The sequence below is a fragment of the Poeciliopsis prolifica genome, unplaced genomic scaffold (genome assembly GCF_027474105.1).
Source record: "Poeciliopsis prolifica strain line A6 unplaced genomic scaffold, Auburn_PproV2 SCAFFOLD004, whole genome shotgun sequence".
Lineage (NCBI taxonomy): Eukaryota > Metazoa > Chordata > Actinopteri > Cyprinodontiformes > Poeciliidae > Poeciliopsis > Poeciliopsis prolifica.
The window spans coordinates 2128343-2260408 of record NW_026562379.1 but is presented as its reverse complement, the minus strand read 5'-3'; the positions used below and the strand labels follow the sequence as shown (position 1 = coordinate 2260408).

Below are 132066 nucleotides of genomic sequence, written 5' to 3'. Positions count from 1 at the left end.
CATAAATATCCTTTTCTGTGTGGCCTTTCTTAAAGCTTGGCTCAGCATAAAGATAAATATACAATAAATTACAATTTCATCTCCAAACCAGAAAAAAAAAAACATTTCCTGTTTCATATGGACCCAATATTTTGCTCAGATTGTTCTGATATCTCAGGCTCTCATTCTGGTCTAGTTGAGATTTCTGTGTCCGATTTGTTTGTCTTCTGCTCCAAAACGGTTATCATGTTATGACTGACTGACATGACATAACAATGGTTTAATCCTACATGTAACTGAGAATCTGTGAAAAGAACGGAAAATTGTCATTCATAAATGTTAATCAATCCAATTTGACAAAAGCTGACATGGCTTGCCACAATTTTCAGATGTTCTTGTGTAAATCATCCATCCATCCAGTCTCAGTTTGCTTATAAAGGATTGATTCACAACAAAATGTTTTCTTTTAGAGTTCAAGGGCTATGAATACTTCTACAAGGCACTTAACTTACTCAGACTCCACCTAATGTTACACATAATTGTCCCCTTCCTCCTGTTTTCATCTGGTATTCTTCTCCCTTATGATAGCTGCTTCTCTAATGTTGATACTCAAACATAAACACATGTAAAGTCTCGAGTGCACAACACAAGTACAAACAAGATGCCATATGACGCAGTGACAGTAGCACATACACCAACCATATGTCCTCACTCACACCAGATTCTGTTTGACTAATCTCTCATTAGGCTACTGCATATCTGTCTTCCAGGAGGTGAAAAAAGCCCCTGCACTTTCAACTCTAAAACGAAAATGTGAACTGTAGGTAGAGCAGATTCCATGCAAAGTCATCAGCGTTGGTTCAGAGGACACAGCCGACGCAAATAATAAGAAAAAGGTGCAACTCGGGAGAGGTTACCAGATGCAGAGGGCATGAGTTGTGCTGCTGAATCTACAGTATTTCACTTCTCATCACAACGCAGATTACATGCTTCACTCACCATACTGCAGATGGCCAAGCCACACACGCATTCACGCGCCAGCAGAGGATGCCAACCAGCCGTGAGCTGGGTCCCGATAGGACGCTTTTGCTTTTAGCTCCTGCGTACTAATGCAGTCATCTTAGCGGTGACACAGCTAAACGGCAGAGATAACAGGAGGAGGAAGGGCAGAGGCTGGCTACCGTCTAATGGGAATGAAATAAAAAAGGGCAGGAGAAACTTTCAGTTTTTAGGACTTCCTTTCACAATAACAACAAAAACCTAAACTAGAAAATAGTAATTAGCTGGCAATAAAATAATACACTGATCATTTACAAATGCCTTGATCGAGATTCTGGACAGTGAGTCGATAATTTGTATCATGTCAGGATAGTCTTTAGAAATGCACCGACTTCCCTTTTTCTTTGAGGTCTCACCTGCTGATTCAGATTTAGTTTGATTATGATTACTTTTTCCAAGGATTATGACAGACAAAAGAAAAAAAATGTGTTCCAGTTCTTTGATGGAGGTAATGGCACCCCATGTGAAAGAGAAGGAATACGTTTATTTACTACTCCTTTTGTGGTTTTTCCCTTCAGGAGTCGCCACAGCAAGTCATTCGTCTCCATTTAGTCCTGTCGTTTGCATCTTCTACCCATGCACTTCATATTCTCTTCATCCAAAAATCTTCATTTTGTTCTTGCTCCATCTCCACAGAATATAACACGACCTGTTCCATTACCTTAATAGCTTGAGCTCTGTAGCTGCCAGTTTTCTTTACGCTTTGGGGAAATTAGTTTCTGCTTCCCATGATTTTACTTGATAAATTACAATTTTAGCATTTAATCTAACAAGAAGAATTTAGCCCATCCCGATATCTAACCGAATGATTGGCGTATTGGTCAAATTCTTACATGAAGGCCAATGACTTCCTGTGTTGATTATACTAGACGTCCAGAGTGTATAAATAAAATGCAAATTCTCTTAAACTGGGCAACATCTAACATCAAATATTAGTTTGATACGAGTAATAAACATAAAGGGAGCCAGATTGTATTCATTTATCTTGGTACAATTTGCACAATCTGTTAGCAGTAAATCTCTAACCAATGTTTCTGTTCATCAGGAAATATTTACAGTGAAAGCAACATCAAAGTTTCCAAGTACTGCACAAGGTAAGATGAGTTTTTGCACCATGACAGGTTTTTAATAGCTTAGCGGTATAAATAATGAAGAGTACAGCACACTGCCAGCACAGGGTTTGGCACTCACTCTGACACTTTGAACACCCAGAGCCAATATTGTTTGGGTATGGGTGTTTTTCTTGCCAATTTTCTAAGAGGTAAACCTTGAATTTTAATCACTAAATGCTTGTCATGTGTTAGAAAACTGGGCATGGGTCCGGAGTTTCAAGAAAAAACAAACTTCAATTTTGATAGAATAGGTTTATAAAACATGTTTATGTTCCCTCTAAGAGAGCTGAGGAGGGATGAACTTGAGTGTGATTGTCTTTGGTGGTGGTGGCTGCAGGGACCAGAAGGGTCTGGGGGCATCATGGCACAGAGTGACAGTGATGTGGAGAAAAGGACGTGGGTGAGGGGCACATTGGCAAGAATTATAACACACTGACAACAACGGGAAGGACAGGGTGAAGACATTTTAAGCATCAAACTATTGCTAAAACGTAGAAATTACAGTTGCAAAATAAAAACATCTTACAACCATCAGAGAGGATTGTAGTTTGCTTTAATCCACTCCTACCAAGACTTTCCCCAAGGGCAAAATTTGTCATTTTTCAGAAGACAAGTTACCAGCTCATTTACAAGGTATATAAAGCATAGAGCTGGAAAATATGGCTGAAAAACGTATCATGATATAAACATTTCACATCAGTCAATATCTGCGCAAGTTACTAAATAGGTCATTGAGAGGTAACCAAAGAGTGAGTGAGTTAATTGATGGCATTCACCTTGTTTAACTGACCACGAGTGGCTAACGTCTTTCTTCTGCCTACATCCCCCAGAATGCCGTGCAGTTCTGGATCTGACTTCAGTGACATTTTTGAAAATCGTATTGGATGTATTTTCGACTGATATTGAACGCGTCTTTCGCAAAAAAAAAAAATATATATATATATATATATATATATATATATATATATATATATATATATATATAAATTATATATTTAAGAGGTAAATATAGAATTATCAATATATCGTTATTAATACAATAACGATATATATATATATATATATATATATATATATATATATATATATATATATATATATATATATATATAAATATAAAATACAATAATATATACAATAACGATATATTGTATATTGTTATATACAATATAACAATATATATTGTTATATATATATATATATATATATATATATATATATATATATATATATATATATATATATATATATATATATATATATATATATATAACGGGTATTAAGATGAAATTCTTGCTAAAATATGTTTTGTAATTACCATGTGATGAATGATTTTTGGCGCCCCCTACTGGTTGCCTATAAATAGAAAGCTAAACCGTAAATTCCACGCAGTCTGTTGAGCGCTCCACTGTGGTAAGTCACCAAATCCAGTTCTTTCTGAATAGTCATAGTAGGTGTGCTCAAAGACTGACGTGGAGTTTTATTGCAGTATGCGGAGAGCTGATGGACCAGTAGTGGAGCTCACTGTACTAATTTGTGTTGACCATTTATTACAGGTAATTATATTATATTATTTATTAGTAAATTATTTTGTCAGTTATGTTTGTCAGTTTTTCTTCAGTTGAGTTGTCGGTTTGTCTGTATTGTCGGTTTGCTGTATTTACCAGCTTGTCAGTTTGTTTGTTCCCTGTTTCAGTTAGAAGTTACTGTTAATTAGTTTATTAGTTAAATTTGATTGTTGTCTGTCTATTTTTTTTCTTTATTTATAGGAAATAGACCAGATTGTGTTAAATTAATTTTAAAGAAGTATTAATAATCAAATATCACTATACGACCATTTGTTAGAAAAATATGTTGTTAAGCCAGATTGTAATGATTGTTTGTGACGCAGTCTGTTGAGCGCTCTACTGTGTATGCGGAGAGCTGATGGACCAGTAGTGGAGCTCACTGTACTAATTTGTGTTGACCATTTATTACAGTTATTACAGAAAATTCAACCAACTGGCCTCCTCTGTGTGTATGACGGGACGGGCATAAAGGGAAGCTGTTACATATATATATATATAATATATATATATATATATATATATATATATATATATATATATATATATCGTTATTGTATATATTGTTATTGTATTTTATATATATATATATATATATATATATATATATATATAAAGAGAAGGAATATATATATATATATATATATATATATATATATATATATATATATATATATATAAAATACAATAACAATATATACAATAACGATATATATATATATATATATATATATATATATATATATATATATATATATAAAATACAATAACGATATATATATATATATATATATATATATATATATTATATATATATATATATATATATATATATCGTTATTGTATATATTGTTATTGTATTTTATATATATATATATATATATATATATATATATATATATATATATATATATATAAAGAGAAGGAATATATATATATATATATATATATATATATATATATATATAAAATACAATAACAATATATACAATAACGATATAGATATATATATAGATATCTATCTATAGATATATATATAATATATATATATATATATTCTATATATATATATATATATATATATATCGTTATTGTATTAATGTTCAACCCTAAAAACGAACGTATTATTTTTGCAATACAATGTGGTCAAACAAGAGAAGTTTAATCTCTAGTTAAAGTTCAATAAGATAAAGATGTGGATGTAAATTAAAGACATCCAATCTGCTTCAGCACAGAATATTTAAGCACTGGTTGTAATCTCTGTGGATCCTAATAAGATCCTGACTGGATGTCGTCTGTGTTTCAGTGACTTTAGCAACATTATTTTTACTTTCTGCCAGCCATCTGTGACTGAGGAATAAGAACTCCTGTATTTGTCTTTGAGTGAAGCTGAAAACTCGAGTTGTGTTTTCACTGACGCTCCTGTGTCTATTGACTCTGAGTGAGTGAACACTGAGAAACTGCAGCCGTCCAGCCAGCAGCTGCACTGGGTCGGTAACAACAAGCCAGTGAGCCACATGTGTAATGTACAGAAAACCAAAACTATTATACAGGGGAAAAACAATGAACCTGCCAGTGGAAATCTTTACACGGAAGCAACGTCTGAAGGTCTGGTGGGAAGACAGGAATAAGCAGTGTATTTTTAGCAATAATAATAATTTAGGTAAAAAATAAATTGAATTTTAGAAAGAAGGTCATTTATCCATGGCAAGAAAATGGACATCAGATGTCCACATCATCATCGCTTAACATAGACTTTAACAAACTTACTAAAGTGCCAAATAATCTATTTCTACCTCCATCTTCTGATTTTCTTCACAATAAACTGTTTTTCTCACTTACAAGCTTTTTATTTACCAATGGTCACTCTGCCAACAATGCTGGTGGAGCATCTGCTGTCACTTACCTTCAACATTTTACATGTTCCTGCTAATCACTAAACCTGAACCTATTCCAGCATGAATAGTTTAAGAGATATAACCTTGAAAATCAGGTAAAAAACAGGAGGACCATTTTTAGCGTTTGCTGTACGGAAATGTAAAGTAGTGAATAATCTCACCAGGCACACAGAGAGAGTGAAGGTTTACAGAAATGTGAGAAATGTGCATTTTTTTTCCTTCTCCATCAGTTGGGAACAGAAGTCTGACCTTAAACCAAATTCTCAGGCTAACTCTATTAATAGCCCAGACACCAGTGAGCACAAAACGCAGCAGCCTGAGATTGTGTGCTGGGCCGTGATTTAGTCTAGCTGTAGATGGACTGAATTATTATTATTCTTACTTGGACTGAACTATTAAATCAAGCCTTCCACTCTGTGCTCCAAAGACACTTATGATAGTAACCCTTTAGAGAAAGGATGAAACACAGCTCTAATGCACAAAAACAGAAAACTAAAACAAGCTTCGCCATTTCTGGTGGGGTGACCAAATGTAAGAAACTACAACAAAACTGAGTCTTGAATCCAAGGCCTTTTCACTTTGAATCAGTTGATAAGCTAGAGTTCATTTAATCAGACTGAACAACTCTATACTATTTTTTTTGTGTCTAAAACCAAATTCATTGATGGTTTTATGTTTGGGGTTGTTGCACTGATGGAAGGTAAAACTCACTCTAAAGCTTTCTGACTGCAAAACAGCTTTCCTCTTTCTGCTGAGGAAAAGCATTCCCACAGCATGATTTTACCACTGTTGTGTTTAATGGGGTGAAAATGTGAAAAGGTCTGAGGGTCTCGTACACAAGACAGTGCATCAATCAGATGGACCGTCTTGTGCATTGTATTGCAACTTCTGTCAGGTTTTGGAAACGTATTGACTGCACTACCACTCAACCACCTAGCAAGTTTTCTGGGGGAAACCTTGGTGTTTATTCAAAGGATCTGCTCACTGATCGCAGTCAGGAGAAAGAGCCTTGACCAGAACACAGCTTACAGTTTCATAGGGAGGGTTTAATTCCATTCACACAGTTTCACAATCTACTTTGTTTCAGAGCAGATAGCAGGCACACATATGAGGCGCATGAAAGAAACAATAACTTAGCAGTCATGAGAATAAAAGTAACAATCCAACAACTGTACACATCATGAGACTGCAAGCAAAGAAACAACTGAATAACTTCACTGTAACACCAAAGCCAGAGAAACTGCTTCAGAAGACGTTTTCATGAGTTCATGCATCACACAAGGATCATAACGCTGCTATGCATTGATTCAGTTAATAACCTTAATATTTTCCACCACGGTTGCAAACTTCTATTTTATTGTGAGGAGTGTTTTATGAAGACAGATAGTTACTGTGCTTCATTAAGTTTGCTTTCTTTAAACCACCAGGGATCGGTCTGTTCTGTCTTGGGATGCTGGCAAAGCCAAGATATCATTTCCAGAGCTACTCATGTGGTAGCTTTCCCAGTGAAAACAATGTCACAAGCAAAGCCACAGAGTGGAAGAGACCACAAGAGTAATTTTAGATAAACATGGTGTCACAGCTACGTTTCACTGTCCGCCTACAAAGTTCCTTCTTATAGTTTTACAGGCAAGGAAGAAACAGCACTACACTAACTGCTTATAAGGAGCACCAATTTTAGCACTCTGAATGTCCATTTGCAATCATTTTAAAGCTTTATATAATTGATGTAGTCCACGTGTGTCAAAACTCGAGGCCTGTGGACCAAATCCGGCTCGCCATAGTTTTTTATGTGGCCCGCTAGACTTTAGATGGACGCATAAATAGAAATGTCAAGATAACGGTGTGGTTAAATATTATTTTACTAATCAAATCAAAATAGTTTTCATCTACTTACGGCCAGATTATATCATTTAGTACCTCCAGTTTCTTGAAAATGTTAGAAGTTCACGCTAAATCAACAAACTAATGCTAATTATTGCACAGTTTGGCCAAATTATGAGAAATGTTGGGCTTAAGTTGTGCTAACTTTCTTATTTATAGTAAGCAGTTGCCTCAATATAGTAAAAATCTATGCGGTAAGGAATAAAACATTGCATTTACAGTCATACATACGTGAAATTATCAAAAATGTTTATAAATTAGTACCACAAACAATTTACTTTTATTGTAAATAATTACAAAACCAAAACTCTGGAGGATCAGATCAGTGTGAAAAGATGGTCAATGTAATTTTAAGAATTTATTAATATTCTTTAAGTTTGTTCATGAGTTTTATCAATACATTCGGCACAACTCTCCTTTTAAGAGCATCCAGGATCTTGATTTGGCCCAAAATGAAAATTAGCTCAGCATCCTGATGTCTTCAGATCGCATGCTTAGTTCTATGAATCACGTTACTACTACTCTCTCAAACTGAATGTGTTAAACATCAGTTTCTAAATGTGCAGGGTATTTTGAATCATGTAAATCAAAGGTTAAATGCATTCCAGCTTCTTGAGCATTCCTAAAGTTTTTTGCATTCTTCACAAACATAAATACCACAGATGAGCGACACAAGAGGGTGGCAGGCTGCAGTCAACAGGTGTAGCAGAAGGACACAGGGTGTTACTGCATGAAGACGTTTTGAGACTAAAGGCTATAAAACGGGCTAAATCCAGAACCTTTTTTGTTCAATCAGAAGCAAACAGAGTTGGCTCAGACTTGACAGGAGTAGAAAGAAAGTGGTTTTTAATCCCAGTCAAGTGTTCTATAAAATACAAAAATACAATGTTTTCGCAATCAAATTTCCACCCAGTAACAAGTTGACAACTTGCAAAGGTGCTAAAAATACCAGATGTTTTTCTTGTGTTTATGTAGAGCATGAGATGCTATAAAAGAGACTCCTGCTGCAGCTTTTGTCTTTCAGAGAAGACTTTTCTTTACAAACAGTGAAAATAAGGAAGTCATTAGCTGCTCATAAGGTCAGCTCCATAAACCAAACTGTAAGGGCCGTCTTTAGGTTGTCTTAACTTTTCAAGATTATAGGTATACTCTCACAAAGAGTGAGAGACACCTGTAATTAAGGTAACCTCACACAGAGCAACAGTAAATGAATGCATGGTTTCCACCACAAAGCACACCCTACTTTAGCAAGTCTGGTTAAATCTAAAGCAATATTTGGACATTTATTGTGCAAGCCTTCAAATTACAATATGTCATTTCCATGGTACCTGTCTTTAATATAGCCCTAACCCACAGGAACCTATCTGTTCTAATTTAGGTCTACCAACACAGATTTGATTTGAGGTTCCTCAATAAATACAAGACCGTAGGGGTTAATTTTAGAGTCAGAAACCTCCTTGGCACGGAGGATGCAGACATATGGAGAGATGGGAATAAAAAGGGATCTCAGTATGGCTGGTTGGTCATGGAATGCGAATATGATGGTTAGAAAAAAAGACAGTCTGAAGGTGCAAACAGTGATTTCTTTAATTTAGGCATTTTGGATATAAAAGAGGGAGTAGAAAAGAAGCTGAAAAATTGAGGAGCTTTTAAGAAAAAAAAAACACTCCAAGGAGTCTGAGTGATGCAGGAGCAACACGTTTCCTCTTTGATCCTTCAATAAAACCCATATGCCACATTCACAAGGTTTCAATGCTTCTCAAAGAAGCAGACTTCACACACTTTCAGACCCACACCCAGCCTCTACGCCAACGCTGTTTTCATCTCCTGGTTCTCCAGACGTTTCATTTTTCAAAGCCTTCACCGCAGCAGCCACCTCACAGTCCCAACTCTAAACAGATCTGATGAGCAAGGGAAAATATAGAAAACAAAACAAGCAAAATGTTACGCAGAACAAAAAGAAACGTTGCTGGAAAACCAACATCTCCTGACCCGATCCGAGTCCACAGCAGCTCTCTCGTTACTTACTGGCTGTTACAATGTATGTCCAAAAACGGCAGCTCACCAGGAAAACTAACTTTATTCTCAAGTTTTAAGGCTTTTACTCGCAAAGGCTTTCAAATCAGATAAGGAGTATGGAAGATAGTTAGTGGCTTTTTATGAGCGAGAATGTGAACGGCCAAATGCCGAGGAGGCAAATTACAGCACTAGTTAATCACAAGCAACATATCCACAAGTGTGTGTTTGTTTCTGATCAACTCCATAGCAATGACTCTGACTCCAACTGGACGAACTAGCTGAGTGGCAGCTGACATCCTGCTGTCCAGGTGATGAAATGACAGTAAACCTGTTGTGTGGCATCAATAGCACCCCATCTACCTTACTGTCTGCCACTGTAAGGGACAGAACGGAGAGAAGAGCAGCCAGAGCGACAGCACAAAGGTGTTTCTGGCACAAAATCAAGTTTCTGTGCTTCAGTAAACTGTGGAAATCACAGCTTTTACAGCAGACAGAAATGGAAAGAGGAAACATAGCTCCCATCTTTCCCTTTAAATTGTTACAAGAGATGATTATGTCTAGAAATTTCTGTTTTATTTTCATCAGACTGCAGGGAATTTTTCCAAAACGTAACGTTTACTGGAACAACTAATCAGTCTCTTATGTTTCATTTTGAGAAATGGCTTCTTCCTCACTGAGTGACCTTTCAGGACTCATTTCACTGTAGATGAGGACACATTAGGGGCTAATTCAGACATTCTGGACCTAAACACATTCACCTCTGGGATACAGAAACCATCTCCATGCCTTCATATCATTATCGTATATCACATACATCCATACAAATGATAGCTGAACAATCCCGGGTGTAAATACCGAATGTGGCACCTAGAAATTGTAGACTTGTGACGGTTGTCATATTTATATTTCTTCATTATGCTGCTCCAGAAGGCAGTCTGAGGTGTTATCTTAGAAGAAATACACAAGGTGTGCCACCATTGACTCAAATGTTGAGTTCACCATGAGAATATCCTCTGGGCTTCCTGCAGCTTTTTAATGGCTAGGTAATACGAGCACGCAGACCTCTGACTTCAAAGAAGGTCATAAAAAGAAAACCCCTAAAAACGCCGAAAAGACCTGCTTCCACTCTGTCTTTTTCCAATATTGTATGTGAATGTCGAGCCGCACAGTTCTGCTCCATTCCCATCTCCCTTCAGTGCTCCGTCTGGGATTAGTCCCACTGACTGTGATTTCTCAGGAAGCATTTAATCCTGGTCAATAAGCAAACAGAGGAAGCAGTTGTAGACAACATAGATTTTCTGTGCCATTTTTGAAATGTATTCTGCCTGTATAGGTTTGGCAATCCCAGTGGAGAAAGTGAACAAAGTCACGTGTTGGCAACTCTTCCGAAGAAAGAGCAATTAAATTCGGAGCAAGAGGTCCATATACAGGACATTTTACTGCTGGCTAAGATGTTGTTCGGCTCCGCACTTCTGTCTTTGCAGTGGGGGAAGACAGAACGCACACAATTTCTGGTGAGCTTTATACCAGCTGGGAATGCGGCTTCACTGACGATAAAGCTGCCATATTACAAACCTCACAACCAAATATTAGCAATTAGGTAAACATTACATCCAGTTATTTAAAATTTCAAAGGAGCCAACACCTCCGACAAGCAACTGTTTATCAATAGCCAAGAGTCCAAGAAAAACATAGAACCAAGACTGATTTTTAAATAAACATATTTGTTTTTTAACTGAAAAAGGTTGTTGGATTGACGGAAAGTGACTGAAACTTATTATAATTTTTGCGTTCCCGACACTATTTGACATCGAGTTCATTTAAATCTGGACTAAAAACCATGATTTAGAGTTAAACCAAAATAAATGAAATGTTGAGCAACACTTTCATGTGCTATGATGGCACTGGTCAAAACGTAATGTTTACTGGCTTACTGTGTGGTGTCTTTTGTGTTTTCATGTTGTAAATGCAGTGATGATGAAATGTGCTATATAAATTAACTTGATTGATTCATTTTCTGCACCAATGTGGCCAAATTTAAAGCTAATGCAATCACCGACAACAAAAACTACAGAGTAAAACTGCTCTGCTGAAACTGCTCAGGGTTAATATTTATTGAATAGCGGCCAAACCTGTGGTTACGGCTTTAGTTTCTGGTTTCAAAACCAGGGATCTGGACGACGTACTCTCTCTCTTTCCATCTCTTTAGTGCACACACAATCAGTCTGATGTAATATGGAGAAAAGGACACATCCCACTAAAAAGCAACTAGTCTCATCCTGCTCTGATTACATTTGAGTTTATTTTTCACATTTCTCACACCTTCTGAGAAGCTACTTTATTGCACAAAGTCACTGAATAACTGTCTGTGAAACTAAGAAAATCAGATTAAAGCAAGTGATGTAAAACCATGATCAAATAGCTACCTGACATCTCATCCTGAAGATATTTCCCACTTGTTTAGGTTACATCCATCATCGTGTGTCAGCATGTTAACACATTCCACATCACTCAGACACACAAGTACATAAATCTGATACCATCACCTGCACAAAAAGCTGCTATGTCTGTATGTGTGTGTCTGCTGCTTTGATGGAGAGGAGGAGGACAAGCATAAAGGCAAAACTGATTTTTTCATAAAAGTGTTTGGCAAAACACTATGAAGTCACAACTGATAACATATTGAAATCACAACAAAAGAAGCACGTTTCATTTAGCTATGTACATTTCTCTACATGTTAAATATTGTTTGTTTCCTCCCTACAACATAATTTTTCCACTGAATGTGTTGAATTCAAGAGTTTTGTTTGATCAGCCATCCTGCTCTGCATCTCCTCCATGATCTCTCCTGCTCTTCCTTTCGATTTGCCTGGAATTTCCTCTCACTGTCCTGCAGCTTCGGAGCATCTGGAAATGTTTTCTTAAGGGAAGATAGGCTGCTGCAGCTGAGGACCAGGCAGGTCTCTTCTCTGTGCAAAAACTATTATAATAATGTAACAATTAGAATGTTAAAAAAATAAAAAATAACCGGAGAGAGTGATCCAGGATTAGGGTTATGCTTAATCCCACTGCTTTAATCTTCAGCAAAGAATTATGTGCAACTTGTAGATAGTGCATCACAAAATACATTTCAACTTGGAAAAATGTTGTTTACTGCTTTCTGATGCTAACAGTCAAATATTGTTCAAGTTGTTTCCCTGCCTAGTTCTGTCCTCAAAGTGAAGTACACTCTGAACTTGTCCCCAAAAGCAGAAAGATTAAATCAAGACATCCGGGATTGAGGGCCAGGCTGCTGACCACCACAACGAACCAAAAATGTTGTTTACAGCTGGAGTCAAACATATTTATAAAATACTACATGAGCAGATGTTCTGATAATAACCACTTCAAGCTACCTGGGAAAAAATTAGAAAAATGTAAGATTTGATATAAGTGTACTAAAACTTAAAGCTATGGAGATTGTAGGAGTTAAGCTTGTGCTGAAACAGCATGTTGATGCTGACCTGCAGAGAATTCACTTAAGACAAAATATGTCACTGTCAAGAGAAACTGATAAAAAAACAAACTCCTATCTGATTAGAACTCTGCTTTAGCAAATAATCCTATTAATCATAAATAATTGACTTGTATCAGAAACAGATTTTGTTCGAGATGTCCTGCTAGAAATGTAAAAGAATTTATCATGAAAATCTCTCGAACCAGTAACAACTTCAACATTTAACAGCTTATTTTGTTCTTCCAAGGCGTTATGAAATCTGATCAGCTCTCACCCACTAAAGAAAAAATCCTTTTAATTCATGTCCGTCATGGAGGGTTCATCACTTTGACAACACCTGGCCTAACTTCAACCAACTTCAGCTCAGGCAGCTGAGAGACGTGCCCATCTCTCAGCCAGCAGTGTTTCAGGTATCCCACATTGCTCTGAGTGACGGGACGGCTGTGGGGGCCATGGGAACTGGGCTGACATTATTTATAGCAATGGGGGACATTGGCAGGGGCCACTTCTGTGAGGCTAGAAGAAAAATGCTTAAGGTCGCCCTCTTACCAAAGAATGCTTAAGGTCACCCTCTGACTAAAACCTCTGCAGAGTGCTGAGGCTAAAAGGCGAGCTGATGTAGGACATCTGCAGAACTGAAGATTTGGGCCACTTAGCTTTAGGCTCTGTTGAGCAATCGGAGCGCAGTCGGGACAGGCGCAGTGAGAATAGAAGGTCAGGATGTCAGGGCAATTCATCAAGACACGGCTGTTTTAAGGATGATTGTAAAATCCTGCAGCAGATATATTAACATGATTTGTATATAAGACCATATTAAAAATCAAAACCTTTCTGTTTACAATAGCAACTTATGCTGTTTGCATTAAAAGATAACGCATGTTTCTTCTGGTCTGTCAGCATTTCTCACCAGATGGGGAAACTCTTCTAAACAAAACAAGCATCTAATACAAAAGTAATGCTGCTAATGCACCATATTGCAAAGGAAATTAGAGATATTTTAAATATTACAAATATTAAAATATCTCTTACACATATTACAAACGCATCACTGAACTGTAGGGACTGTTTGTAAAAAAAAAAAATGTTTTTTTTTTACAGCTTTTATTCCTGAAGGAAAAAAAGAGAAAGAAATCAACCAACAAAGAATATTGAATACATTATGGAATTTGATGTTGACAGTAAATCCCTCTTTAAGCACTCATCTTTCACCGTCCTTTTATTACAGTGGCCTTGTATTCAGTCAAGTGTTGCGTGCCTGCTCCCTAACCCGATTGTTTGCCCTCACATCAAGCTGCAAAAGCCCAGAGGGCTGAACGACAGTCCGATCCACAGGCTGAAACCAGGCCTGCATCACTAAACTATAACACAGCTTTTATTGATGGGAAATGTTCCATTTATTTACGTCTTAAACCAATATTTTCTAGATTGAACCTACTTACACTAAACACTTGAGATGCAGAGACTTTTATTGTGGATAAAATAATATTAAGTCTACAGAAATATCACTAAATAAATAACATCAACACACAACAACAGATTCCCTTCTGAACATATTATATGCCTAGTCAGCCGATGATTGCAAAATCTCTGCAGGACTTGAATGATAAAATCTTAACTCCTGTCACACAGCATGACCCCGTCACAAGATTGTCTAAAGAGTATTAAATGAAGAAAGATTATTCAAAGATTATTCAAAGATGGTTGATAATGCATAGTGTGACTTTGTTTTATACAGAGTGAATCCTGTCAGGGGGATAAATCAGACCTGGCAATACTTGAAAGGTTTACTATGTAAAAATTGAGGTATATCTGCTCAGTGGCCTTTATCTCACCAGATTCTGATCAACACATCTTTGGTTTATTAATTCAGCAGCAGTTCAAAACTAATGTCTTCTCAAGTCAAATTAAATTAAATTAATCCAAGTTGGTCCAAAATTTATTCAAATCACGTACACTTAATTCAAACACAATCCAGTTACAAAAAGGGAATAGGTAGAGAGAAATAGCACGGTGCTGGTATGAAGACATTTAGAGTGAAGGATCATAGCTTGTTTGAGTTTTTATTATTCTTTCTCTTCAACTTATTACAAGTAAATCAGGATCCCACACCCATCATTTGCCAGTCAGACGTCATAATTACTTGTTATCTTTTTCCTGAAACAATAAGTTCTGGAGGTGTTGCTCTAAAAAAAGAAATGTCAGTCAGTAGATTGATGGGTGTGGTGCTGCATATCTGCACGTTCTGCCGATCCAGTCTGTTCATGAAGAAATAAGCGATTGCACACTTGAGGCAACAGCAAAAAGGGTGGGGGCAGGAGGGGGGGGGGGGGGCAAAATGGAAACAAGCTTCAGCCACTGGCAAGCTAATGGGCTAATAAAGTCCAAGTATAGAACGTATTCACTTTGCAGAGGCAAGCAGCAATTGAGGGCACAAGAAGCTAATGGCTAGTTGAGTAAAAGCCACAGAGGAATGCAACACAGTGGATTGTGGCCATGTGTGCATTTGCAGAGAAGTTCCCTCAAGAGACAAAACCGTCCTGTTCTGGCACTGCCCTTGCAGAGTGACATCGGTTTGTCTGTGTGAGTACACATTTGTGATGGCTTTAGGCGTACAGAAGGAAGTCAACACCACAACCCAGAGTCCCTTGTGGTTTACAGGCATGGGTGTGGGTGTGGCGGAGGAAGGGCATTTAGTTATGTCAGTCTGGACTTTTAGGAGGGATTTTTACAGGGTCTTGAAGTCTTTGGCATGTGTGAGGCAGCTGCCACTGAGCTGTTGGGCAGATGCTGACACGTCACCTACAACGTGTTCCCTTTGTCAAAATGATCTGGAATGTTGAACCAGAAAGTTGTCACACCCGATCCACACCTCAACACCAGGCTGAGCTGCTTTTCACTTTTAATCCCCCCTCAGCGGGGTCAAATCCAGTCAACTGTAAGGTCTTGGGGTTGAGATGGAGTCATAGAGAAGAGGAGAAAGGTGAAGCAAGGTGAATGACTTCTAGTGACCGAGCAAGGACAAGATCCTCATTGTTAAACTGATAAACTGACAGAGCAAGTCAAGCAACAGTCGCCACGCAAATGAAACTTCACACATAACAATCGCAGAAAAAAATAAACAAAACCAACCTCGCATTCTCAGCTGACAAGAGGAACTAGAAAACTTGAAAATCGGGGCACCACACCTTTCTTTTTTCATACAAATATTTCCAATCCTTGCAGCACATACAAGTGCTTACAGCTGAAATCACAGCCTTTGAGCTGTCGCAACCGTTCTTATGATTTAAGAGAGATGCAGTAACCGCACAAACCCAGCGGAGCAGCAATGGCCATCAGGGATAAAATGCCCTGACACAAACAAACCGCACAATGTCCTCATTTTACTGAGATAATGGAGGCCAACACTCCAACAACAAGTAGCCCATTTTATCCTCAGCGGTGGAACTGAATAAAACTCTGGTTTCTTACCTCATCATCTGGTCAGGGGAGGGTGATTGACCAGCACAAGAAATTATCCAAATCCAGCAGCAGTCAGGCACATGCAAGGGGAACAGAAGCACATAGTTAATATTTTGATGAAGGAATCTTCAAATGAAGAATAAATATAGGTAAAATGGATTATGATGCCTCTGTAGACAGAATTACCCTTTAACAAATATTAATAATCAGAATGAAAATAATCAGGCTAATTGTAATTTATTCTGTGATTAACTGATTAATTGCAAAAGGCATAGTCTTGACTGGAAACCATCAACAGCAGCTTGAACAGTCCTGATTGGTTACTTAATGTGGAAACTCAAAAATCTCATCCATCTCTGATCACTGAATGCATCATTTACCAATCCCTACCAAATCAACTCTTCAGTGAAGATGTTGTTACTGAGGCTACAAATAACTGAAGGCTGCTCTTTAGTTGTTAAGTACATTCTGATCAAATATCTCATTTGTTGATCAACATACCATTACCAATTGACCCAAATGTTAAAGCCAGTGCAGCTACAGAGCAACCAGCCTGGCATGTCAGATGAAAACAGGTAAATGCACTAATCATTCATGACGTTTGTTGCCATTTAGTGATTCCATTTCCTCTGAAGAGACCTACTGGCAGAATGACAAATATCGATTCACTGATTTAAACATCGCTGCATGTAAGCTCTAAGGACAAACTGCTGAGACGCAGAACAGAGAACGATTATATCGCCACCATCTACAACTGCTTCGGGAACAACAGAGGTGTTTATTTAGCAGGTCCTGCCATATGGACAGATTATTGTCACTAAATTGCACATTAGTATTTTAAGTACAGCCTGAGTTCATGTTGGAGAACAAACATGATGATTTAAAAAAAAGAAAGCAGTGGACAGACACATGAAATCTGATAAGTGTTAAAGCACTGAGGTATCCTGTAATGGGCACTCTCCTGAGCTACTCATTTTTCCCTTGTGTTTTCTCTCCTGACCTACATGCTTAGATACCCACCAGTGATGGAGTCAGCATGGTCACAGACAGCAAAACCGAGCCAGAATCTCTCCACACAGCTCTCTGAGAAATGTTACCCACTGTGGACTCTGTCACCATCCCCAACACTCGATACCCGACTGTTTTCCCATTGAGTTTTCCTTCTGTGCACTGATGTCTGTCTATGCCGTGCTGAAGTATCCACACCCCTTTGCATTTTTCATATTTTGTTTCAGCCTATCATGCATTTCACTGGTAATGTGTGCAATAGAGCAAAACAAAAGTAGAACAGACTTGTGAAGTAAAGGGAAAAAAGATTCATGTTTTTCAACATTTTTCATCAAAAAATTTAAAAAGTATGTTGTGTAAATATGCGTAGCCACCCGGAGTCAAGAGTTTTCAGTACATGTTGTTCCACGTCTTTTTAGGCACATCTCTCACACATGCATGAATTATTTGTGCTGTCTTGAGTTTGAGTTTAAAGGCGTAGTACATCACTGACATCTGCACAAAAACACCCAAACAGAACCGACTGGGACGCAACCCGTCAGATTGGACGGAGAATAATGTTGAACCGTTCAAGTCTCAACACAGATGCCGAGTAAGATTTAGGGACTGAACTTTGACTGGGCCATTCCAACATTTTAAAATACTTTGAAATGAATCATAACACTGTCTGGCCGTGAGTTTGTACCAGAAAGAACATCTTAGTCTCCTGTCTAGTCTTATGGGGCCTAACTGGTTTACTAACAGGATCTTCCTGTAATTAGCTCAATTCGTCATCAACTAATGACTCTTACCCTGTCACTCCTGGACAAAAAAAAAAAAAAGCACTCCCACAGTCTGATGCTACCAACGCCATATTTTGCAATGGAGACAGTGCATCACGTTTTCTTCCATCAAACATTTTCCACTTGGTGCAAAAAGGCTTTTTATTGCCCCTGCTGACCAGAGTGCTTTCTCCATGCATCTTTTTGGAAAACAAATGGATTTTCTTCAACAACGATTTTCTTCTTTCCTCTCCTCCATAAACTTCACACTTGGAGAGGAAACGACTGACAGATTTGCCGCCATGTTTAAATTTTTTGGACGCGAGGTAGAAACCTCAGGATGTCGTTTCATAACCTAACCTTGCATCTCCCCAATTTCCTCCGTGACCCTGTATAATATTAATAATACTGGGTAAGGTTCTCTAACAAACCACTAAACCCATCACAGAAGAGCTGGAGTTATACTGGGATTGAATTACACAGTTTCACTGGTTTTTATTTGGCATTATCAGAGTAAAAGGGGTTGAAACATATGCACACCACATTTTTCAGTTCAAAGAAGACAAAACTCTTCTATGTTTGGAGAAAATGAACAACATTTTATGTTTACCACATCACCAAGTGGTAAACTCACCGACTAATGAGGGAACAACTCAAGTATCACAAACAACATCTAAACCTCCCAGTAACATGAACAGGTGAAGTACAACAACCAGACATGGAAAAACTAACATTTTCTCCGGAAAAGCTGACGTAATTGAGAAGAGTTAAAGGTGAACAGCGGGGCATGTTAACACAACTTCTGTGGGAAGGACTCTAAAAGAAAGCTTTCACGTTTGTTTTAAAGCCAATTAATGTTCAACAAATCCAGCCAAAACAATTTTAAAGTTATGAGGAAATAAAGAAAGATGCATTTGTTGGAATGATTAAAGGGATGAATGAAAAGTTTTCCCATCGGAGACCATCAACAGTCTTAACAATGTCTTTCTGCAAAAGCCTGGATGATTTTTTGTAGAAACAAACCAGCATCCACTTAATGCAGACATAAGTGTGGAAAAAGAGGGGAGCAGTTCATTATGGCGTGTACAATGATTTTTCTCAACCTCTTAAACACATTTCAAATGTAAACAGTAAAACTACCATTTTCATTTTAAAGCCAAACACTTATGTTTCTGCTACCACTTTTTAAAGCTATTTACTCTTTTACTGCTATTAATGACACATTCCCGCAGTTTTTCCAATGAAAAACGAAACATAATCATCATAAGCCTTTGAAAGCCACAAAATACAATTTGGTCTAAAATCCTGGTCTGTCATCTTCACCTCCATGACACCACCCGTCTCCCACAAGACATCCATAAAAATAATTTATGCATCCAAGGTGGTTTGGCCCCGTAAACGGTGAAACTCGGCAGGCCATAAAAAATAATTCGTCTTGAGTTTGGTGCGTCTGACGCCTTCAGACTGGCACGAACTCAAGTCACCACAAATAGTTTTAACAGGGAGCGTCACAATCATAAAGTTTAACCAACCATTGCAATTAATTACTTAAATTTTACAGTAAAATTTTTTTGCCAGTAGTTGTTGGTGGCTAATAGGTGTCATCTATAAGAAAACAAAACTACATGTGAAGTAATGTATATTCATAAAATAAGGTAAATATTTAGAAATGTGTCATATTTATTGTTTATTCCAAAAATCAGGGATATACGAGTTGAGTAATATTTTCTAAACTTTTTATTATGCAGTGGGAAATAATATTAAAATGACTAATTAAGTGTTAAGGATAGACAAACTTCTGACTAAAACTACATCATATTTCCCCAAATATCTCAAGGATATTCTGGGCAGCGACGATATAAAGCCTGAACTTATTTTTTTAGATTATATCTTCTATCAGTTGCCCAAAAAAGAATGTCTGGCCATGAGTTCGTAACCTTAACCTCAAGTTCACGTGGGTTAAGGCAACAATGTTTCGCACATCTGCAAGTTCGCCTGTGAATTGCTCAAAAAAACAAAAACAAAAAAAAGACAAAAAATGATAAAAATGCTGTGGAAACAAATCTTAAACAGGTCGTTAACTAATATTCAAAAATCCTCCAAAGTGACTGAAACAAGAGCAACCAAAGTCCAAAGTGATGTAAAACACCCAGCCATCACAAATGCCACACACACACACACACATACACACACACACACACACACACACACACACACACACATACACACACACACACACACACACACACACACACACACACACACACACACACACAAATATATCTATCAGATTCAGGGAACATTTGAGTTTTCACATAAATCCAAGATGTTTTATTTTTCTTCCTCCTCGAGAAATTAAATAATTTGAAAACTTTTACATTGAACATTTCTGGTTTGATAATCTCCAAATGTGACAAAAAGAGTAGAAAACAGGAAGGACGTGTTGCAGGCTGGTTCCCATAAAATGCATTTCAGGAGGTAAAATACGTGGTGATGTTGCTCATTGGGGTTGAATTGTGTTAAAAACAGACAAGAAGGATTTTTAAAACGGGCGCATGGAAACCAGACCACAGGAAACTAAATGTACTGTAATTCAGAGGTGGTTCGGTTGGGCTGGCTCTTTGGTACCGCTCATGCAGCGCTGCAGAACCGCAGTGTGCTGCTGCAGCTCCAGCTGCCGGGCTGTCTTCTTTTTTTTCTAAGGATTTCCACTTAACGGGCTGTCAGTACAAAATAAATAAATAAGTGTGCGTCTAATCTGGGGCTTTAAACCCGGATAAAAACGGTGACATGCGGGGATAGGACCCGCAGCAGGACGCGGTTTCCTGCGCGGATCCACGGTATCCACGGATACAGTCGCACTAGTTGTCCCGCGTCGTAGTGGGTCACATTTCCACAACACGGTAACCTGCACCGGTCGCTCAGTGGTGAACACACTCACCGTGGTTGTTGAACATTCCGGACCGGAACCGGTTGTTACCGCACAGACTGTCCATCTGAAAGTTTCCAGCAGCCCCCGCGGCTCTGACCGTCGACTGAGGTGGGGAGGCGGCGGCCGGCCGGTGTGTCGTCGTGGGCAGAGCGGCTCTCCGGGGCGGTGTGTCGGTGCTCGCGTGGGAGCAGCTGCGGGAGGACTAACTGCTTTCTCACGCGCTCCCCGACGCCGAGGTTCGAACTGACTCTCTGCCTGCCTGCACGCTGCCCGCTGGCTCCGTGACGTCATGACGCAGCAGCCTCTGCAGCTGCAGCGTCGGAATGAAAACAAATCGCACGTGGACGAGATGGGAGCAGGATCACGTGTGTGTGTGTGTGTGTGTGTGTGTGTGTGTGTGTGTGTGTGTGTGTGTGTGTGTGTGTGTGTGTGTGTGTGTGTGTGTGTGTGTGTGTGTGTGTCCTGAAAGAAACTGGACCACCAGAACCCAGATATGAACGCTGTGATCGTGTATGGCAGTCCGTCATGCCGTTTAAAAGAACAACACCGCTCTGTTCTCATGGGATGTTGCTGAAGTCACAGAACTACATTCTCACATCTTCAAAATGCAAATGGAAAATTGAACAATGTCAACATTTATTGGCTGATTGTTAAATCCACCCAGAACTCTGTGTGTCTAAGTCGTGGATTAAATGTTTATGTATGCGATCATTTAGATAATTCCCCCCCTCCAAAATGTTTATTTCAAAGTATTGTGTTGTGCCGCATTTAGACTTTATGTTATTTGAGAGCTGACATTTCATAGATTGGTTGTTTCTGTGGTTAAACTGTGGTCCCTCTGAGTCACAGTCTCTGTTCAATACACTGCATGATGGACTGTTGCACAAGAAGTGTAAATTAATTCAATAAACAATTAGATGTCTTTCATCAATTATAGTTTGTTTAAACTACCACATGTCTAAATATGTGCACGTTATGTTTAAACATGTCAATTTGCAGATATCTGCAAATCATTTCTGTCTAGTGATCTGTCCAGGTGTCAATCAGACATTAAAAAAATGAACAAAAGGAACATTTCAGATATCCTGAAGACTTTTTCTGACACATTAAGGACACTGGCTCTTGAGAAGACGTCAAAGGTAATGTTTCCTTTGAAATGTAACAGTAGAGACTGACATCTGCTGGTCAGTCTCATCACACGTCCACCTGTTAATTTAGAGCAGGAATAGCAATCACTGCTCTAAAAAACAGTGAATAATTTATCCAGAGTGATACATCACTCTGGATGGATTATTCACTGCCTGGTTTTCTACCCAGCAGCTGTTTGATTGAGGGTTCCTTCAAATATTCCATCTGTTCCTACGATTCCCTTTTCTGGACAGAGGTGGTTCCCTGGAATCTGCTGCAGCCACTGACTGCTCCAGTTTGGGAGTTCCAGCTCCATGTGCACCACGGCCACTGGAACCACCGAGGTCTCACCGAGGATTCGCCACAGCGTCTCCATTTCCTCTTTTAGCCCCTGGTGTTTCTCAGACTTCCTGTGTTGTTGACGTTGCCATCACGAGGGACTGCTACATCCCTGCAGCACTCTTTTCTGCTCTGTCCACCACCACAATGCCCTGTCTGGTTAACGGTCACCTTTTTTATTGGACTGGATCTGGAAATCCCACAGGATCCCAGCTGTGTTGTTCTGTCTGGCTTCTTTTGCTGCCAGGATTTTTATTCTTTTAAGTAGTTTGGATCTGAAAGGAAATTCAAACGAATGTAAAAGAACCATCTATATAAATATGAAAAAATGATCTGCTTTAATTTGTGTTTGATAAAAACTGACTGAATGACATTGGCATCATTATTATTATTATTCCATCTTGGCCACTTCAAGATTTCAACAGCAGGAAGAAACATGCTGCTAACATTTTAAAAAATTACTTTAAACACAAAACTGCCAGGTGTATAGATATTTTTCTGCACATTTTGTAAATAGATACAACTTTTACATAATGTTTTTTTGTTTTTAAGCACAAGAAAGACATGAAACATCTGAATTTGTTTAAGAAGCATCATTTTATTTTCAGCTGTGACAGAAAATAAAGAAAACCCCCCCCCAAAAAACACAGTAACCTTCTCAGAGTCCAAATGTTCAGGATTAAAGTGCAGAATCGTTTTTCACAGCTTGTGTAAAAAAAAAAAAAAAGAATAAAATATAATATTAAAGTATCAAAAGTGACAATAAAGATCCTGAAAATATAAATATGGTTCAGAAGAAGATGAAATCTTACAGGTCATGCTGTCAACTCTGACGTTCAGCTCGCTTGAATCAGGCTTGCACGTTAAAATAAAAACTCAACGGGAAATCAGTTCATGTTTTCGAGTCGTTGGCAAGGCTAGCTTACAACAAAGGCACAGCATTGTTCAGAGGTAACGATCCTTTGCAAAGAAGTGCTGTGGCGACATTCTCAGCGATCAACACGTCCTCACAGACATCCAACATGCTCGACATGGCTCAGACAGGAGCGGTGAAGGGAAACACAGCGCCACTTGTGCGTGCATGCATGTGAGAAACGGGGGAGGGCTTTATTTAAAAATAATTTTCCCCCTACAGAGTGACAGGTGTTTACGTGCTCCTCCAATCTCACTGTTTGGAGGAGGTCCTCAGATCTTCCTTATTGAGATCGGAGGAAAAAAGCTCCAGAAAAACTGACGGCCCTGAGCCAAAAAGATGTAAGGTGAGGAAGAGGTGAGGTTTTACGCGCTCAGCTATCAGAAAGAGTGATTGCAGCCTCCGTGGGCATCACAAGCAGTCAGAAACGGCACAGAACACCACTCACAAAGAACCAGTCTGTAGGCAGCAGGCAGAACTGGGTCAATCTCACAGTAGCAAAAACACCAGCACTTCATCTCTAAAATGCAAGCTTTTTTTCTGCATCTAGGACTATATTGCATGGCATTCATGATTTTAATTCAATTTGAGCTGCATCTAAATAATTAAATAAGTCCAATTTGCTACTGAGAGGCTGAACTTACCAGATCCCCCCCCTTTTTTTTTTTAAGTTGAAAGGCTCCATCAGTGGCTTGCATTCAAATATCAACCTGAACTCACTCACATTGATCATTTCCTTATCACAAGTAGCCCAAGAGAAAAAGAAATAAGAAGACACGGCCCAGACCGGCCAGTTAGTGCAAACAAAAGTACTCAAGTGTGTACAAAAGAGTTTCAGAGGGTAGATGTAGAAAAACAGATTTTTTTTTAAAATTTTTCTACTCAGCCCTGCTGTTCTTGCTTGACTTTTTTTGTTGTTTTTTTTCTAAATCTTTTACTCCAAATTTGTATTGTAGTTATTGAAAAAAAAAAAAACCCACAATGTTTGTAGACTAAAGTAGCTTGGAGTAAAAGCAAAAGACCCGGCCACTACATCATGCAGCGAATTCAAAATAAACTCAAAGATTCGCAGAATAAAGACAGAGAGACGGCTTGTTAGAAGGTGCGCAGAAATCGACAGTGCTGGAGATTATTTCTGAGGAGACAGAGGCGTATATACACCGAGATATTTACAGTACATCTAGCTCTTGTATGTAAACAGGCAGTGGGGTGGATCCTCAGGAGGACAGACAGGAACATGGACAGACGGCTGACGTGATGAGGCAGTACCTGGTGATGTAACACCATACAGTACATCAGAAATGAGAGCGTGAATTATTAGTTATTCTTCCAGTAGGGGGAGGAGAGATGATCAAAATATGTACAGTGCCTTCCAAACATATTTACACATATTTACGTTTTTTCATACTTTCTCCGAATACAAACAGAAACTTGCATGTTTTAAATCGAGTCTTTCTTGTGAGAGGTTCATAAAAAGCTACAGCTTTATCATGTGTTACAAGTCAAAGTCCAGACCCAAATCCAATTGAGAAAATTGATGATAGCAATAAAATTTATATCTTATTTAATCATTTTTTTTCTCTGGGATTCACAAGAAATTTGGAGATTAATTGAATACCACGTACTTGGTCTATAATCTGTCTGATTTTGAGCTATTTATGCAAAGAAAAATGGGTAAAGATCTCAGTCGGTAAAGGTGCAAAGTTGGCAGAGACAAGTCCAATTAGTTCATCAACTTGAAGTCCCAATAAAATGCATGAAAGTTTATGGTTCTGAAGCCTTTCCACTGGAAAGCAGTAAATCCTTAAAAACTAAACCGACAAATTGTGAAAAGGTTTATGGAATAAATACTCATCGAGGCACTGTAGCTGCACAGTTGCAGTAACATTTGACTTAATTGCAGAAGGGTTGAAAAATGAATGCGTACATTTATCAGAACTGGTTCTCAGTTTTCTTGTTTGTTTCAAAATAATTTTCAGCAGAGGATTTTAGGTGTTTGAAGATGGTCTCAAAGTATTTACCCTGACACAGTGACAACACGTAAATTAAAAAATAATGTTTTTGTCGTCCATTTTTAACTGCAGTGACACCTCCAGTCTCCTTTTAGCCGGCCGGCCAATACAAATATGGCGATGTAACGTAAGTATATAAAATATTTCTGTACATTTACAATATTTGAAACATTTATAAAACTGCCGCTTATGTGCACATAATGTATTTGAGTGTTAATGTCAATGGGACACAGTAAGAACTCTCGAAATGGAGAGAAAACGTACCAAATGTAGGACATGTACCTTACCAGAAATTCAGCGCTACAGTATAAACAGGAGAGACGGGGAACTCCAAGTGGTTCGTGACTGAATGGGGTCAGAGGGGCACACTGAAGCGGGAACTGGCCTGGCAGCATTATTTACAGCCATGCATTTGTGAACTGTTTACTTAAAGCTTGAAAAGTTTCACTTCACTTGCACAAGAAGGTCTACAAACTGTCCCTCAGATCTTGGAAGTCTGTTGCATTTTGCTTGCATTTCTAATAAATTCTGTTCTGAGATCCAAAAGAAAACCAAACACAGAAAACCAAAAACTGCACCATGCATTCTGGAGACGTGACGTGACGCGGCTGAAGGCTTGCTGCTATGTTTTGCATGTTAAGTTACACACTACAGTAAAAAGCACAGTAAGTATTCTCTAGTGGGACCACTTCTGCTCAATCTATGTGATTAAAGCGTTACGTGAAATTTGTTTCTGATTGCATACAATATATTTTACTTTAGCTTCAGGAGCAGCTGCAGTGAGAATGTGTGCGTCTGTGTGTGTGTGTGCGTGCATGTGTGTGTGTGTGTGCATGTGCAAGCATCACACACTGGTGGCTTTTCAAATTCATATTTTCCCCCTGAGTCTATTCATCCGGCCTGTGCCAGCTAAAACCAGTGTCATCTGCGTCAGTCGTGACGAGTCATTACAAAGTCTCCTCTAGCAGCGTTCTGCCACCCGAGGCGGGTGGGTCGCTGTCTCCTGAGGGGTCAACTCCAACGTTGTCACACCTCTCGCGGCGCTTCACTCGGGTTGCTCCGGATGAGTGTGCAGGCCGTTCTCAGGGCGTGGCATGCTGTGGTGCTCCCAGAAAGCCTTGTTCAACTGGTCCAGTTCAGACATCTGCGGCAGACCAATGTCCAAGTGCATCTTGAGGTTCTCCAACCACTCCTCCAGTTTAGAGAATGCAGGTCTGTAAAGTTCAAAGGGCACAAGAAAAAGTTACCTTTGGATTCATCATCAAAAGTCTTTGTCACCCAAATTTTTTTTAACAATCTATATTCCTCCATCTAAGTAGTTTTAGAAGTCAGAGTTCTGTGCTGCTGTAGATGTTGTCACTTAAAAGCAAAAATTATATATAACAGATACATAACTTAAAAAAAAAAAATCAAGAGAGCAGATTTTGCGAGCAGAAATGAACATTTAGACCAAGAAGGTGAGATTGCCTTCTGCTTCCATTCACTTTGTTTTGAATAATCTTTCACCATTTTAGTCAGATAGTCACTGTTGCCGGTGTGCATCAGAGTACCAATGGTGGTCAAAAATGAAAAGTGAAAATATGCTGGATAGTCAGTTACTTTCATTTCATCTTCATATTCTCATTTGTGGCAAAATGCAGGTATAGATGGGTCTTAAACTTACTGCGTTCAGCTACATTTCTTTTAACTTTCTCCTCTCTGTTCCACAAATCACCATACAAATCTTCAATTTATGAATTGAAGCCGAGTTCATAAAGCTATAACCTATTTTGATTTTGAACATCCAATTAGTAATTTCTGCTTTTGGACAATGGAATCAATTTAACCTCTAGAGACAAATTTGAAAAAGTTGCAAAAACAGGTCAAAAACTTTCCAGATAAAACAAAAACTCAGGTAATGACATATTTTAATGTCTGATTTCAGTGCACATTTTTTGGGAGATTTCTGACCTTTTGTCTGCGTCGAGGTCACAGCACAAAGCAGCAATAGGAAAGAAGGCAGGGGGACAATTGGGAGGATAGTAGTTCTCCAGGAAGCCAGAAATGTTCAGTCCAAAGTCCATCGCTCTGGGGAGGTAATCTGGATCTGCGTTGACTCGACCAATGATCTGCAGAGGGCAAAACAGGGAAAAGGTTAAAAACACCAGTGAGGAGATTTGAAGGTGGAGGCGTCTGAAGAGTTTCTAATGGAAACCAATAAATCCTTCCCAACTAAAACAGATTGCTCCCGCCAGACCACAACAATCTGTCTGTCAGACGTCGCATAAGGACGATTTTGCTCTACTGCTCACTAATCCCTCACACAGTCGCTGAAAAATCCTGTCCATCTGGAGAAGTCGTAGTCTGGGGCCTCTGACTGACTTAACTAAACCCATGAGCCCAAATCATAGGAGTAGGAGGATGATGTGTGTCCAGGCTCCCATCCAACAACTCAGCAGGGCTGCTGGAAAAAATGTATTCCACTTTTAGAGACGTTGAAATTTGGCAGAGTGAAACTATTTCCTCATAAAAATGAAATGGAAATTGCATTTAATGAGTTTGAAATGTCGACAAAATCCATCAAAAGTCACCAAAATGGCAGATTTTTCAAGCGCCACAAAAAGGGAAAAAATGATGAGTCTAACTTTCTGCTTTGCAAACTCTACTGCCGGACACCGACTAAAATGAGGCGCTTTACCGAGGCAGCATGGTTTCCCTCAGTGCACTTGGTACCGCCTCTAATTACTGCGTCCACAGACAGCCGCTCCTTCCTGTGCAGAAGGACGGAGCGGTTTGCAGTTGTCCTACGGCAGTGGCGGACCACAGAAACTGGTAGGTACATGTTCTGGGGAAAATAACTTTTTATTTTCAAAGGGTCTGAAAAAGTCAGCCAAACACAGCAGTACTCAGTCGGAGCTGCCAGCCACTGGACAGACTATTAAAATCACATCTCTTTTTATCAGCAGGGTGGTTCCCCTGTGTGCTTTAAAGCCTCAATTTGAGACATTTTAGTAAATCTGCCCAAAAAGTCGGGTTCATTGCAAAGATGTCGCATTGTGATCCTAAATATTGGATGCATCTTTTGGTTGGCAGGGAAAGGTTACTTATCCCAAACAAGCAGCTAATTATCTGCTTGTTTCAGGTTTATTGCACATTAGTTCTCAACTTTATACAAGATAAACTGTTACTTACCTCACATAGCATAATACCAAAGGAAAAGATGTCCACTCTCTCATCGTAGCTTTTGCCTAAACAGGACATAAAATAATGTCAGTATATAAATTACTAGCATAGATCAGCAGAGAAAGTCAGGATTATTTGGATTCCCACATGTTCTGCTGTGTATCGTACCATGAATCATCTCCGGAGCCATCCAGTAGGGGTTTCCCACCACCGTGTACCTCTTCCTGCGGTCGGGCTTCTTCAGGCCCGACAGTTTTCCCTGCGACAGCTTATTTTCACATTTCTCATCCACCATGAGCCGAGCCAGGCCAAAGTCTGCCACCACCACAGTGTGGTCCTAAATGAGCAGATATTCCAACAAGTGCTGTTAGTAAGTGTGATACTCAAGATATGAGCTTGAAAATATTGTGCTCTAACAAAGTGGCTAAGATTTTTTAACTCAAGGTTTGCAGAGATGCCTTTTTTTATGTATGTTTTCTTCTGTTAATCAAGCAAAATTAATCTACAATTTAAATGGTTTCTCAACATGGAGAAAGGTCAGTGCACAAAATATTAACAAACTTAAACAATAAAGGTTTGTAAGACACAGACATGTTTGAGTGGAGGAAACGTTCCTTACCTCTCGTACAAGACAGTTGTGTGAGTTCAGGTCCCGGTGGATTATGTTCATTGAATGCAAATATGTCTAAGAGACAGATAAAACAGGGGAGAGGGAAAATAAAATTGATTAATTAAACGGGGTAATCAAAAGTTGCCTCAAAGCAGAAAAGTAATATTAAGCTGCATTCATTCTGAGAAAAACAAAACAAAAAAAAGCTGACGTTTGCACGCTTCTGAACACTTTTTGCCAGAGCTACAGGAACGATTTACACAAGGCTTGTGTTGCTCTAAGTTGACCACTAGAGGGAGGCAGCGGTGGTAATTGCACCTTGTGCTGCTGCTGCTGTTGAAATCAAATTGACCTCTCAGTTTCTGAACTCACCATTCCAGCAGCAATGTCCTTTGCAAAACTGACCCTCTGGTTCCAGGGAAAGTTACTGTCCTGCAAATAGAAATTGCATTTAAATTTTAGGATTCAGCAGACAAACCTGTTTAGGGTGAGAAAACCAGATAATTTCATTATAACTCAGACATCATCCCATGTCATTCTTACCATCTTCTTGATTATTTCCCTCAGGGTTCCTCCCTTTATGTACTCTGCAATGAAGTTGAGTCTCTTGTCTTTGTACAGGACTCCGATGAACTTGAGCACGTTGGGGTGTTCCAGGCAGCGCATCACCTTCACCTGAGGACGGATTAACACTCAGTCAATTCACTATGGAGCAAAACAAAAACCCCAAGGTCAACAGTATTGTCAGCCTGAATCATTTTATATAATGTTGCATGGGATGATAAACATCCAAAGCAAAAGGCAAGCTAATACTTGAGTACAGGAAACACTTTTGTTCATTTAATCACATTTAATGTAGCTTTTAACTGATTAGGATGCTACATGAGGCTTCAAAACTGAGGATGAAACAGTTTTGGCAGAAGGTCAAATTCAGACTGCATCCTGCGTTCTTGGATGTCTGCCTGCTATTTAAATAAACATAATGGACACAGACTCAAGGAAGTGTCTCTACTGTTTAAACTTTTTCTATTATGCCATGTTAAAACCAGAAACTCACAATTTATGAAGAGAAATGAGACGGGGTTTTCCAAAGGAAAAAAAATCTGTTGCGAATTAAATTTGAAACATTGTGGGGTAGACGTTTAATTTCCAATCAGACGACAACTTGCATCATACAACCAGAACCACGATGGGTCGGTGTGGTTTGAAGCAAATTCATCTTATTTAGTCCCATTAACTTAATGGGACTAAGTAAGTCCACACCCACCTCTTTAGATAAGTATTTTTACTTTAACTTTACAACAATGCAGTACTTCACGCTGTTTTACCAGATTAATCCCAACAAAATATGCTTAAGGTGAAAATCTTCAAGAGGAATAACATTCTTTTCGTTGCCTCTGGCCATACTAAAGGGCGTTTAATTGTAATTTTAGTACAGACACAGTACATCAGTTTTATGAAAAGGATAAAATAGTGCAACAGAAGTCCAAATGTTTGTTTTCTGTTATAATTAAACTTGAATTAAGAGTCTAGGGAGGCTTTAAGGTTTTGTGTGGGAGAGAGAAATTTGTCATTTGTGGGAGAAGAGAATGCCAGCACTCCCCCTCTTAAACGTCACCAGAGGTTATGCAAGGCAACGCTCATTACCTGAAATTGCTCCTTGTTGCTGTGAACATACCAAAACTTCTACATTACACCGCTGAACTACTTGTAAGGTCTGCGCTCACCTCTTTCAGAAAAGTTCTCTGTGTTTCGTCGTCAAAGCGAATCAACTCCTTCATCACCATCACCTCCCCCGTTTCCTTGTGCGTCACCTGCAACAGGAAGGGAGAGCATTAACCGTAAAGAGTTTATTCATCCGTATGACGACATGAAAAAATGTCCACATTTGGCAGAAATGTGCCATACATTAACAGGGTTACCTTTATGGCTTGTCCGAAGCATCCCTTCCCGAGGACTTCTCCGTGGATGAGGTCAGACGGGCGGAAGATGCGGTGAGTCCGATTGGAGACGACCCGGAGCGACTCTGACCGATTGATGTCCTTCCTGTGTGAGACGGGCGACGCTGCATTGCTGGAGCCCGGTGACTTATCAATGCTGCAGCTCCGCCTGAGAGAGACGAGAGAGGAAGACAATCTGACTACAGTCCACACTGCATATGCATAATTTACATTAGTTTTTTTTTTTTTTTTTAAACTGCTATTCTTACGTGATTATGCGTGATTTCAGGTTGCTGATGTCAGGGTTGGGGGCCTGGGTGATCGGCAGGGTTGGGCTGGGGCCGTCCGACACCGGGGTGGACAGGCAGCCGTCCACCTGATCCTCGGCCTCCGAGGAACCTGCCTCCTGAGTGTGAGGGTCATGTTCGATGGTGAGCTGCAGCAGCTGGCTGGTCTCCTGGATGAGCAGGTCGATCTGGAGGAAAAGAGACCAAACTTCAGAGTGGACTGGGCGAACACTAGAACCCGGCTCTCTTTTCACTGAAACAGATGCAACATGTTAGAGGGACGATCCTGAAGGCAGTTTCTACCTCATCCAGGGGAACGTTGTGAATGGGCGTCCCATTTATTTCCAGGATCTTGTCCCCAACATGGATGGAGTTTTTTACGTCTGGGCTGATGCAGTCAGGATCCACTCTGCAGTTCATACAAGAAAACAGAACAATGAGCTGCACATTTAAACAACAGGATGGAACCAACACAGAGCAAAGAGAGAAGTAGAAGGAAAATGTTCTTCTGTAGTTAAGAGATGCAGAACTCTTTTTCTTTTTTTTTTGCTCTGTCCTGGTTTTTTTCATTCTTCCTGCACAGAATAAAGTAAAATAAATGAAATATAAAACCCTTTGACACTCACTGGGACACCCTGACAGTGCGTCCATGCTCCGGGCTGAAGCCGTTGGTGGGGCTGAGCGGCTGGTCAATCGCCACAGAAAAGCCCCGCCCTCTGCATCCGTTGTTCCCCTCGCCCGAGGCGGGGATGGACACGAGCGTGACGGTGTGCGGGATCCGGGAGTGCGGCGAGTCCGGCAGCGACACGGGAGTCACGATGGTCTGGTAGTAACAGTGACCGCTGCAGTCAGAAGGGAGACGGGGAATACGATCGAAGGTCTGAGTTAAGCGAGAAACCGTGTGAAAGAAAGCCGAGCTCTCATTGCAGCCGTGTTTTAAGCGTCACATGTTGTTGATGAGATCCGGCTCCAGCACATGGCGCTCACTGTGCAGCCATTGTCTGGAGGCTGAGCTTCAACGTGAGCAACTTGGTTTCGAAGGCCAACAAACGAAACGTTTTGTGTATAAGAAATTTGCTGGGAATTCACCTACAAGGGATTTAGTTCTGTGCCTTAATCTACATTATGATTACAGAGTAATTTATGATCTACATTTATTGCTCTGTATGTAAATTCATTTTCCACTTAAATTGTAGAAAACCTATTAAACAAGCTGACTGTCGAAACTCAATGTCGGTAGAAACTATTGGCCTCGTTTGATCTCAGGATGACTCAGCAATGGTGACATCACAGCTGTTGCATTACTTGCTGAATGACCTTTATTTTTGGGTCATGACTCAAGGTAAAAGTGTCTCCCTGCGAGGCGAGATGCCGCCGCGATGGAAGAGACTGGAGAGCGCCTGAAGCGTTTGGGAGCTTCATTTTCAATCATCTGCTTGAAAGAGCGCGTCTTGTGACAGTCACACTCAAACATTCCTGCTGGAAACGCAGCTTTGAGCAAATACACAAAACGTAGACGGGATTACGAAACTCGCACCGTCTCGTCTCTTATCCATCATGAATGATTCAAAAGCATTGTTTTAACCATTTTGACGCTTGAGGGTTAAGGTTTGAAATACAGCAAGACGTGGCGGATGCTCACCAGTACAGTTTGGATCTCTCCACCAGCGCGTATGTGTCTCCATCACCGATGAATGCCCTGCAGTTCAGACAGCTGAAGCATTCTGGGTGATACTTCTGTTCTCCTGCAACCTTCAGGGGGAAGAAAAAAAAAAACATACAAAATTAATTATTTCTTCAAACTAATCAAGGTGTTTGGTTGTTTCACTGCTCAAATAAAAAGCAACTTGCTGACAAGAAGAGCTTCTAAGAGCAGGGAGGGTTACAAGCCACGTGAGGTTTTTACGGCCGATCTGGGAAGCAGGGTGAGGTTCGGTCACCGGGGTTAAAGCAGAGCTGCAAGATCCGAGATCGAGTTTGCAGCAGCCAGATGTCTGCGGCAGCTGGGGGCCGTTTTGTAAACAAGAAGTGAAATTGAATTACTGCTATAAAAACAGAGCAGGGCATGAGGAAATAATTCACGCTGACAGAGGTGTGGATGCTGCTCTGCTGGGGGTTCACGTCTCTGATTGCTCTCCACAAAGGAAACAGCTAAAACCATCAAACAAGTCTTTAACTGCAGTGCTGGGGAGAAAACAAGCACTTAAAGTGCATGTCTGCAGTACAATAACTGTTTGTGGCACTTATTTATTTAAAACATTCTTTAAAAAAAAACAACAACTTACTAAGCACCTTTTAAAATAAACTTGCACCTTCTTGCTGACTGATTAACGGCTCTTTCCTCCACACAATGTTAACGACCTCCTTCAACTCTCAGGTAAATTGGTGGCCAGTCAATGCAAATAACACACCCACTCAAACACTTAATGAGGACCCATGGTTAAACATGAGCAACAGTGGTCTGTGTCAAAGGTTGAGCCCAGCAGAGCCCTTTCCTCCCCTGAGGCGGCACTCAATTTTAGCCTTCAGAGGCAAATTTGTTTTGTTTTTTTTCCCCAACCCTTCAACAGATCTAATCAACTGCGATGATCTGCATTGCTAATGATGTAAAGAACTAACAAGGGAGTTCTGCATACAAGACAATGAGGTTAAATCCATCTGATTACCCTACATGTGGTGAATTTAGATTTTCTGCAGAATAAAAAACACAAAGGCCACAACAGCCAGTTTGAATTGTCCTCAACTGTGCCCTGAAGCAAAAAAAAAAAAGCCTTAAATTAAAGCATTTAAATCACGCAAATATAAATAGAGATACTCCGAGAAACTGACTGGTGACCGTAATTGGCCAATTTCTTGCTTGCCCTTCCTCACAAAAATACAGAAACAATATTAATAATAACGCTAGCTCTGTTGCTAATGTTAGTCATTTAAGTTGTTTTCAAATGTTGTGGTTTTGTCTTTGTTATGACATAAAGTGACATCCCATGTAACTACAAAACTGTGCTATACTGACTCCTTTCTGTAGCGCACACTGTGGCTTTTACAAAAAGACACTTTGACTTGATTAGGACAAAACCAGGGAAGAAACAATTAACAGTATAAATCAATTATTGAAATAATCATCAACTAATTTAATCAGTAACTGGAGTTTACATAACAATGTCTTTTTTATTCTATGTTGCATGACTTTGTGTTTTTGTGTTCATGATGTAAAGCACTTTGAAATGCCTTGATGCTGAAATGTGCTATACAAATAAAATTTGATTTCATAAAAAAAAAACAAAAATTCCAAGAAAAACATCTGCTCCTCTAAAGCAGAAATGATACCAAAAGTGGACAGAAAAGGGTCAACACAAGCTGATAACTCACAGGCTTCACAAAAACAAAGTGTTTTTTAATAAATACTCCCTGTAAAAAATCGCAGTGACAATGAAGCACCATGTGACCTTAATACAACAACAACCTGACGCGGTGCATTTCTTTTCTATCTACCTCAAAGAACAGAGAATAACCAACTTGTATGATCAGAGCATAAAACTAAAATAAATTCATAAAACAGAGCCTGGGTCTGACCTGGACAGACCCATGTGTGATAGCTGAGATCTGAACGCGATGGAGGAAGAAGGAAAACAACTTTCCATTCATTATTTTGGGCATCACATTTGTTTATGGATATATGTGGATTTCCTCTCCGCGTCTGCGTCACGTTAGGCGCAAAGAAGGAGCGGACAGGAAGAGAGGACAGCTGGACAGAGACGTCGAGGGTGTCGGCTCGACTCAGCCTGTCACTAAGGCTGCCATTTGTCTGCCATGTGGGCACACACACCCATTTAGAGACAGACAGCTGCTCCCTTCCCATAAAACACATCCTTCCTTCCCAAAGCAGGGAGATAAAGAGAACTCGCGAATTTTAGTTCAAATAAAACTAATTTCATCCACGCCATCAGAATCTTTCATAAAACAGAGTCACATGTCTGGTTCCTCTGGATGTTACCGTCTTTCTCATCGTTGTGTCTGTGGGTGAAATGAATGTGCATGAGCTCATCATCACGCTTCTGACTGTGGTTCTTCATTTTATCTCCATCTCTGACCAAAATCAGCCTCCAACAACAAACACAGACTGTTCTGGTTTCCCCCCCGGGTCCAGTGAGTCCACACGGCGCAAACATTTCACACTGTTGCACAACAACAAGGCGATCTTTATACATTTCTACCACAAATTAATAAACTTGAGGATGAAATGAAAAGCTAATTTATAAAATCAGTGGGGGGTTTTGCATTCAAAATAACTTTATTACTGTGAACCAAACACTTTTTCCACAACCTTTGCATCAACTAACAGTCAGAAATGTTTTTCAGGATATTTAATTAAACAGTTTCTTTTTTTTTTAACTTTATTGTCCGTAGAGATTCAACTGGTCAGACCTTTGCTAGCCAAAACAGATTTTTATATTTTTTTATAAGGCCTTGACTTGCTGGTTACTTTCCATGATGCACATAAAACACAAATTAATTTTCCGTTGCTTGTTTTAATACAACAATTTTAATGCTGTCTGTTGATGGGCTTTTTCATTTTGATAAGTTTTTGGTTTCCAAAGACACTTTTTGGCATGGAAGTTTTCATTTGTAAGAACTAATAAAATTTGCTGATTATTTTGAGGAATTTATGATATTAACCATCTAAAGCGAAACTGTTTAAAAAGTTCAGGTTGTCAATCAGTTTCATAGCTTTACAGAATTGTCTTCTGGTAAACTGGGAAAAATGGAAAACGCAAAAGTCAAAAACAGCTCAAAGGAAAACTGAAAGGCCTTTAAACATTGCTGTTTGACATTTTAACTTTTTACTTTTGTCCTGTTTTTGTTTTCTGATCAAACGTTTCCTGTGGACTCGTGTTGAAAATCAGCAAAACACTAAAACAATGCAATCGGAGTTGCAGTGTATTTGTAATTGTCCATAACTAAATGAATAATAGATAAATAAATAAACTACCTTAAACAATATCCAAACCTGCAACCACTTTTGAGGTTTGTGATTGATTTTGTCTTTTACTTTGACCTCCATCTTGTTCTCCTTTGTTGCTTGTGTTGTTGAAGTCAAACTGTCTGTTTATAAGCTGCATCTTTAATTTAATTTTTATTTAAATATTATGCCATCAACCTTCCTGTGGTTTCCAATCCTGGCTCATCTACTGGGCTGTACCATCGTCAATTTTTTAAAAATTGAATAACATGCAATGCTTATTAATAATTTGGTGATGAAGTTAATGTATTGATTTTTTTCCTCTTGTTATAAATAAATGCATTATTTTTATTTCTCAGTTGCTGTTTGCATTAGTCATGTCTCTAAGCGAGTCATTCAGTTCCTGTTTTAGTGAAGTTTTATTTCACACTGTGACATTCTTCAAATTCCCCACATAATTTCACAATTTCCTTGCCGATTAAATGTTGTAATTGGAAAACAGACTGAAGCAAAGCATATATGAGAAACCTTAAAACGATGAAGTCATGGGTCATTTATATAAAAATAGATAGGCTGCAACAAAAAGGGGAACCAAGGGTGAAAATAAACCAGTAGGTTTCGAGGTATTTTTCATTGGAGTTACCCCGACTCCAGAGAAGAGCACAAATAACAGCACCAAATGTTAACACTGAATTCAGAGAGCAAACTCAATCGTTGGTGCTTTTAATCTGCTTCACCTCTCTTTTGGTCCCATAAACTTTACGTTCATTAATTCCAAAAATAAATAAGAACAGAGCTGTATGGGACAAAACACTGAGAGAGCAAAACCTGACAAATGCTAACAAAAAAAAAAAAAAAAAAAAAAAAAAAACATGTCAAAGGGACTCCATCGAGCTCACATTCACATAAAGATGATTAAAGCTGTGATCAAGCAGAGAGAGGGTCGAAACAAAGTTTACCAAGAGCGCTGAAGCTACTGTGGGAACTACTGAGGGAACCAGTGAAGACAGTGAGCCACAGTGATGCTCTCTGAATGGAAATCCCCCTCCCACCACAAACAGTACAGTGACACAGGGAACACACACACAGTGGACACACACAGGCCTCTGACTTCCCACATCCACATGGATCCCCATAGAAACACCCTTAAACCTGGACTCTTCAGAAACTGGACTGGTCTCCTCAGTTGTTCTAGTGTTGCTTTCAAACGACCCACGAAATGCAGCATCACGGACTGAATTCAGCGTTTAATTTTAAAAGGCGTGCAGGAAGCGACCCGGCGGCCTAACACCGGCGGTCAGCCGGGTCGCTTCCTGCCGCCTTACGGATCCCGCACCGCACGCGACCCAAAAGGCACCCAGGAAGTGAGCGCGGCGGCTCCTCACCTTCTTGTCCCGCCTCCACAGCCTGAGACAGCAGAAGCTCCAGAAAAACAAGTCTCCCACCATGTCAGCGAGAGCCGGCGTCTCCTCCTCGCTCCTCTAGTTCATCCTCCCGAGGCGAAGCGTTTCCCCCGGCTGTCAACAAAACACTGGCAGCAGCCAAAGCCGAGCGGAGCCACGGAGCTGCAGACGGAGGGAGGAGAGAGGGGAGCAGCACACGCCTCTGCAGCTTAGCTCAGCTCTGAATCAACGTCCCTCCTCCAGGCTCTTCCACCCATCATCCCTCTCCTCTCAGCCTTCCTCTCCCCTCCTACTTTTTGCAATGACCTCATCGTTTCCTGTGTGGCCCCGCCCACTCCTGGTGCACGCGCCAGCCAGATGCTCCCAACACACACACACCCACACACACCTCCACCTCCACACACCCCCCGATGTTGTCTTTAGAAACGTCCTCTCATGCTTTCAAAAAGACCTGCTTTCTGTTTGGGATGTTGAGACTTATGTGGAATTTTTTTAAATGGTTTTCTTGTAAGTTTTTTTTTTATTAACTTTTTTCTTAATCTTTCAAAAGAACGTTTCTTTGTTTGTTAAGCCTCTCGACCCTATGAATAGTTCAGACAAAACCAAATGACAACGGATCAGGTTTGAGTCAACTGAGACCTGACAAGATCTGAAAACTGTTAAACGCATAAATAGAGACACAAATTGCTCTGATTTTTTTTTAACAAAAGATGGAAGAAACGCAATCTAACTCTGAAAGTGTTTTTATAATTTTCAGGGGTTTTTTTAGTGATAGTTTCAAGAGCTGGCACGTCCTCCACTTGCCTACTTTTGTCATTTTCAAAGCCTTGCTAAATACATAAAACCACTAAACTTTAAAGAAAAACCAGAGGATAAAGCCTTGCAAAACTCTGAACTCACACTCTGTCCCACTGCCTCAGGGCAGCTGTGGCTACAACCCAGCAGTGACGTCAGTAACGAGGGCCATAATAAAGCTCCATACAAGTCTGCATTCTATGTTGCGAACAGAGTTTTATGTTTTAATAAATTTTTATTAGCAAAACTTATAAAAACCATGTATGCTTCTCACAACTATGCACCACTTTGAATCGAATAAAACACACTGAAGGTTGAAAATAATTTTAAAAAAACAGCAAGTTTTCTGATCATCAGCAAAATGTTTAGCTCTCTCTCGCTCTCTTGCAGCCCGAATGACATAAAGACATGTCTCAATATGTCATAGAAAATACAACTTTCTTAGCGTATTATGGTGAAAAAAGTGAACTTTGGCTCATGTTCACTAAGGCGAAGCGTCTTCAGTGAAGGTTGTGGAGGTCAGTGCTGAGTGTAGTGCTTTTAAGGATTAATAAAATAACCGATTGCCAGGTTTCCATTTGGAACGCTGGTCAGGGTTGATCGAGATGAAAATTGATTCTAATCACTAGCCAATTCTATTTTGGTCTCCTCTTTTCTCTTTTCTAATTCTTAAGGCACACTTATCACCAAAGTAAGTAAAAAAAAAACCCTAGATTTTGAGAAGGCTTAGAAAACCATCAATCAACCTGAAGACTCACAAAATCTCTGAAAGCAAAATCTAAGTGTGGCTGGAAAAGTTGGCACTTTTATTTTGCTAAATCAAATTAAATCTAAAAAAGCAAATATTGCAAGCTACAGTTTTAGCTTTGTTAAATTTAAGCACAAAAGCGCTAATATTTTGGTTACAAAAATAAAATAAAATGAAAGATTACAAATAGTACTGTAATATAAGTGGCCTCTTTATCTCACATGTTTAGGTTTTCAGCAGGGTTAAATACTTTGAAAGTGAAGCAAACATTCAGTTACTAGTGCTGCAAAGTACATGTAATTAATTATGGTTTTCTCTTCCTGTACTTGTACAGTACAGGTCACAGAAATGAAACATGTCCTGCGTGCCGGTAGGTTCTGACCCGTCCTCGGTGACGGAGCGTGCGGTTATTAATAGAAAGACCAATGAACTCTGCGTGCTTCCTGCTGGCTGTCATGATAAAGTGGTGGAGACAGAGTCCAGGTAATGGTCCAGGCTGCAGGGCTGGACCATTATTAAGTTACTGTGGGAGTTCTGGACGCTGCATCAGACATCCAGACACCAACAGGGGGAAGGCTGGTCAGCCAAGGAAGTTAACCTGACTGCAAAGTTGACCAGGTTGAACATTTATATGTGGAAACATTTAGGATAAAGGATAAACACGGAGTCTCAGTGCTCTTCACACCGAGACTCAACCGCTGCTGCTTTGACTAATCGATCTTATCTAAAACAAACATGAGCCATAAAACAACTGAGATGCTAAACGCATTTTTGATTTCTTTCTGTTTTACTTTGTGCGCCGGTATCAGGAGGACTCGACAAGTTACGCAATACCAGCAAAACAAACCTGTTTGCTCTGTTTTCACTCATTAATGTTGAGTTTTATGCTACACATCAAAATGCCATGATTAACTTTTCTCTTTTTCAATGGTTTTCTATTGACTACAACGGTAATTAGGTTGGAAAGCTTTAATTAGATTTGATTTAAGTACTGCTCAGTGAGTAATAGATAAAATAGACTTTAAGGTCTCTTTTCTTAGCTCAAAGCTGGTAATCTCCATACTTTGTACTCTGTTAATAACAGTCTATTGTGTAGGATTTAAAGGATTTAAAGGCTTTTCTTCTCCTTACTTTAAGTGCTGATAAGTTAAAGGTGTTCCAAGATTTACTCAAAGTGATTAACTTAGAGTAATCACTTAACTTAGCCACTTAAGTGATTAACTCAATCCCCCCACCTCAGTGTTATGACTTAATCAGTGTTATGAAGAGTCACAACATTTCTGGAAAAGAAAATCAAAACAGAAAAAGCTTCTTTAAAAGAAAAAACAAAAAACAAACAAAAGTGTCCAACATGTCCGTTGATAACAATCAATAGTCACCAAATTTCACAGTGATGCGACACACCCTTAAGATGACAACATACACACTGCGAGCGTGACGAGAAACGTGTGTACTATACATTTACATGACAACCACACAGCTAAAAGAGGCGACAGCATTAATAATTCACCCAAATGATCCACTTATTGGCTTCCTTTCATCGCACAGGCATAAATGTCTTTGCTATTTAAATCCGATGCAGACTCGGGTCTCATGAATCACTTATTTTGTAGAGTTGGACTTCAGACAAAGGGAAGCATTGTTGTTCGTTTTTCCTTTATTTCGTTCCGATAAAGCCTCATTATGCTTGTTTTGCTGCTCCATCTCCTGTTTGTCTGGTCTGACACAATGACGTGAGACTTAAGAACTGCTGCAAAACAGGTATCACTTAGTGCAGCCACTTGTTTGTTTGTTCCACTTCTCTTTTAAATCTACTGAATTTTCCTTATCAAGAAGAAAACCCCCCAAAAAACCTAATTAATCTAATCCATGACTTCAAATTCAATTACTTGCATGGTGAAAGCAAAAGTGAGAGTTTAGTCAGGTTTGTTGTTTCTGAGGTCAGAAGTGAAACCAGACCAGCCCACAGCTCCACCACAGGGGGGATTTCAGCCTGCAGAGGCTGCCACTTTCGTCACAGTTTCCACGCCAATGGGAGGAAATGACAAGTCAATGTGGGTCTCTGACTGAAGCACCGAATGGAAAAGCTGATCAAATTATGCCGTCCGATCCATCAGTTGACGTGGGATTGACTGAAAAGGTCCAGCAGGTCGAACCCTCCGACTGTACGTGATGAGGACCGAGTCACGTTCATCCCTCACGTTGAAAAAGTTCCTACAATCTCACAAAAAGATGAAAAATTATTTCCCAACAACACTTGGATCTATGATGAGCTGGAGGCAAAACCAAGCAGGAGGTATTCACAGAAACAGTAGGAAGATTTCTAGTCACACACAGCGTCGTAACGCTGGTGGGAGATGAAAAGCTGCAGATGTAGATCTGGGACTTTCCATTTAATGTTGACTCAGCAAAACATCTGGCTATTATTCCTGAACCAACAAAGACAAACAATGGTTTGGGGTCAACCCAAAACTGCTGCAAACATTTTCACCCCTCTCATTAATATATCGACCCTTTTTACTTCACTGTAAAATGTTCAGAAAATGACTCTGTGTGTAAAAGAGGTGCATTCCCTGATGTTGGCGCTCTCCATGTTTTGGGGAGTTTCATAATGAAACACAAAGTATCCTCACGGGATTTTCAACTACTTCACAGAAAGGTCTTCATTTCCTCCTCCTCTTGTTTCAGAACATGCCGTTGCACCAGAAAAAAAAAATAATAAAAGTGAAACAAAAAAACAAAAACTGGCATAACTCCAGAGATTGATAGTAACTGACAGTGAAGCATCACAATGGAAAGTACAGAAAACTGCTACAAGCTTTGAGTCACATAGAAACACCTGATTAAGGTCATATTAGCTGCTCATATCTAAACAATAATAGTGATAATAATAAATATAGCCAAGGCAGTAAAAAAAAAATTTCTTTTTTGTTATTTTGACCGATTCTCATTTTCTGCAAATAAAAACAAAATTTTAACTTTTGCTTGGAATTTCAGCGACACGTAGTCAGTAGTTCATAGAATAAAAGAACAATGTTCATTTTAATCAAACATATATTTATAAAAAGTAAAATCAGAGACAAGATGTCAGAGATAAAAAGTTACTCGCTTGGAGGATAACACTGCATAGACATGATTATTTAAAACAATAGAAATGCTTCTTCCGAAATACATTGATACATGATTAAAATAGTTGAATTAATAGTGGCCTGGCTCTAAACTAAACGTTTAGATATCTTGGATTATTGCAGATTGATCATTTCTGAGTGACTGATTAGACACAGACAGCAGGAAAGATGGAAAAGGAGAAAAACCTGAATTACATCAGCTAACTCTGAGCTCAGCACATCAATCAGTCGAAGGTTGTAAATAACTGAAAGCCTCTTCTCTGCCTGAGTTACTCCCAATTTACCCAGTGCTGACACTGCAGAGAACAAGAGGCTCATTCAGTCGGTCCACACAATGCAATGTGGTTGTCCAACACAAAAATATTCAAAACAACCACCCTAAGCAAGTAGTTGATTCATAGAAATAATTGGAGAGAAACTCATCCAATAATTGCAAGTAGTAGAACAAAAAATGTTTAAAATGGTTCATTTATTTTCTATAGGCTTTTAACAAATTGGGGTTTTCTTTCACCAATGACAAAAACCTTCACTGGAACGGAAAAGATTCTTAAATCTTGTGGCATTGTTGTTATGTTGCCTATTTTAAACAGTTTATTTGACCAGTGTGTTGCATGACTTTCCCCTCCTCTCTGCTTCTGCACAGATTTTCTCTTCGGCTGAGGCAACAATCAGATGTCGAATCACAAATAAGGCATTCATTTATTTCTTTAGTTGCAGTTCTGTTGGAAAAATTGGTCCTGGTGGTTTTGACCTCATCTTCCTCTTTTTCTTTTCTTCCGCAGACTGTTGTTAGTTCTTGGAAATCAAAAGTTTTCCTTAAACTCCTGAGACACCAAAATCCTCTTGGTAAACTTAAAAGTCAACGAGTTTAATTGATATTTGGTACGTCAAGTTTCCTCAGCTCTGACATCTCGTTTTTGGTGGTAATGTGTAATTATTGCAATATTGTTTACCATTAGACTTGTTTGTTTGCTTGTTTCTGCTCCATTAAATCATTAGTAAGTCAATCTCAGAGAGAATAAAAATGTTAATTCCTGAAGGCGCTGATTACCAATTGAGCGACTGATTAGGAAAGATTCACAGTTAACATAGTTAGTAGTAGTAGACAAAACAGCTTAAAATGTGTGTTTACAGTGAGGTCAGTGCATGCAACGAGACGAGCATTTCAGTGGAAACACAGATGCATGACGGATACGCTGTATGATTTCTGCTGCTCAAAATATGACAAGCAGTTTTCTGGAGCTGTGCTAATCCTCCAGAAACCCCACTGCCACAAGCAAACAACTCTGACATAGCAGGTCAAATTAATGCAAATCCTCACTGAGCTTCGGTGACAGACATAGCAAAAAATAGCTTCGGTGAAATCACGTGAAATGAGAACGACGCTCCTTGTCGTCCATTTCTAACAAACTGACCCTGGTGTGTAGATTTTGCCTCTGCAGTCTCTGACTCATCACTGCCTCATGAACTTGTTTTGACTCACTGTGACAACTGTGTTTCATCAGCGAATATTTAAAATAGGACTGTTTCTCTCCTGAGCCCAACGAGTTCAGCCGTGCGGCTCTGACCTTGGCGAAAGCGTCAGCAAGGTAACACGACTGACACGGCCGCCTCAGCAGTGCAGATCGAGTGGCTGATGTCAAATCTGTTAAAGTGCAGCGGTGGTCAATCAGTGACTCTGCAGAGTGAAAGGGCCAATAAACTGGAGAAGAGGGAAGAAGCAATCTCTCTATCTAATTCATTCACTTCACAGAGACTCTCACTGAGATTGCATTGCAGAGGGTAATCTGTCTGAAGGTAATCCAAATGCTAATCCACACAGTACACTAAGATTTAGAGAAAAGCAGAGATCATAACTCATTTCAAATGATCACCAGATGGTGAACAAATTATTAAATCTCGCTTTTGCAGATCAATCCATCACCTCAGTTGGTTATTAAACGTTTTGTAGAACAAAAGCTCAGACATCATTTTTCAGCAACGAGTCCATAAAATGTGAAATGAGCTGCTGTGATTCGGCACAGCCACAAATGTTAACTGTGATTAAGATGAGCTACGTTTTACTGCCCCTGATCAGCTGGTGGCCAAACTGCTCATCATTTACGGTTCATACTAAATAGATTGGGTCATGCCACATTTCCATAACACAGCCTCTGCATATTATTTCCTCAATCAGCTGACATTATTTTCCACACTGCCTTCTTCGTCCTCATAACTACATATGCACTAGTATCTCAGTTCCTGAAGCCAAAACTACTGCAGCTGTGGGATTTAAAGTATGTCAGAGTACATGCAGCTGGGCAAATATATTAGTGATAAGCAGAGTGTAAATGCATGACACTGGAAATGTTATGTTTTACCACAGTTACATCCTCTGCAATCTTGACATCACACACACTGACATTACGATTTGATAGCATCTCTGTATTTGGTGTTAGGATCACATGGAAAAAAGACACATTGCTAAACTTTTGCTGCTTTAAAGAAGAGTAATGACAATAAGGAAAGCTACAAACTACAACAAAAAAAGTCTAATGATTAACTTCTAATGTTTTCATGTGGACAGGAAAATCGTCTTAAGCAATGAGAACACAGAAAACAAACAACAGATTTTTCAATTAAGTTTCCAATTAAAAAAGCTAAAAATACCCCAATGAAAAATCAGTTGTTTTTTAGTTTGCTTTGTGTTGTAAAACAGTCTTTGCTGTAAAAGAAGTAAGAAGCTTCTTCTCAAGCACACAAACACCTACATTTTATCTGCATTTCTGCTGCTTGCAATCAAAATCTACACCAGGCTCTTTAAACACTTCATTAAATAAATATATTAGTTCTCTCAAGCTTTAAAAATGTGTCATTTTTACGAGTCTCGTCTGATGTTGGCATCTTGTCTTCTGAATAATGCAGCATCACTTCTCTACAGAAGGAGGCGATTGTTTATCTGTGACCACATGTGTCGTCCACCTGATCTGCTTTTCCTGCCCCGACAACAGCTGCTTCTGTCAGCGGTGCTTTGAAAAAACAATCTCACAGAGCAGCTGACACCATCAGGGTCAGTTACAGATCTGGCGTGCGTCCACCTATGTTGGCACACAATAACCCGGCCGACAAAAATGCGTGTACTCAGGTGTAACTCGAGTTTCATCGGCAAACGAAGAGCCAGCAGGGGGCCGGGGGGCCGCTGAGCGACGAGGCTGCTCTTACCATGATGAGGCCGGTGGTGATCGGGTCGTTGCAGCCGTGGCACAGCTCCCCGAACTTGGCCCAGTAGTCCTTCTTGCAGTACAGCCGTCCATCTTTCTCGTAATACCAGTGGGAGAGCGAGGCGCTGCACTCGCAACACCTGAGAGATGGAAACAGACACGTTTAGCAAAATTATTTAGTAGAGATGCACCAGTTGGGCTTTTACTGGCCAGTAATGACTTCATGTTTTGTTTGAGATCTGATTAAAAGGAAGAATTGCAGGCTTATCCTTATCTACTGAACAAAGCGTGTGCCCTTAACTTTTGCCTGATTTTTCTTAAACTGAAAATATGTGTGTTTAGAAACAGTTATGAGCTTTTTTAAATAAGGTAATCAGTTTTGAACTATCTCTGTTTCAACACCCCCCAAAAAACGTGGAATGTAAACAAACCACAGGAATATTGCACATTGTAATTTAATCCATATCTCATTCACAATATTTAATAAATAACAGTCTTCCTAATCTTTTTCAGCAATGTCAGATTGAAAGTTAGCTTTTAATTTGATCAACATGTTCTTTGTGAGAGGAAGGAAGAATAATGAATAATAATTTAGAGACCCGAGCAAACTCTTGTCTTGAATCTGCTAAACAATTTGTGGAGGAAGCTATAAATCAGGGTGATGGCGAGGAGGCCTTCCGCTCTTGAGACTTTGAGCTCATTGCAAAAGATGAATTGTTAGAATCACGGTGGAAATATACAGAAAACTCGTCATGAACGCTATGAAAAATTGTCTAATTGTTTCCGGATAAATATTCAGAAAGAGTGGACAAAGGAGAACATGATATTTTTAATGAAATTTGAAGAAGAAAATACATCCTGTGGACATTATTTTAATCTCCTTTGGCAGATAATCGTCTCCTTTCTGATTGGAAGACTTCAAAATTGCTTTTGTCTAAATCTGGCAGAGGTATGAATAATTTTGAGATCAACTGTGTGATATCGGAAACCCGGTGTCTCTGACACACCCCGAAAGCCGTGGGGCCAAAATGAACTGAATTGTACATCTTTCAAAGCAAAGCACAAGGCTTTTGTAACATGAAAACAACTTTTGCAGCAACTTTTGATTTAATTCGACTAATTCATACAGCAAACCCTGTGACAAGTCATTATTGTGTTGACTGAACATAATGTGGTGCTGAACTCAGCAGGCTGCACTTTCACCCTCCTAATGATCTCCCCCAGAGCCACAAATTACAGTTTTCATGGCGACTGCGAGTTCCTCGGCGGACCCAGCAGTTACATGTGATCACACACCACAACACACCGCAGCACCTGCTCATCTGGGAAAACAGAGTGACGTCAAACGGCAAAATAAACCTGCAGCCGAGCACGCCGCTTCGATCCACCGGTCGCTTGATGCTACTGGCCACCGTTTATGTGCAGACGGCGAGAAGGAGAGATCGCTTCAGAAAGAAACAGCAACCTGTTGACGGCTCCAGGGAAAATCAATACGCTTCGAGGAAACACCTGACAAACATCTACGAATGATTCTCCTGGAGTATGTCAATGCTGCCAAAAATAAAAATGTGCCATGTGAACCAAAATCAGGCCAAATAATTTACAAGGACTGAATCTGAACCTACGACACCTGTGTAGATCCATGTCTGTGATCCAAACAGAAACTGGTCGGGAAGCCTGATAGATATCAGACTTAGCATGGCTGCTTACACTCAGAGAGGGGCTGATGAACACACAGCTGGAGGAAAAAAAACACCCTCATGCTGCAGATACCATGACCCAGTTTGACGGAGGCTTGAGAATCTAAATAAATACAGAAAGTTCACCTTTCCTGATTATCTCATATGATGCAGGAGCTTCTGGTAAACCACAATTTGAAGTAAAATGGGTCTAACTAGAAAAAAATGTGTATATGCACATATGTCTAAACAAATATGATTTATAATGTGTGCTAATCCCCTTGACGTACACAGTTTTGAGCACAGGAGAGGCTGATGTGTCTGAAAGCTTGTTTGGTAATCTGACTAAATCTCTGCGTCTAACGTCCATGACTGAGTGAGTGTCTCCACCCCCGCTCCAGAGGAGTTTCCCTCCCGTCAGTCTGGACTCGTCTTCACTCAGCGCTGCTTCCCTCCCTAAACTGGAGGGAACATGGCTTCAATCGCTGCATAAAGCGCTTTGTCCAGACTGAGGTTTCCCACATCGGTTGGGTGTTAGGGCAGTCATTCATCCAGCAGCTCGATGTGCTTTTGAGTTAAAAAATGTTTAAAGCTGACAGGAAATTTGAAAATATCACTTGATAATGACGTTACTGAAAGATTGGAAGATTAACACCTGAACACCAACTATGAAGTCTTAAAAGATGCAAACATTGCTTATTTTTCTTTTTTTTAAAAAAAGCAATGCTTAGCCTGGTAGTAAAGCATTGCGCAATGCATGCTAACATGCATTGCGTTAGCGTATGTTTTCAAGATGACACCACATTGTCTTACAGATGTGTCTATCAAACAATCAGAAGGTTCATGGAAAGCATTTCTTTTCTTTCTCTTTTTAGCTGCAGCGTTTTCAGGCTTTACATTTGACCTTTCCAGGAAACCAGTTTCATGCAGCCATCCTCTGCCACTGTGCATATAAATAATGCAGACCAGCCAGGATCCCTGTGAACAAAGCACAGATCCTGAGAAGCTTTCTGGAAAATACCAAGAGTCACATTTAATCATCAGAGTCAGAAACAAATAAAAACAAACATCGGCTATGCATTTCAATTGTTAAACTTTGCTGCAGTAGCAGTTAAATCATGGCCATGCACTGGAGAAAAAGGTTGAGTCCATTTGTAAACGTTTTATTGGATTATTTATGAGTCCAATTGACTGATCAATATCAAAATTAGTTGTGCAAACCTCTGTAGTACAATCTTCCTCCTGTAACTTAAATTTAATACAGCTGTCTGCGGTTGTGTAGTATGTTGCAAAAGTACTTAAATTCCTCCTGTTTTTGCCATTTTGAAGTTTTATTGGGATTTTAATGCTAAATTGTGAAGCGTAAGGTAAATAAAGCATCATTTTAGAGACTTTTTCTTTCATAAAACGTGAAACGGGCTTCAAGTCCAACTCAAGTCTCAAGTCAGTAACCAGTGATGTAAACTTCAAATCATCTGGTTCACATAAGGGCACAGCTAAAATAAACAGATTTATTTTAACGGCTCATAAACCATGAATAAAACATAAAGTCTGTAGCTCTACTGGCTTCTTTTCACACTTCATTATATGAGACAAAAAACCAGCAATAAAACTTGAGTCTCAGACCAGAAGTCCCAGTTAAAACTAAGTTTCCAGACCACAAGACTCATTTGAATATCAAGTTTTTAATTTTGCAGCATCATCTGCATGGAATCGTCTTCAGAACGAACTCCAGGTGAAGGACTTGGTTTGGTTTTATTTGTTTAAGGTCATTGCTGTTAAATTGATTTAAGGCTGAGGTCAAACTCAAGACCCTGAGGCCAAATCCGGCCCACCGTGGCTATTTATGTGGCCCTCTAGACTCCAAAAAGCCACATAAACCAAACCTTCAAGCTTAAATATTTTACTGCTTAGTTTTTGTCTGTATGAAACTAAGCAACTAGTTTGAGAAGATGCTCAATATTATTTCATTTTAATGGGTTTTCATCGAGTGCAGAGACAACTACTTATTAGTATTTAAAGTTTGCTAATTGTGTTTTTCAAAACATTCATGATCTTGATTAGGTCCAAAATGAAAATGAGTTACATATGCACACCACACTTTTCAGATATTAATTCATGACAAAAATGTGAGAATCAGAAAACCTTTTAAAATTTGCTTCACAAATATAAAGCACTTTGTGTTGACCAAAAAAGCAGCAATAGCACTCATTGACATCTTTTGTAACGTTAAAAATCAGAAAAAGGTATAAGAGTAATTTGTGAGGCTACTGCAGCTGCTTTTGATCATTTATTTAGCCATTCTTGTGTTTTTTTTCCTTGCTGACATAAAGCTCTGCTTTGGTGTATTAACCTAAAACCAGCAGCTCAAAATGACTCCACTCAAGGTCTTGGGTACTCTAAGCTGCACAGAGGCACACAGTGACCTTGAATCACTTGCTCGCACACACACCCACCCACCCACACACCCACCCACACACACGCACGCTATTTATTTATTAAACAGATCCAGACAGCATCTCCCCAGTGTGGATGCAGAGCTGTGCTGCAGCTCAGCAGATTGTTGCAGAGCTGCTTCAGTATGCAGCGTGTCGGAGCAACCCGGGGGGCGGGGGAGTCTGGAAGTGGGTCAAACCCACCAGAAGACGTCTGCAGCTACTCAGCTGTCTTTACCCTCCGCCGCTCGATAACTGCAAAGTGCTGCGGAGGCAGAAGTCATACCTGGGTGTGAAGCTGGCACTCGCGAAGCCCGGGGGGGATTTCAACGCTGTAAGGTTGAGGTGCCTCATGGAGATTTCTCTCAGATCAAAGCTAACCAGCAGCAGAGTTTCAAAAACATGACTGGATACAGAGAGGCTGGATTCTTGCCTTCAGGATAACAATCTTCTCTAAAAGGAGAAGCAGAAAACCTGCAAAGCAGAGTTACAACTTAAAGCTTTAATGCCTTTTTAAAAACAGAGTGTTAATCGTGCATTTTTGGCCGCTTGAATACGGTCGCTTGAGTGCTGGGACTGACACGTGATAAGAGGATTAGCAGAGTGAAAAAGCTTCTTCATACTCCGATATGCTGAAATAAATTTGAACAGCGACAGCTCGGTGGGGTTTTTACATTTTGCTAAGCTGCAACACCTTCCTGCAGCAAAAAACATAAAGAAAAAGTAGAGATTTTGTAAAATGGAGCCCAAGTAAAGTTTTAAAAAAATATATGGATAATGATATGAAAACCTCAAAGACAAAGAAATAAAACACACAGCCTGCTCAGACATAAAAGCAAACTCAACAAGCTTTTCTGGATCCCAGAGGAGACGAAGCAGCCAATGGCAGAAGGAGCTGAGATTAGGGTGGGAGAGTCAGTAAATCTGAAACCGTCCCCCCTCCATTTAAAATCCCTGATGGAATTAGCTCAACGTGTCGAAGGAGGTAATAAATTCCTCTTCCAGGCTGAGAGGGGGCGTCCTTGTTGACAGAAGGCCCCTCACCGACCTCCAACTGGACCCACAACAATCTGGTTGATGTCCGGCACTGTCACGTTTATTTACTGGTTTCCAGACTCGAGATAACGCTGAGTGGGTGACGAGAGGAACAACATGGTGGGGAAGAAAAGACGGGGAAGACGGAGCGTTTTAGAGAGGTGTGTGTGAACCAAAAGCCCTGTTAGTCTGTCCACAATTCACTGCATCCATTTAATCTGTGCTGGAAATTACACATCAAGTATCCACAGTTTTCTTTTGCCGTTAAACAGTAAAGGGGCATATGTCAATACTAAGAACTAAAATATTAAAAATAATGACAGTATTGCATTTTCTACCATATTTGAAAATGGCATAAAAAGCATTGTTGACGTTTTGTGAAGTTTGAACTGAAGGATGTATATGCCTTCTTTGCAGCAGCAGATTCAGGCTTAAACCTGACTAATACATAATCTACAAAACATAATCTTAAGTTTTGTCAAAGCGTTAGTTGTTTTCCAGCTCGATTGGAAACTCAAGAATCTTTAATTCTTCTCATTATTAAATCCACCTCGCTGCGCGTTTCCAGGCTTTAGCGTGAATTTTGTTAAAACTCAATGTTAGCCATTTGTTTGGAACGGTGGGGAAGCGTCGCGTTTTATTTCAAACAAAACTCAGAGTTTGTTTAAACTGCAAGACAACGAGAGAGCGCTTTCAGCAGATAACAGGAAGGCACAAGGCAATACAGCAAAGTAGCTCGATTTTACTCTCATAAGCTTTTCATTCCTGTCTTTCATAGAAGTCATCGGATTTGTAAATGCTGGAAAACTTTTTTTTTTTTTACCATCTTTCCTGGAGAAGAAGGTAAGGAACCATGAAGTTGAATGTCAACCAAACTGCAGCTCCCAAAATACAAACTAATAATTTTTAATGATGCTCTCTGACACTACATCTGACATAAATCATGTTATGAAGGTTAGAAAATATTTTATTGTTCTTTTTGATTTATTTTATAGTTCTTAACGAGAAATGAAACTTGGCTAAACATAGCAATACGACTGCATTTCAAAGTGAAAACCTTTATGGATCAGAAATGGATCCCACCCGGTTATAACTGGAGCAGATACTGGTTCCAGTATAAAATGAATCCTGTTTTAACTGTGTAATCTCCAATCAAAACAATATTTATAGAAAAAACTGTCATCTGTGCATTCAAATATATATTTAACAAGGTTTTGCCAATCAACTTTCATATTCAGCTCATGAAAAGTTTTATTTAAGAGTTAAAATGATCTGGATGCATGAAAAGCAACGACTCTGCCTGATGTTCTGCTTTATGCAATTACATAAAATGTTCAGTGTGTTAATTAAACACAGTCAGACTGTAGCGTTTCTATTTGCGTCTCTTTTAACAAGGACGTTTTATCGATTTATCCTGTGAAAGGGTCAATACCAGACATGATTACTCTGTTCCAGCCGATATCAATAAACTGTGTGAGCAACTGAGCCGAGGTAAATCATTTGTCACACAGAAAAGCAACCCGGCACACAGCTTTCAAACTTGTGAATTTTTTCCTTCAGATTAGTTTGAGGATCCTCTGAGACGACTACTACTGCCTGCAATTCATAAGTCATGATTTCAGGGTTTGTATTTGAGGCTTATGGAAAACAAATCACACTACTGGAAAAGTTAGTTTGCGTAAAGCCTCTGTTTCTGTTTTCACAGCCATTTCTACCCGATTTCTTTCTTTAACAACAGATGTGAAAGAAATTCACCGTTGTTACTGCAACAAAATAACAAAATTCAAAGTCAGCCATGGTTCTAGCATTTAACATTGAGGTAAAAATGCATCCAATAAAACTCCCCTTGTCTTTTCTTTTATAGCACATTGTATCTGTTCGGAAGATGCCAGGAAACGCTGGTATTTTTAGCATGAGGGTCATCAGGTCCAATTTCAGTACCGATGCAAAGATTCAAACTTTGACTGATTTGAATCTGGATGTTTGAGCTAAAAGATTCAACCCTAACAAAGAGTGAATACGGCTGTTTTACAAAATTGATATTTTATTAAAAGGTGTAATAAAATGTAAATACAGCTGAGGCCAAAGCCATTCACATCGTTGACAGATTCAGACTGAAAATGTCCTGACTGAACTGGGGCGTTTTCATTGGATAGGAAATGAGAGGCATGTCTCAAAAAATAAAATAATTTCAGAAAAATTTTAAAACAAACACTTTTATTTACATTTTGTAAAAAATAAAGATATTCAAATTTGGAAGACCTTCATGTTTTCACCCAATTCTTTAGCTCTCTCCACATGTTCTGAATCAGTCAAAATTACAATTTTGGTGAAATAAAGATTATTTGAAACATAAGAAATGAATAAAACTGTTCAGGTGCTTTTATAATCTGCTCACTACAAATGCACCTGAACATGTGGACGATACTTGAAGCAGTAAAGTTGTCATATTGCTGACGGCGTACCCGTCCTCTCATGGTTAATCCAGAAAAAAAAAAAAACACCGAGTCAAAGCTCAAGTCATCCCAGACTGGTTTGATCTCACCATATAACAGAGAACAGAAGTGGATTGTGAATTTTCTACCTAAAACTCCTTGATGGACCAAAAGTCGCCTCTGAAGGGGAAACCTGAAATGGTCCAAAGTGTACGTCATAAAGATATGGGTGTTTTGGTGTTTTATCTGGATCTGATTGGTCGAGATCAGAACATTTCAGTCAAAGGCTTAAAGCGTGAAGATATCCAACTGCGAAGCTAAACGCCTCGCAACAAGAAAAACAGTTTGATCCGACTCCCACACACACCAACCACACTCATCATCTTCTGGTCAGCAGTTTTAATGTGTGACTGTGTGTGTAGATTTAAAGCCACAGGCCACTGAATGGCGCAGAAGGTGAGGCGGCAACAGGAAGCAGAAGGGCTCAAAGGGAAACGGCGCAAAAGGCAGAGCTGTAAGATTTACGAGGAGCCAAAACCGTCCGCCTAAGACACACACCCACAGACGTGCACACACGCTGCTCTTCATGAAATATTAAATGTGCCTTCGTCTCCTTCGTGCTCAGGAGGACATCCATCTTCCATATCTCTGCCACGGCTGCAGAAATGCTCTGAGTAGATACGATCAATAAGCCGATACTCCGATCTGCTCCATTAAAACAGGAAAGATCACACACACACACACACACACACACACACACACGCACACACACACACACACACACACAGGGGGTGAAAGTCAACCACAGGAAATGTCAGCCTGCCTGGGGGGCGATCCCAGTCAGATGAGACTTGAACAGACGGGGATTTCTGGTCCAGAGCCAAACTCTGTCCACTGATGAAATGAAGGAAAAAGCTCCAAACTGTCTCAGGTAAACCGTTTCACCTGTGATCCAGGTGCTTAATCATCATCATCATCATCTTCAGCCACACTGATTGGCCTCTGATGACAGCTTTACCAGAGTTTAACTGGTTTGATTTAGTCAGCTAATTACTAATTTCCATTCCCTGCAGACACATTCAATTCCCACACTCCCCCCTACTTTATCAACCCCTCACCTCCGCCTCCTTCGCCATGGTAACCCTGGATGCCACGGCGATGAGGTCAGCCGCAAGCACATCAAAACACTCGACATTACCTCATCTCCTTCTGATAAGCCTCACTCTCTGTCTAATGGGCGGCTTCGGTCTCATTCAGGAAGTGCGACAGCCAATCGGACTTCATTCTGATGCCCTCGCCTTAAACTCAGCAGCATTTACTCTGACGTGTGTCTGACATCCTTCAGCCTTGAACGCAGCGCGACGGGCCGCGCATTTAAAAACAGCCCGCCTCATTCGGCCGGCTGAACAGACCGTCTCTTTATCCGAGTGCCTGATCTTTATACAGGCAGCAAAGAGGAGGCCCAGCAGCCGGCGAGTGAGTGAGGAGCACTTTTCTTTGTGTCGGCTAAGCTTCCCCGACCGTCAGCACGGTCAGTCTGGGACTCGCGCTCTCCTTCCAGAGCAGATGCATAACAAAAGGCCTGTGGGAGCCACAGTGAGTGTTGTTCCAGCTGCAGGCGGGGATTCAGGCAGAAAGACGACAAAACAAATCTGTTTACCGACTCATATTGTTTTTTGGTTTTTAATGCAAGTTTCATTTTACTTTTACATCTGAGCAGGTGGGAGACTCTCAGCATGTTGTCCTTTTAGTTGCTGCATAAAAACTGAATTTTAAGGCCATCATGTCTCAGATGTAACTCTTAGTTATTGCAAGATGTTCAGATAGATTTGACCAGATTTAACCTGACAGCAACACCTTGGTGGTGCAGCCAAACGTAGCCGACCAATCAGACACTAGAGATAACGCCTCATGTCTTTAAACCATTCATGAAGTGAAACTCAGCCTGAATGATTAAGGTCAAAAGTGACAAAGGTACAAAAAAAATAAAAAAAGAAATTGGCTCTTTAATCTTTTATTTTGAAGTCACATTGAGGATTTAGGAGTCTAGACTCTATCAGGTCACAGTGCAGCAAAAATTTAATTTTCAGAGCGTGATTAAAGTGCAGAGCTGACAGCCGAAGGTTAGAGCTTACTGAGAGGCGATTAATCAAGATATTACACAGAAGAGGAAGGATGTCTCCTCCTCTCAGAGAACGGCATCGACTTGAATGAACTCGAGGTGATGGAGGAGGATCAGAGAGTTTAATCCACCAGGAAAAAACTGACAAACGTCTGAAATCGGGAAACAAAAGTGACAAAATGTACAGAAACAGGAAAAGTGGTACCCCAACAAAATACAGCATTCAATTACTTCAGAACATCCCAAATTTAAATTAGTTTTGTTCTGAAGTATTGTAATCTCACTCTGGACTTATTACTGGATTCCTGTCCAGATGGAGCTCAGAGGTCTCTGTGTCACATCCTATTTACTCCCCATAATAAAGAAAACCCGAAGTTTCAAATGAAAAGTTCCTGGAGATTAAAGTAAAGCTTCCAGATCATGTTAGAAGAATGATTACCACGAGTGACAATAATTTTTCTCTACTGATTGAAGCAGAAAATGAGAACGGAAATAAATGAAAATGAAGCAGTACTATAAAGCTTCTTTTACTGAGATCATTTCAAACATCGATGTTTGTATTTCACAGCCGGTTCTGCAGCTGAGTTTGTATTTTTGTGTTTAGTTTTGATTCTCATTTCCAGGTTCTCTTCTCCCAAACTTTCAGAAAATAAAATGTCACACAAAAGTTGTTTCCTCTTATTTTTTGGCAAACATTTCATGTATTGGACAGGATAAAAAAAAAAAAACAACAAAAAAAAAACAAGTTTCCTTTGTGACAATCTGAGTTGTCACGATGACACAAGCAGATCCGAAACCGTCTGGTAAAAGCGACTCGGCTCGCTCACAGTGACAGAGATGAAACGACCAGACCGCACATGAGATGTGAGTCACATGTTTCAGCGTCGGGTTTTTATTCAATGTTGCACCGAATAAAAATACAAAAATAGGGAAGCCAAAACTAATTTGGGGTTTTTTGCATCCCGAGTTACAGAAGTGTGACGGAGGCGAGGGATCGATGTGGGTTCTGGGTTTTGGGGAAGTAAGACGAAGCTCAGAGAGAAATGAGCAAATCTCAGCCACTAAACGCTTCTGGAAAAGTCTAAAATAAAGACGAAAAACAAAAAAAACAATTCTGTTCAATTAAATTTTGTCAGTTTCAAATTATAACAGAAAGTGAAAAGCAGGTATTTTCTCCTGTCCTATTAAAGTTAATCAAATTTCTTCAGGCTCAAACTCTTAGTTAGGGAGAGAAATATAGAACTTTTCCATGTTTAGTTTGGTTAATATGAAATATCAATGTTAAATTTAAGGAAAAGCCAGAAACTCTGACAATGTAATGATAGTCAACGCTCGTCTTAACTCAATCTGGCATTCTGACACCTTTAAGGCTAAAATAAGAGTGAAATTTCAACCACACAGAAAGTTTAAGTTTGTGAGTTGCTGTTCTGACTAAACAAGACACTTTAGCAGCATCTCCAAGCATCTGCTGGATCCAAGTAACAACTACATTCAAACAGGATATTTTACGGCACAACTTTAGCTGTTTATTTAAAGTTAAAGTCTCAAAGTTTGATAGAAACTTTGAGACTGAAAACATGAACCAGAAGTCAACAATTAGAGACTCGGTGCTTACAGGATCAGCTGCTTCCCTCTGCGCCGGCTCTCTGCTGACGCGCCGCTCCGGGGAGCGAAGCTCTTGTTTTGACAGTTCGAAGACAAACTCATGTCAGCGGCTCTGATGTTCAGCTATTGCAGCCTGGCTGTCAGAAGCATCAGTGTCTCTCTCCTTATGCCCAGTCCCTCCCTTCCTCTACTTCCTCTCTCAGTGCAGCTAAATCGAAAGAGAATCAGGGGGGGTTGGGAAGGTCACGGGGTTTTTTTTGGTTGTTTTTTTTTAAATCTGGCATTTCCCATCTTCTGACGGTTCAGGATTCACCCGCCGAAGTTTCACTTCGTCTCCTTCCTGATGGCGTTGAGGGCTCGGTCCATTTCCTGGACGTGTCAATTTGTTCTGGCAGCACAAATCAAATTTCCCAGCTCTCCATCATCTGTTACAGCCTCCCACCTCTCCCTGGATAATCAGACATGGCAGCCTCCTTGCAGGCTATCTGAAAGATGAGGGGAAGTGAGGCAGCAGATTTCCTTTCTCACACATGGTGAATGAAGTGTCACCTTGATGAAACAAATAGTAACCTGACTCTAGGTTGAGCTGCGACGCAGAAGCGTTGATAGTGCTTTTGTTTCTTTATGATTTTTTTTATCTCTTTTTTTTTTTTGAGGACCAAACTCCAAATTCAGTGTACTTTACTGTGTGTAGTGCATCATTGTGGCATATCGTGTTAAAATTTCCGATCTATGCATTATTTTATTTTTATCACCTGCATCTCACGTCTCTATGTGCCACTATATTCTTCTAAACAGATCCTTAAACAAAAACTCCTGCTAGCAATTAAAACCAAGAATTTTGGTTTTGTGTAGAGGTTCGACTGAAAGCTGGAATAAAAAAAAAGAGGGAAAAAAGGTTGTTGTGTAATATTTACCTAGTTCCATTTTTGTAGATGGAACTCCTTCAATTGTAAGCAATTGAAGGAGTCTGATCCATTTGTCTTTGTACAATGGCTCAAGCTCAGTCACACTGGAATCTGTGAACAGATCCCAAATTGGTTTCCGGTCTAGACTTTAACTAGTCCAATCTAAGAGAAGAATAAGCTTTGATCGAAGCCATTCCTCTAGTTCTGAAAGAACAGCCGGTTAATTTCACACAGATGAACTTCGTTTCCTAAACACGTGATTCTGAAAGCAATTAGCAAATTTTTAAGACCTCAAAAATCAAATGTAAGATTTGAGACGTGTGCTTTGTTTTGTCTTCTATTGGATTCAAAACTTAAAACTTGCATTAAAAACTTGCAGAAATGTTTTTTTCTTTTATATTATATTATAGTCTTTTTAAGAAAATAGTAAATTGCTATCAGCCCGTAAAGCCCTAATTGGTGCATCTCTACTTGAAGACGTTTGAGGTTTTTAAGTAAGACATGTGAACAGCAGCTTCCCTGTCCAGCATCAGACAGGATCTGAGATTTTAAAATATGAAGCAATTAAATGCAAGCAAAGATATTAAATATCTGTATCAGCACATATTCATTTATATTTCAGTTTAATATTACAGGTTTTGTAATATGCTAAATATTATAAAAGGCAGCATCAAGACGAATCTGTTAACTCGACAAATCATTCATCACATGATTCGTCTCCTTCAGACTCTGTTGCCAGGCAGAGTTTTCCTGCAGATGCTGAGTCACTGCAGCTCTTTATGTCGCCTCTCAGAAGTGATGCTCTTGTTTGAGAGCATCACTGAGACTCATTTCTCCCGAGCAGCGAACACATCTGCACGCTTTTCACCTGCAAGGCAAACATGCTGCACAGCACAGGACAGCAGATCTGGCGTCAGTCTGTCCTTGAGGACAAACCAGGCTTGTCCAAACATTTAGTAGAAGAGCTCAAAGTGGGTATTTACAATGAATGTGGGGGAAAACAGACCGTTATCTAAAGTGCAAAGTAAGCAGTGGACGGTGGAGCGATGAACAGGGCAGCAACTGCAGCAGGTGTAGTTTTATAGTTGGAGAAGATGGAGGGTTGCAGAGCGCTGCAGGGGGACTGCAGCACTCTGCTTCTGCTTTTACAAACAGGCATAATAAAAACTTCATTTACAAAAAAAAGCCTTATTTACTGATGCACATTTCTGATGCTTTCTACAAGAAAAAAAGCATAGGTTTTAATATTGTTTTAGTTAATGATTTATGTTTCAATATTCATCAGAAAAACTTAAAAAAAAACCATAATGAATAAATTGAAATAGAGGTTTTTCATCTCTGATAGTCAGTGGGATAAAATATGAACATGTTTTACAGTAATGTGAACATCTTAAAGGTAAAGAAAAGATGCCACATCCTAAATTCCCTCAACTGTAAAAATGATAGTTTTTTAATGGCAAACCTCTTCAGAATGGATTTGTGTTGATGTTGGTTTAAGCTCTTTATGCAGCAGGACAAACAATACATAATCATACTGGCTCTCAGGAGACGGTAAACACGAGGAGATGACATACCCACGGGATGCTGCTGTGATGGAAGCAGAGAGGTTTTTTATGACAAAACCAGGTTAGTTTGTCGTTGTCTGACTCGACAGGAGAGGCCAGAAAATGTTCTTCTAATTCTCCAAATTGTTCTTCTCGGTTTTGGGACGGTTCTGAACTGCGTGGTTATCATGAAGGAATCGAGTGAAAACGTGTGATGGGAAGAAAAAACAACTTTACTGCCTCAAACAATGACATCATGTAGTAAAATAGCAGTTCATCTAGAGATTCACTTATTGTCAGGATTTCTAACGACTCAAAAATCCAAAACCTAGAACCTCTATTTTTGTGACCTTTGACATAACTTGGATTCCGGATCATTTTGCATTCAGACCGAATCTTTCTTCTGCTCATCTCTCATTAAAACGGCGCTGCAGTTTCTGACCCGGCGGCCGGCTTCACTGTCGACGAGCGTCTGAGACGGAACCACAACAAAGCAGAAACGCGTCACAACCAACAGCTTTCACTTACTGATGCGAGAAGACTTTCTTCAGGCCGGTCACAAGGAGATGCATCTCACCCACAACAACAGTTTGTTTTGGTGGCTTGGGGAAAAAAAACTTTGAAATATGCAACAGAAAGCAGAAAAAAGAGAAAATATTTAGCAGCGGGAGCTCGGCTCCATTTTCCCACGAAGCCTGACCAACACTGAGGCTATTTTAAGAGCAACGTTTTCTGTTTTTCCACCCAGAGGGACGGTCCTCTCCACAGCCTCCGGGTACTTACAACCACCCCCATCTCTAATCTCGCTTTCTTTTCCTCTTAACTCAAATATTCTATAATCTGAAGAGCATATCTGCCAATAAATGTACCTGAACCTGCCCTCTTTCCAGCATCCAGTCATGCGATGCATACAGTGATATCTTTAGTTTTTCCAGAGAAGGGAACTTTCCTCTCTGTTCTGTCACAGCATGTCACACAAAGAGGCCGAAGCTTCAGTCTGATATCTGACACCTCGAAAGAGGGATGCAGTATGGAGCTGGAAAAAGCTTCTCGCTGACGCTACAATTACAAAAAAATGCAAAGAAGTGCGTTTACTGTCCAACTTAAATATTCAAATGAAAGCTTGTGGAAATGTTTTGCACGAATGCATAGAGACGAGCACCGAGCCATCGTCCACATGGGTCTGGATGCGCCACACACACACACACACACACACACACGGAGCACAAAGCCTTTAAAGACTCTGACCTCTGCACAGATGTCCTCCTCAAGTTTCTCATTCAGACTTCCGCTGGGAGGAAATCATTAATGACACATCGAGCTGCCAGTTTTCCACCCGGCGGCGGCAGCAGCCACCACGGCGTTGATCAAACCGCCACAGACGTGGCATTAAGGCATTAAGCAAATCAATGAAAAGCAGCATGGGAGACAGGAAGCGCGGCGAGGAGTCAGGAAGCTGCTGCAGCTCGACTGGAACATCTAGTGGTAGGTGACAATAACATCGAAAACAGGAAAAGGTTAAAGTTAAACTCCGGGCTCCTACGATTACAACACTGACAAACAAGGTTTCTGTGCCGATGTGAGTTTTCAGCTGGTCTTGTTAAGGTTTCGCTGCTGTTTAAACACTTCTACAAGTTTTAGACAACATTTCCGAATGCGACATGCAAATGCATAAAAAACTGGATATTCAATCTAGAAGCTGCAGGCGGCATTATTTCCAATTATCACAAAGATTTCAAAGCCGTCAGCAGATTATAATCTCTGAATCTGATCCAACCTTCATGCTGATCAATGACCAAAAGACTCCTGTGGCTAAAAATAAAGACTGAATAGAAATTTATGAGAAAATTACCAGTTTTCCTACAAGATATTTTACCTTAGATTTATCTGAGAAATGCATGATCACATCACTGGTTTCAAAACTTACAGAATAACTTAAAGGTAAATAAAACTTTGCACGTTGAAATCTCATCTTGTTGTGCAAAAACTTTTTAGCACGTCTGAACATTTGGCAACTACAAAATTGTCCACTTAAACGAGATCATGCAAGCGTAAGACTTCCAGACAGATGGCGGCGCCAAAAAACAAAGATGGATTAAAAAAAAAAAAACTGAGGAGAAATCAGTTGTCTTCTCAGCAACAAAAATTATTTATCTCCCAGGAAGAACAAACGTACAAAAGCTGCATTGATATTCTGGCCAGAAACTCTTTCACTCATCCTTTTTGGTTGTTTTCTTCTTCTCTTCGTCTTCTGTGCAGACAGAAAAATCAGTGCATTATATCAACTCTGAAAATAGTTTTACTAAGAAATGCTAATTCCTGCAATGACCCAACAGCTTCTAGAAGTAGCTGCTTTAGTGTTTTTTAAGATGCAGACGCGTACTTTGCTACCAACAAGAATTCAGGGATGCCGTCGTTGCACTGTGCTTAGTAAAATATGTATTTATTTCCTTATTTAAAAAAGGAATACATTTTCTCCCCTCTTTTAATGTATTTCTATTGTATGAAAAAGGCTTATATGGTTAAATGAAAAAGAATGTGCCAATGGTTTTAGCTGATTAATTGATTAACCATCAGAAGAGTTGATTGCTAAAATAATTTCAGCCCCAAAATGAACACTGAAAACTAATTTTACCCCAGAGGTTTGCGTTTGTTTTGTTTTGCTGCATGGCGGTGCGACTTCTGAACGAATTCAGAAAACACAGAGGCAAGTGAAAAATGGCACACATAAACAAAAAGGTGTGCAGATTTCACAAACACATGGACATGTTTACAAAGGAAACATGGTGATTGTGTGGAAAGTGAAACTACAATCCGTGGGATAAAGTATTAGATTTACTCTCCTGCAGGCCAGTAGTGACAACATGACCAAGAGACAAACTCCACCTCAGCATCATCTTGATGATGGTAAAATTACGTGTATAAAAGGAATGCACAAATATTGTTCGCATTAAGTCCAGGGTTTCAAGGTTCCAGCACTTGAGCTTCATCAACTAAAATCCAACTTCCATCCTTGTTATGACGGTTTGGGGAATTTTTATTAAAACTGAGCTTGCAGACAGTTTAAATCACGTGTGTCAAAGTCAAGACCAAATCCAGACAAAACACCAAGTGAGCTTAAATATTATGTGATCAAATAAAATAATGCGTTTTTTGTTTGGTTTTTTTGCCCTGGGAGTTTATTGCAGATTTTTCCTCAAAAATTGTCTAAAACTTTCTTACTTGTATTGAACAGCTGCCTCAGCATTAATTGATGTCAATAATAACGATCTACACAGCTAGTGATGAAAAGTTGCATCTAATAAGCGCAAATACCACAAATATTTATAAATTAGTACCACAAACACTTTGATTTTTATTGAAAAAGATAATTTATAAAATCACAAAAAGTATCAAAGTCCTGGAGGGACTGAAAAAAATGTTCATTAATATTATTTAATTTCCAAAATTAATTGATATTTTAACAGTTTAACAGGTTTTTCATGATCTTGATTTGGCCCAAAACAGAAATGAGTTTGACGCCCCCGGTTTGGGCCGGAGGGAACTCTGCTCTAATGTAGTCAGGACTTGTTCACCAATCCCGGCAGCTTCCTGTGCGAACATGAAGGCCCGCTGCAGCTGATGTGACGGCGGATCGTTAGTGTGACTGACAGGAGCCGAGGCGTAACATTCCTACGAGCTGCTCCGAGGCGTTCTCCGAAACTGGTAAATTGTTTTTTTTCCTTTTTTAGATGATAATATAAAGAATTATTAAGTTTGATTCGACAATTTAAAAAAAAACTTTCATATTCCCTTAGATTAGGGGCAATAATTCATTAAATAAAGTTACTAAAACATCAGAAGTTCAACATGGAAAGCTGATGTTCAGTCTCTGAAGAAGCGCACATGCCATCCGTCAGAACCTTTTAAGTAATTTTACCTAAAATAAAGAAGAACAGGAACACAAATAAAAACAATCTGTCATTGCAGGAGTCAGTAGGTTGTTGCTGGCGTGTCACCAGAACAACAGGAGGAGTTTGAACCAGGCAGAAGCTGCTGATATCGCCTCAGACATCCAAGCTAGACCTGTTCTCGGTGCAGCATGCAAGTCAAAACATGTCCAACATTCGTCAGGAAGATGAGGCTGGGACAGCTTTACGCAGTCAACGAGACAGTTGCAGGTATTTCTGCAAACCAACTAGAAAACAAGCAGTCAAGCTCATTCTGTAGTTTCAGCTGCAGTAAACCCTACAGAATGTTATGTTTACCTAAACATTGAGAAATTGAAGAGACATGGCTAAGTGAGATGAAAAGCTATTACTAGGTTGGAAACATTTGCATATTTATCATTTATAAATAATGAAGAAAAAATGCTAAGTTGAAGCGAAAGGCTTAAAGGCATGAAGGGATTACAGTCTGGGGAAAAAAAATGAATTTATAGCTTTGCGGTATGACGAGATATTAGTTGAGCTGCGCGTTTTATTTTTGATCTTTATTTGACAATCTTTTTGGTGGGGGAGCAAATAAATGGACACAGCTCAGATGTAACCTTTGACCTACGTAGCTGCAGGTCACCAATAGACGGCCTCATGACGAAGCAAAGTCAAGAACAAAGAAGTTGAAATCTCATTAAGTTATTCTGGTCAAATGTTCGTTCAAAGGCAGGATGCTGTAAATCACAATCATTGCATTTTGTTTCACAAATTTAAATACAAGTATTGATTAGTATTTCAAAATTTGAACGTGAACCCAGAGTTTTACTCACCAACGTCATTAAATGTTTGAGATTTAAGGATGGAAAATACAAGGTCAGTCTTCATTTGAGCACAAAGCTTCCCGTCGGATCCAAGGAGAGGAATTCACCTCCGAGTTCTTCTTTTTATTTATTCATTTCCTTTCTTTTTCAAATTGCAAAGTTCATCTTTGGATTGATTAAAATAAATACAGATCTCCTAAAGAATAAAGGAGATCTTCTTCTTCTGCTATTAAGGTGTAATAACTCTGTGGACAGGACGCTGACACTTTCACTGTTCGGTTTTGAGCTGCTGTTAAACTGAACTATGAACATTAACACAGGCTTCAGGACAAAAGTTCTGATTTTATGGTCCTAAAATCAGAACCCCAAGCTTAGAAATATTTGGCATTTCTACTGAATTACATAAAATCCATGGGCAGCAAACAAATGGATGGAGGAGCAAACAATCACAAAGCCTCTGATTAATTAGCTGCCAGACTTTTATAATAAATATGTTGTAACTTCAGGCTCTCAGGCTTATTCAGCAAGGAGAATTTGTCCTTTGCTTCAGGATAGAAATAAGTGAAAACTGGGATTCATTCACTGGTTAGCTTTTAGTGCTAAACAGTGAGTAAAAATAGTTAATAATAAGTCATTATTAGGCTGGATGCGTAAATAAATACCCAGGGATATTTGATCCGTTAATCCGAAACATGATTTATGTGTTGTTGTTTTATTTCCAAAGGGTTGCATGCGACCACAACACTTTGGTCGACATTTGTGTGTGGGCAACGAAGTGGGGTCAGTTTTCTACCTGAAGCAGACAGTGTGCCAGTCGGCGTTGAGGGCCTGGAGGTACTGCTCATCGTAGATCCTCTCTTTGCATCCCGCGCACTCCGGCAAACTTCCTCCAGCTGCAAAGACACGTGGGAGAACAGGATGAAACCCACACGGATGCGAGGCTTTTGTTTGGGCCTCGGCAGATCCAACAACGCTCCGATTGTGTCCATGTTTGCACGAGACTCTTTATCTGGCTCTCCATGCAAACTGACCCGGCTGGTTTATGGTTCACCAGAGGAAGAAACTGAGCACACAACAAGCATCACCGCTCTGACATGGCTTCTGGATCAGCTGTTCGAACGCAGCAGCCAGGCTTCTGGTGCCAGTCTGGCTTCTAGGTAAACTGGTCATGAAATATTTATATTTAGCGTTAGAACCCGGAATAATGTGGTGACGTTTCAGTTTCTTTAACATTTAAGCTTGTGATTCCAACAAAAATATGCAAGATAAATAATTAAAGTTGCTGTGGACCTTCAGCCAAGCTTTAGGAAAAATTCCCTGCACTTTTTCTTTCTAAAGGTTGCTTCAGAAATGTCGTCGAAACCAATCAAGAGCTTCTCAGGAGGTTAGAGTTTGAAAACTGGACCTTTAGAGAAGGAAACCCTGTAATTCTGCAAACTTACTTTCAGGGGAACCTCGAAAGTTTTCTGAAGTTTCTCTCCAGGAAAGTTTCCCTGAACCTCGACGCAACACATTTTAAAGGTGTTGTAAACATAACATCTGGAAAATAACAGCAAACTTTTCTAAGTTGACTGCACTGTCAGCTTTGCGTTCATCCTTCAGGGATCCCGTTGGGAATGGTCCAAAAAGGTTCTTTAAAAGATTAGATTTTGACAGTTATGGTTTAACATTTGGGGAACATTTAGAGAAGATTTACTCACAGCTCCACAAAGATCACATAATGTTTCAGTGAACCTGCAGGACCCTCCGAAGGTTACATTCTGAAACTTGTGGAAAACCTTGACTAAACATAAAACCCTCTATAAGGTTGCATGTTGAGAATTGTAGGAAACCACTAGTTAGTATTTGCTTTGCATTCTTGAAACTAACCTCTAGAGAACCGGCAGGGAAGATTTCATAAGATTTTCATAAAGCTGGTTGTCTCTATGCTCCATTGAAGATTTCAGAAATTATCCAGAAAACCTCTCTGAATATTACATCATGAATCAAGCTATCTTTTAGTGAACGTCCCTCAACATGCGCCATTGGTTACATTGTGAAAAATTTAGTTTCCCTTCAGTGACTAATTGGACTTTAGATCACATCTTGTAAATCAGAGGGAAGTTAACCTGTAAGGAACATTATAAAAGCAACTTTCAGGAAAGATTTAGGGAGTGGTTCTTGAATGTTACATTCAGAAACATCTGGAAAACCTCCACAGAGCATCATCTGCTGGTTCTCATAAAGTTTTATGTTCAACGTTGAGGCTACCTTTTAGAAAACCTTTAGTGAACGAGATTCCCTGAAGATTCCAGTAAAAAAAAAAAAAGTAGCATTTTCAACAGAGAAAGATTTAACAAGTTACTCAACATCAGACAAGGTAAGATACCATTCTGACTAAAATGTTTCCGACCAAAAGTTTCTTTATCAGTCGTCACCCGTCCAGCGAACCACTTTGCATCCAGGATAAAGCAACATTAATGCGGGGGCTCGTGTATTATTAAAGACCTGAGATCTTAAGGTTGCACAACAGTTTTCCTCAGAGTTGGCCGTCTGCACAACACAAAGCAACACGTCCAAACATTAACCTGACCTCAGTGTTAAGAGCGGCCTGCTGTTCACTACTCCCATTCCTCCTCACTGATGAGAAAAATGTTTGGTCTCAGGAAGAAAAAAACCCATTTGGTTTAAAGGTGTTGATATGTGCATTCGCTGCTGAGGAGACGGGAGACTTAGGAAGACGTCCATTTCTTTGACACGTGAAGGAAAGAGGAGCTTTGTGGCAAAGTATCAACTATTATCAATAATGGAGCCTCAAGTTTGCTACACTCACTGGTTTCTGACGTTGAACATCTAGGAGTCATTCTTTCTTTCCTGGATTTCTCAAGACCAGATGGTAAAAGCAAACAGACACACCCTCATCTTCCCACTCACAGCATGAGCTGCAGAGGTGAAGCTCTGGTAACTCGTGTCTTAATGGGAATGCAAACAGCATGCAAAGTCTGATGCTGTTCTATTCATAGAACATGAGAGGACAGGACTAACACACTGATGCAAGAGGGACCGATGGGAAATCTACCATACAACCAAAATAAGAAGCTCATATTAAGCCCTACATTTCTTTCTTTTTCTTTTTAACCCACCCCAATGGAAATACGTACTTAGAAAAGCAGTTGTTAGTTTCATTTAGACCCAGGAGACTCGTCTTTTCACCGGGATCACAAGCAGTCATGTTTTTTTTTTTTTTTACTGGTTGCACATGCAGAGTGAGCTTGGTGTCTCTGCTGCACACAAACATGACGGAAGCATCGACTCACGGAGGAAAACATGGCTGCAGAATCAGCCTCCCTCTGGATGAGACGCTGACACGTCCATATCTGACCAGCGGATGTCAAACGCGGCAGCAGAGCTGCGCCTTCATCGCTCCTCACCTTCCTCCTCTCCCATGCGTTCGTCCTTCCAGGTGCAGCAAAGCAGCATCAACCTCATTCACTCCCCTCTGGTCTCCTCCGGAGAACCTCTGGTCGACAGAGAACCGGTAACAGACAGCGGCTCCACCGCAGCGCGCTCTCTCCCCCTCCCCCCGGGGCCCCGATGCTGGTGTCGGCTGTGCCTCGGTCGGTCGATCCCCGCAGCGGCTCACGCTGCTTCCTCCTGCCCGCTGCTGCTCGCTCTGTGCTCCGGCGGTTCATTCAACACATCCGCCGACCAATGGAGAGGCAGGAGCCGGGGAGAGGAAAAGACAGAGGCTGGCCAACCGGGAACACGCCCCAGTTAATGAATTCAGGATTTGTTGAGAAGAAGAAGAAGAGAGGCATCTATATATGGCAAGCCGTTGTAACATATAATCTAACCACCGTTCAGGATACAAAAACAGAACTAAAACTGTAATCAGCCTGCAGTGTCTCACCCGAGTTAGTCTTAAGATAAAAGTAGTGCTTTATTATCTGTTTGCAAAAAAAAAAAAAGACTGCCATAGAAAGACACATATCAGAGATTAAAGTATCCATATTATACATATTCTGACAAGAAGAAAAAAAGCAAACACTTTTTGACTGGAAAGTTTTGACTCGGATTTGAAAAGTCTACTTGTTAAAGATTTTTTTTTTTTAAATTGGCTTAACACAAGTCACCACCCAAGACCACTGCAGTTATAGTAAATGACTTAAAATCATCCAGAATGTAATCCAATGGGAAGAAAACATGGAGGACAAGAGTGTTTCTCCTCAAAATATTTCTATGCAACATTTCGCCATAATCTCCAGTTCTTGTAGCAGTTTTTAAAATGAAGATTTCTGTGCTTTTCTGACATTTGTGACATTCTGTGCTTTTCTGACATTTGTGACATAACATTTTAACAGTTATGTCACCACAAATTGCCAGTCGTACAACTACAGTGTGAACATTGTGCAGTTTCACAGGAACTCTGCTGCAGATATAAACAGAGCCAGCTTCTTCTGCAGGATGTGACTCCTGGGTCAGTGGCTGTCCCTGGAGAGCCTCAGGAAACAGCAGCATGGCTTTATCATCTCCATCTAGGACACCAAATACAGGATCTACATAGTGCCGTCCAAAACTATTCATATCCTTTAACTTTTTTGACATAATTAGATGGTTTCTGGAGTTGAGGTTTGATTTGGGGTATTAGAATGAAAGGAGATGAATATAAACATTATTTTCCATTCATGCAGTACTTGAAAGTCCCAAAAATTCAGTTGAAGTTTGTGGGCCTGGAGTGATAAAATGTGAAAAAGTTCACATGCCATGATGATGATGTCTTGACTTTGTAAACCTCTGATATGTTAGCTGACACATTTGGCATTAATATAAGACATGTAAGACAAAAATAAATGAATCTGTGGCACATTCTCTCATTATTGTGCATTTACAAAGAAAAATAATTTTGCTAATCCTAGTTGACCTAAAATAAACTTCAGACATTGAAATAAGAAGGTGAATGTGTTTTTTATTCAACGTATGTAAACTCTTGGTTTCAACTAAATACTGCTGCAAAACAATTTTATTAGAAAAAGCTAAGGCGGATCAACCGAGTTGATCTGACGTTTGATGAGCGAAGCAAGCAAACAAAAAGGAAACAACTTCTTTAAACACATTTATTTTGTTATCTGTTAAAGCAAAGACATTGCCAGGATGTCTTGGATCGAGTCGCATGTGTCGTGGAGATCATAACAAAAAAAAAAAAAAAGTGCAAAACCACACAGATCCTCCCTCTGAAAACAGTTTTAAATAAAGATGAAGAGCATCCCACGTCACATCTGACATGGTCCAACCTGGCGAGGCTCAAAGTCAGTTCTCACGCAGCCCCGGGTGAGAGACACTGAAGCCAGCTAACATCAAAATTAGTCAAAAATACAGTACATAGTTACACATGGAGAGATGCGGTCACATTGGCAACAGCACTCAGAAACCTTTGGTCAGTAAAGCCTGATAAAAGCAGCTCAAGTAAATAATCAAGAGGATTTTTATGCCCCACATAAACACACATCCTCCCCCATTAAACAAAGCCTGTAATAATAATTAGTAACAGAGGATAAATGCAAAGATTGTTCTTGTTTTATGCTTTCCTGATAACAATAAAGCTATGAGTCCAAACAGGTAAAAAAAATAAAAAAATAAAAATAAGTGAGACTACACACTCAACATTCAACCACACATAAAGTCCATGTCAGCCTGACATCTACGTCCACTTTTCTCTCCGGTGAAGCATTAAAGGGCATTTCGATTGCGTTCAGCTTTCTGTTCTTCAAAGACCAGAAAGTGCTGAGAAGATTTCACTGCACAGCGACAAGAATCAGCAAAATCTCAGAGAGCAGATGGGTTGGCCCGAGCAGGCTCCTGCCGCTTTACACTCAGCACGGCTAAAAATAGCAGCGGAGGAAGAGCGGGGAGCAGATTGGGCAGATCTGATCCGTGTTTGGGCGAGCTTTGACCAAACCAACGCTCCCCGAGAGGCGACGCGTCCTGCTCAGACGGCCGAGACACGTCCACTCGTTTGAGGGGTCAAAACACAAAGGTCATCGCAATAAAAACACACACTCACTGAAGACACGAAGCATTTCTAACTCCTGTGACGGAGTACAAAGAGTTTAGGTTGATTAACTGGAGCACATACATAATTATCTAAAGGCACTATTTTTTAACATATGTTCACAATAGAACGTGTACAAAATTCTGGGTCGGTGGGTTTGTAGAAAAACAGACATTGAAGTCAAGTAAGCAACAACAAACATCTATACAGGTTGCCTAATCGGACTTTGTTTGCATATAAAATGTACATTCTAGATCATGCAGTAGCACCATGGTTTCTTGAGGTCACTGGATCTGGAGACCCTCTACTTCCTCCTCCCACAGTATTTACCCTGGCATCCTGCAGCGCCACCTACAGAGAACACCGCATCAAGCTGCGTTATTAAACCATTAACCAGGAGTGGCTTCGACAATAATCAATCAGTTTTTATGTGTGTTTTTATTGCCTTGAAATAATCACATTTGCAAAATGGAAAAAAGCAGAAAAATCCAACCTTTAATGTGAAAATAAATACAGCATTAAGAAATCATGAGGATCAAAATGATCAGTTTTTTTATATAGCTCACTGCCATGCTCTCTTGTTTTTCCCATTTGTAGGAGGAACAAAGAAAAAGTCTTCGATTACTAATTAAAACCTGGTAGACGCTCCAATCAACTTACAAAGTCTAAGTACAGACCCCCCAAAAATGCTTTGGTTACAATTGTTTATAGTAATTTTCATTACGCACTCAGATGAAAAGTCGGATTTTTCTTCATTTCTATGTGAGACTTAGCTGTGGCAACAACAAACCTTTCTACTTTCAAGGCTTTTAAAACATTTTACAAGAGGTTTTAATAACTGTGGAGGTTTAAAGACTGTAACTCACCTCTGTAGAAGCCTCCGCCTCCTCCGCCTCCTCCTCCGCCAAGGAAGCCCTGCAGCGCACCGTACTTTGCTGCCTTGGCTGCAACATGACAAAAGAAACAAATAACAATGCTTTATTATAGATACGCTACTTTTTGATGTGTTAGTATTATATTATATACCAGATGTTTGCTCCATGCTGTTTTCTCTCCTTGAGTTTTATAAAGTTCTGCATTTGTCATGTAAGAAATCTTTGCAACAAATTTATTGACACATACATTGGTACATTGGATGAATGTCATCATCTCTAAGCTCTTTATCTGAATTAGGATTTGAGCTGAGAAAAATAAAGAAGATCATGCGTCCACCATGCAAACCCCCTTTCAAATGGAAGTGTAATTAAGTGTGCAGCAAGGTGATGATGTTGGTCTGTGGTACCTTGTTGTGGGGTCAGTGCGGCTGGCGCATATTGACCTAAACAACATCAAAAACACAGAAAATATGAGTATCATAGCCTTAACCTATCTGGTCTATGAGGATTCCCAGTTAGTCAAATGATAAACTTGACTAAGTCATTATTTGTCAGAATCGGCAGGCTGATGTGAGTCGTCCCAGACAGAGGGTTCACAAAGTGTAACGTGACATAATTACTGCTTTTATTGTCTTATTGTTGCAACATCAGAGTAGCACTTATATAAATTTAAAATCAGTAGGTTATATTTGTCATGAGTTGCAAGATTCACGACACCAAATTTTGCAAAGTGTCCAAACTGTTTGTGGTTCCCTGGCTTAAATTATATTTAGAAATATGTGCTCACATCTGTGAACATTAACCTCGATCAATATTTACTTAAACTAGGACAGCGAGAGAGAACTTGCTCCATAAAACATAACTATGCAAATATCTTGCAGTTAAGAGTGTCATTTAATTTTGTTTCTAAAGTAATTTGGTTCTTTATGAACATAAAACACAAATAAACCATCCAGTGGGTTTTGAATAGGATAACCTTTATGAATCCAAAACAGCTCAAATTTAAGTTAAAATTGAGGCACGAAAAACAAATAATCTCATTAACTGTCACAAGATTAAATATCTTTTTATTTGACATTATATTACAGAGCTGAACTACATAATACAGCAGACTTCATCAATGTGTCTCACATGGACAGGTCAAACTATAAACCTGGTAAATCTGGAATAGAAATTAGTAAAAATTAAAAAAAACATAACGGGAGAGAAATAAATGGAATTTTATTAATATATGAACCCTAGTAAATATTTTAAACTTGTGGTTTCTTCTTCCTGTGTTAAATGAGAGAAATATTAATATACGTCTGCCTGAATGCAGCTTCAGACTGCAATAGTGAACACAAGCCCTTGTTTTCATGCGTTGTCTCTCTCAATATTCAGCTAATTACGATATTATCTCTACTTATTTATGGCGCAGGTCATTTCTATCAAAAATACAAATATTCAGCATGTTACATAACGTTCATCACTGACTTATAAGCATAAAGAAAATGTAACAAGAAGGCAGATAAGTACCTGGGGAGAACTGCTGAGGGTATCCTCCACCATAACCAGGAACCACACCTGTAATTTAAAAAGCAGTTACTGGTGGCATTATGTTCAACCAGATAACATAAATAAATAAATACAAACAGCAACTATCAGCAGAATACAACACAGCTTGACCTCATTTTCTTTATTTTCTGAATTTGAAAAATGTCTCTCCTGCTTAAATTGGGCAGCTTCCTAATTTTTTATTAGATTTTTTTTTCTCACCATCTGCAGCACAGCCAAACATGCCTCTGACCTCTGGGAGAGAGATTAGACACGTATCTATTTGTGATGAGCCTGTACAGAGTCTGTGCTGCCGGCTGCAGCTGTGTGATTACACTCATTCATCACCGGTGGAGAAAACCACACCGCCTTTCAGAAGAATGTATCGCATTCATGTTTTGTCACATTAAACTCACAAACTGGAATGTACTTCACTAGGTCTTTATGTGATAAAGTAATGACTGATTGTGACGTGGAAGGAGGAAGAATACATTGGTTCCCAAATTTCTTTTACAAGCTAAACTTTACGTTTATGGCAGTCATTGGTTTTCATCCCATTTTACTCTGACACAGCAAAATAAAGCCAAGCACAACCAATTAGGAGTGAGTGAAACAGTTTACCAAAACTGCCAACGTGTCAAATTAAGGCCTTCCTCCTAAACTGGCAGACCAAGCAAGCGGGGAAACCAGTCAGAGACGACTATTAGTCACGTTTGCCACAAAAGCTGTGATGGCAGAGTGGCGAGAAGAGAGTAATTGTTAAAAGAAACCAAAAAGATATTCTGGTTGTAGTTTTCATCAAAGCATACAGGAGACATAGCAAATGGGAAATAGGTGCTCAGGCCAGATCAGTTTCTGCTCTTGGCATGTTTTTCTGACGTGGAGATAAGGGAAGCTGATCACACAGAGTTAAACAAAAACCTGCTGGATGCAGTGAAAAAACATTCACCTTCCAGTCTGACAAACCCCTGAACATACAGTCTGAATTACAACGGCATGGATTAGATTTAGACCAAAGTCATTTCAAAGACTTGCAGCTGCAGTGGGATTAACATGTGGTTTGATAAAGTATTTAATCAAGTACAGAATATTTTGAAAACCACGCATATTGTTTCCACCTGTTGGTCTGCCACATTATTCCAAAAAACATTTAAGGAAAATAAATATTTTTCAGGTCTCTGGAAAGCATCTCCAGCATGTAAGAGCAAGTTAGGGAAGCTGCTTCACATAACAGAGTGAACATTGTGTACCTGTTTGAACTCCTCCTGGTCCAACTCCTGATTGAACACCTAATGAACACAAAGGACACTGAAAAACTGTACATGACTTTACAGCTCTCCCCACATTTAAAAACCAACCTCAACATACTTTAATGACATAAAAATGACATTTCAACACGTGCCCTATAAAAAAAGTCTTGCATTTCTTTCTTCTTTAACCATGCACCTGTGTGTTTTTTATTTTTTACCGTATTTAGCAGCTTTTGCAGCAGCAGAGTATTGTCCACCTCCTTGTGCGACTGCTGCTCCTCCAGGTCCCAGTCCTGTCCCAGCACCACCTGCAACTCCAGGTTCAGGCAGATTTAGAGGCTTGGACTCTTTAATTTGACATGTGCAACTGGATAAAATGAAAACATTTGTTTGCCTGTTTCTGTATTTAGAGTTTTAAAGTAAGATAGAGAAACATAATGTGACTCTCACCTGGCTGATATAATCCTCCTCCTCCTCCAAGGTTACCATAACCTGATCAAAAATAGCACAAAAGAGCAAATGCTAGGCTGTTTTTGTTGCCAAAGCGTTTTATTTTAATAGATATTATTTTGTCTCTTCTTTCTGGCAAGACAACAGTTCATTTCAGGTCATATAAGAATTTCTCAAAACAGATTTGAGCTTTTTTTCTGGGAAGGGCTCCACCACAGCGCCTAACTGCGATGTTATCTTCAGGATTACCAACAATCACCAGTCTGCTCCATTTGCAAACTCCTAGTGGTGCAGGAACAGGAACTCTCCTGGGATTCCTGTTTTTGGCGGAGCTGGATTCTCCAGACTTTTCAAGGTAAATAACTGTTGTTTCTTCTTGTGTTGGGATTATACGAGCAAGAATATTCCACTGTAGTTTAGAGGGGAGCCAGGATAAATTAGGGTTTGCTGCAACAGAGTGAGAGCTGGTATTTTACCATGTTTGGGTGGTTTGACTCCACCACCGGCTCCACCCTGTCCAACTGCAGAGGGGCGAAGAAAGACAGGGGTCAGCAGAGACGAGAAATGACTGCTTTACAGGCTATCAAAGAAACAAACAATGCAGAAACAAATGCAGAAGGAAAAGAAAAAGCTGTAAATACTTTCTGCTCTGAAACACCATCAAAGCAGTTTCTTATTCGTCACTTATCAGGGTTTTGGCCGATTTCCTGCACAGGAAATGTGATGTGATGGCACGTCCTGACCAACTGTCACTTTGAGCGCTGGGCCGGACGATTGTGTTGTCAGGGGAAAACTGTGTGTTACTTTGCTCTTCATGCTCCTTTCCTTATATATCAACACTGTTTTTAATCTTGACCGTATGACGCTAACCCGTCCAAATATTGAAGAAGCGCAAACTCTTTGTTCAGTTGAAAACAGATATTGACATAGTCTGCATAAAAATACATTTACCTAGTTTCTCCTGCTACAAAACATACAGGATGCCTGTAACAACAGTCATTATAACCAAAAACTTTAATTTTAGCTTCATCAGACGACAGAAAATCTCTCCACAAACTAAGGTATTTCTTCCTCAGTTTATTTCCAGATTATTTTCTGACTTTAATATTGCTTTTAGAGTAATTTGTGCATTTCCTTTTAGTCAGATGCTCAGTTTGCACCAAAAACTGGTGCAACTGGCGTATCTGGTGAACACAGAACCTGTCTCCTCCCTGAATAGTATGATGACTGGATATTACTTTGCTGTTCATAATTTCAAATAATAAACAGACAAATATGGCACCTTCAGGCATCTGAAGAGACTTGCAAATGGCCACAATCATCTCTGACTTCTTGACAGATTCCTTTTCATTTTTCAATGATGTCACACCAGGAATGAGTGTGTTTGAGGTTTTACACTTGAAATACATCCACATTTAACTCAAATGAAAAAATGATCAGAAACATGAAAATCCATGACCCATCATTTGACCTTTTCCTAAATGTGCACGCTTTTGAATTCACATGACTCTGGCATCCTAAAACAAGTTTGGTCACATAGGGAAACAAACTAACAGAAAACATTGAAGGCTTTTTTTTTTTACAAAGCATTTGTGACCTCCTGGTTTCCCCCGTATCCATTTATGTCATGTGGGTATGCTAAACAAAAATGTTTCTAATAAATTCTTGTTTTTCATAAATCATAAGAGTTTATAGAAATGCAAAAAGACAGGTCGACGAGCACTGACTTTGGTAGCCTCCTGCAGCCAGAGGGATTCCTACTCTTCCTCCTGCAACTGCAAAACACACCACAGAGATCCATGAGGCCACAGGACAGCAAGGCAAATGTGCTTTATGAATTATCATGAGGTGGTTATTGCATGAGAAATGTGAAAACCTTTTACACCACTTTGGGAATCAGTTTGATGAATTGTCTGAAGAGAAAAAAAAATATCTTTACCTGGATATTTCACTCCCGTTCCTGCTCCTTGCCCAGGGACGGCGCCGATACCCGTACCGGTACCAGTACTGTAAGGAACTAACACAAAGATTACAGAAATAATGTTGTAGCTTCCATCACATCAATGAATGTCTAACAAGCAGCATTAAGAAACTTACCTCCATACGGATACCCATATCCACCGGCACCTGGAACTGCAGAGAACAACAGTGAAGACGTCACCGTAGGTCTCAGACTGTATGTGTTCATTATTGGCTTAATTTATGTAAAAACCATTGCACTCTTCATTCAGTTCATTATGTTCATATGAAAAACAATATAAACAACACACTATTAAAATAGTATCAGTTTAATGTTTTCTTTCCAAGCTTAAAAAGTGAAAACAAATATTGAACACATGTGGAATTTAGTATCAATTTTGTCATCATTATTTGTAAAGTTGTATTTAAATGATGTCTCTTTTGTTGTTGTTGTTGTTTATTTTACACACTTTACTATTTTGCTTCATTCTATTTATTCACTTCAGTTTACAATATGATGGGTTTTTTTGTTTTGTTTTTCTGAGGATTGGAGGATTTACTGACAGTAATAGAAAACAGGAGACGGTGCTCCTAATGAAGATCAAGCTTGATTACAAAATGTTGCTCAGCAAAGAACTGTATGAATTGTCCTGTTAGATAAATAATAGAATATATACATTTAAGCCATATCCTCTGACTTATTAAGTCGAACATTGGGACTTTTCTATTGCTGAAGCCTTAAAACTGATCTTAAAAAGCTTGGCTGCCATAACAAAGGCGCATGACAGGTTAGGACTTCTTATCTTAATGTGGCATGAAGTTCTTTTAATTGGGGGCTTCCAGAGCATTGAAATGCATGCAAGGCACCTATTACTCTACACATCAAAATAACTGCCACTTCCTTTCACTCGTACCGCGCCGTCTACGCCCAACAATTTATATATCAAAACATGCGGCTGGATCTCGGCATACGGGCTATTACTTCTGTTGGCATTTCAATGAAACAATTAGCAAAAAAAAAACAACGAGACAAATTCAAATCAAAACAAATTCTGACACTGTTTTGTGTCAGTTAGGCTCAAATCAGAGACAGAGTTTTGTCTGCCTCTTTTCTAAAAAAATCCACCAACTGCTCAATTCTTGTTAATTATTAAGTACTGTAAGTTAAGCAGTATTCAAGAGAGCAGGGGAAATCTTATGTTTTTGAACAATAACCATGTTTGTTGTTAATCTATTGCTAAGAGACATTTATCTTTTGTATAGGCAGATAAGCAGTATTTCAAAAGAGCTTATGTTTTATACACAATATTATTGCTCCTTATTAATTTGGAGTTAAGCATTTTATTCTAGTAACGAATTGCCACGAAGAATAAATCAGAATTTTACGTTGATTGTTTGTTTTATAATATATTGATCAACAATGACAGGAAAAAAATTTACATTTTCACTTTTCTGAAAAATTCACAGACTGCACAATTCTTCTTCAGTACAAGTAATATTTCAAAAGAGCAGAAGAAATCCGATGTTTTTGAACAATAACAATATCTATTGGTAATTTGTTGCTAAGAGACCAACGTTTTTTCTGGTAACCAAGTGCCACGAAGTAAACGTCTGATTTTTACTTATGGAAAATTTACCACCTGTGAATTTCTTGTGTCTAAGCAGATAAGCAGTATTTCAGAAGATATTATATTTTGTAAAAAAAATAAAAAATTAATTTGGTTTTAAGAGATGAACATTTTTTCTGGTAAGGAACTGCAACAAAGTATAAATCGGATTTTTTACATTTGCGTTGAATGTCTGTTTCATAATATATTCACCACCAATGACAGTAAGTCCGTGTTGCTCAACATGCTTGTGACTCTTCACATGCTACTGAGTACATTGCAGCTTACTTTAGCATTGATGCTAATTTTTAGCCTCAGAAACGCTGCGTTCCAACCGACGAGCGCACTTTGGCAAGCCCCGGTTAAATTTCTTCAGACATTTTCTAGTTTAATACTGTTCTTTTTTATTACACTAGCATTTAAACTAGACAACACAGCAAAAAAAAAAAAAAAAAAAAGCAACAACCTTTCCAAAACTGTAAAGCTGCACGTGCAATTAAAATCTAACGAGTGTTGAGTCCGGTGGAGGTCTGATTGGACTGAAAAAGACCTGATGCAGCTTTTCCTCTTACACAAACTGCTTTTATTGATTCAGTTTGGGTCATTTGTTGTCTAGACAGGACCTGCTTGCTCAGAGTAATGCACCCTGCATGTGAAAGAGGAATAGCTAAAAGTGTGTATTGATCACCTGATAAGAATGTTTTGTTACTGAAATGATATCAAGCTAAAGTTTTAACACGAACACTGCAACAGATAGTGTATATTTCTGCTGGCTCATTATCAATGAATAAAAGACTAGTGGACATTGTTTGGTTCTACATAACATGAATTAACACACCTGCAGGGAAATTATGCTGCTTCTACTTTATAATCATAATCCAGTAAAACTGCTGAGCTCGTCTTTACCTGGTGCATATGGCTTTGGTGGTTTGACTCCAGCACCTGAAAAACAACAGAGTTACAACGCTGTCTCTGTCTCCCCCTGGTGGTCATAGATTTAATGTCACCTCTCAACTTACCGGGTTGAACTTGTCCACCAGTTGTGCCAACTAAAAGGAAAAGCGAGGTTGAAATAAATTAATACGAAGCACGCAACTAATGTCAGGTTAAAATAATGCCTTTATCTTAAAAATAAATATGCGGTGAATTAGAAACACACACACACACACACACACCACACACCACACACACACACACACACACACACACACACACACACACAACACACACACACACACACACACACACACACACACACACAACATGTAACAGAAATACACAAGCAGCAGACAGTTTGTAAAGTAAAATGTTTGCCTAGAAGTAAAGTCATTCAAAATCTCTTTAAATAGCACTTACCGCTAAGCTGTATGATTCCACCTGCGACTGTCAAAGTTGAAATTTTTACTTTTAAAGGTGGAGTCATATGATAAAGTAAAAAGGCAAATTAACTCAAATAAATATGTTGAACCTACCGCCTGTTTTCATGAAGCCACCACAAGATGGAGCAAAAAGAAAGAACAAAGTTTATCAAAACACACTTTTTAAAATTATAGGAGGATTTACAGTGCATAAACAGTGTCTCATTTAAAACCTAATGATAAACATTAGGTTTAAATTCATCTGAATTTGAACACTGAGGCGAAATAATCACAGAGTCAAGAGCGCATTGACACAACTATAGACAAACAAATGAAATTAAGGGGACATAACCCTCTCTGTGACTCTGAGTTTAAAAAACATGTAGACAGTTTGAACTTTGAAAGCTAACCAGTGAAGCAAAGTGAAATGTCAGTGAGAAAGAGCAAAGAGAAGTTATCAAAAGGAAAAGTGCAGACACAAATAGACCATACTGTTCAGAAGTAACAGAAAAAACTCCCTCTTCCTTATGTACACATTACTGCATTAAGTACCCTGATAATTCAATATATACAATTAAAAAAGTTTCTCTTTTTACCAACGTTTCACTGACAAATAGCTGCTATAATAAGCTCAGCTGCAGTGTAACTCCGTCAGGTGTTTGCTAATTGCTATTGGCTAGTTTGAAGGAACTGAGTGGGGGAGTTGAAAGGGAGCTTAAAATTTGGCTTCTTTATTTTTAATAAAGTGAACTTTCCTCTTATTCTGGCATAATTCTTAAAATAATTTTTGTGACCTATAACAGAAAAGATTTGTTCTGATTTTATGTCAAACACTAAATAAATGAATAAAAACTATAAATATCTGGCTTAAATTGTAAACCATTAACAACATTCCCATACATGCTGTCAGTGCAGGAAGAGAAGTGGTGCTCATCTGTGAAACATTTACATTCACATATACTGACAAGGATGAAACATTCAACATCTGCTGAAAAAATAAATAAGCCACATTGCACAGTTTAGTGAGAGGCTTAAGGCAAGCAGCAGGTCTTACTGGGCTGTGGGACCTCTGGGGCCTTATTAAGTGCAGCGATAGGAGTGGGCCCTGCCAAAAAGACAACAGGTTCCAGATTCATCCAGTGCATGAGAAAGGCCAGAAAAGGTAGAAGCTGTGAAGTGGATCCTAACACTGCCACAGCTGGTGCCTGTGAGCTGGAGGAGGTCATTAGCTGCCAGCGTTAGCAGTATCAACAATGTATGAGTTTTATGTGCAGGGGTGGTGGGATACAGCAGTTACTGAAGCTTACGTGTGCGAGTTTGTGCAGCTAATGCTCATGGAAGAGTTTAATACTTGATCTACCTGGCTGAGGAGTTCCACCAACACCTACTTCCTTCCCTGTAAAAAACCACGAAAGCATCATCTCCAGTTCCATGATGTTTGAACCGTGTCTTTCAGTGATGACAGAAACTGGATTTAAAGTATCACCTGGTTTCACGGCTGACACGGAGCCATTTGCAATGCCGCTGCCGGACGTGTCGGGAGTCACACCAGGTCCGACACCTGATGCACGAAGCACAAAGGTTACCAAAAACGACACTTTCTTAATTCTGTGTATGTGAGATTCTGTGCTGTTTTATTGGCTCTGAATTTCAACTGGTCTCCCTTATCCACCTTATTCCTGGGAGACTCACTGTGGAAACAATTACAGGTCTTACTTCCGGCACCCACCGGAAGTAGTAGTATTTCATTGTAATTTGTAGGATTTTTTGTTCATCTACATTCATGATAGAAGTTACATCTCTCTTTTCAGTTATTGTACAATATTTAGTAAAACTTGTTTACGGACAGGCCACATGCTGTCAGAGAGCCGTTCAGTACAGAGGATCGTGATTGTAAGTTTAATCACGGGTAGCGACGATCGGTACATTTTGTAACAGAATGACCATGAACTAGCATCGCTGCTAGCAGCTTGTTTCTCTGAACTAGTAAATATGTAACTGGATAAAATGAAAACAAATGTGTACTGATTATTGCAGTCAATCAGATTTGCCTTACTCATACAGAAATATCCCAAACGTTTCAGTATTTGCAGTTTTGTGCATAGTAGTTGTACAACAATTGAGCAGTTTTTGCAGCTGAGGACATTGCTCACCTCCTTGTGCTCCTCCTACTCCTCCTGGTACCAGTCCTGTCCCTCCTCCTGGTACCAGTCCTGTTCCAGCACCACCTGGAACAAGTCCAGATTCAAAATACAAATAGGTAGTCAGCAAATTTTACAGAAATTTAATGCATAAGTCTGTAATTGGAAAAACTTAAAACAGATGTATGATAACTGCATTCAGTTAGAGTTGCTTTACTTATTAAAGAAACATCCCAGACTTTTCTGTTTGCATTTTTGTGCATACTAGTCGCACCATATTTAGCAGCTTTTGCAGCAGCAGAGTATTGTCCACCTCCTGGCACTCCTCCTACTCCTGGTACCAGTCCTGCTCCTCCTCCTACTCCTGGTACCAGTCCAGTCCCAGCACCACCTGTAACATAAGCAAGTTTTCACTTTATTTTCTCTACATTTAATGAACAAATGAGTAAGTGAACATAGGACTGCCCGATACATCGATAACAACATGTGATCAATATCAACTCTGATCCAGAACCACAAAGCATTCTGGGGGATGTAGGCAGAAGAAAGGCTTTAAGCTTACTCAACTTCTCGCCGTCAGCTAAGCTAGGTTCACTCACTCACTCCTTGGTTACTTAGAAACAACCTGCACAGCAGCAGTTCATAACTGCTTAAAAATTGTAAAAAACAATGGCGTGGAGTGAAGAGAGAAAATGATTACAACAGCTTGAGAAGAAATAGGGGATAAAGGAGGAAAGGTAAGTTCACCAGATCGACAGAATTTAAGATATTTAAAACAAAAAGCGGATCAATAATTATTGATATCAATTGATATGAAATGCTTATGTCGTGATACGTTTTCAGCCTTATTGTCAGACTGGATAACCACATAAAAACTGTCGTTTGAATCTCAGGGTGCATCCACACCAGTCCTGTTTTGTCTGTTTTAATCCAACTCTAGTTCGGTTGCCCAGAGAATGCAGTTTGTTTGGGGAGGTGTTAATGTGAAATCAAACTCTGAACTCTTTGGTCTCTGAAATAGGAGATGTCATGTTTTCTAAAAATAGAGCCCAAAGGGAGCAGGTATATCAAAGAAAAATTAGAAAGACAAGAGGAGGACCAGTAGTTGTGCCTTGTAGAAGTCTACAGGAAAGAAGGGGCCAAGGTGGAGAGTAAGGAGCCAACAAATTGTTCTGTCCCTCAAAGAGGAACAAAGTCTATCCAGTGCTTCTACTGAGGGATAGAAATACAATGGCCCACTGCATCAAATACTGCAGTGAGATCTCAAAGTACAAAAATCACAGATCTTTGAGTTATTTGCTAAACAAATATCATTATAAACTCTTAGCAGTATTGTTTTATTGCAACCAGACTGGAAAACCTCCACAATGCCATATGTGCCCCAAGAAACATTCAATTTGTTAACAACTCTATTCTTGAGATTGATCATGCGTGTTCATTATTTATACCGTATTTAGCAGCTTTTGCAGCAGCAGAGTACTGTCCACCTCCTTGTACTCCTCCCAGGCCTCCTGTTCCCAGGCCTCCTGTCCCCAGGCCTCCTGTTCCCAGTCCTCCTGTTCCCAGTCCTGTCCCAGCACCACCTGTAACTCCTGATTTAAAGTCACAATTAGAATTAATTATGAGCAGGTACTATCAGTGACCTAAAACCTCCCTTAAATGACAAAATCTGTAAAGTCTAACAAGTATAACTACTACAAAGTACTATAATGATTATTGCAGTTAAACTCAGACGTTATCTAGAGGAGCCTTTTACAGTTTCATGCAAATACAAATATTAAAACACAATCTTTGGTGAAAAACTACACATACCTCATAACCAGTGATATGTACCAAAAAACTATACTTTTAGGAGGTAGTACTTAATATGTGTTTACCGTATTTAGCTGCTTTGGCTGCTGCAGAATATTGTCCGGCTGTTTGGGCTCCTAATGCTCCCACTCCTGTTCCAGCACCTCCTGTTGCAACTCCTAGATCATGGAAACAAGCCGTACGGCATCATAAGGCTACAGTCATGAGCGTAAAATATAAGCATTTAGGGTTCGGTGAAAATCAGTTTTATTTCATTTAAAATTTCCATGTATGCTCATTATTTCTACCGTATTTGGCAGCTTTGGCTGCTGCAGAGTATTGTCCCCCTGCTGGGACAAAAGGCCCTCCTCCTGCTCCTCCCAGTCCTCCCAGTCCTCCATATCCTGTTCCAACTCCTCCTGGAACTCCTGTTTAAGGTGAACAGAGACTGAGGTTTGAAGATTTCATTAACAAAACAAAACAACAAGCTGTATTAATGCCTGACAACTATATTTTAATCTTTTTTTTTTTGACACGAGAATAAACTATTCTGCTTCTTTTTCCTGCAACTTTTCCAGCAGTTCCAGCTAATCTTTTTTCTTACTGATTGTCTCGCTATGTTTTAAACTTTTTCACTGCTTTTGGTTCTAACCCTAACCCTAACAGCTCCAAATTATGGAAAAATATGAATCACTAGCATCATTTTTTAAAATAGTCATCTAAACCAATAAAAAAAAATTATAACGTCTTACCATACTTTGGAGGTTTGACCCCTGCACCGCCTCCATAACCTGCAGAGGTATTTGAGTTTATTAGGATAGACCTTATAACATGAAGAGTCACATTATATTTTTATTTATTTGATCTCTAACGTACCACCATAGCCACCGCTGGGCAGCACCTGTCCTCCTCCGCCAGGGACTCCTACTCCTCCAAGGCCTGTTTGAGGAGCTGTTAATTGGAACAAATGCAAGATTCAGTTTTATATTTATTACCCAAATAACGTTTCTAAATGCATTTAACGTGAGATTTGATGAAACTCTGATCTCACCGTATTTTGGAGGTTTGGCACCGGCTGACAAAGCTGCACCAGAAACAGAACAAACGTGGTGGAATTAAAAGATGAGCCGAGTTTCTCTAACTTCTAACAAATTAAAGAGTTGCTTTACAGCTAAGGGAAATCACAAATCTGTTAGTTTACATCCATATCCAGGTAGAAACTGTGTTCCAGGAATGCCTGCACCACCAACTCCTCCGCCAACTCTTGGGACAACACCTAAAAAACCCACACACAAAAGAAGCAATTTAAAAACAGACTTTTTACAGTCATAATTTATATTTATTTTATTTCACTTACCATACTTAGCAGCCTTGGAAGCAGGAGAGTATCCTCCACCTCCCACTCCTCCTATTCCTGCTACTCCTGTTCCTCCGACTCCACCTAGTCCTGCAGACAAATTTATTCATTAACACAACTGATCCCCATCATTAAAAAAGCGCCAACAAAGTGAAATATAAATTATCTGCATATGTGTGGCTTTTAACAGGAATCTGTTTCTCATCCACCCCTTCACACACACATATGTTCTCATTGATGCAGTTCACCATAGAGCAGGATAAGGGAGTCATGACATGAGTTTAGACAACCACTCTGGCACTGGGATGAAACTTGAAGGAGCAGCTTTATTTACTTTGAAAAGAGTAGATTAAAAAACTTCTGAAATCAGAAAACATCTAGCTCTTATATTTCAAAAGAGTAGAAGAATATCACATACCTTCCTTTTCAAAGGTTTTGTATTTTAAAATAAATTTTTAAAAGTATAAACAGTATTAGGATGATATATTCACGACTGGCTGTAAGAAGTAGCTAAGAATGGGCCTGTAAAAATAACCCAATTGACTCTTTTACAACTTTTTATCTGCAGATAAAAATGATTAGTTGAAAGGTTAAATTAAGCAACTTTAATTACTGTAAAGTAAGATGGGCAAGAAGCAGTCATTGCATTCAAGATCTACATAGAACTAAGCTCAGACATTTATATGTTTGCACTTTTTCAGTTGCACAGAGACCGACATTGAAATATATGAATTAAATGGTCAAAATGCTAACTCTGCTTTAAGGCTTTTAAAACCTAACTGGAAGAGGATGTTTAAAATATTAACAATTATCTAAAAATATTATAGTCATTGGTTGAAAACTCCAAACAAAACTAACATTTATTACAAGACCCGGTGTCTTTGGCTAGGCCTTTTTCTGATGCAGTAAAACAGGCCGTCTTTAAACTTTAAAACAAAGACAAAGCCATGAGATTGAGAGCGAGGCATGGATAAAGCAACAGTTAGATTTCTTCTGAACATAAAATGTTCACAGAGGCGTTTTCTGGGGAAAGCAAGGTACTTTCTATGATTAAAGAATACTGCTTCATATTTCACAAAAAAACAAAAAACAAAATCAGGTTAAGTAAGCATTTCCTCAAAAAACTGACGAGAATTAGCTCAGAACTGTTTCGGACCTGATCTTTAATCAGCAGAGGAATACATGCTGCATGCATTTCAGATCGACAGATGTTGCAGATTTCTATTTCATTTGTAATAAATAAATTAGTGGGCTATATTTGGCTCTGAGATTGAAGCAAAACTATAAAAACTGATTGTAGATATTCTTGCGTAAACAAATTTCAGAAAGTATAACTGGATGTTGGTGCCTCCAAAGATGAATGAGCGGCAAACCCAGTGGAGTAATCAAGAGGATTCCAGCTGGGATTCAAATCTGAGATATTTCACATTTGTACTGATTGTTGTCTTCGATATTTGAACTCAAGAGACTTAAACGCCTCCTTCAATACCTCAATCTCCTCAAGATCGAGATTTTAAATTAGCATATTAAAACAAATTACCATATTTGGCAGCTTTTCCTGGTTGGAGGTATCCACCTCCCCCTGGAACTCCAATTGGTGCACCTCCTGGTACTCCTCCTGGTACTCCTCCTGGGACTCCTCCTGGTACTCCTCCTGGTACTCCTCCCGGTACTCCTTGTAGCAATATGGACACTCTGAATTATGACTTTATTTAGACTTTTCATCGTTTCTGCAAATAAGATTAGCAGAAATCTTTAGTCATAACATAAAAATTAGCTAAGGAGAACATTTCATTTTACTGATTGTGCTTCTACCATTATTAAATTGTATTATTATATTAATGAGCCAGATGCTGTTACTAGAAACTGTGTATTTAGACATACTTATCTTGTTTTGCAAGTTTAGTAGAAAGCTTTTAGAAATTAATTAATTCTTGTCTGGTCTTTGCTAGAATGGCTGAATGTTGGTATGCTTTGTATAGATTCTCTACTTCCAGCTATGAAATAATATCTACCAACTTGTCCTAAAATTAAGTTAGGTAAAATAATTTAAATTATGACAATTGGTACATTAAATATTGCTCCATATTCAGCATATTTATCATTCCCTACATCTTTGCTAATCATCCTTGGTCTTTGGTACAGGAAACAGTTATGGAAAAACCTAATTTCAGCATAACATTTTGAAAAAGCAATGTGCACGACAATATTTGATTAGTAAATTCTATTTTTGTCAATATATCAATCAAATCAATCAAATTTTATTTGTATAGCACATTTCAGCAAGGCATTTCAAAGTGCTTTACATCATAAACACAAGAATACAAAGTCATGCAACATATATAATTAATTGCATGTCAATAAAACAAATAGGCAGAATTTTCATTCATTTTAATTCACCAAATAAGAAAGACACCTGAGAGTTCTCACCATATTTAGCAGCCTTGGACCCAGGTCCATATCCTGTCAATAAAACATGTGGAGATGAGTGACGTGTAAATTTAAGTATTTAGCAGAATACAGACTCTTCAAGCATTAGGAATGTTGAAATGTATGGGGGGAATCTTCATCAGTGAAGACAGAGCATATGCATAGAATAGCCAAAGAATAAGTTACAATATTATTGGGTTATCTCGCTAATGTCCAAGTAGCACTTGTATGAATGCTGAACCAGTGGCACAAATGTGCAGCATCCACAGCAACGTCATACTGTGGAAGGTGACAATGTTGAGATGGAAGTATAACAAAAACAAAAACCATTACTGTATCGCAATACGGTGCTACTCAAATGTCACAGCAAAGACTCAAAGCATAACATTACCTTCACTTTTATACTGTAGAATGCACTGATAAAGAATCAAATTCATTCAGATATGAATTAATAATTCACCTTTTGGAACAGGGAAAGGTTGATAGGGTTTTGAACTTTCATACCCAGATGGTTAGCTAATGTGTAAACATAGAAAAATAAACCGCACAACCGTCCTTATGCAGTACAAGTCTTAGAATTTTACACTTTTCATCCCAATAGACATGCACTATAAAAAACATGGTCCAATCAATGCAAGCAACCCAAATACATCCAATAACACATGATAGGATTTGTTGTTGCACAAACTTTACCTTGTGCATTTTGGTACAATATACATGGAAGGATCAGGAATAGTGTCATATGAGCTGAAGGACTTCATTTCTGGTCTCATCATCTACTATTTAACATTTCAGCTTATATGAATCAGAGTTTGCAGAAAGAGTAGGAAGATCAGTTGGTATTTATTTCAGTTGCAATATGTTAATACCTCCTGGCACCTGCCCTGGATACAGTCCACCAGTACCACCAACGCCTCCAACACCACCAACGCCTCCAACACCACCAACACCTCCAACACCACCAACGCCTCCAAATCCTCCAACTCCACCAACGCCTCCAACACCACCAACGCCAGCACCTGAAGAGAACAACAGATTCAGTCATTCATGCTGCATATCACTCTTTAATGTGTGTTTTGTTTGCTTTAAGGACAAGAAGAATCTGAAACATGATAAGTAGGAAATCCTACCATATTTAGCAGCTTTAGATTGAGAAGATAAGATGCCTCCAGGACCCACTCCTACAGAAAAAAAAGAGAAAGATATATTTTGTAGTGCTGTTCATCTTCAAAGAAATATTTCTCTCATAATTTCTTGAAATATTTACCAGTTCCAACAGGATAACCAGGTTTTGATCCAGGACCAGTTTTTCCTCCTGGAAGTCCAGCTCCACCAACACCATAACCCCCGTAACCTAGATCGTAGATCATTATGATTGTCATGTGATGCATCATTAATGGGTACTTTCATTTGACATCAAGTCTGTGTAAAATTATATAATAAAACAATTTTTTTTTACCATAGGGAACTTTGCCACCTCCAGGTTTAGCACCGTAGCCCCCTAGAGGACCAAATATAAACTTTATGACTCAAACTTAGCAAGGTGTCGTGCAACACATACATAACTGTTCAACATTTTTTTGTATTTTTCAATTTTTCTCCTTAATATGAACAAACTCAACCTTGAAAATATTACAAATCAAGTAAACACCAAACAAAATATTTCATTTTAAAGGAGCAAGCATCTAAAAGCACCTTGCGCTTTGGGTGATTTGAGGGGGTAGCCATGAAATACACCTGGCTGCATTGGCCCACCAAACCCCCTGGTTCCTGAGACAGAGAAGGAAGGAGTACTTTAATTCTGACATCAATGTATAAACAACTGTATAATAATATAAATATGCATATTTAAAATCAACCTGGGACTTGGCCCCCCTGTTGTCCTCCAACTGTATAAAGAAATCAGATATTATTACTTTTCCCAAAAGCTGAAGATACTTTGCATTTAATTTGATTGTGAATCATGTTGATTTTGTAAAGACTGTGTTTCATATTGCAGCATGTTTCAAAATTCAAAATCACTCAACACAGAGTCAAAATCTTAACCTCACTTGATTTGGGATTTAGGTTTGTTCCAGTCGCGACCCCAGGCAGAACTCCACGGCCACCAAACCCTGCAGGAAAGAAAACACACATATAAACATGACAATCTCATGGATTGTGGTAAATACTTTCTGAGAGTGAAAACAAACCAGTTCCTGGTACAATTCCTCCTTGGTAAAGTCCAGGGACACCCACACCTGCGACAACCAAAGACATAAATAACAATGTGCTTTTCCCACTAACAGACATGTAAAATAGATATTCAGTATGTCTGTTAGTTAGAAATGAAAGGCCTCATAGACATGGAAACTTTCCAAACATATAAAAGCAGTCAGAAAATGTGTAGAAAACAAAAGTCCCTGACATGAACTTTGTGGCTCTTTGTGGCCCTGCCGCCTTCGGCTCGCAGTCATTTATCAGTTTGCTGTAATTAAAGCAACCATTTTCTGTCTTGAGTTAATTATTATGTTTATTCTTCATTCATTGTGAATGGTTTCTGATTTAATGGCACACACAAGGCAAATCATCATAAAAAAATGTGATGAATGCCTTATTTTTAAAAGTAGCATTAAACAAAATCATTCTCCCCATTTAGTCGCTCTTCCAGCAGAGGTGTGTATGAACTCTTTAAATAAATTATTTCAAATAAAATAAGCCGTGCTACACTTAATGACACCCAAAAAGCTGATCAGAGTGGAGAAACTTTAATTAATGATCCTTGACTATCTCTTTCCTTGATTTATAAAAAAAAAAAAAGAGAGAGAGAGAGATAATGACTCTCTGACATGCTGTCTGCCCGGCTGAACGCGCTTTAGTTCAAACAGGCACTTGCACAATCTCTTATTTATTTATTTTATCTGGATTTTTTTTCTTTAAAATGTATTATTTTTATTTTTGTGAGGTGACATTATGTGTCCTGAAAGCACCTTTTACATAAAGTACATGGTTATTATTATAAATATTTATACTGCTACAAACAATGACTTTGCCATGGTTACTGGTATTAATACTAATTTACATAAATATTTATGGGTGGCGACGGGGCGGACCAGCAGCTGCGCTCTAGTTCCCGCAAATTGGGATTCATAAAGGAAAGACTGCAGCAAAGAGCAGCATCATACGGCGAATCAGGATGCAATAAGCCTGTGTCTTGTCTCTGCTTCAGTAGAAATTATGCTGATAAAGCATTTTGAAAAATCTTAATGGTCCTGAGTTTGACATACAAATTAAGCCTCTAGGTGTCAGTATTCAACATCTAAAGAGAACAGTAATGAGTGATGGTATCTTACAGTACTGTTAAATTACTTTAAGCCAATTGTCTTTTTATAAGTCAAAAACATGTGGCCCTTCAGTTTGAGCATCAATCCACTCAAACAGTGAGGCTCAAACATTTTCTGTATTAAGGTTTCAAAGTTTTACACAGTAACTCATCTCGGTGAAATTTGTCAAACCCATTTAAACTTTTTTTTCCAGTCGCTTGGCTGGGATTTGAATCTCTACGGATACATTTCCAGCTGCAGCAAACATCTGTCACATGCAGTGAGCATTTGTCTTTAATGTGGCTCAGAGCTGCTTTCTGTCTGTCTTCGGCTGCATGAGTTTATTGTTGAGTCTACAAAACCTGGCACTTTGGCAGCTTTCTTCCCTGCTGCACCACCAGCTCCTCCTGGAAGGCCTGTCTGAGGAATAACAGGTGCTGGAAAAAAATAAAACAAAAACATCACATAAAATGTTACATGGCTCATCAAGCAGGGAGGGACAAAATGCCCTGGTTAAAACAGCACATTTACAGTCAAAGTGCTGCGATGAGGACAATTATAACTGATTTATTCTCCCAAACTGTGACTTTTTCGCATCAGATTTTGCTTTATTACATTAGAAAAATCTCTTTGGTTTGAGTTCAGATATGCTTTTTTTCAGGCTGGTTGTCATTTAATAGAAATGAGGCCAGTTGTGCATTTGCGTAATTATAAAAAAAGACTAAATGTAGGAAAAATAAATAAAAACAGGGAGTGAATGTCTTGCCTCCACCGGGCACAGAGGGTCCAGTTCCAGCACCTCCAGGTCCCACTCCTGCTCCAGCACCTAATCATAAATGAGACAAATTAAAAAATGGATTATTTCTATTCATGCCTCTTGAAAAGTATATTAATGTGTGTGGTTGCAACATTAGTTCAGTTCTCCTTTAGGATGAATTACAGCAACAATGAAGTGTGGCGTGGAGTTGATCGGTCTGGGAATGTGTGATGTGTTCAGGAAGCTCAGGTTGTTTTGATTGCCGCCTTCGGCTCGTCTGCTTTAGTGGGTCGGATGCCTTTCATCTCCAATTAGCCACCGATTCTGGATGGGGTTCAGGTCAGGTGATTTTATTAGCTAATAAAGCACCATGATAATGGTTGTTAAAACAGAAATTGGTCCCTTTGGAAGTGAAGGTAGATGCCAAGTCCTATTTGAAAACCAAATCAGCGTCTCCATAAAACAACGAAGGAAGCATGAAGTGCTCTAAAGTTTCCTGGTAGACGGCCAGGTTGACTGTGGATTTCAGGAAACGGAGCGGAGCAACAGGAGCAGATGACACGGCGCCCCAAACCATCACTGACTGGTGACATAAACTTTGTGGCTCTAAACTTTTACTATAAACAAGTACTGATTCCAGATAAAGTGTAAAGTTTACTTTCATCTGAAAAGAAAGTAATAGAGTAACTATTAGCTGTAGTTGACAGGAATAAGAACTTGAAATGTATCATCTTGTGCAAGTGAAAAGAAATAAATGAACTTTTTCTATAAGAAGCTATTGTATTTTTTTCAGTACATGTTTCTGACGGGCCTGAGATCAAGCTCACCAAGTGATCATGGATGCTGAGCGGATCTAATCTGGTTCTGCCAACCCAGTCACCATGACAATGCAAAAGGCTTCGTGTTTGACTTCATCTCAATCAGAGGAGACGGGGAGAATCCCTGGCATCTTGCCCCATCAAAGACCTCATTTCTTTTCTCGTTTGTACAGGAAATTAGCTGTCAGGTTTTGCTCGACACGAACTTTGCAGCAGGACGAAACACGCTGTTTATTTGTTTAATCCATTCCCTCCCCGAATTATCTTTTTTTTCTTTTCATTTTAAATTCCCAATACTTAAGCGGACAGACGTTGCGCACTGCCTGAAAGTATGCGGTCTGGGAGATTTGGTAAGAAAAAGTTTGGCGAGGAATCTGCCTTTTAATCTGTGCCGTTTCAGAGAAACGAGTTGTTATTTTAAGTGTCATGAAAGCAGAACAGACCGATTCCAGGGACTGATGTTTTGTCACTGCCAACCAATATTTAAGCGCGGGCTCTTTGCCACGGAGCAGCCCCAGACATGATTGAGGCCCCCTGAGTTCATGTCTAATCAGTCAGGCTAATTTAAAGCAAATGATGTGCATGCACACGCTCCAGATTTTAACGTCAGATCCAGCTCTGCGGAGGTTCAAACTGTCGAAGGTTTGCAAGCGTATGATAAAAATGTAAACACTTGCCAAATACGGCTTTCATACTGCACTTCCAATAATGCACAACATACACCCTGGCTTTCTCCAAACATGCAAGCACGTTCATTTATCAAAAGCCTGAGAGGGCTTCAGTCAGTAAGGTCTGGAGGCTGCACAGTAGTCTGCCAACAGGCTGAAAACGACCCCCTGGTGGCGGGGGGCCTCCTGCACCTGTCCATAAAACAACCAGAGCTTCAGGAGCATTTGTCTGCATCACAGATTGAGAGCAACCATCACCGGTGGAAAGTCTGTCGTCTTTATTGTTTTTCCGGCTGGTTAGTCATGGAAATGCTGTCACAAACTGAACCAAACGGGCCAGGTAGAATGCTGTTCATCATGTCTTCGCTGAGCAGGTGACTGAATAGATGGGCTCTGCACTTTGAGTGAAATGAAAGTGCATGTAGCAAAACTGCAGTCAACATGGAAAGTATTTGTGCTGCTAACTCATGTTTCACAAGGAAACCTGAAGGAACAGGGTGTTTTCTTTTACTAACACAAAAGCTTTCGGAATGACAAAGAGAGATGATGTTTCTGGTTGTAAAATGTTCACAGAGAAGCTGCATTTTCCAACACCTCTGGAAGATGTGACTCCATGAGGTCAGAATGTATTTATAAATCTACTTCGCCATGATATCACAGAATATATGCTTAGCCTTTCTCCAACAGCAATCACTCATCTTTTAGTTTAATAACCCCCAGTTTCCATTCCACGCAGTCAGCTTTATGTGATTTCAACAGGATTGTAAAGACTTGATACCATCAGACCATTCATGGATTCTATTAATTCTTCCTCATTATGAGAGAGGGAACTATTTCCCATGGTCCTTAGCGGCACCTGTGCATCACAGGTTTCACTTCTGTTCCAGCGGGTCCTACCTGAAAACATCACATTCTCCTAATTTTGCTTAATTTTTATGCACAATTTGATTGAGTTTTATCAACTAAGGTTTAATTGAATATGTTATCATCCTGCCAATTTTATCTTTCCAATAATTTACTTAAAGTTATGTATTACTTTAACAAATTACATTTAACTTAGTTGATCTATCATTATAAATGAAAGACTTTTATTCTTTAATTTTAATATTTGTTGAGTTAAAAAAAAAAGATATCTTTATTAGAGTTGGATTCTTACTACTTTGATTTTGAGCAAATAATTACAGGAAAAAAAAAACAAAATCAAACTTAGTCTCACTTTTCTCATTTCCCTTGTTTATGGACCACTGACAGGAGTTTGCTCTACAACATTAGCTAATGCAAGTTCAAAGACAAAAAAGAACACCATGTTTTTATTACTCAGCCGTAACCTAAAAGATATTTCAAATGAAGAAACATATTGTTACTAAGTTATTTTGCAATTTTAAAAAATATATATTAAAAATGTGATTATTTTTTGATGAATTTATTTAAAAAAAAAAAAATCACACTTTGTGTGGAATGTGATTACAATGACTTCCTCCACAGGGGGCGCTCATTCTCACTGGCTGGACAACCACAGAAAGTAAACAAAGTCAGACAACTTTCTGATTTGCCCCATGTCACCCCTATGTAGAGAGCTACTCTGGACTGTGTCTAAAAATAACATAATTTTTACTGTAAATTACAGCAGACAGCAAATCAGCTCAACTCCATTCGAATCCTGGATCCCACCACTAAAACAACATTCGTGTCGTATTTCCACCAACCCATCACTCACTGTACCTGCTTTGGCAGCAGCTTTTTGTGACGGGTAAAACCCTCCAGTACCGCCACCATATCCTCCATAACCGCCTGCGAGACATTTAAAAATCACCATTAAGCCATTGTCAATAATTTAATTTGAAATACTTTTAAAAACAACATTTAATTTCTCTGATATCCGTTAATAAAGTAAGTAATTTGAAACACCAAATCAGTTTTAATTCAATAAAACAAAAATACCTACCGATCCCAGTTCCTAGATTTCCATAACCTTGATAGGAAAAGAAAAAAAGAAAGTTAAAAGTGGATAAATAAAGTGAAGAGTAACACAAAAGGCACCAAGCTCAGGTTTTGGGGTTGCAGTGAATGATCGCTGGTCAAGAAATTATATATGCCTGAAAATGCACAGTGTACATAATAATATATCTCACAATAAGTGATCATTTATTTTTCACTTTTTGGCCCCTGCACTGAACCTCTTTTGAGGTTCAGTGTGTATGACTGGAAATATGACAGTGGACTGAAACCTCTGAAATTTGTTTAGGGTTTGCAGTATTTTGTTTCCCCCGTCCGGCCACTTTAATGAAAGCTTTCTTGGAGGAGCAACTGAGACCATCGTTTACTTTACTGGAATGCGTAATGAGTTACTACCCTTCAATAAAAATAACACATCATTCAACATTTCATCGCAACTCTCTCCAGAGTCAGGCAAAAACAGCGTGATGTAGATTAAAGTATTACGTTTGAGACTCTCGAAACAAAATCAGGCGCATTAAAATTCTGTTCTTGAGATGAGTGTTGTCAAGGGAAGAGAGCTGACTTTTATGAAGGTCAACGCCCAACAGAAATGGCGTGAATCCAGCTTTTCAGTCTGGTTGTATTGTGAACTAAACATTGAGGGGAGCGATGGATTCTTCTTAAAGCTTAAAAAAAAAGTGCCTATGTTTTAATCTGAGGGTGTCAAAAAAGCTGAGTTCAACTGGATGCATAAATTAAATCACGTCTCAGTTTGGGCTTTCTCTTGACGACAAGACTGAAACATTTGAAGAGGGAAATATATGGAAATGGAAAACGTGTGGGAGAGAGCAGAGGAGAAGAAGAACATGAAAATAAAACACTCACCACCTGCTTTTCCAGCAGGAATCAAAGCCAAGGCTCGGGAGGATTTCAAATAAGGCACCAAATACGATTTTATCATCCATTTATGGGACTTGAAAGAGACTTATCAACAGATCCTGTTGTAAGAACTATCATTAGCCCAGCGGCTACACGTTTTAATAAGGTCAAGTCTCCATAGTGGAGCAGGTGCATCAAACCCTTCACCCTCCAGTCCCTCCTGGCTCAGGCCATTTGCTGCACATCGTCCCCACTGCATTCGAAAATCCCTTTTGGATTTCTCCTAGAGAAAAGGATGCTGTGCTTCAGACAGACTTTGTTTCACTCCTTGGATAAAATAAGTTCATAAAATACTGAAGTATTTTTACTTGCCTAATATACAGCAGAGTGTAAAAGTGTTTTACTCAGCTTACTTTTTTCATATTTTGTTTCCAAAAAAAATATCTTCTTTAGGCTTTTGGAAGATTTTCTTTTAACTTAATACTTTTACACAAGTTTTCTGAAAACTTGCCCAATAAAGAAACTGAATTGTGAAAAAGAAGGACCGTTAAACATCCATATCAACTTTTTTTGTAAATACAAATCTGAAAAATTAGTATTCAGTTCTTTACCGTCGGTATTTTATAGAACCACTGCTTGCTTCAACTTCAGCTGCAGATCTTTTGCAGAATGTTGCCAGTCGCTTTGCTGCCCACTTGAAAATAGTTACACATAAATAACCCAAGCTCATCAGGTTAGACGGAGGCTACTTCTTAGCTGGATTTAAGTCTGATCTTTGACTGCTTTTTTTGCTTTTATCTAATCCATTCCTTTGCGTTCTGCCTAGATGTTTAGAGTTGTTTTCCTATTAGAACAGATTTGTCAAACTCAAGACCAAATCCTGCCCTCTAGATTCCAGACAAAACACCAAGTGAGCTTAAATATTATGTGGTCAAATAAAACAATGTTGTTTTGCCCTGAGTGTTTATTGCAGATTTTTCCTCAAAAATTGTCTAAAACTTTCTTACTTGTACTGAACAGCTGCCTCAGCATTAATTGATGTCAATAATACCGATCTACACAGCCAGTGATGAAAAGTTGCATCTAATAAGCGCAAATACCACAAATATTTTTAAATTAGTACCACAAACAAACAAAAAAAAAAAACACAAAAAATCCTGGAGGGACTGAAAAGATGTTCAGTAACACTACTTAATTTGAAGAATTTATTGATACTTTAACACTTTAACAGGTTTTATCAATGCATTCTGGCACAAGCAGCCAGTTAGGAGCATTCATGATCTTGATTTGGCCCAAAACAGAAATGAGTTTGACACCCCTGTATTAGAAGGTGATTGGCTATCCAAATCCTTGCTTTGCAGCCTTCAACATGTTTCCTTACAGGATTTGTCTGTAATTACCTCCCTCAGTCTTACCGTAAACTCAAACCAGAATTACCGCAGCCATCGCCATGTTTTATCACGGGAATGGTTTGTTTAAAAAAGGGTGTAATTTCCGCTTTTTGATTCTGAATATTAGCCAAAAAATGTAATCTTGGTGGGATAAAAGCAGCTACTTCCACATGCTTTTAGCAAACTTTAAAGAGCAAATGAATCACTCCTTTGAAAAGTATGAGTTATATGACTAAACATTAGAGAAAGAGCAGCCAAACGGCAAGGCAGAAATTAAGAAACACACGATAATAGAAGAAAGTTGGACCTGTTGGATGAAATGTACAAGGAAATGAAGGATGACTGAAGAGTTTTGCACATTAACTCCAGATTTCTTAATTTGTTAGAGTTTTTTGGACTCTGTGTGAATGACATTTTAATAAAATCGGTTTCAGGAAAAAATTAAAACAAAGTTGGCCTAAAAACAACAACCTTTTGAAACAAAGACTCTTTCTGAAACCAGGAGAAACATTAATGCTGCCAACAACTTTGTCCAGCAAGGAATTTACTTTCATCAACAACTGAAAATAAAAAAAACCTGGGATGAAAACAACTGTGCATGGGAAACAATTCACGAGGATACAGAGATCAGGGTGGAGCCAGTCCAGCCAATTGCAGGTGAGGAAACTGTTCTGGTGAGGAGGAGCAGGAGGGCAGGAGGAGGAGAAACGTGCCAGCAGCGATAGGAGGAAAGATCAAGGGTGGATCAAAGCAAATGTGGGCACAGCTCTCGCCAAAGCCTTGGCAACAGAGACAGCGTGCAATACAATCCCAGATTTGAGATAATCCGTCTCCTTCTGCCTTATTCCTCCAGATTTCTCAACCATCTCTAGACACATGTTGAAATAATAAGTGCAATCAATTTTTCCATAAGTCAAATTGATTGTTTTCCATTTTCCAGTCGTTCCCGTGCTAACATGAGGACTCTGCCTTATCACATCCCCTGGATCTGTTGGACAATGACTCCAAGAGGGTTTCTGATCGGCATCCATGGAACAGCAATGATCTATAACGCCATTAAATTCACCAAACTGACTGGTTTACACAATGTTCCACAGGAGATTTAGATGTGTTCTGCCTGTCAGCACGTCTTTAAGAAATGCTGCGAGCGGCAGAATCAAAACAGGATTCTGGAGACTTTTGGTTTATAAATCAATCACCTGAGCTCACATGTGCTTTCAGTCACCGGGTTTGCTCAGAGTCACCCTGCACCTGCCCCCACTGAGCTCAGCTCTCAGCACCGAGACGGGGAGATGAGAAGCAGACGCTCAGATTTTGGTCCGAAAGGGTGTTGATCTGTTTCTGAGACCATGACTACAGGCCTTGAGCACAAACACAAAATTTCCACAAGAAATAAAAAAATAAAAAATAAAAAAAAGGAAAGAAAATGTACCTTTTGCAGTTCTGACATCAAATAACATTGTGAAAACAAAAATACCACACAGGTGGTGCTACATGTCCGGGGTCAAAACTTGAGGAGCTTCACTGTTTGCTGTTTATCCACTGAGGTTTCCTACAAAGGTTCTCTGTTCAGTCACACTCACACCATCTTGTAAGCTAAAACAAGCATGCTTTTGTTAGACGACAGAAAGCTACGTGTTGCAACAGTGTTTGTTGTTGTGAGCCACACACATAGAAGCCTGATATCAAATCTTCAGTTTTCTTTGCAGCTGCTGCCGCTATTTAGCTGATTGCTGACAAGCCTGAAGGATTTCTGCACTCTAATATTACAACTAATTTTCTCCACAACCCTCAAGACAATAAAGAGACCCCCTGGGCTCAATTCAAATCCACTTTGACTTTGGACATTGGACTAGACGATCAATACTCAACGTGGAGAATGGAAGTGACAGGAAGCTGATATTACCCAGAAAGTGAGGGCTGAAGGCCAAGAAAGGGAAAGCAGAAGTCAAATGAAAAAGTACGGCCAGGCATCACACTTTCCTTCATTTAGATAGAAAAACAAATCCAAAACAACATTTTTCTGCCAGTTTCCATCCATGAGAGACCACGAGTACAAATCTGGGTTAAACTTCTTAACACTCCGTTCCTCTGTCTCAAAAAGCTTATTTAGATTTTCTCGTCAAACCAGTTCCTCCTCCTTGCTTCAAGCCAGCTTTATTCTGTTTCCACCTCAACAAGCACTGGGTTTGGCACAGACCAACTGGTTTTATCACCAACTTCTGACTTGTCTTGGGAAAAGAACAGCTTTCGTCTGAAGGTGGCTCATTATGACCAAAAACTAATAAAATGTAAGCAGCACATTTAAAACTCCCGAGTTACACCTAGTTTATGGCTCTGATGAATGCCATCATGTGACATTCATCAGGGGATGTGTTCCTGTTTCAACCAGAATTTGTAGCATAAAAAATGTTGAATATACATATGGAGGCATTATTTAAGCTTCAAAAAAATTCCTTAAAGTTTCAAATGCACACACTGTGTAGCTAGTTATTTGTTATTCTTCTACTAATTGTTAAATGAAATGAGAACTGTAGTGAGTGACATGCAACTCATATTAAGATAAAGATGATGTCGAGGCGATCTTGTTGATGTCATAATTCTTTTGAGACATCCGTCCCTCTATGGTGTTTTTTTTTTTAAGGCAGCACGCGCTGCTGGTACGTGACATTCTTAAAACATATGTGCCTCTGATATTTCCTGGCAGACACAGGAGAACCGTCTGAAGATCAGTCGACGCTCCAATCAATCTGTGGTCCTTTTCATAACCTGCTCTGTCACTTCTGATGATCCTCCCACTGTGTTTTTATCCGAAGGTGGTCATTATTATCAAGATTTATGAACACCATGATATTGTGTTCATAAATCCTCTCTCAAATGCATTGTGTAACTTCTGTCCTCCAGTACTGCTGTTTAGTCATTTCCCTTCTCAAAAATCAGACTTACTTTCACATTTTTCACTCTTATGTCCAAGACTGTTTAAAAAAGGTTGTCAGCACGGTATTAGATTAATACATAATAACGTACTACTCATCAGATTGTTTATCAAGGATTGTCAAAACTACGCATTGTTTGTGACCAAGCTACAACTATTTATTTTGATGCATGTCAACACATACATCCTCTATTTCAAATAACGCTCTTCGAAGTTTTGATCTCATTGGGAAGCTTCTAGAATAAATGTATCTTTTTTGAAGGCTTGAATGTCCCTTAGTTAAACATCTGCCTCCGGCCAGACAAATATTTTTCAATAATTCTTTCTCCGAAAAAGTTCCTTCTCTAGAGGTAAAGACCACCTGGAGGCTCCGTCAAACAGATGTAGAGCTGAGATTTTCAGATCCAAACAGTAAAAAAAACAACAGATTGTCAGGAACAGAGAGACTCATTGAAAGATGGTATGAAAAGACCCAGGCCAAAAGTTTCCTTCTGTTTTCTGGTGTCAGAGCCTCCCTTTTTCTGTTAGAGCTCTAGTTTTCTAAAGTCTCAAAAGGTGAAAGAAATTCAGATGAAAGAAACCTTGACAGAATCTTTAATAAACCTAATAGTACTCCGAATTTTCAAACCTAGCTCCCTGAAGTTCTCTGTTTATGTTTTCTCTTTCTTTTTATCTGTACTTAATCATGTTGATGTATTATTAGTCGTACCAACAGATTAATTGTTCATTGCATTAATAGTTACAAAACAACAACATTTCTATTGACAGGATGTTCCTTAGCATAAAGAATGTATTCCTTTAGAATGACTACGGATAGATTTGAGATTCATATGGACAATAATCTTGGCATTCGACTTTTATTATACCCTCTGGTGGCTGTCAGAGGGCCTGGCGCCCGTCTTGTTTCAGTCGGACTGACTCAGGACAGCTGTGGTTGCAGTCCGCCACCATCAGTGTGTGAATCTGCATTTTAATGGGATAATGTTGTGTAAAGATCTTTGGGGTCCTCTGGACTGGATAAAGTGCTAAACAAGTACAGACTATATGCCATTTACTATTTATTAGACTGTTTAAACATAAATATGATCCAGAAAGTAGCCGTATCATTTGGTCTATTTAGTTGAAAAGCCCATTTATGGTTCTTTTTTATTCCCTGCAGCTGGTAGCAATCTGATCAGAGATCAGGTGGTTAGGGCTGTTAAGCAGTTACAAACACAACTTGTTTTTTTGTTTTTTTAAACTGTGTCTGTTTGTTGGGACACAGAAGAAAATAATGTGATTTGTGTAGCTGAGCTGTTTCACTGGACTGTTCATAAACATGCATCAAAACAGACGGCGGATCAATCATTAATGGGATGGGGCGTTTTATGGGATGTAATGACGTGGGATTGATGCGACTCCCTGATTGTGGAAAAGAACCGCTTAAAAATCGATCACAGCACCGACTCTGTCATGGTGGAAATACCCAAAGTTTGTTACTCTCCAAAAAAAGATTGAAACACAGCGATCAACATGTGTCTTTGGTATAAATTTAAACATTAGATTTGCTCTTTGTACAGATTTCAAGTGAATATTTCTAGTTTTTTCCTCCACCAAATGACTGCAAGCTGTTCTGATTTATGTTTTATGCAGCACCCCAACTTTTGGAGAAACCGGGTTCCAACTCAGTATTGCCCAACAGCGGTGAGTCATTTGTTGTTGCTTGTTTAGGAATGATCTCAGTAAGAACAAGTATTTCTTTCTTGTAAAAGGAGTCATGGAAATGTGCCCTTGCGTATGTACAGTATGCCCTCTGATGTACCAAACATATCTCTACTCAAAGTGAAGCTAGTTCCTGGGGCAAAACAGCCCAGACGTTGCATGTCTTTCAGTCACAAGCCATGTTCTCAAACCGGGGTCCAGTACAAATGATGGATGTGAGCCAGTGTGAGCAGAAATATCTGGTTTCAATCTGCACTAAAATGTCTTGCTCATTCTCCACTGGGGTTAAGTAAGGTAATTCTGTTTCAGAACCAGAGGAGCACAAGGACCATTAATCAAAACAGCGTCCTCAATCTCGGGTTCTTTCTTTTCCATGTTACAGCATCCTGATTCTGTACACTCCAGAGCAGTGTCTGAGGGGGTAACGCCGCTCAGACGAGAGGCGTTAGTAGCAGAGGGAAGCCAAACGTGAGAAGCGAGGAGAAGTATTAGCTCGCTCCTTTCCATCTCCTGTTCTCCTCCCCCTTCTCCCTGCTTTGTGAACCCGCTGGCTCTGGCGAAGGGTTTAATTTAGGAGAGCAAAGAATTTCATGGCAGAGATCCACTTTAACTGACAGCAGACGCGAGGAGAGCGGATTCTGGAGATGGAGCTCTCCCAGTGTCCAGGAAATATCCGTGACTTGTTTCTCATGGCTTTCTCTGTTCAGTCCCTTTTGCAATCAGGCGAGCTTATAGAAACAAATTGTTTGTTTAGTTAAATACTACAGAAAAAGGGCTTGACTCACATATTTCGCAGCTGGAAAGCAGCACTGGGGTACAAAGTAACAAGAGGGTGACAGATGGATGATGAATTGTCCTGCTTGTGTAAACCTAAACATTGTGTTTAAGCTGAAAACCACAAACATGCAAAGAGAAGGGGGCTTCAAAGCTGCACAGAGGGGCTCCGTGGCATGGGGTATGAATACTTTGCCAAAGTATTCATCTTGTCACGTTACAACCTCAAATTTCAGTTGAGGTTGTTTTGGATTTTAGGTGACAGACCAACACTAAGTAGTGCATAGTTGTTGAAAGTTGAAGAAAAATGAAAAAATAAAGTTTAGTCTGTCTTCAGAAGTGACTTATTTAGTTATAGAAGTATAGGTGTGTACTTCTTTGGACCTAAGAAGGAATGATGTAAAAGAATCAGCACACATCTTCATTTATTACAGCTAGAAACCAGCAATCAAGCCTGAAATCTGGGTGGAGTGATGGACTCAAGATCTGAGCATTCAGAATCACAAAAAGTCAGTTACAAAGTCAGGCTTTTGTCACCTGAAGAACATTTCCAGGCTTGAAGGACTAATGTTGCAGCAACAATCCATCCACGTGTTTGTTTGGTCGCATTGATTACTGCAATAGTGTCTTCACAGGACGAATCTCTTGAAATGACAACTATGAGTTGTTTGTTCAATAAAAAGGGACTTTATGGAGGAAAGCCATGAAAGGCACCATTCACAGTTTTCAGAAGCGTTGGTTAGATGAGAACAAAATTAATCATTTAGAATGGCCCAGTCAAAGTCCAGCTCTAAATCCAATCCTGAATCCACGATGAGACTTGAAAGTTAGAGTTAGCCGTCGCTTTCCATCAAATTTATTGAAGTTGAGGAGTTTTGCAAAGAGGAACTGGAAAACATTTCAGACTTTCCACTTCAATTGCAGAGAGAGGAGCTCTAAAGTGTTTACTTAGAGAGAATGTGCCCACAGATTTTTAAAATAGATTTTCATGTGCAAACCATGCATTTTTTCCTTCCACTTTACAATTAAGCACTATTTTGTGTTGGTCTATCACATAAAAACCCAATAAACACATTGAAATTTGTGGTTGTAATTTGACAAAACGGGAGGGGTTGAAGGGTCAGGAACACTTTCACAAGGCTCTGTAATGTTGTGTTTTCATGTAATGCAATCAAATATGTGCTTGTAGTTAAACCAAATCTTCAAAGGAAATCAGAAGGTCAAGGGAAAATCAGCAGTTCACAGTGACTGATAGGTAGTGAGACTCTTCTTCAGCAACGGTCCAATGAAGATTTGCACTTCAAAAACTAAGCCCCTCATCATGTCCGTCACTGCGAGGACATATTTTTATCAGTATCGAATTATCACGCTCATTTCCTTCCAAGTTGGTGGATAGATTGCATTCTTGCAAGTTGACGCAGAGACTGAATGATGTGAGGTGCTGCAGTGATTCCAGATTGCGTGAGACAAGTGGACATACCAAAGCTCTCCTTTGCTTCCTCTCTGGTGACCTGCCCTACTCCTTGTCACCTCAAAACGCAGTGCGCTGTCAGTCTTGGGCATCAGGCTGGGAAAAAGCAGGACCGTACACATGCGGGACTAATTATGCATTCACACAGTCGCACCGAAGCGCTTTTCCTCGCTCACTTGGGGTGAGCCAGTCTGACTTTGGCTACAAGCCTTTTATTGTTTTCTCGTTTCCTTTTCCATGCAGTCATTGACACGATCGACGAGAGGTCCCAAAGCCTGAACCGCCCTCTCTGCCAGATGACCTTCTAGTGCAAAACTGCCAGAGGTCCCATCAACAGACCGGGGCCGTCTCCTTCTCCTTTGGTTAGGAAAGTGTCCAGGTAAAAAATATGCGCAATAAATCTGCCATCTCAGCTGCTCTGGGTGGCAATTTAAAATTTTATAGAGCTCTTCTACATCACACTATAAAGCAACAGCACTTTGCTTCATTGCATAGCAGGAACTAACACAGATGAAGGAAATTTGGCAATCTTACCCGGAGTCTCACCAGCTAAATTGGGCATCAAACATATATATCAACTCTGAGGCACTGGGGTGATTCTTAGAAAGGGCTCCAAATTAAGCACAACCATTAAAGTCACCACAGCATGATGCTGGGATTACAAGCACCAACACCGTGCTGCCAAACCCGGCTGCCATGCCCACTGACGCCTGCTGCTGGGCGACCTCAGCCAGACTCTGTGGTCTCTCACCACCACAAACTTCATTCGAAATGCATCAGCGGAAAAGAGCTTCATTCCTCGCTTTTAGTCAGTGCGGAGTTCATTTGAGCACCATGCGGATTCGCAGCATCTCTGATATCATTGTTTACACTGCAACTCTGACAGAGCAGAACGCAATCGAGCTTAGACTTTAAAGTCATGCTAACATTTCTCCCTCTTTCTTGTTCCTCAAAGAGATGAGAGTCTTACTTCACATTTTATCCACCTCCAAAAGGAATGTCACAGTTCCTCTGCCAACACTGAGCCTTGACTCCTTTATCCAGAGCTCATACCATCTGGTTCCAGCTTGTATGCAGCAGCAGCACACTGGATACATGTGAGGACAGCAGCTAGAAAGACCGATCATTTCTGTTCACGGCGTCCCATCTGCGGGGATGTTCAACTATGCAAATTACACACAGGATGAGAAAACCAGTCAACAAACTCAGCCTCTGGCCATGGTATGCAATGTTGGCCAAGTGTGCCTGTTTTGTATCGCACAGATGGTGCACACATGCATCCACTGAGTGCTTTCCTGATAAATCCCGGTTGAAAAGGAAGATGGCCTCCCCCTCGATATGTACCAATTAAAAAGATGATGTTACGTTAACAATGTCAAAACTGTTGCCAAAATTCTTCAGTCACTTTTAGTGGCAACAACTTCCCAAAACTGACTTTCTTACTTTATTTCCTTCCCTCTTCTTGGCCCAGGATGTGTTGCATTTTTGCTTCTTTTACCTACTTCATGTTGTCTAATAGGTTCTACTTAAAAGATTTATCTGATTCTGTCAATCTGGCAGACTTGGCTGTGTCCTTTTAAGCTGAACAAAAAAGTTGTAATCCCACTTAATTCATAATTTAACAAGAAGGATAACTAGCATATTATGGACAATTTTTCTCTTAACAGATGAAAAAAATTATTTACCAAGTTATATATTTTTTAAAATTATAAAGAGAACAAATGTGTAAGATGGCTAAAAGCTTTTCACATTGCTGTATGTAGAAATATTACTGCATGGATAATCAACACAGGATGAGCCAGATGCCTGAAGGGCAAGCACTAATGTAATGTAAAAATAGCCCATTTCTAAGGTCATCTAGTCCAGTCCTGGAGCTGATAAATACTGAAATGTCCGAGAGAAATCCTTCACTGAGATGAGATGATTACACTGACTCACATTGCTAAGAACACAAAGTGAACAAAGAAAAGTCATCTGAGTTTTTACAACAACCAAAACTTACAGAAAATGCTTTCCACTAGCAAATCATTTGGAGATCAGTAAAAATAAGCAAGCATATCAAAACCGTAGAGGCTCATGGTCAGCTTTTAATACCACATTTTAGATATGAAGGAATCAACGATCAGATTGATTTCCATCATCGTCATCGAAGAAGAAAACTCAAATTTTACAGCTAATGTGCTTGTGAAATATTCCGAATCTCCCAGCTCTTCAAACCCCGAGCAGCTCTGTAATTTACGTAGGCTTCCACAAATCTACAAAACATTCTTCCTATTTAACAGTCTGAAGTGCACTCTTAAAAATAAGCAAAACCCAGTTTTTTGGCTTCTGATCTGTTTTTCTTACGCTTTTAGGGAAATAAGAGAGAAAAACTCTCCCTATGATCATATAAACGACACTTAAGTAGAGCTTCCAGATGGATAACGATAGCTGTCCAAGCTCCAGGCCTGATGGAGGAGAGGATTTCATTGCGTAGCGGCACTGAGAAGAGATTTATCAATGCCGCTGATGAAAATAAATAAATAAAGTTAAGTAGAGAGCACCAAACACACAATCTCTAAAGGGCTATTTATAGTAAGAGAGTCTATCATTTTTAAAGACCCCCCAGCTGTGGATCCCTATAAAATATGAAGCTGTGGTTCTCAGGACACATTGTCCTTCATGTGTGAGATGTTTCTCTGCTCCAGCATTCTTGATTCTAATAGTTTCCTTACCTCCTCAGCACAACAAAAACAGCTGCAGAAGCGTGTTAATCACCCGTTTAATTAAATTAGGTATGTGGAAACAACCGAGACAGGAAATTCGGTGTGCAAATCCTGAGGACTACGACAGAAAACGACTAGCAGAGCCAGAGATATGTCTTACAACTTGTAGATGCGTCACTTCTTCAATACACCTAAATCAAATGGCTCGTGACCAGGCCCCTGCAAAGCCGTATGACATACTGATGGGGGAATTCAGCCACTTGATTCAGGCTTTTACATTTTTGTGGTGAAAAGATTAGGAGCCCCTATTTGCTTATTTTTCTCCAGATTAGTTTGCTAAGACTTTTGAAGACGTCTGCGACAAATCTTGTGACATAATTCAAAAAATCTGGTTTAAGAAACAAAAAGGACCTTCTAAAGTGAACAAACAAGCTGTGCTTGGGCCGGCCTGTGCTGGGTGGGCCAGGTCCTGTGGGGTTGCTGTGGCTCGGCTGAAACAGAGTTTCCCTCGCAGACGGTCCAGGTTCCAAGATTACAAAAAGCGTCACATAAAGATTTGATGTTAGACAGATTAAGGACACAAAGTGAGAAGATAGATGAGGGGAGAATGCAGCCATTTTTCAGTTTGTTTGAATAAGCAAGTACGTCTGTGTATGGCTGCCATCGTGTTGAAAGGAAAACAGCATGCCTCCCTGACAGGCTGCAGTACCATTTTACTTATTTACGCTGGTATGTCCAGACGTGTTCTGTCACAGCTCTAACTGCGTACATATGAAGATTATGAGCATAATTCTGATCATGCGCATTCATATACAGATGCTTGGAGCCTCTGGCAGCTCAGACGACGGGTCTGAGCATTAGTAATGAAAAACATGTGTGTTCCAGACACTAACCCTCCTCCAAGCTCATCTTCTTTTGGCCAAACTCTCTTGTCCTCACCTCAATCTATCCGTCTTCTTTCTTTCAGCAGGCTCTCTAAGTATGTGAGCTGCACAAATGAATGTGGAAATAATTCTGTTTTGATGAAAAGGATGTGATATATGCACATGACATTTGGCTTGATTACAAGCATTATTTGGCCTTCCCGTCCTTTGTGCATTACACAGTCTCCCCCTGTGTGTCCTCATAATGTCTATCATATCGTTGCATCTTTCCACCTTTTCCCTTTCTCTTTGTCATGAAGAACATGAGGTCACTTGGTGCTAGTTCAAACAATGACCATAATGTGAACCAGAGTCTGAAGAAGTACCAAGAGGTGAAAGCTTAATGTTCGAACTAAGATCTGCAGATTGGAAATGAGGGAATGGGGTGAAAAGCTGTTTCCAAAAAGGAGCATTTCAATCTCTGGTGCACTGAGGAAAACAACTTGAGCTCATAATTGAAAGTTTGAGCTCTGATCTTTTCCTTATCATTAAACAAAACATACCGGATCAGAGAAAAGCTGCGCTACCTGCAACCTTTCTCAATGAGTAAGTTGTTGTAGAAATTTTATTTTCCTTTGAGCCATATTAGCCGTTCATTCAGGCTGCTATAAAAAAGAGCAAGGTTTCACCCAGCAACAGAAACAAGCTCTTGGCTGAAGGAAGTTCATTTATACCTGCTTTGTTCCTGAAGTTTATGAATCGGAGAATGACGGAACTGATCCGTAGTTGACATCAGCAGGCACCAGAAAGGCTGAATGGAAGCAGCTCTATTTTATTTTTCTGAGCTGTCTGGCATGGACCATGTTGACTTTTGCAATAATTAAACCGGACATTATTCATACCCCTGGCAGATTTAGATAAATCATCAAACAAGATGTTCGTCAACTATAAAACAACAAATATTTTCCACTGAATATTGAGAAGTGTGTGAATTAGTTTGAAAATGCCGGTTTCTAATATGGTGTAAATGAAAGCAAATGTAAAAACTGCTACTCTTTTGTACCCTTTTACACGTATGATAAAAATCATTTTGACAGAGTCTCTTCTGATTTATGTTACGCAGAAAACTTATTGCTTAAATGAAAACTTTAGATGAAAATCTGCCAGGGATGCGGAAGAGTTTGGGTCGAACTGTTCGTTCCCTGGAGAACACAGCTGGAAGAATCAGTCATTCATCATGCCAATTTCTAAAACAAAAGATGCTGAAGACAGATTCGTCCATCCTTCCTCCAATTTTCATAAACATTTTGGCTTTTTTCATTTTATCCAATATCCGTTTTGTTGGGCATTGCTTCTGTTGCAAATATTCATATTTAATGACTTATCACAACAAGAAGCATAGAAAAACAATTTTTATTGCCTTTTTAATCTTTTTGAAATCCAAATATCAAAAAGATTGAGCCTTAAATATCTGATTGGTACATATTTAAACCTTTCACCTTCAAAACAGATCAATAATTTATGTCAAGGTTACAAATGGCCATTCAAACGTGTACATTTTCACCAACTTTGCAGCCACCTGAAATGGAAGATGTGGACTTCTAATATGTAAAAGACTCACAGAAGATTTGGGAGAAATATCTGCTTTTAGATTGGATTAAAATCAAGCTTTTCAGCATCAAGTCAATCTGCTTGATGCTGAAATTCAAAAAGAGAGACCATGACATGCTGAACGAGAACCTTAGTTCCTCAACCTGATCACTGAAGGTAGTTTTCTCTGTCGGGTTTCACAGCAAGACAAATGAGTCAGCACAGACTGCAAATGATCAAGAAAACAACTGATCAAGGTTCTGGTGTGGCCTTGTCATCCTGCTTAGCTTAGTTCAATGGGAAATCGGTCTAGGCAGCTGAAGTTTATAGTTCTTGTGAATTGGGCTGAGCCAAAATACCACCAGAGACGCCCTGTTACTCTTGGTGACAACCTACAATAAATGTCTTATGATGTCCTTGCCAACAAAGATTTTTCCACCATTTTCTAAGTCATAATTTGCTTCAGGATCAAACACTTTATTCATCGACAGGCAGAGACATAATAAACTTTTATTTAATGTGTTTTTCTGGATTTTTGTTTGACGCTCTGTCTCTCTGCATTAAATTGAAGGTATCATAAATATTTGAGACTGTTCCTTTTCTTTCAAGTGAGAAAACTTATAAATTCAACAGAGGATAAAGTAATTATAACCTAGAGCATTTTAAAGGAGCTCCAGCTTCATGGGCCCAACTGCATTTTTGATCTGCAGAAACTGCTGAAATGTAAAATGTTGTACTAAATTGTACTTTGTGGATTTTAAAAGGTTTATCATTAAATCTAGCAAAAATAAATCAGTTAGATTTGAATTAACTCCCATCTGTATCTGCAACCTAATAGGTATTAAAACTTTCTGTAGTTAGTTTGTGGCAGAAAAACAAAATAATCTGAGCTTGAGCGAATTAAGTACACTGAACTGAAATAAATGTAACTGAATTGATCAAGCAGCCGCTATTTTGAAGGAAGCAGCAGGGGCGTTTCTGCTCCAGGGTTTGATACTTTAAACTCTGATCAAAAGCTGACTGCGCATCAATATAATGCTCAATAAAAAATGTAAATATTTATCTCATGTTTAGACTTGAGGATCCCATTATTAATAGAAATATTAGAGACACAAAGATGATTTTCACTCTGGTCTTCAGACTGAAATGCTGAACAAAAACACTGACTCTACTGTATTTCCCTCTCCAGACACATTAGAATAAGATCCTGTATTGGTGCTATAAAGCAACCACTCACAGTAAACTCTGCGTTTCATTTTAACTACCTTCAAGTTGCCTGAAAGAGACAAGAAGCGTACTTGCAACAGCCAACTTCTTGTAATTATGCCATAAGTGCTGGATCCACCTTTGCTCGCAGCAACACAGGAAAAGATGCAATGTTTAGCAGCTGTTTATAAGAACAAGGCTGCAGCTTTCGGTGCACTGTCGAAGCGGAGAGCTGACAGGCTTCACAATTAGTGTAACATTTACAAGGTTCTGCGTGAGCTGTGGTACAAATCAATGCAGTCACGCTCCTCACACATCCAGCTGCTGTTCTCTGCTACAGGCCATGCAAGGTGCATGTGTGGAATGCAAAATCGTTACATTGATTATGCCTAAAATGACTGGCAGCTCTTTATATGTGCATGCAGGTATCCATAACAATGGGACTCTGAACGCTGACTAAACATTGAATCAGTTTTAGCAAATTGTTTTATCAGGCTTGTTTCTACAGCACCAACCAAACACTGATGTATCTGATTGAGCCTCAGTGAGGTTTGCCAACAGGCGATCGGCATGTCTGTACAGCTAGAAAAACTTCAGGTGTAGCCAATTGAAAGCCACGCAAATCTATCCATGCCACCTTTTCACATTTTGTTGCATTGCAGCCACATACATCAGTGAATTTTATTTGGCTCTTAGCAAATAATAGTGCATAATTGTTAACTGTTTAGAAAGTTTACATAGTTAAAAATCTGAAAATTGGGGTTTGTACTTGTATTTCAAATCCAGAGCCCTCTAAATTAACAACAATTTAGTCTAAGAAGGAAGCTAGCCGTTCTATAAAGGAATCAAAGGGTTTTCAGAGGATATTACTGAAGACCAATGAACACAGCAGACAGAAGAGGGAGAAAGATATTATGTTTAAAAAAGATTAGATTATAAAACAATACTCCAAATATTCAATCTTTCATCTGAAAACAGATTTCAGATGAAGTATAAATCATCTGCAAACCGACACATGGCCGTCCACGTAAGTCTGACTGACTGGGAAAGAAGTGCACCAATCAGTGAACCAGCCGAGGTCAGGAGAGCTAGTCACAACTGATTGGATGGAGAATAAACATAAAGAAGGGGTAACTCTGATAGAAAATCTGAGAGACGCTGTACAACTCGAGGCACTGAGGTTTGGGGAAGAGCAGTACCTCCAGCAAACGTAAACATCCAGTTAGAGCTACATTGGAATCTTTTAGATCAAATATTGTCCTATGCAAAAAGACCTAGTCAAAGCCTAAATGCAGTTGAGGGTCTGTTCTAAGAGAAAAGGTGATGTTTAGTGACGCTCCATATCCAAGTGGACTAAGCATGAGCTATTGTGCATGGGAAAATTAGGCAAAAAGAAAACTCTTTGTGTCTGATGCTGGTATAAACAATGTCTCCAAAAATCCTGGAACTGCAGCAAAAAGCCATTCATCAAAGTACTGACCAAAGGGAGATTAAAACATGTGCATGCCAAACTTTTTAGATTTTGTTTTTACTTTGTAAAGCAAGTAAAAACAAAACAAAACAAAAAAATTCCTTCTACTAGTCAATTATGTACTGCTTTTGTTGGTCTGTCACATAAAACCACAAAGCAAAACACGGAGGGTTGTGGTTGTAAAGTGACAAACAAATGAAAACGTTCAAGAGGTTTGAAAACTTTTGTAAGGCATTGTAAAGTGATGATCTTAAGAATAATCCTTCTGATGGATTTAAATGCACTGCTGATTAAAACCAGCACTAACTTTTGATTACTGTGCTGCTTTGGAGCAGAAAAAAAAAACTTCCATTAAGCCGTTCCCTTGAATTCAAAAGTCCATAAGGCCTTAATTACCACTCTGATTTTTCATCATAGCTGGGATTAGCATGGATGATGAACGTCAATGCGCAGATCCAAAAGGGCAATGATTAGAAAATAAAAATCAAGCTTTTAATACAGTTTCCTATTTTCTCACAAAATTCAACATCTTCCAAGCGCACCTTGCAAGGAGAGGAGTGGGTCGCTCGAAAGTTAGAAATATTTCTCAAGGAATGCTCTGCTGCTACCAGCCAAAATCAACTTCCGCTCCATGCCGGACATTAGCTCATTTTCATCAAATGGACCTCTGGAAAGTCATGTTGGAGGACGGGGTGTGGCGGGTCCTTCTGTTACCCGCTCTGTGTGTAATCAGGACTACAAGATTATTGCCTGGTTCCTTATCTTTCTAAACACACTGAGGTGGGCTGAGATTGTATCAGCTGTGCTTGGGGAAATTAACCAATAGCTTAACACCGCTGAAGCACCAATAGGGGCGAATACTAAAATACAGAAGGGAAAATATTTACAGTACAAGTATCGGAGAAAAGGGGCATGCTCAGTTTCAACAAGAAGGTTTCCATATATTGTAAAGCTCTAAGATTACAATAACACTAATCAGTGCTTTGGCACCATTGTTTGGCAGCTGCAGATGACTGTTTGCATTCTGACAACCATCAGTTCCTTAATACTCCTGTTACAGCAGAAGTGAAGGAGCGCTGGCACCCACAGTGCTCCCACTCAGGATGCACTGAACAGCTGCGAGGCCAGAAAAAACAAACTCACCCCGGGCGATAAGAAAAACTTAGTGACAACCCCAAAGACCCGTTCGCCTGCATCGGTGAACCCCTGTGCAGCCTGATGGGATTGACGTCTATAAATTAGGCTCCTTTATCAATTCAATAACAATACATCAGATTTCCTTCCTTTCGTGTTGGAAGTTATGGAGAGAAGGTTTCCGTGTTGATTGTCTGCGGTGTTGAAACTGAGCAAGAAGGAAACATTAAAACACGTCTTCCAACTTCATAATTTTCAACGGCCATAACGTGCACCCAAGTAAAATTTTTTTTAACAGTTTCAGAAAAGAGGAAAATTATTGCATGAATGGCTGAGGCTTACCTGGTTTTGGAGGCTTTCCTCCTTGTCCTGTTGGGGGGGAAAAATAAGCACGTTTTGCATAAAATCTTTGGTACAAAAATATTTTATTCTGCCAATACACACAAGTCACAAATTGGTTTAGTTTGTTTACAACTTTGGTAAAGATTTACGGCCTGTTTGCAGGCCACAAGTCCAACATCATACCTGCTGACAGCCCTCCGTAGCCAAGGTTGCCCGTTCCCATTCCTCCTGGTACCAAACCGCCGGTCCCAGCACCTCGGCCTCCACCGCCATAACCTCCTACGGCTGGGTTCAAGCAAGCACATGTGTGACTGCAATCAGAATCAGCACTAAAACCATGCTAAATTTCACATATCACAATGACAAAAAAAATCTATCTGACTTAACTATTCTGAAGAGAACAACTGTCTTGCTCTGAGCATGTTAACAGGATATGCTGTATTCTTTATTCATTCAGTTTTTCAGGAACTATGGAGCTTAGGATGTCTGACCTGGCAGCAACCAGAAAAAGAAGAATAACCTTCAGGGCTAAGGTTTTCTCTGAGACTCATGAAACAGCAGACTGGCACCAGGTGGGAAGAAAGACTGCAGCCACCGTGGCTGCAAAAGCAACAACTTGGGTGTAAGAGGAATCTGGAGAGGCTTTTGGTTGACCTCAAGAAAGTTCTGGAAAACTGTTGAACGACTCAGAAAGCAGAGACCAGCTAAGGGTCAGTGTTGTTTATGGCAGCAACTGTTGATGCTGACAGGCATTCTTCTTAGGTAATGGAAGGAACACTTTTAGGATCTTCTCAATTCGGTCATAAGATCCTTCTCAGAGGAGGCAGAACCTGATATTTAGTTTCGAGTTGTACTCGGAAGTGGGAAATTACGACTTCCCAGTCGGGAAAAAATCAACCGGAACGCCCTCGAAAAGTTGGATTTCCCACTGGGAAACTGGGCGCGAATCCAACTACCCCCCTTACGACTTGTAAGGTCGACTTCATGTTTCAATATGGCCGCCGCTCGCAACGACAGCAGCAAACATGTGCTGGAAACGAGCTCATTTTACAAGACACGCATGTAACAACGCCTCCAGCGTTAATGTTAATGTAGCGCTTGCATCTCCACACTGAACGAATCAATGTTGTTCATGAGAGATACTGCGTAGTCTCTGGGCGTCGCCATGTTGAACGTTCGACTTCTTAACCAGAACGTTGTTATCTTAGGTCTGACGTCAAACCCCAACTCCGAGCTGGAACCACTCAGGAGGAAACCTCTCGAGTCTTTTGCCATTGGACAGATTGCGAGGTCGTTAAAAAGCTTCCGAGCGACGAACATTGTGTTTTTAAACACATACTAGTTCTAAACGTAGCGTCGACGATCCAGACCAAATTTGCAGTGCCGTAATTCTGGCACTATGCGCTATCTAAAAAAATACCAACGGTTTCTGAAAGGAGAGACGTTGCGCTTTCCAGCCAATATTAGGTTATTATGGTAATTTAACCCTTGCTCGCCGTAGCTCTTGTAATAGATGGTAAACTGCAAAAATAACTCCCTGGATTTTGAAAGTTCCAGTTGTCATTGATAGACGGGCAAATACATTTACATTACATTTAAACTAAGAACTGCGTACAATTAAAACAAGCAAATACATCGAGGCGGAGATTTTAAATTTAGGACAGTTAAGGGTTAAGAAGGGGGACCTGGAAGTGTTTTTATGAAAACAATGAAGTTCTCTTCAGCTATTAACTTCTCAATCATCCAAAATGCTGATTTGAAAACCTTGTATCACTTTCAAGTTGGTGGTTATTTGCATCTTGAGTAATTTATACCGAAGACAGATTTGTCATTTGGTCCTTAATAATGTTCTAAAACATGTTGCAAAATGAATGCTTCTTTGCATCAATTTGAGTTGAGAGTGATCTACCATTGGTAAGATTAACCAATGTCTTGAAGAAAACTCTTTAAAACTTGAAAAAGTAAACTATCCTTTTAACTCTGTGGATGGTTGATTTATTCACGAGTATTGCAGTGAATTAGTTGCAGATTCTCAACAGAAGAAGTGAATCTAAGGTACTCTATGAACAAACCACTGACTGCTAACAGGGCCACTTCTCTTCACAGCAGCAAACTGTTCCACCTTCTGTTTGCTTAACTGCTGAATGTTCCAACAAACATAAAGATGTCAAACGTCCAAAGGTCACAGCAGTCTTCCTGCAGCCGAAGCTTTAATATTTTTTGGCTTTAGAAAGCTGCACGGGGTCAAACTTGTTCAGCAAATGGGAGCTGAAAGCTGGCCAGCATTGTGAATACAGAGTGTGACCTGCTGCTAAATTGAGCCGTGCCGCAGACTTGTGAGTGATAGATGTGTGAAGTGACAAGCAGCAGACAGAATGTGCGGCTTTGCAGCAAGCCCAGTGGAAGCATTGGCCACTTTATTATCAAACTAATGAGAACAAAGAAAAGCATATTTGGAGTAACTCATAAAATCTGCAGCTTCACATTTGAACTCATCTAAATTAAACTAGATTACTAAAAATTATGGTTTGATATAGTAAATATCCTGAATCCAAAGTCTCTTCCTCTCACCTCCAGGTTTTGCTGGTTTATAGCCTGCAGGACCACCTCCAGCTGACCCTGCAAGAGTCACAGATTCAAGTTTAAAATTTGGAACAAAAACTAAACACAGACATTTATTTTGGGTTTACTATCTTCAAACATCAAAATCTTTAACGTCACCCAACTCAACGGGGACTTAGAAAATGAAATCAGCTGCAAACATGTTGTACCTCATGTTTTCTCCTCGACAGTGGTTTAATGGCCCTCTACAGACAAACATATTAGTACGCTGGAGTTGTTTTCTGTTACCTGGAAAATATCCAGTCCCTGGCAAAGGAGCGCCTGGCCTATATCCAGAACCAGGTGGCACATAGACACCTGCAACATACATTGAAAAAAAAAAAGACCTTTTAATCATCAGTGTGCTGTATGTCAGAATGAAACTTCATCAGGCAGTCACCACTTTTCTTTCTCTCCCATTTCCATTCTAATAGTTTTTATTTCTAAACAAGAATCCCATTTATTAGGCAAACATTCGCAAACACATTCATCAGCCTGGAACCGAGCAGAACCACTAAAATCTGTCCTTGATGATCACATCTGGGGCTCATCACCGCTGTGATGAAGTGTACAGCGAAAGGTGAAAGCTGCTGGAGTCGGAGCGAAAGCAGAACTTCGTGGATTTTCAGAAGAGTCCCGTTGAATTGTTCTCATACTGATGAGGCACTGCGGCTTTGGGTCGAGGAATTTGCAGCAGCACCCCGTCAACCCCCCACCTGCGTTATCCCCCACAGCTTCGTCTCTGGCTGGAACTCCTCAGATGGTCGCTCTGGACTCCAGACGTGATGGCCTCATGTGTGCAACAAACACCAAGAGCAGAAGAACCTCTGTTTTTTTGCAAAGAGGATTAAAAAGAATTACTGGTTGTTCTGGGACAAATAACAACTAAGTCCGGTGGGACGGGTGAGCTAATGCCTAAATTACAAAAGTATATTCTGAAAAAGCTGGTTTGTATCAAGAAACATAATGCAAATGAGAGAGCTGGGGCAGTCGGATCACAGTGATTATGCCTAATGGCTCCTACATGTGCTGGGAGACCAATTAATTTAAACCACATGTCAAAGGCGTTCATGTGTTTATTAGAGAAGACTGTGTGAACTCAGCCCCTCACACTGGCTGTGGCCGTGAGGGGAAGAGCATTACAAGGCATTTCTGTCTGGTCTACCAGCAGGGATATTTATGACACCTAAAAAAAACATAAAATCTACATAATTTGATTAACTGGATTCCTGCTTTAGTACATTTAAATCCACGATGGCTATGAGTTTCTCACTGATGAGATGTGTAATATACCTTTGGTTAGTGCCATGATGAAATCCCACTGTGCTTTATTGGACAGCTGAGGCTCAGGAAATGAAAAGAAAGTGCCATTGAGAAGGCATTCGACTTGAAAAAATATGAGCGATCTTCACATGAAGACGTTGTTTTTATAATGAATGAATAAAAATGCAGAAAGAATGAAACTATAAATTACTGTCAGCCTTTCCAATAGTTTACAAAGCCAACATTTAAACTTAAAACCCTTTTTCTGAAACAAAAACAAGCCACTTGGATCCGTACCCTGCAAGACAGATAGTTTCACACATCGGTTCCTGTAACAGTATTGTCTATGACTGGAGATAGAGATATTTTTCTTTTCTTTGATAAAACATGTTAATATGATGAGTGGCCATGTGTCGGTCCACAGAAAAATGAAAATGTGAGTGCTTCTGCATGAACAGGAAACATGGGGAAGCTCCATGAAAGCAAATGCTCAGTCGACTTAATCCAGACGGCGTGATGAAAATTGCATCATTACAGAGACGCATCCATCTGCCAAAGTCGACACCGGGGCTGGGTTATGAGGCACATCTTTATGCAAAGAGTTGTGTGACCTCTCAGTAGTTTGTTGCTATGTTTTGTGTGGAAATGCGCTCAGATTGCAATGTCGATGCCTCAGTTTAACCAGTCTGCTTCCACATGTCTGGTGTTTGAATCCACAGGGAGTGTGAATACTTTTTGAGGAAGGATTATCAAAAGCATTGAGGAATTAGGTCAAGTTTTAACAAGACTTCGCTAAATAACGTCAAAGACTGTCAAATGGCAAAATAATAAAACTCCTAGAGGAAAAGCGTGGCGCTCTCTCAGTGACCGTTTTGTAGGAGCGAAACGGAGGACGCAGGGAGGAAGTGAGAGCCCCGCTGGATAGGAGCCTGATGTCCCCCAGGTGTCCAGGTGGCCCGCTCCATGTGTGCTGGTGACTTCATACCTTGGGCAGCACTTTGGCTGTTAATGTCTTAAAATGTACAATGTAATATATCTTGCACTTCTCAGTACAAAGCATCGGCTGATGTTTGTTGCGTTACATCAACATCCAGTATCTTCAAACTAATTTACTGTTTATCCTCAATAATAACCTACTGTATGTTCTTATTGACCCTACATACAGTAGGGTCCACTCAGACTTCGCTCTTCCTCATGATTGATGTGAGGAAGCAAGCGTCTGATAGAAGGTGCCATTTAAGCATTTTAACTACTGTTCCCTCCTCCGCAGGTGTAGCATTAGCAGAAAGCTACGTTACTGTGGGGAAGTTTTGCCGTCACAAGTAAAATATGGATTGAACATATGCAGAGAAAAGTGAGACTTACAATCGTTGCATGGCTCATTAATATGAAGTATTCTGGTGACAGATAGATGAAGTGCTGCCCCCCATGGGCAACAGAGTAACAGCGCTGGTCAGAACTAGCGCCGATGTTGCAACATCTAACCTGAACACTGCCAGAATTTTAGTGTTTTGAACGGCTTTCGTCACAGTCGTTCTCTATTGTCATAAATTACAGGCACACTGGGCTCACCACAATGCACTCAGAGAACATTTTCTTCTGACTTCTTGCTTCCCACTTGAGAAAATTGCTTTCTCAAATCTGAGCTGCAGGTTTTCTATCACTCTTCGTGTCTTGGGTGGACTTTGATTCGGGCTGATCCCTGAGTTAAGCAATGGAAGCATAGCATCATCAGTCTTGGGCACCTTTCAGCTTTTTTACACCTTGTTTTTTTTTTTTTAAATCTTGATTTCTGTCATAGAGCTAATGTAACTTTAATGAGCCGTAAGCTGCAGAATTATACAGAAAAACTGATATATGTCCAATAAGAAAGAAAACATGCTGGGATGCCATTGAAATGTGCTGATGCACCAACAATCTTTTGTAAATTGAAAGAACAACAATATTCCTTTATGCAAAGCAAATCTGTGGTCACAATCTAATCGGAAGGACATCTGGTCATGATCACGAACAAAATCTTTTCTTCAGCAGGGAGCCAAAGAGGGCTTATAGTCAGCCTGATTATGTTGAAACCGGGAGAATGTGGCTGCCCCGAACAGACGTGTTAATGGCAACAGTTAGAGGGACAGCTGTGCATGATTTCATGAATGAGCAAATAATTTAGAAGATCAGAGAGCTAAACAATGGCAAAGTTGCTCAAATTACCCGTGGTTTGGCCTTGCAATTCTGACCAAAAAGAACTGAAAATCCTGCAGACTAAAAAACTGAAACTAAAACAATAAATGTAACATCTGTGAGAAATGTAATATCTGTGTTTATGAGCATCTGAGATTTTTCCTTTCGAATAGATCATATATGGTCCTTAACTGACGACGGGTGTGGAGCGATTGTTCTCATTTTCGCTCCTTCGTTTTACATTCAAAAGAAGGATTTCCTGTCTTGGCAGGAAAGTGGAAACTTCGAGTCTGTGAGCAGCACTTTTTCCTTTAGCTTTAAAACCATATCGCGCTGCTGAGGCATTCTTACAGAGTGCACGAAGTTCACAAAGATGGCAAACACTGACTTTTGTCAGGAGAAGAATTTTTAAGAAATGTCTCCTGATCATTTTAATTCAAGTCACCATCCACCGCTTGCATTCCTGGAGAACTCGACCAGGTCACGGGAATAAGCTGGAATGTGTTTCAGGGGGTAAAACTATCCAGGAAAGGAGATCAGATGAGGCTGAGTTTATGCAGGAGTTAACTCAGGTCAAGAGTTTACTGTTTGAGTTGTAGCTAAGTTTGACAAGTCACAAATAAGAGACCAAAATGACTTGAGTCAGGCACGCTTGATTAAAATCGTAGTAAGAGTTAAAGAAAATTTAAAGTGTTAAACATTGTTGCATCTGTTATTCAGTGGCATCATCCTACTCTGAACCATTAAAAAAAATCCTATTGTTACTTAAATACACCTATGCTTTTTTCCCTCTCCTTTGCGTCACCACTCACCTAACACTGAGGCCCTGAGGAGTAAAGTTGTTGTCACCATCCATCCATCCATCCATCCATCCATCCATCCATCCATCCATCCATCCATCCATCCATCCATCCATCCATCCATCCATCCATCCATCCATCCATCCATCCATCCATCCATCCATCCATCCATCCATCCATCCATTTTCTTCTGTTTTATCACAGTGCTTCTTGGAAAAAAGACAACTTCAATTTTTAGTTCTGAAATGGAACTAATTTTGAGAAATATTCCCTTCTTTCACATCTAAGTGTATTCTCTATGATGCAGTTTTTGGTTGAGTGAGTTGAGAGTGTATTGAGATGACGATGATGTGTGCTGAGAGTTGTGAAAAATCATTTTGGACTAAAAGTAAAACGCTTCATCGCAGACGTGCTGCGCATCTCTGTAATGCCATCGAAATATAAGATCAGCAGCAAACAGTGTGACTTATTGCTAGACGAACATGAGTACTGATGGTTGATGTTCTTATTTTTGTTATTGCAATTTCCCGCACCTAAACTAATACATAAGTCTAAACTAAGTTACTTCATTCAGTTTGCTGTAAAACCAAAGAGGAAAATTTCGGAACAAATGGTTCTTCACTCTAATGGTATTGAAACGCTATTGATTTAGATTTTTTCTACATAGAGATGAAGTTCACCCAAACGGATCAAAGAAAGTAAAATTAATTCTGTCCAGCTTTATGCTGACTTGTGCCACGTTTTAAATGTCACAGTGGGAAGCAGAGGGGAGATGTGTTTATTATCTGTTTAGCTGGAAAAATAATTTAGCACTAAAAACAGATGATTTACTACAAAGTCTAACTGGAACATTTATGCTGTGTGAATTTGATTTTATGGACAATATGAGTTGCTGCACCCAAAGTGACTGAACATAAAAAATGTTTGGAAATTTGAAGTCAGAACTTGTTTTGTTTTCGCATCAAACTAAAGCCAGTGATGTGTTTTTCCACAGTGCCTCCCATGTTAACAGCAATTTTTACAGCCCTTCTTTGTGTGTTTTAGTTCATTTACAACAACCTGGTGAGTAATTTGACATTTCCCTGATCCCTGTGCTGTGGTTGTTTAATGGCTGGCTGCTTGGGATGACAATTACCCTCTCTGGAGGGATACAAAACAAATTAATGTGGGTGCAAACGAAACATACATGGAGAAATAAAGACAGATGGCGGTGTTCTACTTGAATAAACAGTTTACACAACATGGTTTTAATGGACAATTTGGTAAATTCAGAGGGAAATTGCTCTGAAATGTTTTTATCACTTCTTCAGAAATGTCTTTTTCACAGAAATGCAAAAAAGATATTTTGCCCTCTTACAGATTTTCTCAGTTTTGTTTGTTTTTGTTCATTTGTGAAAGTTTCGGATCAGACAAATTTTAACACAAGACAACCTGCTCAAATACAAAATACTGTTTTTAAATCAAAATGCTCAAAGTTGCCCATATCAATCTGGCCCTAAGTAAAATAAATAAATAGAAATATACCCACTTACATTATGTGATTAACCACATTTTTTGGGTCCAGTTCCTGTAGCCACACCATGTCCAAACTACAAAATTACATGACCTGTTCAATCAATTTAATCTAAAATAGGCAGTGTAACAACACGAAGGAGTCTGAAAAAATCTTAAAATACACCGATCTACAGAAATTGAAGAACAGATAAAAAACAAAGTCCCTGACAGTTAGCGTTATGGAGGAAGTGAGAAAACGTGGAACAGTCATAAATCTTCCCATGAGTGGGTGTAAAAATCTCTCCAAAATTTTCCCCAAGAACATTTAAAGCACAGGAGTTTTCACCTCCTGTTAAGATCAGCGTCCACAATTCAAGAAAGACGCTATGCATGAGGCAGTTCGAAGACAAAACCCAAAGCTGACCCAGTGCAAAAAGAAAAGCAAAAGCCTATCAGTCAATTTCTTAAAACGTCTTGCTGATGATTCTCAGCGTTATTTGGGAGGTTTGCTCCCTGTTGCCTCTGGCATGAAACTAACGCAGTTGTTCAGAAACAGAACATCATCCTGACGGGTTCAGAATAGGATTCTATAAAAGTCATTTAGATGCGATTGCTCTTTGCATACGGGAAAAACAATCGCTCACTGACAAGTCGGTCAGTGAGCTTAGGAGCGTTTCCTCATATCTCACTGTTGCCCAATTGGCCGCTGAATGAAAACCTTTCTTCCTTAGCACCTACTGCTTTCTCTCTTGCAGATGCACTGCTTTCCAATCTGTCTTTCTCTTTCCATCTGATTTTGTGCCAAAAAATTCATTCAGGATTTTGAAGCAGATAAGGATTGCTGTTAGTCTCCCTGAATTCTTCATCCATCCTCCCTTTTTTTCAGAGCACAGCATTTAAACCTGGCACAGTGGATGTAGTCTTTAAGCACTGGTTAAATAATAGCATAGCTGTTTTTAAGGACCTGTAAATTAGAAAACATTTCCCCTACTTCATGCAACTCCAATCGAAATTTGATCTCCCTCTAAGCCACTTTTTCAGACATTGCAGGTTTGTGATTCTGTCAGGCAGCACTTCCCTCGCTTTGAAACCCAATCTGAGCAGCACAGCTTTTATGAGCTTGTAAAAATGCCCCCTACCTCTAAAAGGCTAATTTCTCTTTTGTTAATCGTTTCACCTTCTAAACACATAAACGAGGCCTGGATTTGCGATAGGTGAGATTTCAGATGAGCCTGTCGAGAATTAAAACCCGATCCATCAATTCTAGACTGCAACCTGTTCAATTCAAAGTCATCTATCGGCTGTACTTTTCCAAATCTAAACCGTTTCTCTGTGTCTCACCAACTTGTTTCAAATGTAAATCAGATGATAGGACTCTGGACCGACTGTTTTGCTCCTGACCTAAACTTACGGCCTTCTGGAGCAAAACATTTAGATTTTATAGAAATGTTCATGGCAGACATTTGACTCATGATTTGACAGTTTTGTGTTGCTCTAAATTTTCTCTTACTCTTTCCATGTCTGTACAGCAAGCTCTTATGCTAGGTTTGGTTGTAACAAAGTGGTTTATTGTGAGGGAATGGAAAACCTCTACTTGTTCTTGCTTCAAAAAATGCTTTAATGACCTGATGTCCTGTATTTATCTTGAAGAAATTCGATGCTCTTTGTCAGACAACCATCACGAGTTCTTTGATGTTTGGTGCCCGTTTAATAGATATAAAGAAAGAAAAGGGATAAAATGATTGTCTTGACCATTTGGATTTGGTTTTTATTGTTATTATCATATTTCTTTTTACTTGCATTGTTTTATGGTGCATCGTTTGAAACACATTGTTTCCTGAACTGCCTGTTGCCCCCTTCAACTCTTTCTTGTGCTCGATTTAGGACAGAAAAGTTTGGATTTTTATCCTCTTATCACTGCACCAGCAGGCTGACTGACTGTTTTGAATGTTTGGTCTAGTTTTTACTCATTTATTTGTTTATGATGTATTGTTTTTTTGTCTGCCTTGGTTGTTTAACTTAGAGAAATTTTGAATAAAGTATAAAAAAAAGAAAGAAAGAAAAGGAAATATCAGTATCATTCCAGTAGTCAAACACGGTCGTGGTAATGGGAAGGTCTGGGCCAGCTCAGCTGCTTCAGGACTTGGAAGACTTTCTGTAGCATCGCAAATGATGAACTCTGCCAAAACCCAGCTTATTCTTAAGGAGAATGTCCCAGCATCATCATTCGAGACCTTAAGCTTAAGCACACTTGGATTATTCACTAGGATAAAGGTCCAAAGCACAGCAGGAACTCAACCTTCAACGACATAAAAGAGAAGCGAAGTGAAGTTTTTGTGGTGGCTTAGTATGTCTGGATTTGACTGTGGTTGACATGCTGACATGAACATAAAAATTCATGGTGAACTGCCACTATACCCCACAACCACAAAATGAATGACAAACAATTATATATAAAAAAAGAAAGAAACATGTGACAAAAGTTTTCCAAAGTGATGTAAAAGTTTTATTCCTAGTTATCCTAAGCTTTTCATTGTTGTTCTTTCTGTCCCAACCAGTTATAAGGTTGCAGTTACTTTTTGCTCATTTGATTGGTTTACTTTGTTCCTTAACAACTTTAATCAGTATTTGAAATCCACATTTTCTGTTTACTAATCTTGTCTGTGTCTGACATTAAAAATGCAATGCATATGTGGCACATAAGCCATGTTGACAAAGTAGTCAAGGTAAATTAATACTGTTTTGTGTTTTTGTGTGTGTTATGTTGTGTCGCAGTTTGACGTGGTTGTGGAGGGGATCAGTATCGCTCCACCATTGGTAGGAGAGGACGGTTATGGAGCCGAAGTGTTGCTGTTTTTTGGGGGGGATGTGTTGTGACCCTGCTATCGGAGTTACTTTGGCTGCGTTGACATTGCAGCCTGAAATAACCCAAGCCGTGACCATTCACACTGCCAAACATATGCGACCTGTATGAGTTCTGCAGTGTGAACGAGCAAACCACCTGAAAGTGTCCCGCATGCGCAGTAGAGGGCGTAATAACAACGATCTCTGTGTTCTGCCAACCGCCAAAAAATGAAGAGCTCAGTGTTTGTGGAAGCAAACATGGAGGCTAACGGTGGAGCACAGAGTACATATTTGAAGTTGTCGTCCGACAACAACTTAATCCTCATTATAGTCTGTCCTGGTTGTTGCTTTTCTCCCCGCTTGCGCCTATCAGGACGCAGAATAGTGACATTTTGTCGAGTACGAGTGGCGATCAGGTCAGATGAATGCGACCTGGATAGACATCCACATGTGAATCGGATGCGTATAGGATTTGGGTCGCATTCAAACAGAATCTCACCTGTGCTGTTCAGACTGTCATGAAAAGATCAGAAACAGGTCGCATTACGTAAAAAACAATAAAACAAAACAAAACAAACAAACAAACAAACAAACGGAACTGGGTCACTTCGGGCTGCAGTGTGACGCACAGCCGATCCGAGGGATAGTGCATTTAGGTAACCATGTTACTAACAGGCTCAGGATGAAGCAAAATCATGTCAAATGCATCTCACAAAATTAATCTTATCCTACGGCACCATCTCTCTCTTGGTCATGTCCAACCTTGTCTCTGATTCCCTAAAGCATTGAAGCAAGAATCAAAGACAAGACACAAATCCTGCAACTGTGCCTTCCAACGAACTGACGGACGCTTTTCCTCTACAAGCTGACAGGGAATCATTACAAGATTAGGCAAGTCATGTCTTCTGAATGAACAACAACAAAAAAAACCCCAAAAAAGAATAAAGAAATAAAGAAAGCCGCTAAGATAACCGTTCACTATGATAAATTGCTACAAGCTGGTGGAACAAACAGTTCAACCATGTAGTGATTAAGCTGACAGACTTATTAGAGGGCATCAATAGCACTGTGTAAGGTTCCAGTTACTGGCATTTAATCAGCCAGGCAAAAAAAAAAAGAAAGAAAATCATGATAGTGTTCACATCTTGTCATGTTGCCTCTAAACTTAAAAGATCTCGGACATCAATAGTGCCTGAAGGAGAATGAAAACATTCCCGACAGGAGCCAGTCCAGACTGCAGCGAGTCTGCTTCTGATAGATCGCAGCTTGGTGAGTTAATGTGCTTCTTCTTTGAGGATTTGGCACAGACCAACTGCAGACCAAACACAGGACTGTGAGACGTTAAAACTGACTTCATCCGAGCCTAAACAGTAAACGCTGTGCAGATAAGTATTAGATGCACCGACGATGATGAGGGAAATCAATGTAAACGCCCCTCACGGAAACATTGTCGTGACAGCGACAGCTTCAGGAGAGAATTTGAGACGTTGCAAAGTTGCCCATTTATTCTTTTGAAGGGACTGGATTAAACAGACCACGTATTAAAGCAGCCGATCCATTCATAAATCTGCGGCGTAATCCTCGCAAAACCTTTCTCAGCAGTTATAATAAAAACTTGATGGGAGAAACTTTTAGCCAATGTGTTAGCAATCGCTTCTGGCCGAGATTTTGATGTGAATCTATAAATGTGGATGGAAGTGTCCCTCCTAAATAGATAGTGCAGATGCTTTGAAGTGAGGTTCAGCTAAAAGACTGTTAGAGCTGATCTCTATTTATCGTCCTCATCCGTGTTCACAGACTAGTTTCTGCAAGAGCCTGAAGTTGATTATTAGTCCAAGTGGAATGAAGATGTAAGTGGATTTCTATCGCCAAGACAAATTCTACGACCAGTTAATTAAGCTGTTTGCATTTCAGAGTTTGGCTTTGCTGACTACGAGCAGCAAAAAGCCTTTTGTTGTGCCCTCACTTTGTATAAAAACACATTTATTACGAGCGACTGCAGCTAAAAACCTGCCAGATTTCTACCATGTTAAAAGCTAAGATAAATTAAATCTCGTGTTGCATCTTGCATTTGGCTTTGGTTTCTTTTTGCTCTTGCACGATGCTCAAGTTGAACAGTTTTCAGGTGAGTAATAAGCCCTGACTCCTGAGAAATGACCATATAGCTCCACTCTTTACTCGTTACAGCAGTTTAGTCTGGGAGAAACCAGTCTGGATTTATAAAAAGTGAGGCTGATAATCGGGCCAATTATGGAAAGTGAGCTATTAGCAACCGAATCCTGACATGAGAACTTCTCTTATGGAAATCCGGGCGTTACGAACAAAAGTACTTTCACAATAACAAGTGGAGTTCAATCAGTGCTCGAAGCCAAACAGAGTCATCCCTAATGTGTTCAGAATGAAGTCATCATGCTATGAAATCACACAAAGCCACTCAATATTAACAAATTAAACTGCTTTAGTGGATCAAGCAATAAAGAAGCAAAATTAAAACCTCGCTGTGAGAGAACAGTCTGTGTTTTGTCTGAACTTGGGCTCAGTTGGTCTTTTTCTTTAAAAGCAGAGCCGACGTGTTGAGTGATGGGACCCGTACAGTCCCATCACTCAAGTTGGCCCGTTAGCTTGGCAGAACAGGGGAGCGGACCCAAAGAGAAGCACACAACATGCAACCAAAAAGTCCAGGAGCATCACTGTAACCGTTCAGGTTCAAAAGCTTTACAATTACTTCATGTTTTTGGAGTGAACACGCCTGCTCACCAGTCTCAAGAGATATTTTTAACAAGCTTAATAAATGCCAAGCAAATTTCACTGATTTGCATAGTAAAGTGATCTGACCAGAGCCAAAGGAGACAAATTGGCTTCCAGCTGCACTTGGAAAAAGCTTACAGAGCAGTGCTCCGTCAATGGAGCATCTATTTCCCTGCTTTCATACAAACAGTTGAGCGAGGAACTGTGAATGGGCTTCACCCGCGCCAGCAGTGATGCTAAATGAATGGAGGTGCTGAGAGAAGGTGACCAGTGAAGCAAGACACACAAGAACCTGACTAAACTAAAAATTAAATGCGTAAAAGAGAGCGGAAACCACACGGGTCAAACTCCAGTCCTCGGGAGCCGGTGGCCCTGCAACTTTTTAATGTGGACCGGACTTTGACGTCTCTGGTCAAAAATAACGGCAAGAGGCAGAAATGATAAAAGACCCTAAGAATCTCAACACAACAGAATGGGGTCCAGACAGGTCCACAGCATCATGCAGCCACCGCCATGTCTGACTGATGTGATTTTCTGATTTGGGATACTTTACATGCAAGATCAGTTTGGGTTTATTATCCTTTTCCTACCAATAGATGATTGATGCAGTAAAATGTGGTTAATAGGTTAATTTAATCTATCTGCGAGATAAAAGAGAGACGGCGCGGTCTAAGAACTGACAGCAGGCAAATTATTCACCACATGGGCTGATTAAAAGGGGCAACTGGAGTGAGGAGAACTTTAATTTAGGTCCCCTAAATATTTATTTTGGGAAATTTACTTCATAAATAAAATCTGAATTTGAAAATTGCATTTTACTTTCACTCAGTTTATCTCAGTGTTAAAAGTTGCATAAAGATTCAATTGTTCCAGTGTGACAAAAATAAAACAAATGAAAATTCTGCAGCGTTTCAGGGAACCAGCAAAACAGACACTGAGTAGCATGGGAGGGGGCACAAATAGTAACGAAAAACATGCCAGATGCTTCCTCTAAGACTATAACTCATTTATTCTTGTCGATGGAAAGCTTTCAGACAAGTCTGGCTTCACACCGCAATTCTGACTTTCTCAGACATAAAGAGGTGTTTTCTGGCCAGGAGCGTTGAATGGGTGTGTGGGGTGTTAATGAGGTTCATGTTACTCACAGATAATTCACCCTTGGACCATGCACAGAGGCATTTTTGTCAGGTTAAAGTGCACGCGCAGATGGCTCTACTTTAAGCCTCGCAGAAATGTTTGATAGAGATGGATTCAGTATTCGCTTGAGATCAAAGTTGTGCTCCAAAGTCAGTATTGAAATGTTTTGGCTCTTTTTTAAAATTATTATTATTTAACCTGACAGCAGCTCAAAATTTCAGCTGAAACATGGAAGGCAACAGATGAATGTTGTACAAGAGGGCGAGATAAAAGAGAGACGGCGCGGTCTTCGAACTGACAGCAGGCAAATTATTCACCGCATGGGCTGATTAAAAGAGGCAACTGGAGTGAGGAGAACTTTAATGTAGGTCCCCTAAATATTTATTTTGGGAAAATTACAACATTTCAGAAAACAGAAAAAAAAAGGAGCAGGGACACTGGAGGACAGGGAGAACAAACAGCTGCGACTCTTAAGATGATAAATAAAAAGGAAGAAGGATGGAATTCACGGCAGCATTTATAGCTCGGATGATTAACATGTTTTCCATTTGGAGGTTGAATAACTTCAAGACTCTCGGCCAAAACACAGACTGAGAACCAATCAAAGCAACGCAAATAGAGGAGGGAAAACAAATCTTGCGAGCTGAATGACAGTGGGAGGAAAAGGCATGCTCACAGCCTCGCTCTCCTCTTCCTCGCTGTCTAAAGCAGATAAGGCGTGACTTCGAGCCGCACTCGGAGCCACTTTCTCATATCTGCAACAACAGACTATCTAGTCAAAGCTTTCTCTGCGACCCTCGCGGCGAGCTGATCCACCCAGGGGGCTCGCCGAGGGTGCATTCAATCTGTGTGTGGTTTCTCTGAACAGAAAGAGAGGCCAGCTGGAAGCTTCTGGGTCTGACATTTTTTTAAGGATGGGATCTCGGGCCAAGTGAACATGCACATACACATGCAGAGGTGTGTGTAGGAGCCAGTTCAGCTATGGGAGATACAATAAAGTGCGCAAACCCATGAGAAACGAGCCTGCGTAACGAACCAACGCAATAAAATTCCGCTTTAGATTGCACAACATGACAAGAGGTGAAAGGCCAGGATTATTATCTGCTGCAGGAGTCACTTTTAGATCCAATAACAAGTTCAAATCTTTGGACACAGACGTCTGGCCGGACTCACACAACTGTGGGAGAGCAGAGATCTTCACTTTTTTTTTTCCTCCTGAAACTGCAGCAACAGATGTTTGATGCAAATATGAAGCAAAAAATAATGACACCACTTGCATCCACTGCCTTTTTTCTCTGTTTGCTGCTGCTGATCTGTCATTTTCAAAAATGCATTGCAAAAAGCACTTCCATTAAACTAAATCTGAGCTTTTTCTTCAAAGGGGAATACAACAAAGTGCCCTTTAACAATAAAATAATAATGACATGAATATGCATGAGTTTAAGATGGAAAGCTTTAATTTGATCACCTTAAGCTGGAAATGGTTGTTTAAAATAATGCATAAATTGTGCCTGAGCTAAGTCTGTGACCGATGCAGCCCAAATTCCTGCAGAGTTCACCTGTTGCACACTTACCTCCTTGAAGAGAAGACTGAATCAACCCAAGGAGGACGACTCCACAGACGAGCAAGAGACTGTTTCTGTCAGCCATCTCTCTCCAGAATGCACCACCCCTCTCCCGATCAGCTGGTTTTATTCTCTCCCAGCTAATTACCTCTTCCCCGAGGTCTCAAAGAGCGGACAAGCAGAGTGAGAAAGGTAAAAAGATACGGGGGAGACGCTGTGTCATAACAAGAGGGGAGACGACTCTGCTCTTTCCCCCCACTCCGAGTCTGGTGTTGCTGTTTTTATTCTGGTCACTGCTGCCAACTGCTGAGACGTGGCTGCCAGCGAGGAAAGAAAAAGAAGAGGGGAAAAGACACAAACACACACACATGCACTCTCTCTCTCATGCACGCACACACACGCATACACACACACAACCCCTGTGCTCCCAATCTACAATAAATTGAACTGTCAGCCAAACATTTGCACACAGAAATATCTGGACGAGTCAGATTGAATATAAAAAAAGAGCAAACTGCATACCAGAATAACAATTAGTCTGTTATGGTTCTCATTACCATCTCCTGACAAGAAGTAAGAAAACTTTTTCTTACTGTTTTTTTTTTATTTTTATTATTATTATTATTATTTTACTACAAGTGACAAAAAATAAAATAAAAATAAAAAACACTGAGAACAAGGCATTCCATTGTGAGCAACTCCACAAATAGCTGAGAAATCCCCCAAAATAACACATTTGGCAACAAACTGTTGCCACAAAGGAAAAAAAAATTTAATTTGCATTGGAAATCTTGTAACAGCAAGAGATTAAGGCAGTTTTTCCAACAGAACATTTGAAGACAAAACATGTACCGCGTTATTAGGTTTTACAGTCTCAATATTCTCCAAATCATTAAATAGCATGATGAAGAGATGGCTTCTGATTCATTTCACAGTTTTTATGCCATCTGGACTAAAATCAGTTTCACTTCCAAAAGTGAAACATTTAAACCTCCAGATTTAGACCAGATTTCTCTGGAATCTTTAAAGGAAAACCTGATATTTGTGGTACCTTTACTCTGCAGCTTTCCTTGGCATTAAACCACGGAAATCCCATGTAAAACTCACATTTTAGTGTCCTTTTAAGATAATCAATGCTCATTTTTGAGTAGCTGAAATGCAAACACACAGGTTTAGTGAGTTTCTAAGCAAACGCTAGCTACTTGACTCTGTTTTGACAAGACTTGTTGATCATTTTGGTCATAAAGTATTTCAGTGCCCTTCCAGTAAACCGTGTGACAGAACCTGCTTTGACGACAAGCATAGAATCCATTCTTGACATTCTTTAGGTAACAGCTTACTTGGAAAAAGGTGGATCATTTTAATCCAGCTGTTGCCCACTCCCTAACCAAACAGCATTGACAGTAACTCAGACCCCAAGCTGAAGATAAAAAAACAACAAGAACACCTGCTTTGAGTAAATGAGGAAACACTGAGGATGATTTGTGATGTCCACGGTTAAGTGATTTCCTCTGGAATCACAAAGACACATAAAGGGAGGAGAAACTCTACAAAGACATCATAAGCACCTCATTCTGTCTCGTGGTTTGAATTGGCAATGGGGAAAATAACTGTATTATCTCAACCTATTAGGCTGGAGTCCCAAGTTGACCAAATACAGGATGAATGTGAGCGGCTGTGGAAGGCACCAAGAACTTGCATGGTGAAAAGCTCAGTTGACGCGCCGTCACCGACAGACCTGTCAGTGTCCGTCGGGCCGCTCTCCCTTGAGGCACATATTTAGGATTTCAACTCAGAAGGTTGAAGAGAGGTCCTTTTTACTGACTAGAGCCACAGCCAAACTCATTACTCTCTCAGACACAGACCTGACGGACCAGACTGTTGCATGCGGCCTAATGGGTTCTGCTTTCCAAGACACACAGCATCCTTCATACCGGTGACGTTCGCCGCATTAATGTCTGCATTACCTCATGTTTGTTTCATTGAAGTTAGCTCAGGCATGTTGACAACATCAGCTGTTAAATGTTTGTTTAAAGCCTGTTTTCACGTGAAGGATGAAGCTGTGGATAGGCCAAATTTTTTCGGAAATTGGTTCCGTTTTTTTTCGGCCTCTGTTGCGGGATGAATTTGAGCTACACTTTATCTCTATTTGTGCACCTTGAGAAATCCAACGTCTGAACAAAAAAATAAAATAAAATAAAATAAACGACACCAAGAAAGACCTCATTGTGCATGCATTTCCCCGAACTTCATCAAACTCGGAACGTAAGTTTAATTGCTAATAAGCTGCAGATATCCTGCACCCTGGGATGCCGATTCAAACAAGTGAAATCATCTGTTTTCTGCTCTACAGTCTTCCATCACATGGAGTAAAAGGGGGAAAAAAACACCCAATATAAGGAGAAAAACTCAAAAATTTA

The 132066-nt window shown here is 39.6% G+C and overlaps 3 protein-coding genes across 8 annotated transcripts; all 3 read right to left on the bottom strand.

Annotated features, from left to right (window-relative positions):
• Positions 1 to 24673: 24673 nt before the first annotated feature.
• Positions 24674 to 68009, bottom strand: limk1a (LIM domain kinase 1a). 3 transcript variants are annotated; one of them, XM_055027932.1, is made up of 16 exons: positions 67706 to 68009; positions 65089 to 65188; positions 45799 to 45937; positions 33206 to 33315; positions 32190 to 32405; positions 31867 to 31972; positions 31546 to 31751; positions 31259 to 31445; positions 31064 to 31150; positions 29880 to 30011; positions 29709 to 29768; positions 29346 to 29411; positions 28895 to 29063; positions 28736 to 28791; positions 27515 to 27672; positions 24674 to 26778 (listed from the first exon to the last, which is right to left on the bottom strand). In XM_055027932.1, exons 1-16 carry the CDS (start codon positions 67761 to 67763, stop codon positions 26610 to 26612), a joined length of 2019 nt encoding a protein of 672 aa, XP_054883907.1. In that variant the 5' UTR covers positions 67764 to 68009; the 3' UTR covers positions 24674 to 26609. The 3 variants fall into 3 exon arrangements, with proteins under 3 accessions (XP_054883907.1, XP_054883908.1, XP_054883909.1); XM_055027933.1 differs by lacking the exons at positions 65089 to 65188; positions 67706 to 68009 and adding an exon at positions 57119 to 57218; XM_055027934.1 differs by lacking the exons at positions 45799 to 45937; positions 65089 to 65188; positions 67706 to 68009 and adding an exon at positions 37909 to 38137.
• Positions 68010 to 69374: 1365 nt separating this feature from the next.
• On the bottom strand, positions 69375 to 79589 carry LOC129358791 (elastin-like). 3 transcript variants are annotated; one of them, XM_055027935.1, is made up of 15 exons: positions 79470 to 79589; positions 79354 to 79380; positions 79017 to 79046; positions 78904 to 78939; positions 76529 to 76564; positions 76371 to 76448; positions 76159 to 76206; positions 74908 to 74952; positions 74432 to 74473; positions 74200 to 74289; positions 73982 to 74020; positions 72714 to 72761; positions 71606 to 71641; positions 71190 to 71267; positions 69375 to 70674 (listed from the first exon to the last, which is right to left on the bottom strand). In XM_055027935.1, the coding sequence occupies exons 1-15, from the start codon at positions 79480 to 79482 to the stop codon at positions 70628 to 70630; spliced, it is 693 nt and encodes a 230-aa protein (XP_054883910.1). In that variant the 5' UTR covers positions 79483 to 79589; the 3' UTR covers positions 69375 to 70627. The 3 variants fall into 3 exon arrangements, with proteins under 3 accessions (XP_054883910.1, XP_054883911.1, XP_054883913.1); XM_055027936.1 differs by having other exon boundaries at positions 79354 to 79374; positions 79470 to 79587; XM_055027938.1 differs by lacking the exon at positions 74908 to 74952.
• A 662-nt stretch (positions 79590 to 80251) lies between these two features.
• Positions 80252 to 129932, bottom strand: elna (elastin a). 2 transcript variants are annotated; one of them, XM_055027930.1, is made up of 32 exons: positions 129656 to 129932; positions 115870 to 115938; positions 115591 to 115638; positions 113203 to 113304; positions 113020 to 113046; positions 94565 to 94591; positions 94342 to 94410; positions 91143 to 91202; positions 90739 to 90813; positions 89267 to 89314; positions 89126 to 89188; positions 88934 to 88963; positions 88770 to 88844; positions 88534 to 88575; positions 88342 to 88428; positions 88205 to 88255; positions 87944 to 88093; positions 87075 to 87107; positions 86185 to 86319; positions 84645 to 84734; positions 84489 to 84563; positions 84339 to 84371; positions 84164 to 84238; positions 84040 to 84078; positions 83596 to 83715; positions 83374 to 83466; positions 82945 to 83088; positions 81771 to 81887; positions 81509 to 81583; positions 80842 to 80916; positions 80716 to 80751; positions 80252 to 80460 (listed from the first exon to the last, which is right to left on the bottom strand). In XM_055027930.1, the coding sequence occupies exons 1-32, from the start codon at positions 129729 to 129731 to the stop codon at positions 80387 to 80389; spliced, it is 2313 nt and encodes a 770-aa protein (XP_054883905.1). In that variant the 5' UTR covers positions 129732 to 129932; the 3' UTR covers positions 80252 to 80386. The 2 variants fall into 2 exon arrangements, with proteins under 2 accessions (XP_054883905.1, XP_054883906.1); XM_055027931.1 differs by having other exon boundaries at positions 83596 to 83703.
• Positions 129933 to 132066: the final 2134 nt, after the last annotated feature.

What these genes read in the sequence shown, in the direction of transcription:
- limk1a (XM_055027932.1), bottom strand. Translation starts at nt 67,763, where the DNA reads ATGAGGTTGATGCTGCTTTGCTGCACCTGGAAGGACGAACGCATGGGA. An exon ending in ACGCATGGGAGAGGAGGAAG is followed by an intron (nt 65,189 to 67,705) that starts GTGAGGAGCGAT and finishes GTGTCTTTGCAG; the next exon opens with CTGGAGGAAGTTTGCCGGAG. An exon ending in GAGAGATCCAAACTGTACTG is followed by an intron (nt 32,406 to 33,205) that starts GTGAGCATCCGC and finishes TTCTGACTGCAG; the next exon opens with CGGTCACTGTTACTACCAGA.
- elna (XM_055027930.1), bottom strand. Translation starts at nt 129,731, where the DNA reads ATGGCTGACAGAAACAGTCTCTTGCTCGTCTGTGGAGTCGTCCTCCTT. An exon ending in AGGTGGCAAAGTTCCCTATG is followed by an intron (nt 88,429 to 88,533) that starts GTAAAAAAAAAT and finishes TCTACGATCTAG; the next exon opens with GTTACGGGGGTTATGGTGTT. An exon ending in AGGAAAAGCTGCCAAATATG is followed by an intron (nt 84,735 to 86,184) that starts GTAATTTGTTTT and finishes ATTTGTCTGCAG; the next exon opens with GACTAGGTGGAGTCGGAGGA.
- LOC129358791 (XM_055027935.1), bottom strand. An exon ending in ATATGGGTATCCGTATGGAG is followed by an intron (nt 76,449 to 76,528) that starts GTAAGTTTCTTA and finishes TCTTTGTGTTAG; the next exon opens with TTCCTTACAGTACTGGTACC. An exon ending in AGGCGGAGGCTTCTACAGAG is followed by an intron (nt 70,675 to 71,189) that starts GTGAGTTACAGT and finishes TGTTCTCTGTAG; the next exon opens with GTGGCGCTGCAGGATGCCAG.